Source organism: Myotis myotis, unplaced genomic scaffold (genome assembly GCF_014108235.1).
Source record: "Myotis myotis isolate mMyoMyo1 unplaced genomic scaffold, mMyoMyo1.p scaffold_m19_p_1, whole genome shotgun sequence".
Lineage (NCBI taxonomy): Eukaryota > Metazoa > Chordata > Mammalia > Chiroptera > Vespertilionidae > Myotis > Myotis myotis.
This window is the reverse complement of record NW_023416313.1, coordinates 86640496-86784674: the sequence shown is the minus strand read 5'-3', so window position 1 is coordinate 86784674 and position 144179 is coordinate 86640496. Positions and strand designations below refer to the sequence as shown.

Here is a 144179-nt window from a genome sequence, read left to right as displayed (position 1 = left end):
ACTTTTTTTCACACTTCAGCTTCTAATTTTAATTTGTTACTGGAAATTTTATTCATTATCTTTTACAAGCTTGAGATGTCTCTGTAACAACTCAGGGCAGTCCCTACTGTTTTTTTTTTCCCCTTTTAACACCTTCCAATATCCTATCTTCTATGACAGCTTCCTCTACACAGGTTACCAACCTTTGTAATGACCTCCCCAACCTAGACCTAACCAAATGTTTACATAGCTCACCCTTCCCTTGCTAACCTTCCTTTGCTAACCTACCATGCATACCTCTTTTGAGGCTACTGTGTTCTCTTGAATCTTACCAGGATTTAGTGATCACCTAATGTAAATCCCTATCTTATTAATCAATAAAATGAAAAGGAACAAGTTAATAGCAAAGTGAAGATAAAACTCTAGGCCTCCTGACTCCTAGTTGACCATAATTTTTAGGATACAACACTGCCTCAGACCTGACAAAATACCCATATGCATTTACAACTGTTTGTATTAATGCTCTTGTATTAATGCTCGTAATATAGCTAGAACTAACAGTCAAGTCAGAGAAACCTACTAATTTGTAAATAAATTTTTTGGTGTAATTTGCTTTGTATATTTATATGCTAGCTCTGGCACTAAATACACATAAAGATATTGCTTACAGAAACAAAAACTGATTTTTTTTACATGTCAGATTGCCTCTTCATGGGCTTTACTGTCAACAATATGAATCTGACCTCTATAAATGATAAAAATAATGTTTTATTTTAAAGATAATAGTAATGAGTAAGCTTGATAATCAGAGAACATGAAGAAACTCTGGCATCCAGAGGGAAGAACAGTGGGAATTCTTACATCTACTCTAACCTGCTAACCAGTATTTATTTGAGTTTAAATCGATGCTAGGAGGGGAATTACAGAATGAAGGCAAGTGATGAGTACTGATGATGATAGAAGGAAAAAACATTGCAGATGGAAAGATCCTCTCTGAGGGAAACCAGGCTAAGAAAATGGCCCCAAAATGTGAGCTTACCACCACCAAACCTAAGGTGTCCTGGTGTTTTCCTTTGTCTTCCTACAGAGACAAGATTGTCAGGATGTCAAGCACCTGATTGAACTCTGCCGCACTGCACTGCGAATTCCAAGGCTATGTGTGTCATTCTGTCCATGTGTTTCCAATTTAACATGCTCTTTCTCTCCAGATAGCTTTACAAATAGCTAAGCACACTTAATGTGGTGACCCAACCAGGAAGTATGTGTCAGACTGCTAACTCAGATGCCTTTCAAATGATTGTCTGGACAGGCAAAACATAACCAGCAGCTATCCCTTGCCAGGGATTTCTATGGCAGTCAGCCGTCTAATCTGGACATAAACTTTCTTATGACCTTGGCTGCTGTTTCACTGTAATTATCTTGGACCTGCAGGTAAAATCTAGGCATTTTCATGACTGTGGAATTTTTATGGAAATGAACATCAAATATATGGAATGTAAGCTTGTGTAGAACAATGAAGAAGCAACAGATGTGAAGGAGCGAGAAGGGAAAAACAAGAGGAGCCAGATGGTTGACACCCTTCTGAAAAATGAATATGGGATGCACAGTTACCCTCTTGGTAGAAATAGAAATACTGTAGCCTTAGAGTACTCAGTGCCCAGCTCAATCTTTTCGAATTTTGCATTGTTCCAGCTCCTTGCCACTCTCCTACAATGCTGACTCCGGGCCTTTACAATGCTGCAGTATCATATTTGTCACGGAACACTGAAACACACAATTAGATAATAAAATTAACCATGAGGTCATATTAATCCGAATGGTTGTTCGGGTCTGTTAATACTAAAGACAAAGAAAAGAAACAAAAAACTCTTAATATGTTCCTAATAAAAAGAGTGGCAAATTTAAGAAAGATAAGTGCATAACATGGTAATTAGATATAAACGCATCCCATACAGATGCAAACATTTCAAATTTATGTATCAATTAGCATCAAAAAGCCCACCTTTATTTAAATCCACATTTTCTTCCCCCAAATTTTGTAAGATATACCTCCACTAATATGTTCAAACACACATGCATGCATTACAGATATAAAATCATGACACAAAAATTCCATATGTACAGTCAATAATTTAAGATATGGTTTTTTGTACTGCAAAACCGTTCAGTGCATTTTATCATAACCCAGGCTAAAAGACATTCTATCTTGTGTCTACAGTGAGAGTTCTCAGAAACATCCCACATACCTGGTATGCAAAAGCCCCTTAGAGACCCAGATAAAAAGTAACAGAAAGGAGGACTAAGACATAGTAAGAAACATTGGGAAACATTGGCAAATTTGCTTTAAGACTTACTTGTGGTATTTTTCCCAAGCTAGTTTCTTTAAGTGAACAGAGAACTGTATAATGCTTTTTTAAAGGGAGACAAATAGAGAGGAAAGAAGTACATTTTGCTCCAACTCTAATTGGTCCTAGACTAAAGGACATGATGAGGTATTCATTTGCATAACAGTTCTAGTGAAGAGACTATTTGACTAATTGGTATTTTCAGGTTATCAAGTAATATCTAACTGTAATTAGTTTATTGGTTATGAAATGAATGTAAATAAGCTTCACCACCTGTTTGAGTGAATGTTACATTAAGGTTATTAAAACTCTTTGAAGATAAATACAAAAAATGATATGGGCTTTATGATGCTACTATACCTGTCTAAAACTTGTCCGTTCTTTTGAATATGTAAAAGTCAATGGAAGGCCCAACCGGGTGACTCAGTTGGTTGAGCATAGTCCATATCCCATACACCAAGAAGGTTGTGGGTTTGATTCCAACTTGGATGTGTACAGAAGGCAGCCCATCATTGTTTCCCTTGCACATCAATGTTTCTCTCTCTCTCTCTCTAAAATAAAATTAAAAATCCTCAGGTGAGGATTAGAAAAACTAAATAAACTCAGTGGAAGATTTCCTGACTTGCATCTTTAAACAGAGATTCCAGTAAAGCACCTCAACTTTGACAATGGGTTGAATTTGCATATGCAAGTAATTAGAGTATATTTTAAGGCAGTATACTCTTGTGCAAATCTTTGTTCCCTATTACATTGAGGTGTACTTAAGGAAATGATCTTGTTTTATTTTGTCCAAACTTTAGCACAATAACTGAGACAGCATTCATATCTATTGTATGTAGAAGTGATGGATGAATAAGGGGGGAGGGGGGACGGGAGAGACAGCAAAAAGAATGAGTTAATAAGCTGTCACCAAACAAATTATCTTAACAATAAAATGACTGACTTTGGAAAGTAGCATTTTAAAGACCAACTCTTCCACCAAGAACAATTATAAAATCTCAAGATAATCCAGCTCTTTGAGGGCTTTAGAAAACAGCATGGGTAGCCAGGATTTAAAATGACAAGATATATATTATATATATATATTGAAGTGAACCCACAGTACTCTGTTTCTGGTCTTGCAAAGAAGATAATAGAAGTCAGAATGAAGCAGCTAAAATGTATTAAAGCTGAGCAGAGTTTTTGATAGTGTCAAGATGCCAGGGGGGCAAAAATTCCTACCAAAGGGGAAGGACCTGATTTAAAACAAAAAGAAAAGAAGAGAAGAGAAGAGAAGAGAAGAGAAGAGAAGAGAAGAGAAGAGAAGAGAAGAGAAGAGAAAAGAAAAAGAAAAGAAAAGAAGAGAAGAGAAGAGAAGAGAAGAGAAGAGAAGAGAAGAGAAGAGAAGAGAAGAGAAAAGAAGAGAAAAAAGAAAGAAAAGAAAAAGAAAAGAAAAGAAAAGAAAAGTAGACTTTCCATTAATACTCCCCAAGGGCTGCAATCTAGGAATAAAAGCAAACTAGAAATTCAAGCCCCTGGAAATACTGAAAGTCAGACACAAATTTCTCATTCCCTAATTGGTTCAAAGAAATGTGTTCAAATTCTATGTCTGATAGAAAAACTAAACACTAGAAAAATAAAGCATTATCCTGAGGCTGCATACACTGAGTGGCCAGATTATTATGACCACCTGACATTTGTAGGCAAATTAGCTATAATTTCGCGCTGAAGTTGCCAGAGGGCCAGGCCATTATAAATAGGGAAGCAGGTTGTTTACCACAACAGTAGAAACCACCTGCTTCCATATATATATCCCATGTTCAAAGGCTGTTAAATCCCATTATTTACCCATAGCTTCAGAAAAAAATCACTTCTACTGTACTGTTATGGTAAACAACCTGCTTCCCTATTTATAATGGTCTGGCCCTCTAGCAACTGCAGGGTGAAATTATAGCTAATTTGCCTACAAACATCAGGTGGTCATAAAAATCTGGCCACTCAGAGTAAATTTTGTACTGAATATGCAAAGTATTCAATAAAAAATTGACAGGTATACCAGGAGATAAGACTAAGTGACTAAAACCCAAAAAATACAATAAAAAAATAGAAATAGACTTACAAATGACTCAAACAATAGTGTTATCAGATATAAACTTTTGAAATACTATATTTAATAATCTCATGATATTAAATGGAAACATGGAGAATTTAACCTAAGAACTACAGACTGCAAACAAATTATCAAATTAAAAATTTGTAATTGCTGTATATAATAACTAAGGTTAAGAACACAACATAGCATATTAAACATTATAGAAAGAAGTATTAGTGAAATGGAATCAAATTAGTAAAAATCCCCATGAAAGCAAAGAAATAATTTTTTAAAGAAGACAGAATGTAAGGAACATGTTGGACATGGTGGAAGGTCTATCATATATATATTTGAAATCCTAAAAGAAAACTAGAAACAAAAAACAAAGAAGAACCCATATTTAAATGGTACTAGCCAAGATTTTCCAAAACTGATCAAAGACTTCAAGCAACAGAATTTAAAATTTCTATAAACCTAAAACAAAATAAATACAAATAAAGCATCTAGGTGCACTTCTGATTCTGAAAACCAAAGGTAAAAGAAAAAAAAAAAATCTTAAAAGCAGCAAGAGACAAAATAAAAAAATACTCTCAAATAAGCAACCATAAGATTGCTGATTTACTAACAGGATTAAGTGCTAAGACAATAAAAAGTTATTTTCAAACTTCTAAATCAAGATAAGTTATGGTTCAGTCGGATCCCCGCAGCAGCTGCAGCGGCGCTCGTCTTTCCAGGCTCTTCTTGCTATCTCCTTTAGCTTCCGGAAACATGGCCTCCGGTGTGGCTGTCTCTGATGGAGTCATCAAAGTGTTCAATGACATGAAGGTACATAAGTCCTCAACACCAGAGGAGGTGAAGAAGCGAAAGATGATGGTGCTCTTCTGCCTGAGTGAAGACAAGAAGAACATCATTCTGGAAGAGGGCAAGGAGATCCTGGTAGGTGATGTGGGCCAGACAGTAGACGACCCCTACGCCACATTCGTCAAGATGCTGCCGGACAAAGACTGCCTTTATGCCCTGTATGACGCAACCTATGAGACCAAGGAGAGCAAGAAGGAGGACCTGGTGTTTATCTTCTGAGCTCCTGAGTCTGCGTCTCTTAAGAGCAAAATGATCTATGCCAGCTCCAAGGATGCCATCAAGAAGAAGCTTACGGGGATCAAGCATGAATTACAAGCAAACTGCTACGAGGAGGTCAAAGACCGCTGCACTCTGACAGAGAAGCTGGGGGGGGGGGGGCAGTGCTGTCATCTCCCTGGAGGGCAAGCCTTTGTGAACCCCCTCCAGCCCCCTGCCTGGACCATCTGGCAGCCCCAGACCTGACTGTGGGGGGTTGCAGGCTGCCCCCCTTCTGCCAGACCTGAGGGGCTGGAGGGATCCCAGCAGGGGGAGGGCAATCCCTTCACCCAGTTGCCAAACAGCCCCCCACCCCCTGGACCTTCCTTCTCCCTCTACCCCTGACGGTTCTGGCCTTCCCAAACAGCTTTTGATCTTCTGATTCCTCTTAGGTTGAAGCAGACCAAGTCCTCCCTACCCCAAGCACCCCAGTTTTGGAGAGGGCCTGTAGTTTTTTTAACGACACCCCTACTTGCAACCTGTTCCTCCCCTTTCCCATGCTGCCAACTTCTAACCGCAATAGTGACTCTGTGCTTGTCTGTTTAGTTCTGTGTATAAATGGAATGTTGTGATGATAACCCCTCCCAGTGCTGCCTGGTTCCCCTCCCCTTTTCCACCTGGTCTCGGCCACTCATGGAAGCAGGACCAGTAAGGGACCCTTAATTAAAAAAAAAAAAAAAAAAAGGAAGAAAAACAACAATAAAAAGCCTCACTTAATTAAAAAAAAAAAAAAAGATAAGTTATAACCATAATTCCTTACCTAGAAAGATACTTCTCAAAAATAAAGGGCAATTAAATATTATATCAAACAAACAAAAATAGAGAAAATTTATTGGCAATAGATCCATGCCAAATATGTACATACAGTACATACATACTAAAAGTTCTTCAGGCAAGAAAGAGTGATCCTAAATATGCAGAAAGGAATGAAGTATAATAGAATGAGTAAATATGTAGAAAATATAAATGAATTTTACTCTGTAAAACAAAACATATTGTATGAAATTTAAAATCTATATATATAAAACCCTAATATGCAAATAGACCGAATGGCAGAACAATTGAACAACCCATCTCTATGAAGTGCTCTGATCAGGGGGCATGCACGGAACATGGTGGGTGTCAGCCATGGTGGGATGGCAGAGCAGGTGAGCAGGGGCGCCAGACCAAGGTGGGGTACTGATTGCTGTCATCGGGGCAAGCCTCTGGTGGTTACTGAAAATTCTTTGCTCTCACATACCATGGTCCTGCCCGGTGCTTGCACCTGCTGCCAGCGCTGGCCCCACTTGCACCCACTGCTGGCGCCAGAGCTGCTGCTCACACCTGCTGCTGGCACCCGGCACCAGTCCCAATTGCTCGGAGCCGTCAGCGGGTGCAAGTGGTGGCTGCCAGCCCCAATCACCTCTGAGGGCTTCTCCACCTCACTCTGATCCTGAGGGGCAATCGGAGCAGCAGCCACTGTTCACACCCACCGCTGGCACCAGTCCCAATCACTCCATGCCATCAGCAGATGGGAGCAGGACCTGCGCTGTCAGTGCATAGGAGTGGTGGCAGCGGGAGTGGGGCTGCCAGCATACAGGGGACACAGAGAATGAGCTGAGACCCACCCTTGTGCCCACTGCAGCCTCACAGCGCACAGTTCCTTTCAAGGTGCACGAATTCGTGCACTGAGCCCTTAGTATATATATATAAAACCTAATATGCAAATCGACTGAACGGTGGAATGACCAGCAGAATGACCGGTTGCCATGATGTGCACTGACCACCAGGGGACAGATGCTCAATGCAGGAGCTGCCTCCAGCCCACAGGCCCTGACCTGCGGCAGCAGGGTGTGGGGCCTGTGAGCAGGCAGTGCCAGGCCAGCCAAGGTGGATGGGAGTGGGGGCCCTGATCGCCCTGCCAGTCGCCCCACAGATTGGCCCTGATTATGGCCAGGCCTAGGGACCCTACCTGTGCACAAATTTTTAGTAATTTAAATATGTGACTAGAATAGCAAAAAAGGTTGAACGGATAATATATATTTAACATTGCTTCATTGTCTAGAAGGTGAAAATACTACAAAAGGGCTAATTTCTAGCAGAATTTACTGAGTAAAAGATTCATGTGTGGTACCTAAATACATTGACAAACTATGGCTAAGAGCCAAATCCAACTAACCACCTATTTTTGTATATGCTGAAACTTAGAATGGTTTTACATTTTTAAATGGTAGGAAAAAAATCAAAAGAAAAATAGAATGTTGATAGTGTGTTTTGCAATATGTTGTACATTACTCTAGGTCTTTGCATTTATTAGTTCAATTTAATTGTTATATCAACCCCCATGACATACGTACTGTGACTCATGGTGTAGATGAGGAAATTGAAGCTACTGAATAGGTCAAGGGGCACACAGTTAAGGATGACATATTCATATACTCAGGGAGTCCTATTCCAGAGGCTGTGTTCACAGCACCAAAAGTTATCCAAAACTAGGCAAGTGATATATAGGTATCTAAGAGAAATGCAGATGGCACATTCTTTGACTTGTATCTTTGACTTTTTTAAAATCAAAAACCTTTATAAAGACTTAGAAATTGTTGCAAACTGTGACTATCGTAAAGGCCACTGAACAGTACATTTTGAGTGAATTTTACGATACATAAATCATCTCAATAAAGCTGTTACAAAAAAAACAAAAATATAATAATAGTAAATAAATAAAGACTTAGAACTTCTGTGAAAGCTGCTTAGATAATTCCAATCAACAACTGTTTTCCTTGCTCTGTTTCCAACATCATTACATTCTTTCCTATGTATTACCTTAGAAATACTCTCCAATTAATTACTTGCATGTTCTATTTTCCCCAGCAAGAGTGTAAGTTCATTTGGTTCCGAGAAGTTTCATACAATGCCTGCACTCATCAGTGTCACAATAATTAGGTAGATAAAATAAGGAATTATTGATAGCCATTGGTACAGATGAAAGAAAAAAATGCTTGAAGGGCACCATCTTTCCATTAATTATAGAAACTTATTTTGCCTATCTGGAAAACGGGGAGGATTTGAATTGATTGGCATCTTGACCCATCTGATGGTTGCTTCTTAAACACATAATGTAGCATCTCTCTCTCCCTCAAGGCAGTTTAAAAAGGATGATCAGATAGATGATGATTGATAGATAGATAGATGATAGATGATGATAGATAGATAGATAGATAGATAGATAGATGATAGATAGATAGATAGATAGATAGATAGATAGATATAGAATAACACTGGAAAGCTCTAAAATCTTTTTAGGCTATTACAATAAAATTAATTATAGTGTTTATCTATTTTTAAAATTATAATATTAGTTAAATGACCAAAGAACAACATAAATTTGGAAAAATCAAATACAATTTCTCAGTAAATTTCTAATATCTTCTGATATATTAAGCATGTGATTTAGCCATTCATTCATTTATTCATTGTACCAAAATCATTTTATTAAATACACAATATCTTACATTCATATATTAACTTAAATTTTAAAGTGTTTCATATTCGTAAGCTCATTTTGTGCACTCATTTATTTGTCATAGCTCTCAACTGCAAGCATTTAAAAAGTAGAACCAGCTAAACATTTTTGTTATAATAAAAATCATAACCAAAATTTCTTGAGTGTTTATTATTTTAAATGTCCCTTATGTGTTATCTCTTTAAGCTCTCACACACACACAATTTGATATGAGAAGTATTATTATCTTTAGTGTACAGACTGGGGAGATCACACACATCAAAATTAGTGGGAACAGAATTTAAAACCTGGAATTTTGGGTCCTGAGCCAGACTGCACTGCCTAAGAAAAAATAATGTAAAGCCTCATCATTAGGTGAAAAATACAGATAAAGGTCAGGAAATATTTTTTTAAATAATTGAATGTGAGTTAAGAACATCAAACTTGAACACAGATTTTTCTGACTTCTGACCTCGAGTCAAGACTCTTTTACCTTGGAATTATAAACTACAATATCATTTGCAAACTGTACACACTCTGGATAGCAATTTGGAAACAGCTGTTAAAATTTTTAAAGCACGTAACTTAATCTAACAGGTTTGAGTTTTTTTGTGTTTTTGGTTTTTGGGTTTTTTTTTGGGGGGGGGTGGTGTTTAATCTTTATTGTTGAAAGTATTATATAAGTCCTCCTTTTTCCCCCTTTACTTCTAGAAACTTATCCTAAAGCTAAATTTGCACAGATATGAAATAACACACATACAAGAATATTCATTATTGCACTGTTGTAACTTATTTGCTCACTATCAATTGCTCACTCTTTAAATAAATCAATCACTGTCACAAAATGAAATGAAAAATAATGTAACAGTTCTATAGGTATTGATAAGAAATTATCCCAAAATGTAGTAAAGAGAGAGACATGAAGAGAGCAAACAAAATGGGTTCTCATTTGTTTGTTTTTTTTAACAAAAGGAATATGTGTATGTATGTAGAGAAGATTTCAGCTAGATATTAAAAGAACTGGTTGCAGTGTGCCTCTGGAGAAAAGAAAAAGTGGCTTCAGCATCGGAATAGGAGGAAAAGCATTTTTCACTAGATTACCTTCTATAGATTTAAATTTTGGTTTCAATGCATGCATTACCATAGAAGTATAAATTAATAAAATATTTAAAATTTAAAAAATTAATAATAATTCCTATGCCTACTTTTGCTAATTGTGCAATGAGCGGAGCTTCTACATGAGGATAACAACCACTAATTCTAACCAGAAATTCTCAAACTTGAGGAATGAGAAAAATCAAACAGTAGCAAATTAAAGAAAACAAAATGTTTACTTGTACTAAATAGAACTGCCTTTAACTAAACAACATAAGTAAACGGTGTCTGGTACAAAATTTGGCCTGCTATATTTCTTTCTAAATTGAATACAATGGATTATTTTCAATAGTTTCTCAGTCTCCTCTCTCTCTCTCTCTCTCTCTCTCTCTCTCTCTCTCTCTCTCTCTCTCTCTCTTTTCCTTCAGTTACTATCTAACCTTCTTTGGTGAGTGTTGTAAACACTCAATTGATTTTTTTTTAAAATGGCAATAAGGTAGCAAAATAAAATAAAAACACCTTTCTTTTCTATATTCCTTACTGCAGGTACAAAAACATGTCAATTTCTTCAAAACTATTTTTTTTTCTAAGAAACAATCCGCAAAGGACAAATGTTGGCTGATGGCAGTCAAGGACTGTAGTAAGAAAAGTTTGCCACCGTTGCTTAGCGTTTGTAACTAGGAAACCTATTTTGACTGTATGTCTTGAAACAGGCTTAATTACTTAGCTACGGGAAGGGGGAAATGAATACTTCTGTTTCCAATATTCATGAAAAAAAAAATCCTCAATGTTGGAGAAAAGATACATTTGGACATGCTGAAGTCGCATTCTCTCCCGGCTGAAATGTTCTGGAGACACTGCGCAGACCAGGGCTGCTGCGCTTCTGCTTCCCCTGCCAGCTCTCCCCTTGACACAAGGCATTGATTATTTAGAAGATAAATCTAAGCTGCATAATTTGGAAGAAAACACACACAGAAATACACCCCACCCATGGGCTTACAAAAGGAGGAGCCTCTCTCCACTGGAGATCTGCTTATTTTTGTAATTAATACCTTGTAGGAAAGCCTTCTTATATGTTTTTGCTTAAGGGCTAGAATCTAATCGGGTGCCTCTAAGAAAGATGTCAGTTTATCTCCCTAAGCAAAGGAAGCTAGACATTTCTTAGCAATAGGCTACTTTCACAAGTTTCATAGGATTTTTTACAAGGTTTGTTTGGCAGTGATTGCACCATTAACAGACCCAAAGACAGAAGGGATCCCAATTTTCAGAACAGAACTCCTTCAAGTCTGTTATGTTTAATTCTGATCAGCCACCTTAATGGGTCAAACTGATGGTAGCAAAACCTTGTTCAATTTAACCAGGAGCAAGAGCTTGGACGCATTTCCCAAAGATTAGTTCCCCTCACTCCTAATATCCTTCCGTTCATATGCAAATGTGCATGCACCTCAGGGCCCCTTTCTTCCTGTAACCCAGCCAGGGACTTCCCCTCTAGTTGTAACCCCCATTTCCAATTTGTCCTGGTTCACTTTTCTTAAGTCTGCAACTTTGCCTTCTTCTTAAAGATCTGGATCCTCTCCAACCCCCTTACTCATCTTATGTCCATGGTTGAGATTTCCCGCTACTCATCCCAGATTGTAACCTCTTGTCTAATTTCCTGTTCATGAAAGTTATTCATTTGGTCATTTATTCAATACTGGCGGCTTAAGAAACATCCAAATCTATAGGGAATTTTTATGAATTTATTTGAGCCAAACTGAGGACATATGATGGGGAACAAGATCTCCAATGCTCCAGAGAATAACGGCTTTGCAGTGTCTTATATGCATTTGAACTTCAGGAGGGGACAGAAGGAAGACTACTTGGAAGCGGGGAAAACAAAGCGGAGATTGAATTACCGGATAGTTAACAAGTTTATGTGCTCTCTTGAGGGTGGTTATGGCTTATTTCAAAGGTGTGTTCATCTAGATTTACAGAAACAATGAACAGGATTGCTGAAGGCAAAGATAAACCTCTTACTAAAGAAGTTATATGCCTGGGGTGTGACTATCCACCATGATCTGCCCGTTAGAAATTTATGATCAGATAACCCTGTGAGGTTACTTGCCATAGAACCCCCTTTTTTCCCTACACAATAGCAAGAATACAACAGTAAACAAAGCAGATAAAATATGAGAAATGGAAGTATAGATAGCAATAGCAACCTTAATAATAATTGTCCTCCACATGGGCCCAGTGCTAGGGGTGGAAAAGTTGTTTCTCAAAGACATCCTAATAAATAAACTAACTCTAGAGACACTTCAAAATAAGTGAATTAAGTTATCTTATATATATATGCATATATCCTTGGGGCTAAATAGTCTAAGTAAACAAAAAAGTATATTTTTTTATTAGTGCAAAAGTGCTAAAATAAAATAACGGAGATCATTATCAGATTTCAGATGAGCAAAGACTATCATATAACTAAAATGTGAAAGCAAAAGAAAGAGAAAAAAATTGTCCCCTGTAAAACTCTAACTCTATAACTAGGAGAAGACCACCAGGAAAATACTTCTGAACCAACTGGCTTCATGGTTTTTGGAAAGGAGTATTTCATGCAGCTCCCTCATTTTACTGACAGGAGCCCATGGACCAGAGAGGTTACAGAACAAAATAGAGTAAATGTTAACATAACAATGCTTCTTCTCTGTGACCTGGCGCCCCTGAGGCTGACTATATCCCTCTCTGAGAGGAACTAGATCTTCTTCTGAAACATAAGGGAAACCCAGAAACAAACTTTCATCCTAGATAAAATTGATCGATTTCTTATCAATTTATTCTTAGCCTACCTCACTGAGCTGGAACAAACAAGGTAAGAATACTTATGACATTACAAGGATCTTTGTTAAAAATAAGAACCAAAGGAAGGAAAAACAGGAGGGAGACAGGGGCGAACTTTGCATTCACCTGGACTAATTGCAGACCCTCTGACTTCTTGCAATGCCCACCACACACTTCCATGCCCAGCCCAAAGAGCAGTTTATTAAATGTCATGTGGAGATGCAGAGAAAGGAAGAACTGAACCCAAGAAATGTGTGTGTGTGTGTGTGTGTGTGTGTGTGTGTGTGTGTGTGTGTGTGTGAGTATTAGCGTATGTGTCTCTATAGGTTCCTTTTTTATCTCCTGTTAGTCTCACAGTCCAATAAAATGAGAATTCATATTGTGAAACCTAAAGGCCAGCCCAAACTCGATTTTTTTGTACCCCGAGATGGTCTTATCCTCTACCACAATGCAAGGAATAACAAAGGTCAGTTTCCTTTTTTTTTCATTACGGAGATATACTTGACATACAATAAAGTAAGCATAAAGTGTACAGTTGATAAGTTATGACATATGCATTCTCCTGGGCAGCCATTACCACAGTCAATATAGTGAATATATCCAAAATCCCCCAAAGTTTATTTTTGGCTCTTTGAAATCCCTCCTTCTCCTTTTCCACTCTCTGCCTTCCTCCCAAATCTGATCTGTTTTCTGTCATTGTAGACTAGTGATTAGTTTGCATTTTCTAAAGTTTTCCTGTAGATAGGATCACACAGCATGTACTCTTTTTGTCTGGCTTATGTCACTCAGCATAATTATTTAAAGATTCACCCATGTTCTGTGTGTACCAATAGTTGCAGGGCATTATTTCACTGTATGGACATAACATCATATGTTTATTCAATCCTTTGTCATGGGACATTTGTTTTTTTTCCAAATGTTGTTGATGGCTATTACACATAAAGTTGCTATGAGCATTCATGTTTAGTTTTGTATTAACTTATGCTTTCTGTTCTCTTAGATAAATACCCAGGGATATAATGAATAGATCACATGGTGACTGTACGTTTAACTTTTTAGGACACTGCCAAATCACTTTGCAAAGAGGTTTTACCATTTAAATTCTTACCAACAGTGTATGAGAATTCCAGTTCCTTCACATCCTTGCCAACACTTGTATGATCAGCAATCTAATTTGAGCCATTCTAATAGGTGGGTAGTAATACCACACTGTGTTTTAATTAAAATTTTCTAATGAACATCATTTCATGTGCTTACTTATCATCAATCTATTTTCTTTGGTGACATGTCTGTTCAAAGATATTTACACAGATTTTATTGAGCTGAGTATTCTTTATATATTCTGGGTACAAGGCCTTCATTAGGTATAAAATTTGTAAACAGTTTCTAACAGGATGTGAATTTTCCTTTTTTTTCCCTCTTAACAAATTCTTTGAAAGGTAAATTTTACAAGAAAAATGAACAAAAACTCATAGACACAGATAACAGTATGGTGCTTATCAGAAAGAAGCGAAATGGGGGGGGATAGTAAAGAGTAAAAAGGGCCAAATATATGGTGACAGAAGATTTGACTTTGGGTGGTGGGCACACAATGCAAGGGATTATGTATCATAGAACTACACATTTGAAACCTACAGAGTTTCATTAATTGATATCACCTCGATAAATTTAATTTAAAAAATAGTTTTAAATTTTGATGAAGTCTAATTTTTTTATAAATTATGTTTTTATGTTGTATCTAACAAATCTTTGCCTAACTCAAAGTCATAAACATTTTCTCCTATGTGTTCTCCTGGAAGATTTATACTTAGAGGTTGTGCATTTCAATTTATGATTCATTTTAAGTTAATTAAGAATCTAAATTTTGTATATGAGTATCTAATTTTTTCAGCACCATTCATTGAAAAGGTCTAAGTGGACTACAATTAAGGTATCAGCAGGGCTGTGTTTCTTTATGAGGCTCTAGGGGAGAATCTATTTCTTTGGCCCATCTAGTTTATCTAGTTAAGATTGAGCCCACCTGGATAATCGAGAATAATCTCTTCAGTTCAAAGTCAATTGATTATCAAAATTAATGTCATCAGCATCCTTAATTTCCATTGCCAAGTAACCTAGTATACTCACAGGTTCTGGAGATCAGGATGTGTACATCTTTGGGAAGCTGAGCATTATTTTGCTTCCCCACATTTACTGAAATTCACATTTTCCTACTCTAAAATCCTTCCTCCATCCTTTATGATAAATCTGCTGCCATGGCCAATTATTCCACCACTCTGCAAAGACTAATTCCCATTCTCTACCAGTTAGCTTTGTCCTACAGCAATTATATGAACAACTAGAGGCCTAGTGCACAACATTCATACACTGTAGGGAGGGGTCTCTCAGCCTGGCCTGTGCCTTCTCTCAGTCTGGGGCTGGGCCTAAGCCAGCAGGTGGACATCCCCCAAGGGGTACTTAGTGCTGCTGAGGAGATAGGAGAGGCTTCCGCCACCATCTCTGCGTTCACCAGTCATGAGCCCAGCTTCTGGCTGAGTGGCCCTACCCATGTGGGAGCGCACTGACCACCAGGGGGCAGCACCTGTGTTGAAACTCTTCCTCCTGGTGGTCAGTGCATGTCATAGCGACCAGTTCTGCCTTTTGGTTGATTTGCATATTAGGGTTTGATTATATAAGATGTCCTTCTTTAATATATGAAAGTCTATTCAGTGTCATAACATGCAATAAACCATGCATTCAATCAAGAAATCTGTGTGTCTCTTTCTATGTTTGAGAAGCATCATTGAAATATCCATGAAACTACCATCCTTGAGAAAGAATCTGTTATAATAGGTTCATAAAATATATTTCTTCATTGAATGGGCTGTCATATGCAATCTTTTATGTAATTTTCAATTCTAAGTATATTTTATTGTGTAAAACCAAAATAATAATATAGTTATTATTTACTCAGTTCTTATGTACCAGAAATCTGTGAAACACTCATTCCCTTGCTTAATCCTCACAACAAACTCTATGAGGCAGGTTTTGTTTTCTCCATTACAGAGGAATCTGAGCTACAGACATTAAATAGTCTGCCAAAGACCACATCTTTGGTGTGTAGGGGAAGCACTGTTTGATGCCTCGTCCATATTTTTATAACTGTGATACCACACGGCTATAATCTTATATTGTAGGGATCTACACAGAGACAGGCAGGGAAGCATTAGGAGAAACCCAGAGACCAGAACTCTTGTTCTTGAGCTTGATCTCAAACCAATCCTTGACCTTCCCATAATGTCATTGTTTTTCCTTGTATACTTTGTATTAATCAGCTTAGCTAGGTTATGCTGCAGTAACAAATGAACCCAAAAATCTTTGTGGCTTTCAACAACAAAGATTAACTTCTCAATTCACATTGCATGTACATCACAGAAAGCTCCTCTCTGGAATAGGTTAAAGTCCTGTCAGAAGGACAACAGAGATGGAAACTCTGCAATGGTTGTTAAAACTCCACTGGAAAGAAACATACATCAGCTCTGCTCACTTTTCTTTGGTCAAACTAAGTCATAAGGCCAAGCTTAATGTCCACTAAGCAGAGAAGTATAATCTTCACACAGAAGGAGGCAATAAATCTGGGAGCAATAACAAAATCTATCATAAACCTCTTGCTTCATCCTTTCATTCAATGGCTTACTCCAGCATCTCCCATTCAACGTTTTTATCCATTGGTTTCTCTAGCTCTCAAACTCACCCTACATCTGTCCTTTGTCACAATGTACTACTTTCTCTTCTTCCCTGTCTTAGTGCTTGCCAGGTGCACATCTGCTAAATGAACCCCTTTCAGTTAAGTCTGGGGATTTCCCCATATAAATGGCTCTAACAGAGCCCCAGTGTCCAGGGATCCACTTCTCTGGCATTAGTTTACATAGATATTTCCTGAATTTACTGAATGACTTGAGTCTGAATCTAAAAAAATGCGCATTCCATACTTAACAATGAATAGCCTGAAGGAGAGATGAGGGATCTCTACTACATGATTAAAATGTATTCTAGCTATAAAAATATTAACCAAGAAGTGTATAATTCTTGGTCATAACTTCCACTTCTAATTTCTTGCACCTGCACATGCTACTATTATTATTACATGTATGAGAAGTTACTAGATTATCACCTATACTCTTTATTCTCATGTAAAAATAGAATACATTTATTTTGCATTACTGAAATTTGTGTTCTTTTAAAAATTAAATTTAAGATTAGTGTGGCTTTGTGTGGGTCAGTATAATTTTTTTAAATCATTCATAACAATTTGATTTGGTTATGGTAAACATAAAACTATTTTAAATCATATATAAATTTTTCACATCTAAGGGCAAGAAAGGGCTTAACTAATCATTCTGAGAGGGTATCTATTATTTCCTCAAAATTTACAACATTATCAATACCAACTACACCCTTAAACATTTCCTTGGTAAATAAAAAGTCAGAGCCTAAATAAATATTTACCCTGAGCATTAGCACTATATACCACTCTCCCACTTAACATTCACTCTACAATATCCCTTAATCACCTCAAATACAATATATCTGATTATATCAATCAATTTCAGTTCATTTTCTCCTATCCAACCTTCATCCCTCATCCTCACTCTCATGCCCACCACTCTGGCCCACTCTTTCTATGTTCCCTATGTTGTATAATGTGTCATCACGCCCTAACCAGTTTGGCTCAGTGGATAGAGTGTCAGCCTGCAGACTGAAGGGTCCCAGATTCAATTCCGGTCAAGGGCATGGACCTTGGTTGTGGGCACATCCCCAGTGGGGGATGTGCAGGAGGCAGCTGATTATTTCTCTCTCATCAATGTTTCTAACTCTCTATCCCTCTCCCTTTCTCTCTGTAAAAAATCATTAAAATATGTATTTTAAAAAATTTTAAATGTGTCATCACTCACCCAGGCACCCAAGACAGAACTTTGGAGTCATAATATATTCTTTTGTATCACCTGTCTCATCAGCTCAATTGTAGAGCCCTCTCACCTCCTATACATGCTTCAAATCTGTCAGTGTTCAAATTTCCACTGTCTGGACCCTGGTATGGACCTTCATTATATCATACTAAAATATTTTAGTAATCTCTTTATTAGATTCACCCTCAGTTGACATTGTGACATTTATGAAATGCAAATCTCATTGTATTATTTGACTACTTAAATTGCTTTTATTGTAATCTACCACTTATCAAGCCTACTGGGGAAATCTTTGTAAGAATTTTTCATGTAACAGCTCATGACATTCTCACAACAACCCTGTAATGAAAATACTAATATTACTTACAATTTGATGAGAAAAAAATTATGTACAGAGAGGGAAGTAATTTACCCAAGGTCACAGAACTAGTGTAAAGCCTTAGATTCAAACTCAGGCAGTATGACTCCAGAGTTCATCTTCTTAACTACCATGCTGTATCCTATTATCCTACTTATATGTATTTACTATGCAGAGACCATGCCTCCTCTTCAGCTTCTGAATAAATTGCCAAGGCATCATGCCCTGCCAAGGTCACTCATATCCTTGTGCCTTTGTTGACACAGTTCCCTCACCTTAAAACACTTTTCTTTTGCTTTACTCCTTGCTAACTTCTTCAGATCAAGTTTAAATATCAACTCCTCCAGCAACTATTCCTGTCATAAGTGCTTCTTGTCTGTGTGCCCCTTGTACTTTGTGCTTATTCTATCATTGTCATCATGTCACATTTCTGAAATAGCTGAAGTGCTGTCCAGTGTATTCATGTGCAATGAACCTATTTGATAAGAATAACTATGTAGTTCATTTGAATAATATAAGATTTTATATTGTAAGCACACTTACAAGAATGCTGGACACAAATGTGTTCAAGAAATGTTTTGCTAAATGGTGGAGAGAGGGTAGATTGATGGATAGATATCCCTTAGAGCCACTAACCACATAAGACTATTAAGCACTTAAAATGTGACTAGTCCAGAGAAATCCAGGATGGTATCAGAGTAGATGGAAGATACATTCACCTTTTCTCAGGACCAAACTGGAATTACAACTAAATTATAAAACAATGATCCTGAAGAATAGCTGAAAAGCAGTCTTATAACCAAGGATTTACAGAAGCCACATAACACTGGAAGGAAGGACAGAGACAAGTAAAGGACTGTCTGCTCCCCTGGGGAGCAACTGAGGTTCTGGAGGGATATCTCATTGTGGGGAATTCCCCTTGAGAAGCATGGGGTCTCAGCCATACGCTGGGCTCCCTAGCCCAGAGCACCAGAGTTGGGAAAAAGAACCTACATAACACCCAGTTGTGAAAATCAGTGGGGATTCTGTCTGTCAGGGAGAGTCAGGAGTCTGCTAAAGACACAGGGAGCCTCTTAAAGGGCCAATGTACAAAATTTCTTATGCAGCGACTAGAGGCCTGTGAGGAAAAGCTTGGTTTTGTGGCTCTGGGGAGAGAACTGAGGAGACAGCCTTCCTTGGGTGGAGCACTCCCCTCCACACAGCATCATTCTAGGGGGAAGCACTAGCCACAACCTCTGGACCCCCTCTCACCCTACCTTGGGGAGCTTATGCACTGCTGAGGAGTCAGCTGCCTTAGCGGGGGTATAGAAATCTGGGCAGATACAGGGGGTGCCAGTTACAGAGTTTTGTGTCTTTGGGGTGGAGGCCATCCCCCCTACTTTCCCATAACCCTAATTGGCACTTCCCCTTACAGGATATTCTCTAGTACCACTCTCAGGGGTCCTGGCCACCCTACCCACCCAACTACTGGTGGCTCAACCCTATGGAGGACTGGGCAAAATTTGGGACCAATGAAGTTGTGTGTTTCTGGTGCAGGGGCCACATTAACCTGACCATTATCTCCCCATTATGGGAGAACTAGCCCCATCCTCTCAACTTCTGGAGGCCCCACCCTGCTGAACTCAGGCTCCTCCTGGCAGAATCCGGGACCAACTGAGTTCTGAAGCTCTACGACAAGGGTCATTTTTCCCTCGCATGCCTGAGCAGTTTAGAGCCCTCCTTTCACACAGCCAAATCTTGGTCTGTTTGGGCCTGATAAACTCTGCTGGCCTCACCCCCCATGACTTCTTAAGACCCAGTGCCAACACAAAGACATGCAAGCACCCAGCATGTGGCAGCTAGATTTGGTACACCCAGGGACTTTTGCTGGGTGACCTCAGACCCAACACTGACACCTAGTTCAAACCTGTATCAACCTGATGAACACCACTTACCCCTACCTGGCAACTCACTGAGAACCTAGCTCATGCAACTCGAGTGCTGCCAGAGGCTTTTTCAGTGACTGAGCCCTGTAGGCAGCTTGCAGGCAGAGATGGGTAGAGGCCAATCTTACGATCCCTTAAGACTTTTGCTGACCTGTCCCTGGGCCTGATGCTGGTAATAGCCAGCCTTGGTACACAGTGTGGACTCTCCTGCAAACACCATAGCCCAGCAGAGGCAGCCATAAACTGTGAATCACTTCATAGCTCCAAACAGGTTGACTAAAGCCAGCCATAGGAAATAAATGACATTGGCCTGCACCAGAGTTCCTCCCAGAGGCTCAGAACCAACACACCAAGAGGCTATCTTCAGACAACATCAGAGAAGGATCTAATAAGCTTCCTAAGTGACTATCCAAAGGCAGATCTCGGCCAGCTCCAGACCCTGCTGAGGTGAATTCTGCATTGTACAGTCAACACCCGCACAGCAGCTTGCATGCCATGGTCAGGGTTGAGGCTCACAGTCAGTCAATCTGAGGGTCAATCACACGCACTAAGTGGCCAATAGCAATCAAGACTCATTACAACAGGAGAGCCCACATAACCCACACAAGAGATTTTTTTGGAGCACCCACCTCAAGTGATCAAGAAAACTATGCCACTCAACCCCACAGGACACCTAATACATAAGGCCTCTTACTGAGACTGGGAGGCATAACAGATCTATCAAATACATAAAAACAAACACAAGAGGCAGGCAAAATAGGGAAACATAGAAACAGGCCCCAAATAAAACAACAGAAGTAATCTCCATAAAAAGTTAAATTAAATGGAAGCAAGCAACTTACCAGATATAGAGTACAGAAAATGGTTATAAGGATGCTCAAGAAACTCAGTGAGAACCGTAACATCATGGAAAAGAACATAGAAACCATAACATAGAACCAGTCAGAAATGAAGAATACAATATCTGAAATGAAGAATGCACTGGAAGGAATAAACAGTAGGTTGGATGAAGCAGAGGATTGGATGAGTGATTTGGAAGACAAAGCAGAAAAAACACACGCAATCAGAGAAGCAAAAAGTAAAAAAGAGTGAGGATAGTTTCAGGGATCTTTGGGACAACATGAAGCATAACAACATCCACATCAGAGGGGTATCAGAATGAGAAGAGAGAGAGCAACATATTTGAAGAAATAATGACTAAAGACTTCCCTAACCTGGTGAAGGAAAAAGACACACAAGTTCAGAAAGTTAACAATGAGATCAAGAAATAAATCAAAAGATACCTTAAAACAAATTAAAATGAGAACACAATAACACAAAATTTATGGAATGTAGCAAAAAGCAGTTCTAACAGGGAAATTCAAAGTATCACATGCCTACCACAAGAAACAAGAAAAATCTTAAATAAACAACCTAACTTTACTCTTAAAGAAACTGGAAAAACCAAACAAGAAATAAAGCCCAAAGTGAGTAGAAGGAAGGAAATAATAAAGATCGAGCAGAAATAAATGAAAGAGTCTAAAAAAAAAACCAAATGAAAGATCAATGAAACTAAGAGCTGGTTTGTTGAATAGATAAACAGAATTGACAAACCTTTAACCAGCTCATCGAGAGAGAGAGAGAGAGAGAGAGAGAGAGAAGCAAATAAATAAAAGCAGAAATGAAAAAGGAGAAATAACAACTGACACCAATGAAATGCAAAGGATTGTAAGATAATATTATGAAAAACTACATGGCAACAAATTTAACAATATGGACAAAATTGATAAATTTCTAGAAAAATACAAGCTTCCAAAACTAAATCAGGAGGAATCATAGAATCTGAATAGTCAGATTACAACAAAATTGAAGTAGCACTCAAAAATCTCCCAAGAAATAAAAGTCCTGAACCAGATGGCTTCATAGATGAATTTTATTAAACATTCAAAGAAGAACTAACACCTGTCCTTCTCACACTATTACAAAAACTTAAGAGGAAGGAGAACTTTCACGTGCATCTTACAAGGCCAGCATTATCCTAATTCCAAAACCAGATAAAGACACTACAAAAAAAAAAAAATTAGAAGCCAATATCCCTGATGAACATACATGCTAAAATCATCAACAAAATAATAGCAAACTGAATCAAGCAATACATTAAAATGGTCATGTACCCTGACCAAGTGGGTTTATTCTAGGATGCAAGATTGGTATACTATCCACAAATCAATAAACTTGATACAGCACATAAACACAATGAAGGATAAAAACCACATGATTATGTCAAATGATGCATAAAAAGCATTTGATAAAATCCAGCATCCATTTATGATAAAAAAAAAAAACAACTCTCAGCAAAGCTGGAATAGAGGGAACATACCTCAACATAATGAAGGTTACATATGACGAATCTAAAGCCAACACTACACACAATGGGCAAAAACTGAAAGCGTTGCCCTTAAGATCAGAAACAAGACAGGAATGTCCACACCACTCTTATTCAACATAATACTGGAAGTCCTAACCATAGCAATTAGACAAGAAGAAGAAATAAAATACATCCAAATTAGAAAAGAAGAAATAAAACTGTCATTATTTGCAGTTGACTTAATACTGTATACAGAGAACCCTAAAGGTTTCACCAGAAAACTACTAGGACTGATAAATGAATTCAGGAAAGTAGCAGGATACAAAATAAATATCCAGAAATCAGTTGCATTTTTACATACCAATAATGACCGATCAGAAAAGGAAACTAAGAAAACAAACCCATTCACAATTGCTTACAAAAAAATTCATAGGAATAAATTTAGCCAAGGATGTAAAAGACCTGTTTTTGGAAAATTATAAAAGATACTGAAGAAAAAAATTGAAGACAATACAAGTAAGTGGATGCATATATTGTGTTCATGAATAGGAAGGATTAACATCATTAAAATGCCCAACAACCCAAACAATCTACAGATTCAACACAATTCCTATCAATATACCAATGGCATAGTCACAGAAATATTCCAAAAATTGATATAGAACCACAAAAGACCCCTCGTAGCCACAGAAATCTTAAAAAAGAATAAAGTTGGAGGAATCATGCTACCTGATCTCAAACTATATTACAAGGCCATAGTAATCAAAACAATGTGCTACTGGCATAAAAACAGGCATATGTATCAATGAAAAAGAATAGAGTGCCCAGAAATAAACCCATGCATTTATGGTCAATTAATATTTGACAAAGAAGGCAAAAACACACAATGGAGTAAATATAGTCTATTCAATAAATAGTACTTGGAAAATTGAACAGATATGTGAAAAAACTGAAACTAGACCACCTTGTTATACCACACACAAAAAAATAAACTCCAAATGGATTGAAGACTTAAATGTAATACTTGAAACCATAAAAGTGCTAGTAAAAATCATAAGCAATAAGATCTCAGACATTTCTCCTAGCAATAATTTTTCAGATATATCGCCCAAGGCAAGGGAAACAAAATAAAAAATTGGGACTACAGCAAACTAAAAAGTTTTTGAACAGCAAAGGATGCCATCAACAAAATGAAAAAAGACAACCCACTGAATGAAAGTTAGCATTGGACAGGAAGACTACTCATTTAGGACACAGGGGAAGATAAAACTAAGTATTGTAGGTTGAGAGTCTGTAAGATAATTCATGAACAAAAGCAAAACAGGCACCCAGGGCCACAGAATAGGAAACTGTCTAGGTCAGTGATGGCGAACCTTTTGAGCTTGGCGAGTCAGCATTTTGAAAAACCCTAACTTAACTCTGGTGCCGTGTCACATATAGAAATTTTTTGATATTTGCAACCATAGTAAAACAAAGACTTATATTTTTGATATTTATTTTCTATATTTAAATGCCACTTAACAAAGAAAAATCAACCCAAAAAAATGAGTTCATGTGTCACCTCTGACACGCTTGTCATAGGTTCGCCATCACTGGTCTAGGTGTACCTTATTCCATGAATCATACCAGTGGGAAGTTAAACTCTAGGGCAGCGGTTCTCAATCTGTGGGTCACGACCCCTTTGGGGGTCAAACGACACTTTCACAGGGGTCGCCTAAGAACATCAGAAAACACATATATAATTACATATTGTTTTTGTGATTAATCACTATGCTTTAATTATGTTCAATTTGTAACAATGAAATTGGGGGTCACCACAACATGAGGAACTGTATTAAAGGGTCACAGCATTAGGAAGGTTGAGAACCACTGCTCTAGGGGAAGCATGGGAGCAATGGGGGCCTAGTCACTGTGAAGTGTGAGTCAGAATACAACCCACACACTCACACGGTCATGAGCCTGTGCCTACCACAGAGCCTGGAACATAGTAGGTGCTCAATTAATGATTGTGGGATGAACAAATGAATGAATCAGCACCAAATCAGTTCAACAGGGAGCCATGAGTTTCTAGCAAGGGTTAAATATGAAATAAGTTTAACCTCCTGAATCCTTTATTTCGGCTTCTTAGAAGGGCTGCTGTGTTGTAAGCCCCAGTTAAAGAGCATATCCGGACTGTAGGTATGTTTTGGCAAAGGTGATTTAAGTTTTTAGATTTCTAATTTACTCTCTAAACTCCTTTGTTGTTTTAAATTAAGTTTTGGGGGACGGGGGTTGTTGTTTGGGTTTCTTGTTTTCATTTGTTTGTTTTGCTTAGTGTTGCTTTGTTTTGTTTTTAGATCCAAAACCTGAAATAAGGTGTTTAATGGTCATGAATCTGAACAGGAATTCTTTAATCTAATAAAACTTAACTTATCCACAGTACAATTTATCTGGCTATTTTGAAATATGCAGGAATTGGGAAGTAACCAATTAGTATGTTGAAGCAGCAATAGGAATGTCTCAAAATCCATGTCTTAGAGACCATGCACTGAGCTCATAGAAGTAAGTTTCATATTCAGGTTTATCTGCTAATAAAAATTTAAATGGGAAATAATAGCTTTAAGCACTTACAAACTTAGAAGTTTATGTGAGAGATGCATTATTTTCATTCCTGTCCTACAGATGGAGGTAACAGAAGATAGAAGATATTACACTCAAATTCATATGTGCCTGATTCCCAATCCAACAATAACTGTGCCACAGTGTAGCAGATTAGCAGAACTATTGGACACACCAGCAGGGGACAGGAAATGATAGCTAATGACCTGATAAATAAGGCATGGTCTCTGCCTTCAAGTCTGGTCAAGTAAACTAATAATTGCTATACAATGAGATTTATTTCAGTGATAGAGACATGAAGTGCAAAGTGAACTCATAAACCAGCCAATCCAAACTGAATTTGGGGCGGGACAATGTCAGAATGTCTTAGAGAAGGTGGCACTTTAATCTGAAATTTGAGAGACAAATTATTCGGGTAAGGAAGGTAGGAGATGGTTATTCCAAACAAACAAAAACACTGGCAAAAAGGTTTGAGGCATGTTTGAGAACTATAAGGCAGTAGAAAACATCGTGCGAGGAGAGAGGAAGTGAGAGAAAAGGCTAGAGAGATGGGCCAACGTCAAGTTGTGATGGCCTCGCATATTAAACTATATGTGAGAGAATGCAGGAGGCGCAGGGCATTTAAAGAAAGTTACCTGATTAGATTGCATTTTTGAAAGATTATTGGTTTCACTCTGAGAGATAAGAGGAGGAAGAGAAGGCAGAGGCAAGGAGATGACAAAAGGCGCCGTGGTCATAATCTCGGTGAGAGACTGAAGGGATTAATCAGGATGATGGCAGTGGAGACACGAATGGATCTGTTGTTCCCAAGCAGGTAAAATTCAAAGCTGAGTGCTTATTTGGATACAGGTGCTGAGAAAACAAAGGTGTCATGGATGATGCTAAGGTTGCACTTCTGGAAGCTGGATATATGGTGATGTCCATAACCAATATACAGATCACAGGAGGAACTGCCCCACAGAGAGAGAGGGTGATGGGCTCCATTTCTCACTTTCCCAGTTTGAGGTACCTCAGCGATATCCAAGAATCAGTTAGGTCAATAGTTCTACAATACAGAAAATAGGTCTTGGCTAGAAATGGATGAGGAGCCATCACACAAAAAATAATGCCTAAGGATTATCCAAAGAAGAAAATTAATAAGGAGGTTTGTCTTATCAACCAAAGGATTGTTTTTCCAGAGTTTCTGGATGCACAATAACAGCTTCATTATAAACTGCATTCTCATTTGCAAAGTACTTACATAAATAGTGATTCATTTGACTCACAGTTCCCTGAGAGAGAAAGAGTGTGCTGTCATTCTCATATTACAGATTAGAAAATTTAGGTTCAATTTAGTTAAGAGACTTGCAAAGGTCACCCAACTAATGGGTTGTGGATCCAAGTCCAAAATGTAATATTCAGACTCCAAGTTGGGGTCTCTTTTTACTAAACCAAATTGCTATCGTTAACATTTGGTGTAAATCCCAAGTCAGAGAGAGTATAAATTTTGACTGAGTTGGTGAAACTGAAACATGGAAATGAGCCTGTAATTTATCCACATCTAGCAAAATTTCAGAGTTCGGAGACATCTAGATCAATGTTGGAGACACTTGCCTACATTTTTAACTTCTTCTGAGAGCCAGGACAATTAAAAGTGTATCTGCAGCCAGTCTGTCTGTCAAATGAATAGGTCAGACTGGAAAAAAGCCAAAATTATTAACCTTCCAGGCTCTGTGGCATGAAAGCCTTCAGATCTTTTCCAACAAAGCCCGTTTAAAGGATCTTGAGCCCTTGAGGCTGCAAACAAACGTGACATCCTGTTGCATTCAACAATTATTTGCTTCTCAGCATTTGTTTGCCATTATTTTCTGTGGCCCCTTTGTAGGATTTGTGCTGAGATTTTCCATATTGACAGACCAAAATGAATTCATTGCAAATTCCTTTGGTGGATGATTAATACCTTTTTGAATAAAATTTAAAATAGGGAAGGATACAGATAGGCATAGAAAAAATTGAGAAGTTGCATTCAATTAAAGACATTTTTTTGTCCGAATGAAATTGGAAGCGCAGGTTACTAAAGCAGAGCTGTCTCAAAAAAAAAAAAAAAAAAAAAAAAAAAAAAAAGAAAAAAGAAAAGAAAGAAAGAAAGAAAGAAAGAAGTTGAGTTTATGTTGTAATTAATACTCAGGAGTGTCCTAATAACAATGTTAAACAACTAAGTGCTGCAACTTGGTTGAACAATTTCTGCATTTTAGAATTTTTCTCTTCCTATCCCTAACAACAACCATAACAATAGCAAAAGATGCTGGATCTATAGCTATTTTAAAAAGCACCCTCCAACACAAAACTGTCTTAAAACAACATCAGGATTCTGTGGGTCATCTGTGTTCTGATCTGGGATAGTTTGGCCTATCTCTCTTGGGTTTTTCCAAGAGTTTATGTTTAGATGGTTGGTCTACTGATGGTTGTGGGATTGAGGCTCTTCCACTCTGACAAGTGGCAGGTTACCACCAGAATATCAGGTTAGCTGAGCCACATGTTCTTTATTCTCTGGCAGGCTAGCCTCAGCGTCTACATATAGTGGCCATCGAGTTCCAAGAACAGCAAGAGAGATCAGGCCTCACAGCTCAAGTGCTTTATACCCCTCTGCTTGCACCGTACTTGGTAATATCCCATTGGCCAAAACAAGCACAAAGCTAAGCCCAGATTCAAGGGGTGGAAAATAAAGGCCACTTCTTGACAGGAGAAGCTGCAAAGCCATAATGGAAAGAGGTGCTCCTATAAAAATGAAAGAATTTGGGGCTGTTTTTCCAATCTGCCACAAAGGCAAAGCCTGACACAATATCTTCAAAGCCCCACTCTCAGGAAAAGAAACAGCCCTGCCAGAGTGGTTCAGTTGATTGAGTATTGTGCAAGCGAAAGGTTGCTGGTTCGATTCAGGGTCAGGGCACATACCTGGGTTGTGGGTTGGGGAATGCACAGAAAGCAATGGACATTTCTCTCTCATATCAACATTTCTCTATCTATCTACCTATCTATCTATCATCTATCTATCTCTTTATATCTCTATCTTCCTTCTTCTCTCTAAACGTGTCCTCAGGTGAGGATTAAAAAAACAAACAAACAAACAAAAAAACAGAAAATGCTGCAGCAGCACTCACAACTGACTCCAACCACACCTACCATAAAGCCCATTGTTGAAAGATAAAGTCAGGAGAATTTTTATTAATGTCCCAAATCTAGATAGCAGCACATTAAATGTATAACTTTTTTTGTTCCTCTTCCTGAAATGTAATAGAAAGTGCAAAAGGTAAAAAGTGATTTTGACTTTCTCTTACAGAAATAAGAGCTCTATCGCTCCTTCAAGATGAGGAATAAACTGAAAGTTCTGTGTAGTTCAGCAGAGAAAGCAGAGTCAAGAATTCTTAAAATCCTAGTGCTCTCTCTCCAATTCTGTTTTCCCTCACTCTCCCCAATAGCGTGTAGTTTGGAGAACACAAATAATAGTGGAAGTGAATCAAAAAGTCACCCACTCTATATAAAAGCATATTGAATACCTAGACAAAGCCATTGAAGCATGAACAAAATCCTAAGAAACAACAGAAAGAAATCACAAGAAAGGAAATGAGGGAGAGTGGAAGGGATGGAACAAAGACCATATAAAAAGGCAGGGTGTAGATTAAAAGAAAATGATTCAAGGACAAAAGGAAATTTCTTATAATTTAACTAGAGGCCCAGTGCACAAATTCATGCATGGGTGCGGTCCAGCCAGCCCAGCCCCAATTGGGGCAGATGAGGGCTGGGCTTGTCTGGAGGAGGAGATGGCAGGAGGTTGGCCAGCGGGCCTGCCCTGATCAGGGCCCGATCAGGGCCAGGCCAGCTGGGGGAAGGGGCTGTGGGCAGTGGGCCAGCTGGCCCTGCCCCAGAATGGGGTGTGAGTAGGGGGCCAATTGGGGGTCAGTGGCCAAAGGAAGGGCTGTGGGAGGTGTGGAGGTGCCATTTGGGGGCAAAGCTGGCTGGGGGAGGGGCGGTGGGCTGATCCAGGTGGTGGGGATGATCGTGAGTGGGGCAAGCTGTGGGTAGGTGCTGAGGGCAGTGGACCAGCCAGCCCTGCCCCCAAATGGGGTGGGAGGGCTGATTGGGGACCAGGGCCTCAGGGAGGGGCCATGGGTGGAAGGCCAGCTGGCATTGCCCCTGATTGGAGTGCAGGGCCGATCAGGGGCGGAGCTGACTGGGGGGAGGGGCCTAGGGCTGATTGGGGTGGTGGGGGCCCATTGGGTGTGGGGCTACTGGGGGAGGGGCCACAGGTAGTTGGCTGTTGGCCCTGCCCCTGATCGAGGTGTGGGAGCCAATCTGGGGTGGGGCCCGGTAGGGGCAGGGGCTGTGGGCTGATTGGGGTGGTGGGGGACCTTTGGGAGTGGGGCTGGCTGGGGGGAAGGTCTGCAGGAGCTTGGCCAGCCAGCCCCACCTCCTATTGGGATGGGGGGGGGGGATCAGGGATGAGCTGGGCGGGGAGAGGGGCTGAGGGCTGATTGGGGTGGGGCAGGCTGATCGGGGGTGGGGCAGGCCAGGGGGAAGGGCTGTGGGGGGGTTGGCTGGCCAACCCCACCCTAAGATCGGCTCATTTGCTGGCCACAGTGAGCGTCACAGCCACCGGTCATTTCGTTCATTACATTGTTACAGTTGCTGGCTTTTTACATATACAAATAAGAGTATAAATTCAATAAAATAAAATATTAAAGCCAAATGATAAAACATTAGAATGAGATAGAAGGAAATTTGATCATAAAATATGAAGAGTAAACACAAAAAATAATTTTAAAATTAATAAATAGATTTCAAAAAGCAATCAATTCAATTGGCAACACAGGAAAGCTAGTTATTGTCATAGAGGAAAAGATTGAAAGAATCACAGAGGATGGACATGAAAAAAGAGATAACAGTCCAGCTGGTGTCACTCAGTGGTTGAGCGTGGACCTATGAACCTGGAGATCAAAGTTGGATTCCTGGTCAGGGCATTGCCTGGGCTGCAGGCTGGATCCCCAGTAGGCATCATACAGGAGGAAGCTGATCAATTGTTCGCTCTCATCATTGATGTGTCTCTCTCTCTCTCTCTCTCTCTCTCTCTCTCTCCCCTTTCCTCTCTGCAATCAATAAAAATATATATTTAAAAAAGAGTGATAACAGCATTTTTTAAAAAACTCTTTATTGTTGAAAGTATTACATATGTATCCTTTTTCCCCCATTGACCTCTCCCAGCCTGCTCCCCCCTCCCAGCACAAGGCCCTCACCCCACTATTGTCTGTGTCCATTTGTTGAGCTTATATGCATGCATACAAGTATTTTTGTTGATCTCTTACCGTCCCCCTTCCCCCTCCCTTTCCTTCCCTCTGAGGTTTGAGGGTCTGTTCGATGCTTCTATGTCTCTGGATCTATTTTTGTTCATCAGTTTATGTTGTTCATTATATTCCACAAATGAGTGAGATTATGTGATACTTATCTTTCTACAGTTGGCTTATTTCACTTAGCATAATACTCTCCAGGTCCACCCATGCTGTTGCAAATGGTAGATAACAGCACTTTAAGAGAAATTAATGAATGAAGAAAACAAAAATGATTTAATTAAGGATAATGGTTATCCACATAGTACAATAAATTTATATTAAAATATAAAGTATTATATTTTAATAAGAAATAAGGAAATAATTCTGTAAGCATCCAGGCTTTAAAGCAAATCATTTATAAGGGAAATAACTTAGGTTGATCTCAAGCATTTCTACAGCAGTATTCTATGACAGGAGACAACTGAGCAATATTTACAAAATTCTGAAGGGAATAAAAAGTATGACCCAAGAATACTGTGCTTTAAAAAAATAAAAAAATAAAAAGAATATTGTACTTTGTTTTAATGGCATTCAAGTATAAAGGCAATAAATCAACAATCATTCTCAAATATGAAATAGTTTGAGGAATATACAACCCACTAGCTTTACTTGATAAGTGTAGATACTCAAAAGAAAACCCAAAATAAAAAAAAATATTTAAACTCAGGAATAAGAAGGTCTTGGTAGTAATTTAAAATTTATAATTAATTTAAAAATATTATGATAAATATGGTTTCTGAAACAAATGAGTATTTAGTGCTGGGACAATGAGGAAAAAAATCAAGGAAGCTGTTTACGGGATTAGTTAACACCAAGCTCTTTTACTGCAGGGAGCCAATTGCCACTACCTAAAAATTGTTTTAAATGTAAAAACACAATGTCTTCAACTTCTTCATAAACTTCCATTATCTATTTTCTTTACCTAAGCGGAATATTTCAGAAAAATATGTTTTGTGATGAATTAATGATAGACATATTTAAACATACATATTGTACATATCTATCTATATATATGAAGTTTTATGATTCCTTTATATTTCAGTTCAGTTTGATTTTATGTTTAATTCAATTCAAAGTATATATAATTTTTATCAGAAACAGTATCAATAACTTGATCTCATTTTTATAAAAGTACTAGAGGCCTGCCCAGTACACAAATTCATGCACTGGTGGGGTCCGGCTGGCCTGCCCCCGTTAGAGCCAATCAGGCTGGGCGGCCTGGGGAGGGCCATGGGCATTTGGCTGGCCGGCCCAAGCCCTGGTCGAACTCCAGGTAGAGGGGACAATTGTACTTTAGCCTTTTATTATATAGGATATCTTCCCATCTTTCTTCTATATAATTATATAGAAGATTTGACTATGGTTGGTAGGCACACAATGCAATATATAAATGATATATCATAGAATTGTACACTTGATACCTACATAATTTTATTAACCAATGTCATATCAATAAATTTAATTTTTAAAAGATGTCTATAATACTGTTTAACAAATGTTGATGTTTGTTACTGGGTGTTGGGAATACATTTTTTTCAGTTATTTTAATCTTATTTTTACTGGATTATCTGGAGTCATAGTATGGGCACGTGTCCATTTTATAAAAATGGCAAAGTGATTTTTCCATTAAAAAAAAATGAAAATGGGAAGCAAACACAGTAAAATGTCAATGATGGTTCATTCTTGCTGGTGGCAAAATGATTATTACATTGCATTTTTTGGTTGTACTTTCCTGTAAACTTTTTAAACTTCTAAAACTTAATTTTGGTTTTAATTTAGAGAGAAAATTAATATGAATCACCAAAACTCATGCTTATTAATTTTTAAAAAATATTTTTGGTCCTCTGCTTATGTTGTAGCTCACACCTCCCGTAAGAACCAGAGCTCAATTTTTAGAAAGTTCCCTCTTCTTTGTACAGCAGATACAAGATGGCGTGAATGAATGCCTGCCGAAGCCTCACCAAGAATTAAACCACTGCCTGGAAATTACCTGCTAAACACTTGAAATATGCCCATGGTACAGTCTGGTTAATATGAAGAAGCAAGGTATTTAGTTCCAAGCCCTCTTAAAGAGATACCTGACTGAAGGCTGGGGACAGTAAGTGCAGTGTGGCATATTGTAGAGAGGGGAAGGTGATAGTAGAAATAAGAAGCATAACACCAAAGGACTGCATAAGACTTTTGTGAAGTAACTAAATGTCTGATATTGTAGCAAAATCATAAGAACCCTTGGCAAAATGCTGGGAGAGCAGATTTTATAAAATAACAACAATAACCATAAACACAACACTAATTGTTCTGCTATTGAACTGCAAGCCATGGGCAAACAGTGAGACTTGGAATGAAAAGTAATGTAGAGTCAGGATTCAAACCCAAGTAGCTCTGACTCCAAAGCTCATGTGCTCTCTACCACCTAACATTATAAATCAATGTTACTTCATTATAAGCACAAAAATTTAATTTATTTTAAAATGTGATAAAATTAGAAAATCTTAGGGTAGAAGCCTAAAGAAATGCCAAGGGTATTTTTTATTATAATTAATCTGAACTTAATTCCAATTTTTGAGGTAAGATTTTTTAATGGATTATTAAAAATAATTAAATTGTGGTTTTGAAAAAATATTTAATTTAACCATGTTAGGGACAGATCCTGATGATACAAGCATGATGTCAATGACATGAATTTCTGAACTTGAAAACAACCTTGGTGAGATCTAGGCCAATTTTGACAAAAGAATTTCAAGCACATCTAAAGTCTGTTATAATAGAGTTGAGTATCAACACATTCCCTTTAAACTTTTCCAGACAGTCTTTTTAAAAGGACTTATTTTAAAAAGAAAGAAGATCAATTGTACACCCAAGGTATGAATAACCACATATTGGTCAAATCTACCATCGAAATATTATAAATACTTCCAAAAATCACTCTTTCGTAGTTCTAAAAGCAATTCATCTACAAAAAGAATGTTTCCAAGACACTATCATATGCTAAAGCAATTTTTTTCACTTCTTAATATTTCATATTTAAAAACACTATTTTATAGGTATTTACAGTTTTCAGTGATTCCTTTTTGTTTTAGTATATCTCTCATACATTAATGTCATTTTTTCTGTGCTTTTTAAATTTGGAATGCTTTGTCCACTTCGTTCTAATCTTGTCTCGCATCTTACATACTTAGTTGTGTCCTCTAAGGCTCATTCACAAAAAGCTGTGAAAGGTAATAGAAAGGCTGTAGGGTATGGAGATAAAGTCGATAGTTTAGCTTCGGGCTCGCTCTTGGGTTGTACATTCTATGGGTTTTGATAAATGTAAATACTGATGTGTACACGCCATTATAGTATCTTACAGAATAGTTTCGCTGACATAAAAATTCTGTGCTCCACTTATTCATCTATTCCTACTCCCTAACGCTGGGAAACCACTAATCTTTTTATTTCCTCTTCAGTTTTATCTTTTCCAGAATGTCATACAGTGGAAATCACACAGTAGGTAGCCTTTTCAGATTGGTTTATTTCACCTACCAACTTGTTTTAATGTTTCTCCAGGTCTTTTCATAGTTTCATAGCTCATTTCATTTTAGCACTGAATGGTATTCCGTTGGCCCGATGTGTCACAGTTTATTTACAAGAAGTACTTTTAAACTATAAAACGTAAGAGTAGAAATCATTACCATCTTTGTGACTGTTGAAGTGACATTTCAACATTGCCAGCTTGACTATGCCTCAACTCTTGGTGTTTGGGTCACTGAGACCTCCTGATTTCTCATTTTTCAGTAACAACAACAACAATAAGAGGGTGTGAAAGTATGTTGGAGGCATTGGCTGAAGAGTGTCCAAATATCACACCCAAAAAAAGCAGTCGGCTTGCAACTGATGCTCCACAGAGTGCTAATGTGACTTGAACTTGATGTCAAAAAAGTCGCTCTTCTTTTCATAGAGACTATGACTAAGAAAATTTCCAGACAAATAAATTGTTTCTCTTTTCTCACCTCCAAAGACCAATTCCAACATCAAACCCAGCCCTGGTGCTGCAAATTTGAAAAGGGGAAAAAAGGAGGGTCAATTTAGGTATTCTCTGATATGGGCCCAAGCCTAAAACAGAATATATACAAAGTTAGTGCCAAACCCAGGTTTGGAGCTTAGAGGAACACCAGCTCCCCTATGTTTTGCCAAGCCGAGAATAACTGACCATGAAATAAGGGTTCCTCTTTCAGGATGGTAGAACAAAATCATAGTGTCTTGCCGGGGTCCAACCCCAGCAGGTCCAGGGGTCCCCAAAGGTGTGGATGGAGTCGGTGAAGAAGGAATGACATGGAGACAGCGTTCAGTTGATCAGCAGCCTAGCCAGGATCTCTAGCCAGGATCTCCAGCCAAGTTCTGGTCTGGATCTCCAGCGAAGTTCTGGCTAGGATCTCCAGCCAGGTTCTGTGTCCATGTTCTCTTGCTAGGTTCTCCAGCCAGGTTCTGTCCAGGTTCTCCAGCCAGGTTCTCTTACCAGGTTCTAGTCAGGTTCTCTTGCCAATTTCTGTAGTCAGGTTCAGTCCAGGATCTTTTGCCATGTTCTCTCGCTAGGTTCTGTCTCTAGGTTCTGAGGCCAGTTTCTGTCCAGGAACTTTTGCCATGTTCTCTCCAGTGAAGTTCTTCTGTCTCTAGAGAATGTTCTGTGTAGGTTCTGTGCCTAGGTTCCGTCTCTCCTGGTTCTGTCTTCTTACATCTGTATTTATACCAGTTGATTCCAATCCTATCAATCTCTATTTCAAAGGTTAGGGCGTTTCTTATCTCCATTCCAGGGAGTAAAGATTATGTAGCTTAAGCAAGATTGTTCGTAGTTAAAGTGATTAATTACCCACCTGGCACTTAGTTAAGAGGTTTTATTCCCTCCCTAACTTCAGGGGAAAATCCCTACCTGGGGAAACAACCTTTCTCAGAGACCTTGGTTAAAACACATAGTGCCAAGAAGGTGAGCAAACATATTAAGAACAGTATGCCATATATGCCAGGTCCCTTGAAACAGCAAGCATGGACCGGCTCCCGGCAGTGTCTTTAGACATTGGCATAAAATTTGCTTTGCTAACTGACGTTTTTCTCTGAAGAATTTCATTGGAGGCATTTTTATTAAGTTCTGGATTCTTATTTCATTTTATTTTTTGGCATGCTAAAGCCATTTGATAAGCCAAATTTAACTTGTAGCTGACAAGCAATTACGCATCCTTGTTGGAGTGCCTCTCCTGGGAGCATGATCTATACTTTTCAAAAATTTAATTATTAGTGAGTTCAACAAAAGATATTGACATTGAAGGGTTCAAGAAAGAAGAAGAGATCTCATAGAAAACAGAAACATGATATCTCTGTATTGTCTGCATCATTTTTAAATCCAGGCACTACACAACTCAATTACCCAATATTATTATAGCCAATCACTCTCTTGTTCAGTGTTGCAGATTCAAAGGGACATAACTTTATTAAATTTTGTGGGGGAAATATTTAAAAGAGTCATATCAAGTGTAACAATTTTAAATGTTTTAACTCAGTGTTAACAAGTATACAAACTGGAAATTAAAACTACAAATTATGTTTGTAGTGATAAATGTTCAAGAGAGAAGCAGCTCTAATAATTTTTTAAAATAGAGAGAAGGTTCATATGCTCTTTCAGACCCTTTGTTTTAGAACCACACTCTGCTCATTCACTTCTTCATCCAGTGTTCTAAATATCTGCCAGAACTTAGCAGGTGAAGCAGGAGAATGTTGCAATAGCTTTCAACTTTGGTTCAATAAAATTAAGCCATGCCTGGCCGGTGTTGCTCAGTGGTTGGGTGTCGACCTATGAACCAGGAGGTCATCATTTGATTCCCGATCAAGGCACATACTCAGGTTGGGGGCTCGATCCCCAGTAGGGGGTAGTGCTCTAGGCAGCCTATCAATGATTGTCTCTCATCATTGACGTTTCTGTCTCTCCCTCTCCCATACTCTCTGAAATCAGTAAAAAACATTTATTAAAAAAAATTAAACCAGGCTTTTAGGATAGAATGGCAGAGATGAACTGTGATTCCTTAATGTCCATTATTCTTTAATAAATGGTGATTAGATCAAAACATCTAAGACATAATCTTTATGTTTCTAACCTTACCACATCAACAAGCTTGCAGCTTTATATGAGGACTGCCTCAGCTGATTCCCAGTTAAGTCTGGCACAAAATTATTGTCTAAAAAGAATAAAATGCAATTACTTTATTGCAATAAAATTCATTACTTTGAATATCTACTATTAACTAATTTTGATTCTACTTGAGATCTAATGTTCTGGGAATTATGTGCCAAATATTTATTAACATATTCTACAGGTAAATGTAATTCCATAAACTTTTTATTTTTATGCATTCTTATACTGAAAAAGTCCAAACTAAAATTAAAATGGTCCCTAAATGAAGTTAAAGCAATTTCAATATTTAGTTCAGGAGTTAAACAGCAAAGTTGCAAACCAAGATAAAATAAATATAGGACAGACTAATCAAGGAACGTCTCATACTCCCTTTTGCCTTAGAAGAGATTTTCCATATACCAAACCTAATTTCCTTACTGGGTTGGAAGTCTAGATATTTTCCTTAAGAAAAAAAATCTAGAGTCTGAGAGCAGTAAAATTCCTTCAGTAGTTGATTATACCTAGTTTACCTTTTATTCTTGCTGTTTTCAGTTATGTTACAAAACCATAAACCATTTCTCCTCACATTGTTCTTGGGTATAGCAAACACATTTACATGGCTCCAATTCAGCTAGCTACTGAAGAGGAGTATTTGTGATGCATTCTATATTGGAAATGACTTATTGCAATTAACACTGTTAAGCCTTGAAAACTACCTATGAGATCTTATTATGTATAGGGGAGGAATTTCCCGTGATGAACTTTTTGTTGTTTAAGCATGTTTGCTTATTTAGGTTTATTGGAGAATTATTTCACACCACCACTTTCACTCTCATTAATAACTATATAGTAAATGAGTATTTTGTTTGCTCTAAAATGCACGTCAACAATTAGTGTCCACTACATGGTAAATACTGAAGGCTGTATCTAATAATTTAAAACAAACAGAGAGAGAGAGAAGGATTTGGAGAAAGATTGTAAACAAATAAAAAGAACAGTGCTAGGTCACTGGAGTTTCATGTGTGTATATAATAATGCTTTTTTCATTAGCATGTATTTATCTAATTCATGTCTCCATAATTATTTATTGCACATATATCTGAGAAGTAACAAAATCTTCAGAAATCAGAACCTCTTGCTAATAAATTACCTCCTCTAGGGAAGGAGGGTGTTAATAAGGAGCAGTCACTTCTATGACAGCTCTAAGCAAATGCTAAGGGAGATGATGGATACCATTTTCATGATTAATGTAGCTTGGTCATAGAATCTACCTCTCCTCCATAGTTTAGTTTCTCTTTTCTAATTTCCTGGTTAAAAGTAGTAAATCAAGTTAGTAAAGAGCTAGAGAAGCAATTCTCAGAACACAGGCAATAGGATGTAAAGGGCACTGGCACAAACAAAACATTCTTGAATCAAAGGGCTTGATTTTTGCCAAAATGAGCCAAGAGGCCAAGAATTGCCTCCTTCTGCTCGAAGGTGTGCAGTTTACTGGTGTTTGTTTTCATTTCTGAAGAAAAAATAAAAAATAAAAAAATGTCAGTTATTTCACACATTTAGAACCATCTAAACCTTTTCCTTCTCTCCCACATGCCTGCAGAACTTGGCTCAGAAACCACTCTATCACTGTAAAAATAAATGAGAAGATTGTGCATAATACCATAGAAATCCAAGTTAGTGGTGTATTGAGAGGGATCTGCTTTCCTATTCCCAGATGATTGAATTAAGGCATGAACTGCAGGGAATGCTTTCAAAATAACTCTGTTCATTATAGATGCTTTTGGAGGAGGAATCCAACATGTTCAAAATCCCAAAGGCTGCTCTGCTATACTGAGTGGTCTTTGGATTGACATCCATACTAGTCAGCTTGCAACAAGCTCAAATCCCACCACAGCTCTGCTGGCCAAAATATTTTTATTGTAGAAACCATCAGGAAAATGGCTTCATATAGGTTGATCTTGCATTAGAGCTACATTTAATATGGGTGTTTAAAATATGTGAGTTAAATTTGCCTTCTATAGGAATGCAATCATGTCTTTGTTTATTGTGGTGATGAGTGTGGACATCATGGTGATGGAATGGACATATACTCTAGTTCCAATCCTAGGAACCTCCAGTGCATAATAGATGCACAGGAAATATATAACTATTGAGCCAAAAAATTCAGCCAAAATATTGTCTCCATAGAAGAAATCAATTACAAGATACACAGTTGGTTTGCAAAGAAATTATATCTTTAATTTCTACATCAACATATAAGAAAAAATGTTTTACCATAAAGTTAATTTGGAGGTAATGTGATATTTACCTGATGGTCATAAGTATTTTTTTCCAAAAATCCGAAATTCCTACTTTGTGTTTTTAGCTGTAATCCTTATTCCTCTTGTATCTGCCAAAAAGCAAGTTTGTTCCCTTTGACCTCTAGTTCTTGTACCTCAATTTTATCTCCCTTCCTCCTCACTCAATATAATAAATATATACATATTCATCCTCACAGAATCAGAATAACATGTAGGTGCAATTAGTTCTCTTCTGTGAATCAGTGATACTTTCCCAAGAAATAATTCCTATCAAAAAATCAAACTCTTTTATTGAATTCACCAGTCACTTACCACAAACATGAAGGTATTACATTCTTAAGCTATCCTGCCCCAGGGGAATCTAACAATCTAAAGTTGTTTCAAATTTTTAAAGATGTGTTCACATTTTTGTCCTTATATAGACAACATCTGGGTCAGATGAGATAGGAAGAACTTGTGGAGAATTCCCTACATAGCTGTCTAAGAAAACAAAGAGACTTGTTAACAGCAGAGATAACCCAATTAGAATAACTGGCATTTTCTAGGCATGGTTAGATGATGAAGACTCAGTTTGGCTCTCACCCAATCTCACCTCCTGCTGCATACACAAGGAATCTGCACTAATATTGAAAAACCACAAATCTCTAAGGAAATAAAATGAATTTGGCCTCATTTATGAAGGTTATTCTCTCCTACACATAGTACAAGCTTTGAGAGTGAGAAGAGGAATTTAGATGACAAAAGCAAAAGAGATGGATTAATTTATTTTTCATTAGGAAACTACTTTTTATCTCTCCATTTTTTTAACTGCATAACTCTTTAATGCTATTAAATTATAATTTCCCCATTGCATCAGAAGAAATTATACCATAAAAATAAAGCAGCTCTTACCTGAGATATAGCCATCAGAGTATTTCAATCTACCCAATGTACTACCTGACTGACTCAGTCAGACATTGAATACAGAAAATTGAGTCTGTTTCTTCTCTCTCACTTAACAGCGAGGCAAACACACTGTCAGCACTCAATTAATGAACAATGATCCAAAGTCCTGGGAGGCAATTTGTGGTCCACTCCTGGACATCCTTCCCTCTGGCATGGCTCACTGTGCAGTGATGGATCTGGCTGCCGTTCCTACTGAAATGATGGAAAATATCTGACACTTGACTCAAGTGGGGGGTAATCTCTTCTTTGTGAGGCATCACCAACTTACCAAGGAGGTAAGCAGTGAGAAAAACAACTTCTTTTCACTGCTTGTCAGAGGCAGTAAAATTGTACATAGCTTTTGATAAAACCTTGAAAGAAACAAAGAGAAGGATTTACATCATCTGCATTCAAGTGGATTTCTATAAGAGATTAGCTGTTTCTTGAAAAAGTTAGACACCTATTGGAAAGAAATGTGGCATTGCGTAGTATCCAGTCACTTTTTAACAATGAGAGCACTATATTACTATTAAACTTTTTTTAAAAAAACCCTAGCCACCAAGTACAAAGTGTTTTCAAACATCTAGGCAACATGGAAAATATCTTATCTAAAAATGAAGACATTGTTTTTGCTGTTGTCTTGCTCAATGAAGTTTAAGGAACAGGGCTCTGGGACTGAAATGTTCAAACTTGTAGCCCTAGCTGATTTGGCTCAGTAGATAGAGTGTTGGCCTGCATACTGAAGGGTCCCAGGTTTGATTCCGGTCAAGGGCACATGCCCGGGCTGAAGGCTCCATCCCCAGTAAGGAGCATGTAGGAGGCAGCCAATCAATGATTCTCATCATTGATGTTTCTCTCTCCCTCTCCCTTCCTCTCTGAAAGCAATAAAAACATATTTTTTTTAAAAAAGAAAGCAACCAAACAAATTATTCTTACCAGAATAACATGACAAACACAGCAAATAAAACATTAATTTATCAAGATATGACTATTAATGTAAAGTAAGTAGTATTTTTAGAGGTGTCTGCTTCTTGCCGTAGGTCCTCCCTTCCCTGAGAACTGTCTACAACCATGAGGTCATTTTGGGAGCACCCCTTGTTGTCCTCTATGTGGGTGGGCCAGGGATGAGTACCTGCTCTATTCAGATTACCTTTTTCATGAATTGAAACTGGGAACATGAAATTTCAGTCAATTGTTGGCAGTACAATATAGAGAGAATTTCAGTACCTGAATGAAACAGCCATTTCCTGTCATAAAGTAAGAGAGAGAGGAAGAAGGAGAGAGGTTGTAAGGGCCATAATCAAAGTTTTGAGTAATAGATGAAAGAAGCATCCAGTCCTAACTGGTTTGGCTCAGTGTATAGAGCATCGGCCTTCGGAATGAAAGGTCCCAGGTTCAATTCTGGTCAAGGGCATGTACCTTGGTTGAGGGCACATCCCCAGTAGGAGGTGTGTAGGAGGCAGCTGATCGATGTTTCTCTCTCATCAATGTTTCTAATTCTCTATCTCTCTCACTTCCTCTCTGTAAAAAATCAATAAAATATATTTTTTTAAAAAAAGAAAGAAGCATCCATTGCAATTGCATCCTGCCATTTACCAACTGTGTGTCTGTTAACTAAAGAGTGGTGTAATAATAGTATCTCCCTCTTAGTAAGCATATCAGAAATGCTAACTCTTGTAACTCCAGAACACTCAAAAAAAGGTGGCAATTGTGACTTGGCAGAATTAAAATTCACAGAAGGTGAATTGGAGCTCAGTATTGAAAGATAGATATAATTTCAAAAGTAGAAAAGACATTCTAGGCAGGGGAAATAGAAGAAGCAAAGATACACAGATGTGAAAATGAATAGCCTAGTCACATTGCTGCAATAGAGAGTTGTAAGAGATGTAGAAAGTGAAAGGAAATAAGCAGTAAATGATTTTTAGTGCCAAGTGATGGAACTTGAGCATTAATCCGGAGGAAATAGAAGACTGTCAAAGACTAATCTTTTAAAGTTAGAGAGAAACAATCATATCTGTGTTTTAGGAAAATAGAAATACTAAAATATGATACTATGAGGACAGAATGAAGACAATGAAATCAGTTAGAAGGCTTTTGCTGTGGCGCTGGAATTTCTCCCTACCTATGTGATGTTCTTACATAAAGAGAAATAGAATGTTGATTTCTGCATTTGAGAACCAGATGTTTAAAATACCTAGGCTTACCCAAAGGCCATTTTATTCATGGATTTCTACATCTAAAACACATGTTTCACTCTTTAACACCCAGTTCAGGATACCCAGGGGGAAGAAACCATCCAAAAATGGGCTTCCTATATCCAGGCTCTAATAATAGATAACAGATCTGCTTTAATGCCCCATATCCACAATTTATCAGAAGTTCCTTATACCATACCTGGCATATCAAAGACTGGTAACTGAAAGGATATTTTAATTTTTTATTTATACCCTGATTTTCCCCAAGATGGTTTTCAAGGCAATGTACCCTAAAGTATGAATGAATACATTCCACACTTCTCTTGGGGATCCAAGAACTACAATAAAAAAAAATAAAAAAGCACCTCTAAGTCACAGGCCCATCCTAGATTCTTGTACTCCTTTGTCATCCTTTGGGAAATTCATACAGATTTACATTTTTGTTCTTTATAATGAGTAATAGCAAAAGGATAAAATAAAAATATGAGATTGAAGGAGATTGGAGCTCAGCTAAGCAAAAGATGAAAGAGACTACGATCAAGGCCAATACCCAAGGAAATGGGGAAAGGAGGGAAATAGGATTGAGTTCATGATTACAAAGGAAGAGCTTTGCCAAGGGAGCCTGTTAAAAGCCAGTCAGAATAGAGAATATAAAAGTATATATTTTTGAAGCCTATAGGCAGCATCATTAAATCAATACAATCAAAATCCCCACAGGTTTTTATTATAGGAACTGACAAATTGATTCCAAAATTGTTGTTGAAATGCATAGGACTTATATTTTATGATTCCATCTATATAAAATTCTAGTTCACAGTAATAAAAAGCAGATCAGTGGTTTCCTGAGAATGAAGGAGAGGGAGAAGGCCAGGAGAGAGAAATTACAAAGTACATCTGAATAATGGATACATTTATTATTTGGGTTGTGGTAATGATTTCATAAGTATAGTTCTATGTCTAAAATTAACAATTGTGCACTTTAAATATGTTTAATTTCCTATATATGAATTATATCTCAAAAAGATGATTTAAAAGTAAAAAACACATGGAATGACTGACAACAATATCACAAGAAAATAAAATTACAGGAGAATAGTTCATAAAAGTAGATGCAAAAATATATTAGCATATGATCATTTCAATAGATGAAGAAAAGGCATTTGATAAATGTTTTCATGTTAAAAAACCACTCTACAAACTAGAAATAAAGGGAATTTCTTTAGACTGATGAGATATCTATGAAAAACCCAGAGCTAACATCGTAGTTAATGATGAAAACTGAATTCTTTCCTTCTAAGTTCAAGAAGAGATCAAAGATACCCACTCCTACCACTCTGTTCAACATTGGAATGGACGTTCTGGCCATCTCAGCTGAGCAAGGGATACAAACAAAAAGGCATTCAGATTGAAAAAAAAGGAATAAAACTATTTTGATTTTCAGATAACATGATCTTATATATTTAAAAAATCCTATGACACCCACAGGAAAAGTATTTCAACTAATAAGCAAGCTTAGCAAAGTTGCAGAACATAAGATCAATATACAAATGTCAATTTTATTTATGTATACTAGCAATGAACAATCCCAAAATAAAATTAAGAAAACAATTCAATTTACCATGGCCTCAAAAATATAAAACACTTAGAAATGCTTTATTAGAAATAAATGTACCATTTGGCTCAGTGGATAGAGCATCAGCCTGTGGACTCAAGGGTCCCAGGTTTGATTCCAGTCAAGGGCATGTACCTTGGTTGTGGGCACATCCCCAATAGGGAGTGTGCAGGAGGCAGCTGATCGATGTTTCTCTCTCACTGATATTTCTAACTCTCTATCCCTCTCTCTTCCTCTCTGTAAAAAAATCAATAAAATATATATATTTTTAAAAAGAAATAAATGTACCAAAAACGTACAAGTCTAGTCCACTGAAAAGTATACACACTGCTGAAAATGTAAAGAAAATCTAAGTAAATGAAGAGCTCTCCTATGTTTATCCACCAGAAGACTTAATCTTGTTAAGATATATAAATTTAACCCAATGAATATCAAAATACCATCTAGCTTTTTTGCAGAAATTAGCAAGGTGATCCTAAAATCCACATAGAAATGCAAGGGATTCCAAATAACCAAACAATCCTCAGAAAAGACTAGTTGAAGGACTTACACTTCCTGTTTTAAAACTTACTACAAAGCTAATGAAGAAAGTGAGGTGCTGGCATAAGAATATGTGGTACACAGAATAGCAGCCTCCCCAGAGATGCCCATGTGCGAATCCCCACAGCCTGGGAATACAATACCTTACCTTACACAGCAAAAGAGAACTTGCAGGTGTGATTAAGTATCTTGTGCAGGGGAGATTATCCTGGGTTATTTGGGTGGGCACCGTATAATCACAAGGATTCTTATGATGTGAAAGAAGAGATCAGCAGAGTGAGAGAGGGGAAGATGTGATGACAGAAGCGAGGTCAGAGTAGTGCAAGAACTGACTTTGAAGTTGGAAGAGAGATGCAGTCAAGGAATACATGCAGTCCCTAGATGCTAGGAAAGGCAAGGCATCCTATAGCCTCCAGAGGCAAACAGCCCTGCCAACAAGTTGGTTTTGGCCTAGTAAGACCATTTCAAATTCTTTTTACCTCCAGAACTGTAATCTAAATTTGTGTTATTTTAAGTCACTAAGTTTACTTAGTGTGGTAACTTTTATAGCAGCAGTAGGAAACTAATATAAAATATTGTCTGACCACTGCGCTATACACCTGAAACTAATACTAAATAATATTGAATGTAAACTGTAATTAAAATAAATAAAATAAAAGTTATCTCAAAAAACAAACATATAGATAAGTGGAATAGAATTAAGAGTCCAGAAATAAACCTTATATCATCAATTGATTTTCAACAAGTTGCCAAGATGATTCAATAGGAAGAGAATAATATTTTCAACAAATGGTGCTGGACAACTGGATGTTCACATGTAAAAGAATGAACTTAGACCCCTACGTCACACCAATAACGCAGATTAACTCATAATATATCATAGACCTAAATGTAAGAGTTAAAACTATAAAACTCTTAGGAAAAAGTAGAGTAAATTTTTGTTTTCTGAGTTAATCAATAGTTTCTTAGATACAATATCAAAAGCACAAACAACAAAAAAAGTAAATAAATTGGATTTTGTTAAATTAAAAACTTGGTATTTCAAAGAACACCATCAAGAAAGTGAAAAGAGCACCCATAGTTAATCTATAATAATAAAAGCATAATATGCTAATTAGACCAGACCTTCTGGACAAAGCTGGGGCTGCAAGGGAAGCCCAGGTCCTGGGTGCCAGAGGGAATCTGATGCCGGCAGCCAGGGGAAGGGAGGCCTACTCTTGCACAAATGTTGTGCATCAGGCCTCTAGTAAAAAATATTTGTAAATCATATATCTGACAATGAATTTGTACTCAGAATATGTAGAGAATTTCTAAAATTTAATTTAAAAAGATAAACAATCCAGTTTAAAAATTCCAAAGGACCTGAATAGACAAAATAAACAAGCGGGGGGGGGGGGGGGGGAGGAATAATGCTCAACATTATTAATCATTCAGGAAATGCAAATAAAAATCACCCAATAGGATGACTATAATAAAAAAGACAGATATAATGTGTTGATGTCAATATGAAGAAATTGGGACACATACATTGCTGGACAGATTGTAAAATGGTTCAGTCATTTCAGAAAACAGTTTGGCTATTCTTCAAAATGTTGAGCAAAGAGTTACCATATAGCCCAGAAATCCCACCATTTTCTTATCTGGCAATCTACTTCCTTAGTCTGCAATACAAAGCAGTGAAGTGGTGGGAAAAGATTAACAAAAACATTTATATGCATATATATATAACCTATGGACACAGACAATAGTGTGGTAGGCCTGGGGGTGGGGCAGAGGTAAGGAGGAGAGGGTTAATGGGCTGGAAGGCGGGGAATAGGACATCTGTAATACTTTCAACAATAAAGATAACCTTTAAAAATAACAATGAAGTACTGATGCATTCTATAATATAGGTGAATCTTGAAAACATTATGTTAAGTGGAAGAAAGCACTTTCAAAAGATTACTTATTATATTATTTCATTTGACAAATCTAAAAAGGCCTGAGAAACAAAGCTAGCCAGTTGCATAGGAAAAAAATTATGCACAGTGCTAAGCTCATAAAATTGAGCAGGACCAACTGCTCAGTGTATGACTTGAACTACTGACCTTCAACCACCCAGGTAGAGTCTCAAGAAAAGGGAATGTGGCTCTGATTTCTTATTGAGTTATTACTAAATGCTACTGGTACAGTGGAAGGATAAGGGTACACAGAATCAGACACTTAGTGGGAAAATAGGTCATACACTATTCTCTCCATAGAGCGAGGCTGAGTAAGAAAGGTTAAGTGCCCTGGAGGAGGTTAAATGGCGGGAGAGAATGAGAGAAAGCCAGAGACTAGAATGTTCTGAGAGAAGCTACAGTGGTAGCAAGGGTGAAACAAAGCTTAGCAGACAAGAGATTTTGGTCAGAGTGAGATAAATGAAATTTTGATACTCAAATATATATTTATTAAAAACATTCATGGTGTAGCTATGGGGATGGGTGGCTCCAACAGAGTGGAAGTAAAATTAACCAGAGAAAATCCTTTCTATTTTTATGACAATCTTAGAAAAAAAAACTAAAGAGTAATAAGGAGCAACTGTTGAATGGGGCATCAATTGCCTTTATTCACAGAGAAAAAAATGGGAAGATGACAGCAGCATCTCATTGTAGCATCTTCAGTGCATCTGTTTTCCTCATTCAACTTGTGTCTCTTGATCAACTGCAGAATTTACTCCAACAAATGATCTCCAAAACAAATTCAAAAACTAGTAGATTTGTTTTGCCCAATAATTTTGCCTCTAGGGGAAAAGTCACCATTGCTGTGTTCTTTTTTATTAAATTATTCTTCAATAAATAAAGTAAAATCAAGTTGTTTTTATAACCACACAAGCAAAATAGCATTAATAGAATGAAGACGTTATCTTTTCGAATAGAAACTAATGAATGATTTAGAAGAATTCTTAGGTATTCCAGTAATCAAATACAAAAGACTAATAAGTTTATAGAGTCAAATGGATTCAGTTAGAAATCAAAAATCTGGCCTCCAGCCCGACGATTTAAACATTAAAAAGAATTCTGATAACTCCATAAGTTGTAATTATATCTGCCTTCCATAATTCTCATATTCCATTCTCATAAAACTTGAAATAAATGTTTTAGTGTAGCAAAACCACAATAGTAAGCTAAGATTCAATTAGTAAGATAAATTTTTACTTCAAAGTACATTTCCATCCCAAAACAGAGACTTTTTCCTTTCAGGGTTCTCTCCCACCTAAATGAGAGTTGGTATTCTAGTGTAAATCTTTGCTACAAAAACAGTAAGTTCTATTTCATTCTCCTTTACCTTATCCTCAAGCAGGACAACCTACCTACTCAGAATTCAAAGGGCTAAGAAATAGGAAGCACTACATTGATCTTGGTCAACTTCAACTTTATGATTACAAACGCTGTTTTAATAGGCAATGCTGACTTCATCATCATCCTCTATAATTCCTGACTCAAAATTGCTCTCTGGATACTCAGAATTTTGTTTCTAAGTATACATGCTTAGGATACAAATGGAAATGACAATGATTCTCTATTAATATGATTTGGCAAAGAAATGGTCTATTTCATTTAATTAAATGATTTAGCTAATATAGTATTGCAATATGTACCAAGAAATGCATTGACATAAAATCTATGCTTAAAAGGTAATATTTTTGTAGATATTTAAAGGGCATTTTAAAATCATGAGTCATGTGGTGCACCCAAGCAATGGAGGTTGATACCCAATGTTGTGACTTCTTTTCCCTTCCTTCAGACCTAAGGATTTTTCCTTTCAACATTTTCCAAGGTGAAGGTGAAGCATAGAGTAATAACTGTCCAATTCCTTCCCTAGTTTTCTCTAAGTCTCTTAGAAGCTTCCTCGTTTTATGAAATAGAATGTTTGCAAATGATCTCCAAACATGCACCATAGCTGAATAGTTATTGGGTGGGTCCCCTTCAACATTGTTGAGATGGACCCAAGTCTTATTTATTGCTTCTCTAAAGACCTGTGCAGTGAGGTACACTGACCTGTCAGGTTTCTCATTACCATAAGAGAGCAAATACCTTATGCACTTAGAAACCCCAGTAATCAAGTTCTGGAGTAGAGTCTCATTCAAGAAAACTTAGTCCTGACTCAGAATTTTGAACAACTCAAAAATCTTAAAATTAGACTGTATCTAAACATACAGTATTGTTACTATAATTATTTTCACTTTCCTCTTTAATTCTCTGCCCTAAAATTTTCCAGGGGCCATAATTCCCCAAACATGAAAAATTTACCTAACTCATTGTTTTCACTATCTTGGACCTCTTCCTTCATGCCCATATAAAGCCTTTATGTACAGTTACCTACTAAAGGTGGCGCTCCCTCCCATGCAGTTTACAAAAGGTATATTTGGGCCTCTGTTTACAGTTATCTTGAGAACCAGTCACAATTTAAACCCCAGTCAACCCTCTCTTCCCTCCATTCTAGAGTTTAAAAAATCAAAGACTAATAATATTTTTCAATAACCAGATATATTAATAATGCACTCAATACTGGCAGATCTTGGCCATATTGACAAATATAACCTTTGATACCCATTTATGAGACTTCAAGTTTTCCCCAAATGATTGAATCAATATAGTCCCATATGCAGGGACACCAACATTATGTGTCTATATCCACTTTACTGCACTGCTCTTTATAATGATAACTCAGTGGGCACAGGAAAAGGAATTTATTTGAAATCTGCTTCATTCAAAACATCTTTTCACAATCCGCAAAACGTGCCTTTTCAAGATGTATGGGGAAGGGGGATCATTAAATCTGTGGCATGAGGAATCTGTCTTGCTGAGAAGATGAAAACAGCCTCTGCTTTTCTCAGTATCATCCATACATGCTGCTCACTGGCCATTTCTCTGAATAGTTGATTTGCATGATGAAGCACTTACACGGCTTTGGTGGGTTTTTTTGAAACTCAAAGGACTTCTTATGTTGAAAAGCTATTTTGTTTGCTTTTGAGTGGAATGCATTTATTTGAGGGTTGTAAACTTCTGGAATTTGTGGTAAATTTGAAATCTTAGTTCTCTTACAATTTCTTCAACTAGATTTAGTTTGAGATTTAATCACCTGGATTGTCTAAAGTCTAAACTGTGGATGCATGGTTCAAATATTTGGACACCTCAGGGATGCACGTAGGAGAATTGATACAGATGGGTAAGTTTCTTTCACTTTCTGCTTGAAATGAGTCATTGGCAGTCATTAGACCCATGATAGTGATGTCTATGTGCAGTTTAATTTGTGTCAAATGCTTTTACATCCCTTTGTTTTTGTTAGCTAAGTCATGCACATTCCCAAAAAATGCAATAGTTCAATGTGATTGTACATCCTTTCATGATACTCAAGTAGATAGCAGATTCTTTACCACCTTATTCTGCAAGAGCAATTTTATTAATGACCTCATTTAAGATTTCAGACATAATTTTGATGAGCCTAACTTTATCCTTTTATATTTATTTCAAGAGACTAAATAATAACAAAATAGCTTATTTGCCTTTGGAAATTATTAGCATAGTATTTGTTGCACCAGGTTCACTTTGCATAGAACATCTTATTCTTACTAATACAAGCAAACCTACTTTCAGTCATGTGCCAAAGAGGTGGGAAGGAGTAACTGGCATGTGATGGGCACAGAATAGTCTGATCTGAATCCTGAATTAAGTTTGTTTAACCAGAGGCTATTGACTCTTTGAAAGTCTATTCAAACCTTTCACGTGTTTTGCCACCTGGATGTGTCCCTACCTTCCAACTGTATCCAGGGCCTGCAGCACACAAATAAGAGGTCTAAGAAAGAGGGCTCAGAAAAAAAGAAAAATTTTTACCTGGACCAAACATGGACACTTAAGAACAGCTTCTGCACTATGGATAGGCAAATATTACACACTGAAATTCACCTCCCACTTTTGCATCAATGGCTGTGATAGATCTTCCTATAATTTCCTTAGATCAGCATTTGTTCTTGCTCTAGAAGAGCTTTGTATTGTCTGCAGATTTCAGCTCTCACTGTTAGCACAGGTTTTTATTGGCCCAGTATCATTAATTGAACAGTCTACCACTGCTCAAGGATAGGTGCTGAAACCTGTTCCAAATAGGCATATAGGCCTGGAATACTTTGGGAGCACGCTATTCGGTTACATGGTTTAGTTGTCTCTTCCTGGGCTAGTGCAAAGCTGTCTTGATTATTAATACTGGATAATATATTATGACTAGGGGCCCGGTGCATGAAATTTGTGCACTGGGTGGGGGGAGGGGTGTCCCTCAGCCCAGCCTGCCCCCTCTTACATACTGGGAGCCCTCAGGCGTTGACCCCCATCACCCTCCAATCGCAGGATCAGCCCCTTGCAGGGGACCCTCATTTCCCCCCATCACTGGTTCTGCCCCCAGCCCAGGCCTGATGCCTCTGGCCCAGGCGTCAGGCCTGGGAAGGGGACCCCCAGGCCCCTCCGATTGCTGGCTCTGCCCCTTGCCCAGGCCTGATGCCTCGGCCAGAGGCGTAGACCCCCATCACCCTCCGATCAGCCCCTTGCCCAGGCCTGACGCCTCCGCCAGAGGTGTCAGGCTTGGACAGGGGACCCCCATCTCCCCCCGATCACTGGCTCTGACCCCCGCCCAGGCCTGAGGCCTCTGGCCCAGGAATCATGCCTGGGCAGGGGATCCCCATCTCCCTCTGATCGCTTGCTCCACCCCCCGCCCAAGCCTGACGCCTCTGACCCAGGCTTCAGGCCTGGGCAAGGGGACCATCATATCCCCCCAATCCCCAGCTCCGCCCCTGCCCAGGCCTAACGCCTCTGGCCTGGGCGTCCGGCCCGGGCAGCGGGACCCACAGCTGCAGCAGCCCCGGGATCGCGGGCTCCGCTTTAGGCCCAGGCAAGGGACCCCTAGCTCCCGGGACTGCCAGCTTCAACCGTGCCCAGCTCCCATCGCTGGCTCCACCCCTACTTCCTGCTATCACTGGCCAGGGCAGCAAAGGCGCCTGATTCTCCGATCATGGCTGGGGGGCAGGGCAAAGGCGGCCCTGGGGCCGCCTTTGCCCTGCCCCCCAGCTCTTAGCTCTCCCCTGGGTTTCCGATCACTGTCAGTGGCAGGGGGCTTCTTCCTGCTTTCTCTTTTGCCTCCCTGCATTGTGCCTACATATGCAAATTAACCGCCATCTTGTTGGCAGTTAACTGCCAATCGTAGTTGGCAGTTAACTGCCAATCGTAGTTGGCAGTTAACTGCCAATCTTAGTTGGAAGTTAATTAGCATATAGCCCTGATTAGCCAATGAAAACGGTAGCGCCGTACACCAATTACCATTTTTCTCTTTTATTAGTGTAGATGCCTGATAGAACAAGTCTTCTTGCTCTTTTATACTTCAGCATTGTCCTGTATATTCTTTGGCCTTTGCTCTTTCATATAAATTATAGAATCAACTTGTCAAGTTCCTATACAAATCCTATTTTTTTTAAATTATAACTGTACTTATATATTAGTTCAAGCCTTTGGCATTGACATTTAAACTGTTTTTGACCTACAGAGATGACAATTTCATGTGGTTCTACCTAATAGACTGAAGAGGAAAGAAGCAACATCCTGTTAATATTGAGTCTCTACTCATGAACATGATGTATACTGAGATGTGAAAGTTTGTGCCACCCCTAAATTCATATGTTGAAATCCTGACCCCCAAAGGTGATGATAGTAGAAGGTGAGATGCCATTGGTTGGTGCTTAAATCATTAGATGGAACCCTCATAAATGGCATTAGTGTCTTACATAAGACTCCACAGAGCTCCTTAACCCCTTCCACCATGTGAGGTTACAGTAAGAAAGTGAATCAGTTCAATTTTAAAATCTCCCACTAGTTAGCCATTATCTTATTATATTTTCATCCATTCATTCAGATTATAAATTTCTTATGAGACTACAACCATGGTGGCAACTTGATCTTGAACTCCTAACTTCCAGAACTGTAAGAAATAAATTTCTGTTGTTTATAAGCTATTTACTCTCTGGGTAAGCTACCCAGTCTATTCTATTATAGCAACCCAAACAGACTCAGACAATGTATCTCTTCATATATGTTTAAATATTTTCCAATATCTTTTAAAGAAAAACATAATTTTTCCATACAGGTCTTAGACCTATTCCTAAGTATCTACTTTTCTTCTTTTTTTCCTTTTTTATTCTCTTTGCTGTTGTAAATGGTATCTTTTCTTCTTATTACTCGTTCAGTTTATGTGTATGTATGGAAATGCAAATTGATATTTGAACAGTGACCTTCTAATCACTTCCTAAATATTTAATATTTATAAGAAATAATGAATTTGCAATTTATTTGTGGCTTTCTCTATACATAGTCATATACTCTGTGGGAAAAAAAGTATAATTTACTTGAAAAATGATACATGATTTGGGGGAGAATAGGAAGAGAGGAGATGTCTATTCCTGGTAAAATGCAACATTTTATCTCAAAATAGAAGCCCTGAGATTTGAGGGTTTAATTTGTTATTTAATACAATTACGCAGTTTTTATAAATTAAAAAAAAATTATGATTCATGTTTAACCCAGTTTGATCATCTCTTCTTATCATCAAGCAGATGGAATTGTTCCCACTTATACCTCTTTGGACTTATTTTGATCATTTATTTTGCTTTTGGCTATTTAACTTTTGTCTTTCTCCATTTGTTACTTCTATTGGTTTCATCCTATTTTCTTCATTCCATTTTTTCCACCTTATGTTTTGAAGTTATATATTTTATTTCTACTAACTCAGCATTTTTTGGATTAGTCCAATTTTATTTAATCTACCTTTACTCCTATTGGTTTCGAGTTACATCATATATTTCTTCTATTTAACATGACTTCTTCCATATAATTCAAGGCCCTTATTTAATTTCAATCTCTGTCTCCCAAATTTCACAATATTGTAATTTAGTATTTTGGTTCTATTTTTAAGTCTCCCACTAGACAGACATTATTTTATTATATTTTCATCAGTTCATTTAGATTATAAATTTCTTTACATGACATGGTTATTTGCACTTCACTTCTTTTATGTTGTTGTTAATCCTCACCTGAGAATATTTTTTCATTGATTTTTTTGTTTTTGTAAATAAAGTTTTATTGAAACACTGAAACAGGAGGGGAAGACAGAGAGAGAGAAACATTGATGTGAGAGAGACACATGGATTGGTTGTCTCCTGCATATGCCCCAAGCCTGCAACTGAGGTATGTGCCCTTGACTGAAATCAAACCCAGAACCCTTCAGTCCATGAGCCAATGCTCTATCCGCTACACCAAACCAGATAGGGCTGCATTCCACTTCTTAATTGATTTGATTCTGAATGAAGAATAAAAAACTTCACTTGTTTTCCAGAAGGTCTCTAACAAACCTTCTCATAAACAAAATTAAATGTCTTAATTTGTTCTGTCTTGAATGATCGTTTAGGTGGTTTAGCATTCTAGATTGATGGTTGTTTTTATCAGCACTTTAACTATATTATTGTATTCTCATCTAATGTCCATTGTTGTTAATGAGAAATCTGTTATAAGCCTAATTATATTCTTCTCTAGAAGAAATCTTTTTCTTCCTGGGTTTTACTTTTGGGTATATGTAGTTGTTTGTTTGACCATACTGCATTCTAGTGTGGGTTTGCAATTTTGTTTGTTTATATTTTCAGTTTTGTTTTTACGGCTGAAAAAAAACAATTATGATTTTTTAATTTATGGGTTCATGCCTTTCATCAATTTTGAAAACTCCCAGCCATTATCTCTTAGAATACTTTTTCTCCCCTATGTCCTTTATTTACTCTTTCTGGAATACCTTCATTCTGTCTCTTCATTCTAGATTTTTTTATAGCTTAACTAGAGGCCTGGTGCATGAAATTCATGCATGGGTGGGTCTCTAGGCCTGGCTGGCGATCAGGGCTGATTGGGGCCTTCCAACTGCCAGCTGGGGCCTTTTCTCTCCTGGCTCCTCCTTCTGGCCAGCCCCTCCTTTCTGTCAGGCTGCCAGCTACCAGTCAGGGCCTGCCAGACAGTGGGGAAGGACCATGGGAGGTTGGCCGGCCACAGGAGGTTGACTGTGGGAGTGCACTGACCACCAGAGGGCAGCTCCTATGTTGAACATCTGACCCCTGATGGTCAGTGCACATCATAGCTACCAGTCATTCTGGTCGTTCTGGTCATTCCAGTCATTCAGGCGTTCCGGTCACTTAGGCTTTTATATATATAGATACCTTTCTTAAAAATCATTATATTATATTATACTGTTATGCATTTTGGGAAGTTTACTGCACTATACCTTTCAGTTCTCTGATTCTCATTTTAATTTTTTATTAACCAGCTATTGACCCAATCCACTGAGCTTATTTTTTTTTATTGATTTTTTACAGAGAGGAAGGGAGAGGGATAGAGAGTTAGAAACATCAATCAGAGAGAAACATTGATCAGCTGCCTCCTGCACACCTCCCACCGAGGATGTGCCCACAACCAAGGTACATGCCCTTGACTGGAATCGAACCTGGGACCTTTCAGTCTGCAGGCCGATGCTCTATCCACTGAGCCAAACCGGTTACGGCAGAGCTTATTTTTTATGATTCTATTTTTTATATATAGAAGTTCAATTTGATTCTTCTTCAAAACTGCTTGAACTTTTCAAGCAACCCTAATCTATGTTTTTTATTCTTTTTTATCTCTTTAATCTTTTTAAATATATTTTGTCATCTTTTTCAGATTGATTTTGGTCTTCAATTTTTGGATGGCTAATTCTTTTGGGTATAATGTCTGCTAACTCTCCCCTTCATAATAGATTTTTTTTCTCAAGTTCTTAAAAAAAACAAACACTCTTATGTGCTTATCTAAGTGGAGTCTGTTCTTCCTGTGGTAGCTGCATTTTTTGTATTTTTTCACAACCATATTGTAAGTACGTTAAATACAAGCATTTTATCTCATTTCTATGCATCTAACAGGTAATCAATAAATGTTTAAATTGCTTATGCTCTGCATTTTACCTCTGAAACCAGATTGCAAGTTTATTGAGTAAAGATATTTTTTGCCTTTGATTCTTTCTTACACTTTTCCCACTTCTCAACTTCTTCCCTGAAGTTATCAGCAAGTTATGAAACATAATTATGAAATGTATAGATGAATAAATCAATGAGTTTGTTAAATTATCAAATACAGAAAAATAAGAATAATTCTTGGGAACACAAATTCTTTCTCAGAAGCCAATTAAAAGTGCTAAAGGGGACTTGATAAAATTTACTGCAACACAATGTGGCTGCCACCTGTTTTCAATCACAGATTGTCTTACACTCTGTCCCAACTGGATATTTTACAGTTTCAACCTCACTATAATAGCACTGTATCCAAACATAACTTTAGTTTGATTTTTTTTTTTGCATATTAGTGCACAGTTGCCATGTCAACAGTCAAAAATACCATTAAAAAATAAGTATACTAGTGCTGGTGGAAACCCCTTCTCCCAAGAAGAAGAATAAAGTATGAGAAAAACATATGTTATTTTCCATAATTTAAAACCATCATGTGATTTGGTCTCAATAGTTGTGAATATAAAGGAGTCATAAGATCTTAAGAAGAATCAAAGTCGTATCCCCTCAATAAACATTTATAAGGTACCTTGTGTTATGCCTTGGAGTCACAAAGATGAATAATCATGATCCATCTTTAAGATTCTCTGTCTCTTGGGAAAGGAAGACACATCAGAAAATAGCTTGTGGTGAATACTTAACTCAGAGAGGTATGGACAAGGTGCTAGGAGACCACAGAAGAGTGAGGAAAAAGAAAAGGTTCAATGAGGGAGAATAAGCCTCAGACGGGGAAGGTCTGAAAGATGAACAACATCTGACCGCTAGTTCAGTTATGATAGGTAGTTTCAGATTTATGTATAAGTTGCTTTTTTATTGAATTTATTAGGGTGACATTGGTTAGTAAAATTATATAGGTTTCAGATGTACAATCCTGTAATACATCATCTGTATATTGCATTGTGTGTTCACCACCCCAAATCAAATCTCCTTCTGAGGCAGGATAGTAAGAAGAAAGTGGAATGGGAAACTGGGACAAGGTAATTAAACAAGGCCAAAAAATATGAACAGCTTACAGCCAGGTAGTGAATCGCAAGACCTTATCTTCCCTAACCAAGGACACTTGAGAGCAAAGGGTTTATACCTGTCCTCCCTAACCAGAGAATACATAGCTTAAATCACTGGGCTGTGAGATAGAGAACAGAGACCCAATTAAAACCATTTGTGCCAGCCAAACCCAAGGACAGATGAAGTCAGAAAAACAAATAACAAAAACCCAGTTAGAGCCAGACAGACCCAAGATAAAAGTAAAACAGTAAAACAGATCAAAGCATAATCCCAAACTCCCCTATACACTCATTTAATGCATCAGCATATTGAAAACTCACCTGGAAAGCTGATGAATCTTGTGCTGAAACCCTCCCCTGAGATTCTCACCCCCAGAAAGGAGATAAAACCCTCAAAACAAGGGATACCAGCACGGGCTCTCTCTAGATCATGTCCATGCCCATTCTTGGGCCCAAACCTTTTACTTCCTTCTAATTTATGCGTCCCCACAAGCTTGGCAACCAGGGGAGCAGTGGGCAGCTGCAGCTTGCTCCAGGCTTACCCTCTGATCCTGTCTCTAACATTCTCTTTTTCTCTGACTTTCTAGTGAACTAAAAGCAGCCGCACCTTAGGTCACTTGTGTCACTGTGACTGTTACTTCCAGTAAGCTAACAGCAGCCCTGCTTTAGCTCAATTCTTTACTGTAATGTTTCTAGGGAGGCTAGGGTCTCTCCAGCTGCTTCTGCCACCCTAAGTCCTTCCTTTGTTTCACTGTCCCCCACTTTAATAAACATGCTCTCAAAATCACCTGTGATCATTTTGTGAAATCTTTTCTGCACAAAGTCAAGAACCCACACACTACAAGCAGCCTCAGGCAGACCCACTCAGGCCTGTCACTTCCATCACTGACTCTTCCATCACCATTTATCCCCCTTTTATCTTCTTCTACCTCCCTCTAATCCTTCCCCTCCCCACTAGTAATCATCATATATCTGTATACGGTGTTTTTAGATGTGATAAAGGGAAATGTCTACATCACGTATTCTACATATTGCATGGCCTTCCTAGGACTTCTGAAAGCTGTAGAAAGTGTTTACAACCATTGCTAAAGCTGAATTATGTGTGTTGGAACAGGGATTCACTGAGGTGCAACCAAACTCACCCAGCTGAAGTGGAAAGAAATGAAAGTCCTCCAGAGGAGCCAAAGAACCCTGAGGTTGAGCCCTTCTTCCCAGCTGAGTTGCTCTAAGCTTTTCTTCTGCCAAGACCACGTAAACAGTGTTTGATGGTTGAGTGAGGGAACCTTCTGCTTAAACTAAGACAAACAGCTAAAGATGGTACCATAACCCTGATAATAGCTTTGAAAGAAGTTTCTCTCCAATCCTCTAGCCATAGGATCCTGTTTCTTTGTTTTGTTTTACTGCTTTGTTTGTTAATTACAAGAACTACTTCAGGGGGAGATGTGAGATGGGGAAAAAGAAGAAGATAGAAAGTCACTCCACTCAGAAAAGGCATAAATGCTAAAAGGTCTGATATATAAGGAAGTGAGACCAGAGTTTAAAGTAGTAAGAGTGCTCTAAGAAACCAGTGAGGTGGGGCCAATAAATCAGGAATGGTCCTGACAGCCTTGTCAGCCACAAAAGGAGATTTGACTTTATCCAGCAGAAAGTGTAGAGCCACTGAAAGGTTTTAAGCCAATGGATAATATACAGTGCAGATATTAGATTGGGGTAGGAGAGAGGCCAAACATGAGTAAGTTCAATTAGAAATTGTCAAAATAATTTAGAGAGAAATTACTGGCCTGGACTACAATAGTGGCACAAGGCATGGAGAGAAGTAGATTGCTTCAGAAGAAGTTGAGAAAATATACTCAATGGGACATGGAATTTCAAAAATATTTATTTTTAGTCTGACATCTCCATTCTTCTTCACCAATTAATGTTGTTCAATGTACATTCACTTCTTCTTTTGGTTCCTTAGGAATCTATCTATGAGAAGTACTAACTACATTTGCTGTGAGCAGAGATTTCTGGGTTTTTATCCATGTGACAGGCAGAGAAGTAGGTAGACATGTACATGAGGAGGTAAATGTGTTGAAATCAGTGCACATTTATTTAAATACATTGAATTATCTGTAGGCATCTGATCTCTGGAAACTATATCAGACCCTTTTATCTGTTCTATCTCTAGAAACCATTGCACACAGAGGATTCCTCTAGAGTTTCAGCAAGAAAGGCCTCACTCGGGCAAGAATACACAGTGTGATAAAGAGAGTCTCCTCAATAACAGGTGTTGGGGAAAGAGGACAAATACATGAAAAAAATTATATTAGACCACTTTCTTATACCACATACAAGAATACACTCAAAATGGATTAGAGACTTAAATATAAGAATCGAAACAATAATGTAGGCAGTCAACTATTTGACATTGGTTTTAGCAATATTTTTTTAATATGTCTCCTAGAGCAAAGACAACAAAAGCAAAAATAAACAAGTGGGGTTACATTAAGCAAAAAATCTTCTGCACTACAAAGAAAATCATAATAAAACAGAAAGGCAACCTACTAAATGGGAGGAGATATTTACAAAAGATATAGCCAATAAGGAATTAATATTCAAAATTTACAAGGAACTAGCAAAGCTCAGCATAAAAAACAAACAACCTGACTAAGAAATGAAGAGAGTGCATGAACAGATACTTCTCCAAATAGAACATAAATGGCCAGTAGACACATGAAAAGATGCTCAATGTCCCTAATAATCAGGGAAATTAAAATCAAAACCACAATGAAATGTTACCTCACACCTGTCAGGATGGCTTTCATCAATGAATCACAAACAAGCTTTCCAAGGATGTGGAAAACAGGAATTCCTCATGCACTGTTGGTGGAATTGTAAATTGGTGCAGCCACTATGGAAAACAGTGTGTCGGTTCTTCAAAAAATTAAAAATAGAAGCCTACCCAGTGTGGCTCAGTTGGTTAGAGCATCATCCCATACACCAAAAGGTGGCGGGTTCGATTCCCAGCCAGGACACATACCCAGGTTGTGGGTTCATATCCTGGTTGAGGTATGTGCAGGAGGCAACCGATCTATTTTCTCTTTCTTTTCCTCTCTCTGGAATCAATTTTTAAAAATTTAAAAATAGCTCTGGCTGGTTTGCTTCAGAGGTTAGAGTGTTGGCCTGTGAACCAAAGGGCCTTAAGTTCAATTCCAGGTCAAGGGCATGGACCTATGTTACAGGTTCCTCAGCCCTTGTAGGGGCATATGCGGAAAACAATTAATCAATGTGTCTCTCTTATGTCAATGTTTCTCTCTCTCTTCTTCTCCCTCCCTCCCTTCCACTCTTTTTTAGAAATCAATGGAAAAAAATATCCTCAGATTATGATTAAAAATAAATTTAAAAAATGAGTGACCATTTTGACCCAGTAATTCCACTTCTGTGTACTTTTCTGAAGAAATCAAAATACTAATTCAAAAAGAGATATTCACCCCTATGTTCATTGCAGCAGTACTTACTATAGTCGAAATATGGAAGCAATCTAAGTGCCCATCAATACACAAATGAGTAAAGAAGAGGTAGTACATATATACAATGAAATATTAGTTATAAAAAAAGAATGAAATCTTGCCTTTTGTTTTTTACAACATTGATAAGCCTAGAGGATATTTTCCTAAGGGAAATAAGTCAGACAGAGGAAGACACATACCATATGATTCCACTTACATGTGGAATCTGAAAAATAAAATAAACAAACAAACAAAACCAAAGCAAATTCATAGATACAGAAAACAAACTGATGGTTGCCAGATGGGAGGAGGATTAGGGGATGGGTGAAAAAGATGAAAGAGATTAAGAAGTACAAATTGCCAGTTATAAAAATAAGCACAGAAATGTAAAGTGCAGCCCTAGCCTGTTTGGCTCAGTGAATAGAGCGTCAGCCCAAGGACTGAAGGGTCCTGGGTTTGATTCTGGTCAAGGGTATGTACTTCATACCTCAGTTGCAGGCTTGATCCAGGCTCAGTACAGGAGGCAACCAATCAATGTGTCTCTCTCACATCGATGTTTCTTTCCCTCTGTCTCTCCCCCACCCTTCCACTCTCTAAAAATTAATGGAAATATCATCAGGTCAGGATTAACCAAAAAAATATATATATATAAAATGTAAAGTACAGCGTAGAAAATATAATCAATAATATTGTAACTGTAGCCCTGGCCCATTTGTCTCAGTGGATAGAGCATCAGCCCAAGGACTGAGGGGTCCCAGGTTCAGTTCCAGTCAAGGGCACATTCCTTGGTTGCAGGCTCAATCCCCAGCCCTGAGGGCCTGTGCAGGAGGCAACCAATTGATGTGTCTCTCTCATATCGATGTTTCTCCCTCTCTGACTCTCCTCCTCACTTCCACTCTCTCTAAAAGTCAATGGAAAAATATCCTCAGGCAAGGGTTGACAGGAATAATAGTAATATTGTATGGTGTCATGGGTACTAGAATTATGGGGGTGATCACTTTGTAAGTTATATAAATAATCATTATGTTGTACACCTATGACTAATATATATTCAATGTCAAATGTAACTGAAAAATAAATATTTAAATACATAAATAAAAGAAAGACCTCCACTCTCATAATTTACCCTCCCCCAGAAAATAATATGATAAGTACCAAAAAGCTTTGCCTTATTAGTAGTGTCTTCCAGAATAATTCAGAGTGGTTTGGATCCTGTGTCCACTTAGGAATGAAAGATCCAATACAATTTTATTCCTAAAATTCAGTATTATGAATTATGCCATTTCACCGCTCAGACTCACACCTTGCCATTGAAATGTTTTCACACTACTTTAAACCTTTCTTTTTTATTACTCTGATTTAAAAATAAATAAAACTTTTAGCAAACCTTATTCACAGGTTATTTTTCTCCTTTTCTCTCCTGTTAACTTATGATAAGTCAGCTGAGCACTCTGATTCCTTTCAACTCCCACTACCAATGGTTCCTCCTTTCTCTGGGGTCTATTAGGGTCTCGGGAAAGTGGGAATATCTGCCTGGCTGATACTAATATATCTTCCACATAAAACAAGTGGCCAGAAGTTTTGACCTGATAAAAACACTGACATAATGGCATTAACATGGTAAACTAAAATAATTTGTTGACTCTTGTAAAAAATGTTTCTTCTCCAAAGATGATGATCCACACTTTCCTAAGAAAACCTTTGAGACAGTTAACACATTACCAATCCCCACTTTGATCCCACAGAAAACCTCACAAAAGCTCTGCTTGTGTGGTTTTGTAGCTAAGTTATTGGAAACAAAAGTTCTAAATCCAACTGGCCACAAAGAGAAGAAAATAAAACTAGCCACTTATTCCTGAAGTGCCAACTTCCACCATATGTAGTCCCAAAAAACCAAAAGGGAAAAATAATCAAAGTAAAGCATAGCAGAACTAGAATCACAGAATCATGGAAACAGGATTTGCTAAAGAAGTTCACCCAAACCTATGAAAATGAAAATCATCACTCTTTTAACAACTGCCCCCCACACCCTATAAAGGAATGTGTTATTATGATTTGCATTGATCTGACTAGTGTATTTACATATTGCATCCTCCCTTCTGCACCACTCCCAGGCAGCAAGGCATCCAGTACATTAGCAGGAATACAGTGCTGCAGTTAAAGTCAAGTAAACTCTCCCAAAAGTCTTTTGTATTGCCCTACACAATTAAAACAACATTCAAAATATAGCACACCATCAAAATGGGTTGGCTCTGTTTACAAAATTATAGATTTTATTTGCTTTTTGTCCCCCCATTTTGACAGTTGGTATCATTGCTCAGTCCTTAAGTACGTACACATACACACACACACACACACACACACACACACACACACACACACACACATCGATAACACTATGGAGGGGAAATCGTAAAGCAATTAACACACTGTTTAAAAAAGGGTGTAAATTACAGATCATTATTGCCTCACAACCATCAGTTAAAGCTGTTAACTGGGCTTCCAAAGGATGTATATCAGAAAGAATGAGAAATAGTAGGGCAGACACATAAATTAGAATATGCTGGTGTGCACAAGATCTAATGAAAATCAGCCCAAGTCTAAAGGAAAGCCAGCAGAGAACCTACAAGGAATCAATTAAGCATGGCCTTTCAACTATCTCTTTGGTAAACTACCATGTAGCTTGTTTTTCTTAGGAAACCCTAAGTGTCTAGACATGGCTGGCTTGAGTGTGAGGCGAGCTGGCACCTGCGTTGTGGGCTGGCAGGGAGAAGGAAGAAGTCCTCCACCACGGGGAAGAACGGGGAACGAGCAGCCGCAGAAGCAGCGTTATGTGGTAGAAATTAACAACAGCTACAATGTCTTTACTCAGTACCCATTTAACAAATTAGAGAACTAAATCTTGAAGAGATCAAGAAATTTGGCAAAAGATCACAAGGTAGTAAATGGAGTTCTGAAACATAAACCAGGTCTGTATGGCTTCAAAGTCCATGTTCTTTCTACTCTACAACAATTTTACTCATCCCAAAGAGCTTGTCCATGTATTGTACCAACTCCTCTCTTCTGTTCCCCTGATAACTGTTGGGGGCTAGCAATAGAATCCACCCTTAAGAACAAAGACCCATCAGGAGCTGAGCAGGGAGCTGGTACTCCAACCATCAGCTGGGGTTTTGTGGGAAGATTGTCCAGCCCAAGAAAGTGAAAGGGGGCAGACCAGAGGGATAAGGTCAAGGCTGAGCTTGGTTCTATGGGACAACTGCACCTCAGGAATGACACAGGCGCCTGGGACCCAACGGTGGTGCCTAGGTTCAACTTTAAACAATAATACTGCCATAAGAACACATTAAAAATCAAAATGCATGTTGAAGTCCAAGTCAGTAAATTAAGAGTTAATTGAAAAGAAGTTACTTTTGACTCTGAAGCCCTTTGTGACTCCCAATTTGTAGTCTAGAATCTGAAAGGAGTTGGTGATGGATTGAACTTTTTCTCTTTTTGCCATTTCAATGTAGAGACAGTGTTTCTGGTGGGGAAAAAAAAAAGAAAAGAAAAAGTTTTTCAAGTTACCACATCAGCAGCAAATCCCATGGAGATTATGAAAAAACAGACTCTTTTCTATGTCTGTCCAAATTTGTCCCATAGTGTGAATATAATACGGTGTCCTAAGGGGATATTACACTATAAGACACGCAAATAAAATTAACTTGATTTATCAACATGGAAGGGCCATGTGTTTACATATTGAGGGAGACTGGCAGTTAAGAACTCATAAATCATAAGACAAAGAGGAACCCTGAAAGTCAGCTTTCAACCCCCCTACCCCCTCTTTTGCAGAAGCATGTCCTTTAATGATTTTCCACTTGGGTATAAAGTAACTAACAGGCCTAGCCTGCCCCAAATAGAATGATTGTAGAAACATACGTAGCATTGGAATAATTGGAACAATTATCAGTGACATTGTTTTTGATTGAGCATAACACAGTGGTTTACCCAAACAACCCCAATCTGATTTTTTAGAGGATTTTTCATATAGATAGTGAACAAAGAAAACAATTCAGATATGAGTCCACTAGCCAGTCACTAAATATTTGTGCCAGATATTTAGCAAGAACTGGAAGCACAATAATGAATGAATGAATAAAACACTCATTCTCTGCCCTTTGTGGAGCTTCGAAAGGGAGAGAAAATTAAATGTAATTGTAACATTAAAGAGAATATCTGAAATTTTATAACAATTATTTACTGATCTGCCCTATATTGTGAGCTCCTCAAAGGAATGAATAAAAGTATTTTCATCTTTTTCCCAAGCTATGAGAAAATAAAATAAGTGCTCAATATATTTCTATGTATTTTGCAATATCTCTGGTAATATCTATGTATATGAAATAAACAGGTCAAAGTTTGCAAAGACATTCTTCTCTGCATTTTTATCTATATCATGATATGCAATCTTCTTAGGTAAAGGGGGAAAAAGTCTTAAATTTGTTTGCATTTTGCTATAAAATATATCCAAATATAGCCAGCCTATTTGTTTGCCATGGAAAGTGCACATAGGAACAGCCAGTGCAGTGTTATGAACTCACCAATATTCACAAGTTTTAATTGAATAAACTAAACTATTAGTCAATAAAGCAATAAGGAAACACAGGTATGGAATTCCAAAGCACCCATTTCACAATTTTGGTAGCATTAAGGTGAACTTCAGGAAACATGGACCATCAGACTTCCAGCCTCAGTGTATTACATGTTCTTCTCTATAGTGTGTCCATGTAGGATATTAGTATACTAGAGGACCATTGCAGGAAGATTCCTGCAAGAATAGGGCTTCCTGCGGCTGGAGCAAAGCAGAGAAGGGAGCGAAACCCGCTGAGGCGGGCTTTTCTCCGCTCCCAGCTGCTGCGGCTGGGTTTGCCCTCCCGCTCCCAGCCTCCTGCCTCTGCAGCCTTGGCTCCGCTCCTGTCTCCGCCGCCTCTACTTAGCTCCTTTCTGTAGCGCTTTGCTTCCATGTTGTCTTCAGTCTTCGCTCCCAGCCAGTATATGCAAATTAACTGCCATCTTTGTTGGCAGTTAATTTGCATATCATGCTGACTAGCCAATGGGAGGTGTAGCAAAGGTACAGTCAATTACCATGTTTGTCTATTATTAGATGCATAAAAGATATATGTATTCTCTTATGAAATTTCTGATTTTTAGACCTTCTTTCCACTTGTGATAATTATTTCATCACCTTATAGTTCAAAAGACTTCTATGACATTCTCAATCCGTCTATTAAACCACAACTCACCTTTGAGGTCTTTGCTTCTGAATAAGGCTTATCCTAATGACTTCATTTAAAATTATATGTCCCCCACTATGGCACACTCATTCTCCCTTACCTTGCTTTATTTTTCTTCAACGTACTTATTTTCTCTTGCTCTATAATTTCTCATTTATTACTTAAGTTCCATGTAAAACAGGGATTTTATCTATGTTATTCATTGCTGTTTCCCAGAACAGTGCTTGGCACGTAGTATGTCTTCAAAAACTATTTACTGACTGAATGACTGCCTAACAAAGGAAAGTTTCCAAGACACTACAAAGTTATTACAGGGCTGGCTGTCCTTCTAATTGCGATAGTACAATTAGTACTCGGTGAAGTTGAGTGACCTGAATCTTAATTTTTCTTTTGAGGATCAGAAATATGGAACTACTTGATTTTTCATAGATACTAGCCTATTTCTCTCCATTCTATCTTTCCTCATGCTTGCCCTCTTCTAGGAATGCCCTTCTATCACCCAAACTCTACCCAGATAATTTCTCCTAATTCTTTAAGGTAATTATCAGTCTTCTTATCTGAACATCATGATATGTTTCTTACATATCACAGCCCTAAATCCTAAAGTACTATAGTTCTTAGTACACTACATTTATTTTATTAATTATTTCTCTATCCCTTCAATCAAACTGTAATTTTTAAAGGGCAGAAAGTATTTTATTCATCTTAGCATGAATTCAACACAATGAGAACTGAATGAATAATGAAAAGAAACTGAGTTCAAGGCTCTTAGGAAGCAATATCAAGTGAGTCTAGCCGAGGCAGGTAGTATAGGGGGAAATGCAGAAAGTCCAAAGACCTGGATTTAGTACTGACTCTGACCACTGTTTTTAAATCTCTAGGATAAAAAGATTAAACCAATGCTGAGGCCTTTTCCAAAGCTATAGGATGGTGTTACGTGTAACTTAATGAGAGAAGTTATTAAAATGTCAGGTTTTCATGCTCCATCTACTGGTTAAATTGTAGAAAAATATCATGTGGTCTTTTCTAAATGGAAGAGTGAAGAAATTAGAAAGTGTTGTTTGTGATCAGTGAAGAAAAGAATTAAAACATTGTACTGTTTGTAAAATATTAATGACGTAGAAAATAAACAGTTGAGAAAGAAAAATAAACAGATAATTGCATGGCTGTAGTGAAAAAGCCAAAGAATACCTTGTTACTTTTGGCTCATATACATGCTGTGGAACCCAGCCCCCAATGAGCCCCACCTGCTGATGGTCACACCCTTGCACAATGTCTTTCACATTGTACCAGGATTGGTCTGTATGAGCAGTAGTATCTAGCAAGAGTGATGGCAAATCATTCCCTAGATTAGGGTATCAAAAACTTAAACTTTCATTTTAAGCCCCCCCCCCACCCCGCTTTCACCATTTCTCTTTCTTTTTCTCTTCCAGATCACTTCCTCAGCGGTCGGCAAACTGCGGCTCGGCAAACTGCGGCTCGCGAGCCACGTGCGGCTCTTTGGCCCCTTGAGTGCGGCTCTTCCACAAAATACCGACTTCTGTGCATGGGCTACAAAGTTTCAGTCACACTGTACGTGCGCGCCTGCACGTGGGAGTTTGTGGAAGAACCACACTCAAGGGGCCAAAGAGCCACATGCGGCTCGCGAGCCGCGGTTTACCGGCCACAGCTTTAAGGGAACCAGCTGCCATGCCATGAGGACACTCAGGCAGCCCATGAAGAGGCCAACATCCATATCAGAAAGGAAGAAGAAAAGTTATCTTCATTAGCAGATGTTGTGACTTTATATATAGAAAATCCTAAAGACTTCAACAAAAACTGTTATAACTAATTGATGAATTTGGTAAAAAAAAAAAAAAAAACATTTTTAAATATATTTTATTGATTTTTTACAGAGAAGAAGGGAGAAGGAATAGAGTTAGAAACATCGATGAGAAAGAAACATCGATCAGCTGCCTCCTGCACTCCCCCTACTGGGGATGTGCTCGCAACCAAGGTACATGCCCTTGACTGGAATCGAACCTGGGACCCATCAGTCCGCAGGCCGACGCTCTATCCACAGAGCCAAACCTGTTAGGACAAATTTTAAGATACAAAATTACAATACAGAAATAAGTTGCATTTCTATATACTAACAATGAAATATCTGGATAAAAATGAAAATAACCCCATTCACAACAGCATCAAAAAGAATTACATACTTAAGAATAAATTTAACCAAGGAGGTGAAAAATTTACATGGAAAACTACAATACATCAATGAAAGATACTAAAAAACACACAGATAAGTGGAGAAACACCTATGTTTATGGAACAGTGTTATAATAATGTTATGGTAATAAGAAAACTCCTCTAATGTATGGAAATAATTATTGTGTGAAATGTTTGCTGTGTGGAGACCCCAAAACTCTGTAACTTCCAAAATGTGGTGAACGCCCCACTATCTTGATGTGAATGCCCTAAGCTCTTAAATTGTAAACACCCTGCTCCTAGCATAAGGCAAACCATCTGGCTTACACTGATAAGACACAAGTTTTTTACTACTGGCTGTATAAGCACCAGATTTTCTTCAGTGGACGTCTCCTGCCTGATGAGAGGAGGACTCCACGTCACTCCGTGAGACAAGCCCCTGATTGACTGCTCGGCTGTGTGAGCCTGAACCAACTGTGGCTGCCTGTCTGTCTCCGTCTTCGTCGTCCATCTTTTGGTTTGCATCACCGGGTGGCCTTTGCTGGAGCCTAAGACCCACTAGGAATAGGTAAATAAACCTTGTGTGATTGCATATTAATTCTGTCTTGTGTATTTATGTGTTCCGGTTCGGCTCAGCTGTCTAGACATTGAAGTACCAGGGGATAGGCCATTATTGCTGACTCCTGGTCACCTGCATTTGTCCCACTAAGTCTAGACAGATAATTAATTAATTGGGGCATAATTGGGACAACAGAATAAATAATATTGCTTAAATGTTCATACTATCCAAAGTCATCTATAGAGTTAATGTAATTAATCCCTATCAAAGTTCCAATGGTATTTTTCACAGAAATAGGGAAAAAATGCTATAATTTCTGTGGACCCACAAAAGACCCTGAATAGACAAAGCAAGAACAAAGCTGGAGAAATCACACTTCCTGATTTCAAACTATTCTACAAACTACAGGAATCAAAATAGTATATTACTGGCATAAAAATAGACAGATAGGCTGATAGAACAGAATTTACAACCTCAAAATAAACTAATGCATATATGGTCAATTTATGACAGAAAGTACATTGACTATACAATGAGGAAAGAATAGTCTCTTCAAAAACGGGTACTGGGAAAACTGGATAATCACATGCAGAAGAATGAAATTGGCCTGCTATCTCACACCACTCACAAAAATTAACTCACGTGAATTAAAGGCTTAAACATAAGGCCTGAAACCACAAATATCTCAGATAAAAACATAAGAAAGTAGCTCCTTAACATTCGACACCAAAAGCACAGGCAACAAAAGCAAAAATAGACAAATAATATTATAGCCAATGAAAAAGCTTCTGCACATCAAAGAAACAATCAACAAAGTGAAAAGACAGTCTATGGAATGGAAGAAAATATTTGAAAATCATATCTGGTAAGGGGTTAATAACTAAAAAATAAGGAACTCAAATAACTCCATAGCAAAAGAAAAAGAGAGAGAGAGAGAGAGAGAGAGAGAGAGAGAGAGAGAGAGAGAAACCGACAAAACTTTCTGGGCCTAATTCACATCTTTCTGGTTTTCCTCATTTCTGAAATTGGCATAATAAAAACGATCGTGGGGAAAAATAGTAAATTTTGCAGTTGCTCTGAGGATTGAATATTATATGTACTTGAAAATTTGTTAGAAACAAATTTTTTATTTCTATTTTTTTTTTTATTTCTAAAGTGGTTTCCATAGTTAGAATTAGGGTGCTAGGGCGTTTGCCTTCTTGTGTCTCAGTGAGGGGATTATTTTAAGATGTTACCAAGAAAAATCCACTCTACTTCAAGTGGAAGTTAGCTCACTTTGCACAAAGTACTTTGAAGAGAAGTCTTTCTGTTTAAAAGTTGGAGACATGGGGGGGGGGGGGCAGGGAAACAAAACAAACAAAAAATCTGATTAAAAATTGGGCACAGGATCTAAATAGCCATTTATCCAAAGAAGGTATCCATATGGTATCTACAATACATGAAAAGAGGCTCAATATCCATAATCACCAGGGACATGCAAATCAAAACCATAATGAACAATCACCTCACACCTGTTAGAAAGGCTAATATCAAAAAGACCAGAGATAACAAGTGGTAATCATTTTGCAATATATAAGTGCATCATATCAGCACATGGTATGCCCTTTAAACTTATACAGTGTTGTTGTATGCCAATTACATCTCAATAAAGATGGAAAAAAGAATTGTTTTTAGAGAATTGTTGTTTTTAATTGTTTTTAAAGAATTACAGTTTCTGGCCACCAAAAGCCAGGGCTTCGAAGCAGATCCTCCCCTTATTGACTCCTCGGAGTGGACTAACAGCAGCTCAGGCTAACAGCTTGACCTTATGATCGAGCCAGAGCCCCCCAGCTCAGCTTTGCTCAATTCCTGCTCCATAGACTCTATGAGATAATCGATGATTTTGTTTTAAGCTGTTAGGTTTTGAAGTTATTTGCTATACTTACGTGTTCAATGAATCTGGCTTAACTTTTTTTCTTTTTTAAAAAAATTATTGAATTCATTGGGGTGACATTAGTTATTAAAATTATATAGGTTTCAGGTGTACAATTCTATACTGGCTTGACTTTTTAACATGGAAGTGCACACATTCATCTTCCTCAGGATGTTAATCATTCTGCAAACATATTTGGTGTTTGCATGCATTGCTTCTCAGATACACATATTTCAATATAATAAGAGCCCAGAGAGATATAAAGACTATGGAGACTTTTTACTTAAAATATATTGATATTTTACTAATATTAATGTATGAGAGATGACTATATGCCTTTAAAAAAACATAGTTTGTCACCATTTTATGGTATGTAAGTGATGGGTGTAAACCTCAATAGAGATCAGTTGACTTATGTGGGTGTTTTTTTTTTTACTTTAATTCTATAGTCATTTTTCAAGTCTACCATTTTCCAAAGAATAGATAAATATTCATAGACTATTATTTTTTCTTTCATTTTCTTTTTTTTTTTTTGCCATAAAGGGACTTGTCTACTAATGCTATGTAGATTAATGAGGTATAAAGTGAAAAGAGATGCATGTAGATAATTAGTTGAGATGTTGTCAAGGAAATGGTTTCTGTGTTATCTATAATCTTTTGATTAAATTTTCTAATGAAATTTGGATTTAATGTTTAAAACCTTAAAAGAGATAAAAATCAACTCATCTTGGCTTAACTGAAAGTTTGAAGCATATAGTAGATACAGATTCCAAGTCTAGCTAGTGACCTTTTATTAATTAAAATAGAAATCATAAAAGCAAACAAAATTTCTTAGTTATACTCAAAAATCTTAGAGTTATGGAAACAAAGTTCAGGGAAGATGAAGCAAATAATTTTTCAAGTGTCTAACTCTCCATTAAAATGTTTGGCAGCACCTTTCACATATTGCAAAATTTGACTAGGTATTAAGAGATATTTGTTCAATGGTGACCATCTGTTGGAAAAAGAAAAATAGGAAGAAAGGAAATACATATATATGTGACACATAGGCACAGATAGCAGTGTGGTGATGGCCAGAGGGTAAGGAGGTAGAGGGAGAGGTAGAAGTGAGCAAAGGGGGGATATATGGGGATAGTAAGAAATTTAACTTTGGGCATTGAGCGCACAATACAGTGTGCAGATAACATTTTGTTGAGTTGTACACTTGAAACCTGTGTGGTTTCATTAACCAATGTCACCCCAATAAATTCAATTTTAAAAAAAGAACTAAAAAAAGGGTACATTGCTATAGATGGTAGGACAGCTGGGTCCTTTGAGAAGTTCTCTTTGGCGTTCTCACAGGACCTTGATCTTCTTCTGTTCTTGAAGTCTGGACTACATGCCTGCTCGCCCACCAGCTGCAAGTAGCCCACCCTAGTGTGCTTATCATACGACTAAGTAAATCGAGGTCAGTTTTCAGGCTTCCATACTCCAGTGAGCTCAGGCTTTAAACCTGACTGAATTTTATTTCTACAGGCTTAATAAACTCGGAGAGTTAAAAAAAAAAAAAAAAAACTCAACAAATACATCTTTGCATTTCTAGTTTTGGACTTTGTTTCTAGGCTCTCTGTATGCAGAAGTGGAGGGCAAAAGAAAAGTAACCTCAAGTGTTTATGTGATCATATGTCTCTTTTATCTTAATTTTGGAGAATAAGCTGCCTATAATTGTCTTCTTATTATAAGCTATTTATAGTCTCTTGTTTTGTTAACTTGCTATTGTTCATTACTTTTTAAAGATTTAATTTCAGTGAACCTTAGAATGGTGAATGGGGGGTTACTATACATAGAGAGTTTAACAAGCTAAGGTCCAACATGTTCGTGTAACGCCTTATCTTATTTATCGTGACATAACCCTGGGATGGTTTCCTGTCTGCAGATCCACTGTTAGAACACCATTAAAATATTGTATATGGAATCATACCACCCGTTTATGAATTAGCTATATTTTAGTTTCTTCTACTTTAGAATCACTATAAAAGAGGCATTTCTTCCAGATAAATGAAGATTTGATGCATATCAAGGGAGCAAATAATAGGTTATTCATGATCATCTGCAAATACCTAAAAGAGAAATGAAACCTCAAAATATTCAATCTAGTACTTACCTACTATAAGTTTATACTAAGGTTAGTTATCGCCATCCAAAAATACCTAAAGATCAAGTCTTCTGCTCCTGGAAGTATTTAGCATGTTACCTTGTACATAATAGGCACTCTCTTATGGAAGAGAGAAGGAGGAAAGAAAGAGTGAGTTTGCAGCAAGGACAATGCAGCTAACAATTGCACAATACAGCTACAAAGCAGAGGATTCCTTAAGATATTCAGTCAAATGCCTCAATAAGGATTTTCTAAACTCTCTGGGCTCCACAGAGTTAAATATTATGTACATTCACTCAATTCTTAAACACACAGTCCCAAATCTGTATCACTCTTTGAGGTGAGGAATTATTCATTACTTTATGTGGTGGGAGATAAGGTTAAAAAAAAGATAGAGAAATAACAAAGTAAGGCAAAGTTAATTTCCTGACGAAGTAATACAAAATCCCCTGTATCCTCTCACTTCAAAAACTCTCCAACTCTAGGCAAATACTAGAGGCAAAGGACAGGGAAAGCAGATGAGGGAGTTTGGTCATTTGGGGCGCTTGTCAGAAAAACTAAATATTTTCCCCAAATGTTTTACGTTCAATAATACCCAACCACAATGTGCCAAGCCTGTTTTCTCTTAATTTTTCAAACCCCTGTGTATTCCATGCTGAAATGTAATCCATGTGTCTCTGATTTGCTTACACTTAAATCATTATAAAATGTTCAACTTTAAAAAAGGATGTCCCAGACATCTTTTGTGTCATCCTCCTGATCCTCGTTCAGAATATGGCATTTTGAAGAGTCAATGGAGACAAAGCCCTGTATAATTAATTAGAACTCAGAACTTACAAACTCTGCATAGATTTTTGTCTGCATGCATAAAAGCATGAATTTGTTCAATTAAGAAGAAAGAATTAGAAAATTTACTAAATTGATCTATTTCCTTATAAAACTCCTTTAGATATTTATGATAAGGCCTGGCTAGCTTGGACTCTTCTTCAAATACCTTCTTCAGACTACTCAAATGAGATGCCTACACAGCGAATCTGAAATTTCTTGAGGATATATCGGGGAATGTAAAAGATGGGTGAGCAACTCAGGCACCAGAAGAATTAAGTTCAGTATGTTCTCAGATAATGTCTTCTACTATGGTTAAAGATTAGCACTTTTCTCATGTTATAGTTTAACCATTATAATGATACTAGAGGCCCGATGCATGAAATTCAAGCAAGAGTAGGCCTTCCTTCCCCCTGGCTGCTGGCACCAGCTTCCCTCTGGCACCTGGGACCCGGGCTTCCCTCACAGCCCCGGCTTTGTCTGGAAGGTTGTCCAGAAGGATGCCTGGAAGAACAGGACATCCGGTCTAATTAGCATATTATGCCTTTATTATTGTAGATGAACTAAGGGTTCTAGGGCATAGAGACTTAGAGAAGAAGACTAGACACTAAATCAACTAGGCTTCAGGGTGTGGACTTGGTGCCTCTAAACCAGGACTGTAGTAAGTTCATGAGAAATGGACAGAGCTGACCGTCTGCCATCCCCCCTCTTTCACCACAGGCTCTTTCTCAGGGGTGGGGTTGGACTACAAAAAGGGGGAAGAAAACAGGTTCACAGCGAGTCTGCATCTTTACAATAAATACTTATAAGGACTTGAAGAAAATGTTTGTGTTCCTTGCTCCAAATAGAGAATAACAAAGCAATAAAGCAAAACCCTGCTGACTATATCTGTAATTTAGGGAGAGAGAGGCAGACAAAGAAATAAAAATAAAGAGCTTAAACTCTATCACCTTAAAGCCACCCAGGAAGGAGGCGGTCTTCCTCAGAGTGAGGGTAGACAAGGTCAGCCTGATATTTGAAAACATAGAAAGGGAAAAGGTAGGGGAGGCACAATGTGTTCGATCAGTGCTCGTTTGCTCTAGTTTGTCATTTCACACTCCCAACAGAACAAACATGTATTTCACCAGTGTAATCTTAGTTTGTGGCAGTTTCACCTTCATAGGATAGCGCCTCCATCTTTCTATCCTCTCCCTGGTCTAATAGGATGCAGTGAATGGTTTGCAAACATTTTCGGAGACTTTCTAACACCTCAGTAGAATTCAACCAATGGCTGGCATGGGGAGAAGGAGTGGGAAGAACAGTTGAACAGACTGGAGAGCATCTAGGCCAAGCCAAGTGGATTCTGCCATCTGATGCAAAGAGGAAGCTGCAGAGACATCCAGGACCGGCTGTCAGAAACCTGGTTTCTGACCCAAACTTGTGACATTGAATTTATTTCACTTGGAAAAAGTCTGGATTTGTTCTCAGTTACACTTATCCCTATCAGGAAAAACCTCCGATACCCTATTGTTTCTTCGGAAGAGCCCACAATTACGGATTATGAGAGTTAGGAAAATTGTTTGTAATAAAACAAGAGAGCACTGCATTTATTAGAATTATTCAACATTGCAAGATGTAGCCCAGCTAAGGTCCAGCCAAATGTTCAGTCTAGTTGAGGTAGGCACTGCAAGAAAAGGATATTTCATTTTGAACTTGACTGTCAGTTTTGCACTTGAGGCTAAGGAAACTAAAATTCTATGGGCAGGAAATTGATTTTAACAAGGCAAAATTTGTTTCCTTTAAAAAATAAAAGAGAGAACCAACAAAAGCTCTATTTAGGATTATTTGTACTAGCATTCTTTTTATTTTCTTATTACATGGATGACTCTTCCCCTTGTAAGTCTTGGCTCCAGGGACACAATGTTCTTCAACTTCCCTGTTTCTCTTCTCGAGCTCTTCAGTCTCACAACATCCCATTGTCATCCCCTCTCCCCTCTCCCCATTCTATAGAGATGCATGCTAATGAGCAGAAAACATCTCAACAGGCTCAGACTTGGACGCTCGTTTGTTCTCTTCATTTTTATAGTTTTCTCTTCAGTTTTATTGTTTTTCTCTTCAGTTTTATGGTTATCACTGACCCTTGACTGACACTGCATTCTTAAGTATGTCTAGCAGTTTAATGGGACTCATTGGAGTGCAGTCAGAAAGCAGTTATCTTTTCTCCCCTACTATCTTTGCCCTCTACATAGGCAGTTCAGCTAAAGGAGAAAATTCAGAGGAATACTAGAAAGCTCAGACCCCGGAGAGCCAGACCACCAGAGGATCAATCCCAGCTCCAGCTCCCACAGTTAATTCTAGTTAATATGATATATTAAACTAATATGTATATTTGAACTAACATAAATATTAGAACAGTATTCAGATAGCATAAAGGTTATTATATAACGCTAGCTTTTATTACTGTTCTATTTCAAACAGATCCTATAATTTTTTCAGCTACTTTAAAATGGAAAAGACCCTCATTCTCTGATTTTCTTTAATCCTCACCCAAGGATATGTTTTTATTGATTTTAAAGAGAGAGAGGAAGGGAGAGGGAGAGAGAAAAGCATTGATGTGAGAGAGAAACATTGATCAGCTGCTTCACCTACTTGCCCAGACTGGGGGTCACACCTGCAACCTGGGTATGTGCCCTAACTGGGAATCAAACCCATGACTTTTTGGTCTATGGGATGATGCTCCAACCAACTGAGCCACACCATCCAGGGCTCATTTTCTGATTTTTAAAAATCTTATAAAAACTCCAGTCTCTCATCTGATTCAGAGTTGTTTTTTTCCATTATATAGGCCTGATCTGGACTTTGCAAAACAGCAACGGGGAAATGGTCTATGTCTTTTAATGTTTTTCTAACTTTCTCTTCAGCATTCTTTTCCTACTCAATATTTTCCTTCTAAATTCTCCAGGGTCAGGGTGGGGATGAGGAATTACAGATAAAGGGTCAAAGGCTACTTTCCTTATTTGGTCTTATCTGAAGTTTTCTCTTGGCAGTGAAATGTCCTCTGTCAGACATTCAACTTCTGCCTCTTCAGTTTGTCAGGTTCTTTCCCAGAAACTCTTTAAACTGGCCTGCTCCATACCAGAGACTCCTACAATAAATAAGACCATCATACATCAAAATATCCCTGGACAGTCATGGTCTATGCCTATTGTCTTGGCACAATTACTAATAACACCCCCTTGGACTCTTTAAACTGCCGTGATTTGGGAAATAAATTATGCAATCACCCTAACACTGTACAACTGTTCAGCTTGAGCAGCATGCTCTCCAGCTGACCTCTTCTACTGTGTGGCTCCACTATCTGCCAGTCTCCTTGGAATCTACCACTTCATCCATCCAATCAGCAAGTTTATGAGACAAGATGGTGTGGCAGATTATACAAGAGAGTTTTAGAAGCCAAGCATAGAACTGGCATAAATCACTTCTACCCACATACCACTGCCAGGGCCATGTCTAGTCACATAACTTATGACTCCAACTTTTCTTTTTTGCATTACACAACCCCCCTTTCAAGTTCCTCTTGCTGGATCTCTCCAACTTCTAAATTCAAGGCTAACTGAAAAATCGAATTTTCTTGTGCACCCGAGAGGATGAAAGAAAATTGGTATCTTTCCAGACTTTGCCAGTTCCACACTCTAGTCAGCAAATATTAATTTGATCTTCTTCCCACACATAGATCACATTACCTCCTCCCAGAAGAACAACCCAAAGTCCTCTCCAGTCATAGAGCCTAAGATTGCAGGTGATGCTCAATCCCTTCCATCAGGTCTATAAATGATTCCTTTTTGTTTGATGACCAGTTGGCTAAAATGATGTGTTTTCTGCTTCTCCCTTCCTTGCATATACCCAATATTCAGTGGTGGAACCAAGGACAGGCAAACTTCAATAAACATCCCATTCAGAAAGAGGAAGAATGGGAGACATACGGTTGTCACTGGGAAGACATTGTGCTAGCTCCCTGTTCTGGTATGGGGACAGTACTTGATTTAATCTTTATTCTGTTCTCTGTGAGGAACTCCCTCGCCCATATTCTTTGGGCCATTTGTTCTGCCCTCTGGGAGAATACCAATCTAAAATGGGTACTGAGGAGCCTCCCCCCTGTGAAGGGTCTTAAATCTTTGAAGCTACCTTCTACTCATGAATAATTTGGTTCCAGTATCTGTATTGTCATAATCAGTCAAAGGCTTTCTAAACTAGGGCTGTGTTTCTTGAGGAAGTCAATTGCCTCAAATACTCAGTAAATGTCTAATCATTTTGCTTTCAGTCAGTTCCATGGTCTGTATACCAATAACCACACCCAAAATTATTTCTTAGACACAGTAAGATGTGGCATTTAAAAGGACTTTGAAGAAAAAAAACCCAGTAAAATTTATTTGTTAAATGAAGTGACTCTGGGGAAAGAGCCAATTAAGGGTGTGGTCCTCCCACTCAAGCCAGTTAATTTCAAGGTAGCCAACATTAAGTTGAGAGAAGGAAAGAGGCATGAAAACAAGAAAGCAAATAAATAAAGCCAACATGAGATTCAATTAAATCAAGCTGCTTTAAAAAAATTTTTTTTTACCTAAAATAGCCTTCTTTCCTTTCTCCAGGCTTGTTTTGTGGGAACACCCCATCTCTTCCACACCCTTACGAAACATACAAGTTAGGGATTTTTTTCTCACATGGCAAACGCTATTATGTACACAGCTGCTATTTTGGTTTGAGCTCTTCAAGTATGTCAAGGGTAGCACTTCTGTGCATCTTTTGTTTTGTTCTGTCATGGTTGAAAGTTGGCTGCCACAGATCTTACAAGAACATCTGCATGATGGAAGGAATGGGGAAAATGTGTGGCATCAGCAATATGTCCCTTTTATCAGGAAATCAACATTGCCATCCAGTATTTACCATTCTGCTTATGTTCTACAGTTTGTTGGGCAATACTATCAAATTTCTAAGTTTAGTTAAAGTAAAATAAAATTATTAATTAAAATATCAGAATTAGAGCCAAAAATGCATATTTAATATTTAATCAAATTTCATATCCTTGGAAAATTAGGTATATTAAACAAATTGCCTTATACTGCAATACAGAAAGGAAATAAATTTGTAATTTAGAAAAATAACTTGAACCAACTGATTTTCTTTTTTAACCTCTATGAGTTCTTGAAAGGGACTGAAAATTTTGTAAATGCTAAAAATAAAGTCACTTATAATGACTTTGATAAACAATACTGATTGGTTCAATCAGCCATGGGAAAGACAAATGTGGGTGATTGAATTATTGGCATAGAAGAAAAGGAAGGAGAGGAAAGGGAAAACTGAAGATAGTTTTATCAACAACTCTATATGTTAACCAGATTCAAACCAAATTAAAGCAAGATTCATGAAATTAGCATTAATGGAGGGAAATTATGTGGGACTATATTAATTGTTCAGGAGCAGTTTGATTGTAATTCTTGTGGATTTGAATTTACAGTTGCTTGGTGGAGGAGAAAATACTAATCACAGTGAAGGGAAGGCATAAGGAGTGCCAGACACTATTCTGGCTACTGTAATTAATACTTTCATTATGCTTCATTTAAACTTAGACATTTAATGACACTGCCCAACTCAAATTTTGCCCAACACTAGCAAAAGAGGAATTACAGGGAATTCAAAAAGTAAGCCAATAAATTATAATAAAAATACTATTGTAACATGAATGAGGAAATATCTTTTTATTTGGGAGATAATGGTGAAAGCTCCCAAATGGTTTCAAAAGGCATTTAAAAGCTACTGAGATAAGTTTTACAGGATGAATTGGATCCAACATACAGATATGGTAGAGAAGGGACTCCCGTGCAGTTGGAAGAACAGCATATATTGAGGCACGGACCCATGAAAGAGCCTGAAGTTTCTGGAACCATAAGCAAAAAGATTTGTGAGATGGTGGATAGCATGGCCCGAGCTGGAGCCTGGAAAGTAAGACATTGGTAAGGTTACAAATTACCTTGGGTGGTTTGAAGTGTTTATTCTCTATCCAGGGGCAACAGAGATTGATGAGAAATCAGAAGAAGTAGATGACTAGCTTTTCTAAAGAAATTCTGACAAAGCTATAGAAGATATCTAAGCGAAAGTAAGACTAGAGGCCAGGGGACCATTTTATTGCCATTTTGTGAGCAAGAGTAGATGAATTCCCGAACTAAATAAGTTCAGGTGGGAATAGAGAAGAGGAAAAAGACCCAAGATATATTCAGCAGGGTTGGAAAAGTCCACCTTAAATATAAACTAAAAATAAATAGGAGAGTCAAGGAAGACTAAGTGCTTCTGACTTTGATGACTAGTGGATGATGATGACATTAATTGAGATGTGGAATATTGAAAGAAAACAGGCTTGAAGGGGGCATGTTAAGGTGACTATATGGCATGCTGGTGTCTCTTAGATATTTGGAAATGAACCCCCAGAGCTTAAGAAATAGAAGTGGTGAGAGAAAAATAAATTGGGATCTACCAGTGTGGTGAAATCCAAGGAAGAAGATGAGACCCTTTTGGGAGGCTAGATAAAAGCAGGTATCAAAGAAGTAGATGAAACTTTTCGAGGACATTAGATAAGAGCTAGTAATTTGATGCTTTTGTTGCAAATACAGTAGGTGCTTGGGTTACATCGGAGATCCATTCCTACAGCACAATGTAACATGATTTTCACGTTAAGTCGGAACCCACCTACGTCACTCACATGGAGCACATACACAGCAGTAATGAAGTGAAACAGTAAAAAAAAATTTAAAAGAAAGATAACAATTCCTGACCTTTACTTGTGGTAAATAAATAATAATGAAAACATAAAGCACATATGTACATACGTTGAAATGATGGAACTTTTTTTTAATATAAATAAATGGGAGATGGCAACGTAACCACAAAACGATGTACGTCGAGTCCGATGCAACCTGAGGACTGTCTGTAATTGCTTACTTGGGTCCCTTGCCCCTCTCCATTCTCCTCCTCACACTGTGCCTTTGCACATAAAACACATAATAGGCAGGAAAGGGAGAAAAACTGAATAATTCTCCTTGAGAGCAGTTAGCAACTCTGATAAAAGACGTAATGAGAGATAAAACGGAAGCTATTGATTAAAATCATGCATAACAGTTAACTGTAGGATTCAGTTATACTAAATGGAGAATTGAGTCTTGCTTATATGAAAGGCATTTCAAAGAGTCACTAAAATCTTATAAGAATATTTAGATTCTTAATTTCCCAGAATGGAAGAATGAAATATTTTCCATTTTCATAACATACTACATGATCATTGCAGGTTGGGGCAACCCAAACACCAACTCCTTTTAGCCAAGACGTTCAAAGCAGGATATAAACTTCTCAGTATCTGTCAAGTCTCAAAAAAACACACTGATCATGGATAAAAGACCAAACCTTTTTACTCCAAGCCCTGAGTTACACACCACATCTCCCACATACAGTGAATCTCTTCTATTCCCAGTGTCTAGCGTACTGCAGTGAAAATACTATTTTAAAAAAATAGCTTTTTCTTCTCTCTCAGGAAAAGACCACTCTTGTGGTGAAGTAGAAATGTCCCTACCTTACCTGGCACTCCTGTTATCTATCTATCTCCCCTCCTATTGATCCGAGGTTGGCTCTATAACTGCTCTGACCACTGGAATGTAGCAGAAGTGACGCTGTGCTTTAAGAGATCACAGCTTGTGATTTTGTCTGCTTGAATTACTCTCTCTTGGAAGCTGGCCATTATTAAACAAGTCCAACTTCTCAGACAGAGGGAGGAGGCCACATGAGAAGATGCATGAAGCTAGCTTGGCTCCAGCCCCATTCTTTCCGAGGTTCTAGCAGAAGAACCATCCAACTGAGCTTCAGCCATCCCACAGAATGGTAAGGAATAATGAATTGTTGTTTTATGCCACTAAGTTTGGGTGTGGTCTATAACAAAATAATAGATAGCTAAATGCTGGGTTAAAAATAAAATGCTTTCACAAAAGAGGAATAAACATAATTGCATTGTAAGTCATTTACATGCATGCTGGTTTAAACTTTAAAATTTTCTTTTTTAATGCAAGTATTGGTATTTAAGCCACCCATGCTATGAGAAATTATAAAGTGCTACAACATATTAGATACTCTTCTAGATTCCCAGGGACTCAGCTTTGAGTACGACAAGAAAGGTCCCTGCCCTTATGATGCAGCTTACATTCTAGTGACGGGCAGAAAGGGCAGGTATCAAAGAAGTATCAAAGAAGTGAACAGGTAAGTAAACAAAAGAATTTTAGGTGGTGAAAACATAAAGCCGAATCATGTGAAAGAGAAAGAGCAGGGTGAAGGACCTTCTTGAAATTAAACGGTTGGAAATGGGTTATTTGATAATAGGTTATTTGAACTGAGACCAGAATAGCAAGAAGTAGCCAGCTTTGAGAAGACCTGAAGGGGAGGAGGAAAATTGAAAAGCTGTCCAAACAGAGAAAATTTACTGGACAGTAATGCATTAGGATTATTGGAGGAATAGAAAAGCCAGTGTGGCCAGAGAAGAATGAGCAAGAGGGAGAGTATAAGAGGACCAGGACAGCAGGCAGAGGCCAGAGAAGTCACACAGGGGCTCTGTGAGCCACAGAAAGTAGTTTGGACTTCATTCTATATGAAATGGAAGACAGTGGAGAACATAACTATAGCTGTCCTTAAGTGGCTTAACGAGTGGATTCTTGGACAAACTTTTCAACTCAGAGGCTAAAGACCTGTGTAAATGATTACCTCAATTCATAACAGGGAAAGATTACACTGATACCAACTAAGAGAAGGAAACCTTATGAGGAGACCTGGAAGCCATGCAGAACTCAGCTCCTCCAACCACTGCCACACCCTCTGACACTGTAGCAACAGCAGATAGACAGAATGCTAAGATAAGTAAAAACCCCAAGAGACCAAAGGAGGAAGCCAAGTCTGCAAACTTTTTATTATCAATAATAACAGCAACTTATATTTTAGTATGTCAGAGCCTGTAAAGAATCCACATTATACCAGGCTGGCCTGGCTCAGGGGTTGAGCATCAACCTATAAAACAGGAGGTCATGGTTTGATTCCTGGTCAGGGCATATGCCTGGATTGTGGGCCTGATTCCCAGAGTGCGGCCTGCAGGAGGCAGCCGATCAATGATTCTCTCTCATCATTGATTTTCTATCTCTCTTTCCCTCTCCCTTCTTCTTTTTTATTATATATATATATTCTTTTAATATATATAATAAAAATATATTTTTATTAAAGAATCCACATTATCTCATTTTATCCATAGAACTACCTTATGAGGAAGGCTAAGAAAGCTTTGCCCCCACCTTAAAAATAGGAATCAAGATTCAAGGTTAGTCTACTCTGCCGAAGCCACAGAGCCCAGGATAAAATGCAGCTCCTCTTCCTAAACCCTTGTTCCTCTCATTAAATCACACTACCTAACTAGAGCCTAAGTATTTCTAAAATATGTGGAAAAATACAGAACATGTGGGAAATGGTTTAGGAAGTCCTCAGAGACAGCACACTGAAAGCAGCCTTTCGTTCATCCGCATAGGGCACCAGGTAGGGTGGGGGTGATACACGAATGGATCTGCCCTTCAAAATAGGATGTAATAAAATAAACGTTGTCCACCTGACTTGATGAGGTCCCTGACTTCAACAAACATGAAAAAGGGAATTCACACTTCACTTTAGTAGCAATAATTTGAAAGTTAGAACTTCAAGTTAAATTTCTAAAACAGTCTCTTATCTCACCCAGCTAAGTCTTTTATGGATTGTCTGACAATTCTTACAAAACTTGGGAAATAACTGTTGAGAAAGGCTGCTGACAATAAGGACCTCTCTTGTCCTTGTGTGTTCTTCATTTTCTTTTATATTTTCCTCAAACAGAATAGAACTATATGCATAATAAGCCTCAAATAATAAGAATAATGGATCTCTAGCAAATAAGTTCACCAACGTTATTATTACATAAAACACACAGTAAATAACTTCAAATGAGTCAGAAGAGCTTTTAATATGGATTATAGTGACTTCTTTCCTAGAGTGCTCTTGGATGATTTCTGGAGCAATTCCTAGACCAGTGTTTGTCCCTCAAGGAATGCTGAATTGGTAGCTTCATCTTGGCAATGAAGTACTTTGAAATGCTGGCAATAGAAATATCCTATGCACCAAAACATGTTTAAGTAAGCATTTAGCAATAATATATGCTATGAGGGCTTTCATATTACATATTGCTGTAAGTTTATTATGCATTTTAAAACCAATAAATTATAAAATATTTTTGTATTATACAACAGATAATTTGATTCATTACCTGACAACCTAGTGTAAAAATTGCAGTCTATGGATCATTGGGTCACTTTTATAACATATTCTTCAAAGCTGAGGTACTCAATGCTACAAACATGTATTTGAGTTTCTATAGAACAAATTTTGTTTTCCTAGTAGTTTTAACCAGTCCTTATAGAATTCACAAAATTATATAGCCTTTAAATTTTTTAAATGATATCCAGAAAGAGCATTTTGCTTGTATTATCCCTGTGGACTATTTGCTTTTGACATGACTAAACTTGTTTTGTTTTCTAGTGTTGAAAGAAGTGGAAAAATTGATCCACTTAATGAACATTTCTGAGAAATATTAACACACAACAGTAAAAAGGGACATGATTTTAAAGGTTTAAATTTAAAAGAAACAAAGACAGCTGTTGGGGGAAAAGAATTAGTCTACTGAAAAAATGAACACAGTTCAAGCACAGCTCCAAAGACCATTAATGTTTTCAATATAAGTGAGCAATAAAGGCCACTTTGGAAAATATCTGTTCAGTAACAGCACTGATTTGAAAAATTAAGAAAGTAAGTTCCTGCAAAAGAGAATATAAAGAGAGTAACCAACCACAGTCATAATAATTATCAGCACCACCCAGAAGCCTATTGTGTAAACCATGTGCACACTGCACACAATCAATCAGCAGGTCACAGCTAAGAGACCTGGTGGGATAGAGAAAATATCTCTGAGCTCAACACATCTGTGTTCCTACAGGTCTGTCTGCTAATTAACAGAAAGATTGGGGCCTCTATTTCTCAACTTCAAAATAGAGGAGGCAGCAAAGGTACTTTCTAACTCATTCTATAATATCAGGAGAAAATCACACAGATGTAGTTTCAAGGACAAAACAATGATACACCAATTACCACAGATAATAACTTGGAGAACTTTGTAGTTGAAAGTTGGCAAATTCCCCAGCAATATCACAGCTTCAAATTATCCCTCAACCCATAATAATTCTTGGGGAGTTATTAGCCTTTGAGTCCCTATTTCTTCTTAGCCATTACTATTTTGTCACCAAAAAACGTGTTCCACATCACCAGAGTATCAAAAAATATGCTGTCCCACCACCTCGCTGAGATGTAGCAAAGAAGAATCAGCAGGTAGGTGCTGGCACCTTCCACACATACTCTCTCTTGCTCAAGAATCCGGCACAGAAAGTGTTATCACCCTTCAATGCAGATTAAGCTAAAGTTCAGAAATTCAATCTGCTTGTGAGCTGAGATATAAGCCCAGCTCAAAAGATGGTATAGTTTTCCCATACATCATTTACTGCTATCACAAAAACTAAAAAAATAATGATAAATGGAAAATACAATTTATGCTCCACATAGGTAAAACACCGCATCTTCAAAAACATTTAAGAAAATCTAATTTTAATTTTTTTCAATTCATAGTAATTTTCTTATGGCTCATCTGTTATTGCTCCCCAGCAAATGAAATTATTTGTGTGCTCCATTGGACTGAAAGATCACCAAGGACAGGAGCTGTGAATGATTTGTTTACAAATTTCCAACCTAGAGCTCTGTTGGACAAATAATATTATTTAATAAATGTAGACCTAATTTGAAATATTTAAGAAAATTTGTGAGATAAAACAGTAATATTGAGAGTATTTTGTCCATGGTATCAGCTGTTTCATCTTTTTAAATTACTTTTTAAATTAATTTGTGAATTAGAGAAAGCACCTTTGTTACCTTTTAGTGATAAACCACTTTACGTGGGCCATCAGCATTATCTGTGAGCATAGCTTGAGAAAGACTGGTCGAAGATAGAAATAGGATCTGGGTTGATGTTCTCCTTCAAGATCTAGTTAATCTTGCCTCTGGGGAAATCAGAGTTAAGGCATGTCAATCTCTATTTTTTGTTGTTGTCATTGTTTGTTTGTTTTGTTTTGTTTTATATATCATGGTGTAAGCAACTCAAACAGATATCCAGAAATGGTTTTTCACATGTCCCCTTCTTTTCCATTCTCTTCTTCACCTCCACTCCAAGACAGGAGGAAATTAGCTTTCTGGCTGACTATCCAATCTCATGTCCACCAGGACACATTAGTAATTCTCAATGGGGCAACGGTAGTGAATCTGGCTGATGATAGCTTGGCTGAGGAGTTAGTTGACCTACCTGCTGATGAGCTCATCCCCAAAGTCATTCATGACTCTAGCAGATGTTTAGACTTCACAGAATGGTAACCTTCTTCAGACTCCAAAGCCAACCAGGATCCAATGGAAATCTTCTAAGCAATGTACCGCACACAACTAGAACACAAAGAACATGAGAAAGACATCCAGAGGACCTGCTACTGTACTGCTTCCTCACACCCCTGACCAAACTACTGAAGCTACAAATGACTTTGCTATAGAGATATAGTGCACAGCTGTGGAAGCTGCCGGCTAGAGGAGAATGAAGAGAGGAAGATTTGTACTGAAATAAATTTGCTGCTTACATGAAGGGAAAATTTCATTATAGCAAATGAATCAATCGTAGTGATTCTGAAAGAGCTATTTTGATAGTTTCAAAAACCAGCGATCCTTTTTTTATCCACAGGAAAAGCATTAACTAAGAAGCAAAGCAATGTTCTCTGAAACAATTCTTTCTCTAGAAATAAGTAGATAGCTCACTGGTGCATAGACCCTGAATGTTTCATAGGAATTAAAGTACAATATCAGGTTTTGGTGGCATTGGATTGGAGCCTGTAAACACCTTGCCAAGATGGGCTGAATTATTAATCACCTAGCGATAATTAAACATTACTGCTTAATTTGAATGTGTGTTCATATGCAATTATAAATGCATATATATTCCTTTTAAATTGAATCTGGAGATCAAAAACTAAAAGTGCTGGTGTTGTCTACAGCCATACCACCCTGAACATGCCCAAACTCACCTAAAAACATTGGCGTTCAAATAACAATTTCCTTCTCACTCTAGTTAATTATCTTCTACATATTTGCTCTCACCCAACTAAAAAGAAAGTCATATACTACCTAGATGTTACTTTTACCTACTAAGGATATTTTTCAAATGCATATTGTCAGGGTTTTCAAACTAAAGAACAATTTTTACACTATTATAATCTATGACTTGGAGATTATACAACTGTGAAAATTCTATGATTCTGGTTGAATATTTTAGTTTTGATAGCCACTATAAATGAGATAAGATTAACCACAACATCTAGCCAGATGTGGTTAATAATGCAAGAAACTCTTCTCCAACACAAATGTTTAGGTAGTCTTTCACTTTGGGGTTAAAGCTTCAATGACTTCCAGTCTCAGTTTTGTCACATCCTGATGAGTTTCTAAAATTTTAAAGTGTGTTACAAACTTCTCAAATAAACAATGACATTAAATTTGGGAAAGCACCCATGCTTTGTAGTGTTAAAATGGACTGTGTACCCTATAGATTCTAGAGAGGAAAGCTGTGTAAGGTCAGGGAATTCTTAAAGGCTTTGAAATACTAGAGTAGAGTCTGAGGGCATGTACACTTTAAGTCTTCACAACTCTAACAATGAAGGAAAAATCCATCAATGGGATTGCTGCCCAGGCCAAACAAAAGCTTATTATTTTAGGGATAAAACACTTTCAATTTTCAATATTACTTCTAATCCATTATCCATATTTCTTTAAGTAGAGCAATTTCCTTTTAAGTGGAAGTAGTTGCATCTTCACATCTATTTGAAAATGCAATTAGATGGAAATATAATACGCTACAGCTGGAAAATGAACAATCCATTTTCCTCTTCCTAGACAAGGTCACACTGCTGAGCACACTCAAGTTAAGCGTGATACAGAAGTTAAGCCATAAATCCAATGAGACGGAAGACTCTGGCATCCAAGCCACAGCAAAACCCAGTGTCAAAGGGGCTCATATTTGATTCTGTCTGCCTCATTTAAAAACTCTCAGTTATTATTAACAAACAACCTCTCTCTTAGAAAACAAAAAGTGTAGTATTTTACAGGCCAGATAAACAAAAGACATTGTCATTTTTAAACCAAAACATATTTAAGGGGAAAAAAATGTAAGTGAAACTAATTTGCTACATATGTTTTATACATACAGTACATAAGGGGGTTTCTCTGACACCATATGGAAAACATCTGAACTTGTAAGACAATGACCTTCATAAATCACTCTAGGCTCCAACTCCAAATTATGTCTTGTTCCCCCACTCATGGGATAGTCACTATATCTCATATAAATTCATTATGTTATATGTGCACAATAATCTATCTCTACCTTTATAAGGAATGATGTCATAATGTACAGGCAAGGATTTTTGAAAAAGGGAACAAGTTCTTCCACCAGATGGGCCAACCTATGGTACCGCTTCTCCAAATACAATGTGTTACAAGGCAGCATATCCATGCTCCTCAAAAGAAGAGGAAATTAATGGAGAAAGAAATGAGCAATCTGAGAACTCAGTGTTTTCTGAGGCTTCCTGATTTCTTCTTCTTCCAAAGTAAATGTAAAATAAAAACGCCTATATGTTTTCACATACTTTCCATTTATATATTTCTCATGGATGGATGTCTATCAAAATGAAATCTATGCTCTGCTAGTAATTTTTATCTGTAATGAATCAGCAACAATGGTACTAGCAGGTTTTTCTCTAAACTAATGTCTTGCCATGACAAAAGTTTAAGGGAGCAATAAGCTTTTGTCTCTGGTTGGTGAGGACGGAAAAGAAAATAGATATTTTCTACCCTCCAGCTTCTTTTTCCATAGAATGTTTTCTTTTAATAACTTCCTTATTGATCCCATCTTTCTTCCATTTTCTGTACTTAAGGAATATAGGTTTATTTGTGCTATTTATTCACTTTCAATCACTTGGGAAAATGACCATTGAGTTAAGATGAATACCAGTGGGTAGTCCTGAAAAGAAAATCTTGTATAAACATATCTAAGGACTACTTTTCAGTCCCTTGAAATTGTCTGCCTTTTCCCACTCTAGCTCTCTCCTTCACTCCAGACTAGTCAACAAACATGTAACATAAGGAATGGAGAGGCCAGGTCTCAGGCCACAATAAATACATGTTGAATGAATTAAGTGAACATTAATGGCTATAGAATGAAGACTTATTATGAGAATGACAACCTGGAGAAATTATGCCCCATCTGAAGTGAGCAGCTCTGAAAAATCGTTGCAAGTCAGGATTGCTCTGGGGGTGGAAAAACACTATAAATGGGCCATCCATGTAGTAGTTGAAAAATTATGTCTATAGCCTGGATCAGGCCTGCAAAACAAAAGTATGCAACCTCTGACCTAGAAGCTACATTTGCTGAAGGAAGGAAGTATAGTTGAAAATATAGGATCCCAATGAACTCTAACTGCTCTCTAATGCTAGATGTTATTATAAATATTTGATGAGATCAGTAAAACATGGCAAAGCAGTGAACTACAATAACATAAAAAACATGAGCAATCTCTACCTTTAATAGTAAAATTTTGCATGAGACTATCAGGAATAAGATATTTTATAATGCATTTATAGTTGATTATCTTCCATTATCTATATCCTATCTAATAAAAGAGAAACATGGTAATTAGCATATGACCGCTACCCTTCCCATTGGCTAATCAGGGCAATATGAAAATTAACTGCCAGCCAAGATGGCGGACGGCAGCCAGGCAGGTTGAAACTAACACGAGGCTTGCTTGCTTCAGTGACGGAGGACTCCAATGTTCCCCGCCTGCTGCTGCAGGCCTCTGAGCTGCAACTCTAAGCAACTATGTAACAAATATAGAAGCTAAACAAAACCCCAGAAACCTGCTTTAGTCCGCCAGGCTTCAGCCAGCAGGATTGCAACATTGTAAGCAAAGGTCAGAAACCTACTTTCAGCAGCGGAGGCCTAAGAGCTAGAGCCAAGCCTCAAAGCTAAAGCTGGCCCAGAATAAAAATAAAATAAAAAATAAAAAAAGGAGCGGTTGGGAGCTTCAGTCACCCCCAGCCTGAAAACAGCCCTCAGCCCCTCACCCAGGCTGGCCAGGCACCCCAGTGGGGACCCCCACCCTGCTCCAGGACACCCTTCAAGGCAAACCAGCCGGCACCCACCCGTGCACCAGGCCTCTACCCTATATAGTAAAAGGGTAATATGCCTCCCAGCACTAGGATCAGCGGAGCTGCGAGGCCTCCTGGCACCGGGATCAGCGTGACAGGGGGCAGTGCCCAAACCCCCTGATCCCCTGCAGCTCTGTGTGTGACAGGGGGCGGGGGCCACAACCTCCCTATCTGCCCTGCTCTGTTCGTGACGGGGAAGGCGCCCCAATCTACTGATCAGCCCTGCTCTGTGCCTGATAGGGGGGAGCTCCCCAACCTCTTGATTGCCCTGTGGCTCTGTGTGTGACAGGGTGTGGCGCCCCAACCCCCCCAACCCCCACGGGCCCTGCTCTGTGTGTGATGGGGTAGAGCCATAACCTCTCCATCGGCCCTGCCCTGAGTGTGAGAGTGGCGGCGCCCCAACACCCTGATCGGCCCTGCTCTGTGGGTGATAGAGGGCGGCGCTCCAACCCCCTGATGGGCCCAGCTCTGTGCGTGACAGGGGGCAGCGCCCCAACCCCCCTGACTGGCCCTGCTCTGTGAGTGACAGGGGGTGGTGCCGCAACCTCCCCATCGACCCTGCCTTGAGTGTGACAGGGGACGGGGCCCCAACCCCCCAATTGGCCCTACCCTGAGCGTGACTGAGGGTGGCATCACAACCTCCCGATTGCCCTGCTCTGTGCATGACAGGGGGCGGCGCCCCAACTCCCCAACCGGCCCTGCTCTGAGCCCCACCAGGGGCTGCACCTAGGGATTGGGCCTACCCTCTGCCACCCGGGAGCAGGCCTAAGCCAGCAGGTCGTTATCTCCCGAGGGGTCCCAGACTGCAAGAGGGCATAGGCCAGGCTGAGGGACCCCTCTCCCCCCCGAGTGCACAAATTTTTGTGCACCGGGCCTCTAGTATATAATATAAAAGGCTAATATGCAAAGTGTCCCCTTGAGAGTTCAAGCAGGAGAATGGGAATTCAATCACTCGCTATGACATGCACTGACCACCAGGGGGCAGTGTATAACATGGCAGGCGACCAGTGGCAGTGGCAGGGCACTGAGGGAGTGAGGGAAGGAGGAGGCGGGGAAACAGGGAAGTGGGGAACCTGATCAGCCCTGATTGGCAGCCAGGTCTAGGGACCCTACCCATGCATGAATTTCGTGCATCAGGCCTCTAGTTTTTAAATATTGGGGTAAAGATATTAAGACACTAAGAACCCCTAACTACAGAAAGTATCCGTAAAAGCCTGCAAATGCATATACTTAAGCATACATACACACACAGTACTAAGTGTAAAAAAATACCACAAAATCAGATTTTTTTATTATAATATTGATATTTTCCATGAAAAATTAAATTTCTCCCCAAAAATAAATGTCTTTAATGACCCTGTTTTATTCAATTACTTACTGGAAATTTAGCATTATTAAGAAGTAACACGTTTGTACACAAATGCTATACTAAATATTATCTTGTAAAGATTTTGATCCTAATATGAGAAATTAAAAATAGTACCATCTTATAAAATATCACTAGTGTTTTGTGAAAAAATTTCTTTTAATTACTGAGTATACATTTATAAGATCAGGCCATTCAATGCATATAACTATACATATATTTTCATAACTAATCTCATATTTAACTTTACTTTCACAAATTACCACCACTTTTAATAATTTTATAAAATCACTTTATGTTTCTCCACTTTTAGCCATTAGGCAGTGTGAAGGTTCAGAATCACATCCTCATTATAAATAACTAGAAAGCTAGACAAAATAGTGAAACAACAGTTTTCAAACATAAACAATGCAGGACTGTAATCCCTCAGAAAAGGAAAAACAAATAAGGCAGAATACAAATAAAGCCTGAAAGTCTTGCTGAATTAAGGAGATAGAAATCAGAGTTTAGATAAAACAAAAGGCCTTCAATTTGTGGAGCAGAAGAGTGATAACAAATATTCTAGTTATCTGCATAAGGGTTTCCTGCGACTTTGGCTAAATTTCCATTCCTAGAAGAAAATATCATGAGTCTGAGAAAAGAATAATTACCAGGGAACTGGAAGCTAAACAATTCTCAGAGCACACAGGACTGATAACCATCATGAAGAGTTTCACAATTCAAAGTGAAGAGACCTCATTACATACACAGGAAATTGATAGAGAGCCTCAGAAGGTTTTGCCTCAGTAGAGGGACTTAACTAACCATAAAATAAAGTTACTCTATACGTTACCGAAAGAGTTTAAAAACTATCCTTGAAAGGACTAACCTAATCCAAAAGAACCCTCACTACTAGTATATGCCAGAACATAGTCCAACAATCTTTAAAGACCACACCAAAATCAAGCAGTGAACAATGAGAGCTTTTTGATATCTGGCATCCAAAAAAAAGAAGAAAATTTCTAGAAAAGTGAAAAAATATTTAGACATATGACCCATAAAAAAATTATCAGAAGCAGACTTCACAGAGATAACAATTAGCAAACAACACAGTTAAAATAGCTATTTTCAATATGCTTAAATATTTTTAAAAAATTATCAACACAATAAGCAGACAAATGCAACATATAAAATATCTTAATTGAACTTTTAGATATAAAAAATCATGATCTAGAAACAAAAATTACATAGGATGGGATTAAAAACAAATTATACACAGCTAAACAAAAGATGACTAACGTTGAAGAAACAATAGAAAGTATTGTTAATTCAGTCAATTTAAGACTAGTGTTTATTCATGTCATTGATTGCCATATAGCAAGCCATTTTAAAGCTCACTAATGTAAAACACAGGAATTTGGACTCACACTGCAAGGATGGCTTATCTCTGCAACACTACACCTGGGGTCTCAATTGGAAAGATTCAAATGACTGGGGGCTAGAATTATCTGGAGGTTTCTTTACTTATGTCTAGCACCTGGGGTGGCATGATTTGAAGACTGGGCTCATCTGGGATTGTCAGTCAGAGCTTACACCTCGGTTTCTCAGGTGCGTTGAGCTTCTTCAGAGTGTGGCAACCTCTGTGTAGTCAGACTCCTAACACTGAGGCACAGAATTCTAGATGCAAGTAATTCAGTAACCAAGGCCTTTCTGACCAAGCCTCAGAAGTGACATAGCTTCATTTACATTGTACTCTCTTGGCTAAAACAGACATAAGCCCATCCTGATTCAAGAGGGAGGGACATAATATACTAATAACTATACTGCTCAATGGGAGATGAGTCAAAGAACTTGTGACCATGTTTTAAAATTGCCTAAGTAACCATATGGGCATACTTTAAATGCCAGGAAATCTTTGTGTGCACACTGAAAGGCATTTTGTAGAAGTTTTCCCAAATTTGGTAATAATCCTTAAAAAATTAATTTGCCATCTATATATATAAAAGCCTAAGGGACCGAATGACCAGTCAACTGGTCACTATGACGCACACTGACCACAAGGGGGCAGATGCTCAATGCAGAACTAGCCCCTGGTGGTCAGTGTGCTCCCACAGCCAATCTCCTGTGGCCAGCCAACCTCCACAGCCCCTCCTTTACCTCCTTCCCCACTGGCCAGCCCCAATAGGCCCTGATCGCCAGCCAGGGAGAGGGACCCCACCCATGCACGAATTGGTGCACCAAGCCTCTTGTTACTAATAATGAGTGATAAAGTTGAATATCTTCATAATAAAAATTTCTAAGAATAAAATTCTTAATAATCAAAATCTAACTTTTACCAACTATCATAAAGGAAAAACTGAATTATTTTCCTGTCTTACTAGAAAAAAGAGTCAATCAAATAAAAATATAGTCAAAAAGCATAAGAAAAATACTACACAGAAAAGTTAAGCAGTAACATGAAAATATATTCTTTTTTTGAGATTTTTTTGGTATTTATTTTCTCTTTATAAATCACTATCTACTTTGTACCTACTGTTTACCAATAAGTGAATAAGCTTCAGGCCTCCCAGTCCCTGGATCTTCCAGATTCCCTATTTCCACGATGTCACTCTTTGCCTTCCCACGCCTCTTTGGCAGTTCCTTCTTACCCTTTACATTTTTCTCTCTCTGCCCACCCTATTAATATCAGTGACTCAAGGTTCTGAACAAAAGCCTTTTGTCACCTTATTCGACAATCCATTGTTGGCCATCTCACACTATTATTTCAGTCACCACCTGTAACCTAACAATTCCTAAATGTGTATGTAGTTGGGACATTTAACAAGCAGCATGCCTAGAGTGTAATCATATGACAGCTTTATGTTACTAGCCCCTGTCCCTTTAAACCTTTTCAATGTGTGGTGAAAGTCCTCACCTTGTCTCTGATGGAAACTTCAAGTCCTTGTGACTTTTCAGATCACATGAGGGAGATTCAGAAATTAGGATTCTCAGACCAATATCAAATTTACACTCCCACCTTTAGAGCTCTTCCTTTTTCCCTGCCTGGGGCCTGCTGTGGATTTGTCATTGGCCCTGGAGAACGAAGCCTGGCTCTCTTGTCTTTCCCTGCTGAGTAGGTCCAGGCAGGAACAGAGGAGAGGTAAGAGGGACTGGAAACCTGATGGTACCTGCCACTGTAGAAGGTATCTTTTCGTCTCCTGGCCGGTGTTTACAGCTGGCTTTTTCTCTCACATGCACTTCTGTGTTTTTCTCAAAGATCCCCCTGTTGCATCTTGCAAATTACAACTCCCATAATAAGCATGATGCCTGTCCTCCTCATAGCATTCTCTTCTCTCCCCTCAGCTTCAGTCCCTGTAGTCTCTTACTGCTGGCACACATTGGCCAAAGGGGCTACTCACTTGGTCAGGATTTTTTTTCTAAAACACCCAAGGCTGCCATTTGTACCAGAGGTTCCACATGTCATAGTCCCTGGAACACCTTTGGTTTTCTATCAGAGGGAACCGCAGCTTCGCAGATGCAGCTGTGAGCTGCTCCAGCTACCACAGGTTTATGCCAGTCACAAAGTCCCAATGTCCCCCAGTTTCAGAACACACATAGAAAGCTCCCCATGTGGCCCCAATGAAGCCCCTCCCACTGCACATTGAGTTTACCTCCCATCCACCACCACCACTTTGGGTAGAGATAAGAGAGGAGACTCACAACTCAGCTTTTCCCTAAAACTTTCTCATCAAAGGCCTCTCTGTTTTCATCTCTGGGCGTTTTCAGATGCTTGGAGTTTCAGCATAGGGTCTAGCACCCCTTTGGGAATGCAGCATGAGCACCGCCATTATGCTTCAGCTGAAATGTCAGAATGTGCTGCAGAGTCCAAAACTGAACTCCAATTCTCAACCTTCTGACCCCTCCGTGTTTTTCACTTGGTAGGCCAATCTAGAAACCTGAATTATGCTAAAGCCATTCATCACCCAAACTGAACACTTACACCTCAAAAGTGTCAAAATGTGCCCACTTTTCCTTACTTTGGATCAGGAACCAATATCTTCTCACCTGAACTGTTACAAATTCCTAATTATTTGCTCATTCAATAAACATTTATTGAGGATCTGTATCCACTTTGAATAAAGATTAAAAATCCAATCCCTTCAGAACTTCATAAGCTAAATGGAGAAAATAATAAGCCAACACTTACAATTTTATAAGTCCTGAATGGCAAGACCTTTGCCGATTTTGTTCTCTATTATGCACCCAAGACTGTAGCAGGATCTGGTACATAATAAAAATTTAAATGAATTAAGGAATAATGTAGCATTTGGACATAGATGCTGTCAGAGCACAGAGTCAAGTCCTATGAATGAGACCCCAGAATGAGAAAGAGACCACAATACTTCAGCTAGATTTAAATACCGGCATCTATTCCTAGCCAAGCAAATAGAATACACAAAGGCACAGAAGCAAAAAAAAAAGCATGGGACAAGTTGGAAGCTGCAAACAGTTCATTGTGGTGTGTGTGTTGTGAAGGAGAGGGAGGAAATTAAGATAAAGATTTTGATAAGAATCAGATCATAAAAAACTCCTGTGTCATGCTAAGGAGTTTGACCTATAACTTGCAGGTGGTAGGGAGTCTTTGAATGGCAAGCATGTGCCTTAATCAGCTCTTTCACTGAGAAAGCTTCCTCTGAAAGCAATGGTGAGGTTGAATTGGAGAAAAACCAGTGTGTAGATAGAGAAGCCCAATCAATAACAATAATATTTGGGGGTTTTAAATATTGACAGAGAAGAAATGCTACTCCTTTCTTTCAAAAATTACTTCTTAACCACAAATAGAATGAGCAGCAGAAACACCATTTTATCAAACTGTATCTAAGGTTGAACCACAGTATGTGACAAAGGTTCCCAGATGCACTGAATGCCACGGTGAGGGGCACTGCAAGGGAGATAGATGTCTGCAGCTGCACCTCAAACAACGTCACAGCGTGATATTATCCAGCACAGGGGGTGCTCCCGAGGGGGACACTAGCAAGGCCTTATTTGCAATAATGGCAAGTGTGTGCATAGACTGTCAGAAAGGCTTTCCCTCGACCCAGAAGGTAAAACACACAAACACTCTACTCACCCAGAACGATCTGTTGGTGAAACAGAGTCCATTAGATGGGTTTGTATGGTAAGCAGTCTTGCAGAGGCTGACCTTTGTTGACTGGAGAAAAGAAAAAGACAAAGAAATCACAGAAACAACTTGAATCACAAGGAACTTTAAATAAGCGTTGGCATCTATGAGCAAAATACAATCAATACAAGGAGAGTCGGCTAATTATTAGTAGCCAACATTTTGTTTTACTTCTCTCTGTCCATGGAAGATCTAGTGGACAAAAAAATAAGTATAGATAAGAATGACACAAATAACAAAATTATTAAGGTAACATAATTGTTATTTAGTTGATAGGTATCCAACTTTATATCCTAAGACCAAAGAATGCACTTTTTATAGGCCTAGTAGCGCATTGTTAAAAATTACCTATATATTATGCCAGAAAGAAAACTTTAATAAATTTCCAAAGGCGGGAGTAGTAAAATTGATCATCTCTGATCAAAAGCAATAAAATGTTTAATATAAGTAAGTCAGAAACCCTACCATATGATTGTGTAATTTAGCTCAAAAAGTAATGCAAACATAAAAGTTATGAGGGCCTAAAATAAGACAATGAGGAACAGTAAAAAAAATCAATTGATAAAACTATGTGGTGATCAGAAATGGGAGCTGAAGAAGGTGGTGTTGTCTTTAGAAATTTCTAGGCCTTTCAATTTGGAAATGGGTGGATCATTTTGCCATTCATTGGCATTAGAGGTACATTAGGTAAAATTGCTTTTGAGGAAAAAATAATGAGTTCACTTTCAGTCAGATTGCGTTTGAAATGCCAACTAGAGCTCAGTGGATAAGTTGGTACAGGCAGTTGAATATATCAGTCTAAATCTCAAAGAGAGATAGAGCAAGAGATGATTATTTGGAAAACAATCTTTTGCACTGGCTAAGTGACATGGGATTTATATAAGATCCCTCAGAGAGGCTTCGAATAAAAAGATAAGAAGACACAAGAGAAAGCTCTGAGGATCACAGATGTATAAAGAAAAGTAGAGAGCAAGGATTTAGGGAAGGTGACCCAGAATCATGTTTCTCCTTTCATAGCATTTCTCACATATGTATGGTTTTATGTCCATATTTCCTGTTATATTCTAAGCTTCATGAAGATTGGGACCCAGGGCTATAATACTCACTGCTTTATTCTGAGCCTGGATGAGGGCCCAGTAAATAGTAGTTGATCAATAAATATTTATTGAATACAGAATTTAAATAATGCATTAATCCAAGATATTGCCTCCATGTGAACCCCTTCATCTCTTTCTTCCTGCTCAATGAGTGAATCTGATCTTTTGCCCCTCTCTCTGTCTCACACATCCAGCCTTCTTCTTCTCTTTAGCTCTTCTCTTTGTTCTGTGGAAAATCTCTCAGAAGGGGCAAAATGCACAAAATATCAATCTTTGAAAATACAGTGACCAAAAGGAAACTCAAAAACTAGTATTGGGTCCAGTGGACCCTGATGGCATACTAGCAGTTGAGATCAGTAGAGCAAAGCAGTACAGTAAACCCTCACTTTATGTGATCACTAGCTCCTTGGAAACCGCCGCTTTGAGCGAAATAATGTATAACAAAACCACTGTACCATATGCCAGATTGATCTAAACAACAGTTAAGTTCTTGCAGCATATTTCTGGTCACAGAAACATCACCAAACAATGAAATAAATGTGATCTGTACATACATTTAAGAAAAATAAGTAAGATAATGATTTTCCAACCTACTTGTCCCAGTTCAAAATGGCAAATGGCCAGAGCCATATCCAGCCAGTTCAGGGCGCAGGGCAGAACCCCTCCCTGGATAAGATACTGTTACATCGCAGGGCACACTTGCACTCACACCCACACTCAGATTAGGGCAATTTAGACACACCAATTCACCTCACACCTTTGGGATGAGACAGAAAACCAGAGTCCCTGAAGAAAACCATGCAGACAGAGGAAGAACATGTAAACTCCACACAGACAATGGCCCCGGCTGGGTGCCAATTTTATATTTTCCTCATCAACCTTATAGGGAAACAACATTGAATGAAAGGATGTTATGCAAGAATCTGCTGTGCTTCTCAATCGTTTTCAGGTCATATTACACACAGAACATAACACAGCACACTGGGGTAAAGAAAGGAGCCTGCCCATGACTGCTGGAATGCGTGCGCAGTCAGCCTATTAGCTATCTGTAAGGCACAGGTTGGGAAGTTCTCTACAGCCCTCCTTTAAGGCTTGCTCTCCATTTTGAATACTATTGCTTCCACAGTATTACAAGATTTGTGAGCATAGGTTCAGATCATTTATTTCTCTTCTTTTCTTTATTGATTAAGGTATTACATATGTGCCCTTATCCCCCCATTTCCTCCCCAACCCCACCCCACTCATGCCGTTGCCCCCCCTGGTGACTGTGCCCATTGGTTAGGCTTATATGCATGCATACAAGTCCTTTGGTTGATCTCTCCCCCTTACCATTCTTACAGACAGTGTAGGGATAGTGGTTAAGAAAAGATGGCCTGTGTTTTAATCTAGCTCTGCTACTCCCTATGTGTGTGATCTTGAACAAGTTACTGAGCCTTTAGGTACCTCAGTTTCCTCTTTTATAAAATGGGCTAGTGCTCTGTATGGTTGCTGTAAAGATTAAATGATTAAATGAGCTAATATATCTAAATGAGCTAATATATCTTAGAACAGAGCTTGACAATAAGAAAATATGGTATCATTACCCAGTTAATCACTTAATAGGAAAGACTTGCCTTAGCTGGTTTGGCTCAGTGGATAGAGCGTCGGCCTGCGGACTGAAGGGTCCCGGGTTCAATCCTCAGTGTGGGGTGTGCAGGAGGCAACAATCAATGATTCTCTCTCATCGTTGATGTTTCTATCTCTCTCTCCCTCTCCCTTCCTCTCTGAAATCAATAAAAATATATATTTTTTTAAAAAGGAAAGACTTCATCTTGCAATAATTCATAAGAGCCTAGATCATACTGTTTTGTTAAAAGGATGAATATTCTCTCGTCATTTATTGTGTTCAGGCACCAAAATTTACTTGATATGATTCACAAATGAAAAAATGCTAGTGCAGCTGTGTATACAAAGATAATTGCAAGAAAACATATAATAGGTAAATAAAAAACTCATTAAAATAACCATCCAAACTGATGTTTATAAATATAAAAAAGGAATGTTTTACAATTACGGAAGAAAGTAGATAGAAATCTTCTCTTCAACAAAATTAAGTCAGTAAAATTTTCAAAAGAATTGCATTTGGACCATGAAAATGCTATTTAAATTCTTATTAAAATTATTAATATATCTGTTTTTCACTATCCCCTTATTCATATTTCTATAATTTTCTTGTTAAAGGGCCTAAATATTTTTTAATATTCTTAACATAAATATTAATGACTTAGGATTAAATTCAGGATCTAAAATTTAATAGACTCAGGCTATAAAAGAAAATAAGAAAATGGAAATATTTTCTCCTTAGGCTTGATTATATTGCTGTATTTAGTGTATTGAACAATTTAATACAGTACTGAAGAAAGCACTAAAAAGAAACCTAAATTTAGACAACAAAAAGAGAATAAATCATGAGTTCAGAGACTAACCTGAGGATATGAAATGACTGAGTAAATGCCAACAGTGATTGAATTATGATTCCATGCAAAGTCCCCTTCTAACCTGTAATTGTAGAGACAACTAAGCTCATGAACCCAATTGAGTTTGAATAGTTTAAGCAAAGAAAACTCAGCTTGGGAGCTCACTAGGGGCCATCCCATTGAACTTTTTCATAATATTTGTAGACAATGTCATTGAATTAAAGCTCATAAAGTTTGTTGCACATAAAATATATATATATATATATATATATATATATATATATAAATTACCTTCCTGAGGTAAGGGTACAAAAACCTTTATAATGTAGAATTCTAATGTTAAAAAGTAAATTTTATCCTTTCTCTCATTTAGATTATATATGTGTATATATATATATATATATATATATATATATATTCTGCCAGGATTCTTCATTGTACTGATGAAAGCAACTTTGAATGTCTTAAGGAAAGGGAATTTATTGAGAGGATATTGTAGGCTCAGAGAACAAATGGAAGACTGAAGAGGCAATTTCTAACTTTCACTAAGATGATAACCAATAATGTGGAAATAATAGGGGAGAGGATTTCTTGAAAGAAATTTGGAATACTATTCAGAAAAATGTCAAGGCAACTATTATTAATTAAAAAGAGAATCTATCATGTTGGAAGAGGAAAGGAGTGAAGGCTAGTTTAGAAGAAAATCTAAGTATGAAATCAGTAATTTCAGGAGACCGTATGCAGGTTCTCAGGATCTCATAGAGAGTCAGACTAATGAGAAGTAAACTGCAGAAAGCTTGGACCTTTGCCATTACCCTAATGGAGTGAGCCAAGAATACCCCAGAGTCCAATGGAGGCTGAACTATGCATGCATCATTCCTAATTTTCTTGCGATGAAGCCACTAGCTCAGGCTAATTATATTATAATAAGAAAATCTACTTGGAAAGGGATAATACACACCACAAAAAAATCTTGCTCTCCCTACAGCCTTTCCTATTTCATTGAAAGTATTCTTATCCTTCTAGATGTTTAGGTCAAACTTTGGAATCAACCTTGATTCCTCTCACTCTTTCTCACCCTGCTGACTATAACTTCAAAATCCATAACCTCACCTCTGCTCACCATCTCCACTGGCTATGTAGGTCTGAGCCAACATTATTTCTCAATTGCAACATTCTCTTAACAGGTCTCTCTGCTTTTATCCTTACTCTCGTATCTGTTCCCTCCATGGCCTATTCTTAGCACCATTACCAAAATAACATTTTTTAAAAACATTTAAGTCAGACTATGTCTTTCCTCTGTTCAAAACCTTCTAAGCACTCCAAAAATGTGGTATCCTTACAGTGGCCTAATGAGTCCCACATGCTGCCCATGATTACTGCTTCTCCTATCACTTGGTCCCATGCTCACCCTACTTCCCAGCACACTGGCCTCTGGCTCACACACACAAGGGATGCTCCAACCTTGAAGTCTTTGCTCTAATAGTTCCTCTGCCTGGAATGCTCTTCTCACAGATATCTGCCGGCTAATTCCTCACTTCCTTCAGTCCTTGCTCAGATGTCATTTTCTTAATAAGGCCCACCCTGACCACCTTATTTAATACTGAAACCACCTTGCACTTACTCAGTTCTACTTTGCCTGTGCTCCACACTACTTATTAACCTATAAAATGCTATATTGCTTATTGTTATTATTTATTATCTCTCTGACCTTATTCGAAATTAAGATCTAGGAGGGTAGAAGTCTTTGTCTTCTTTGTTCACACTGTAGCCCCCAAAAATGTTGCAAATATTTATAGATATATGATTCTCAAAATATTTGTCAAGTGAATGAAATAATAATAGTAGTTAGCTATATGTGAAGGAGTTATTTTGATCTTGGAGCAAGATTTATGAAAAGGTTGAATGGGGTTTGTCACAGACTAACCATGAGAACATAGGTAAAATAATGTGAGTAAACGGGTTAAACTGAACCTATGTATTCAGTAATACAGGGTAAAGTTCAAAGGGACCATCCTTTTATAGAAAGAGATCATCTTTATTTCTATATGAAGGACCTTCAATTAGAGTAATTATTTTGGTCTTTCTCAGGGTAAATAGGAGGGATTTATTCAATCCCTAAATTTTAGTAGGGAAAAAGAGTACATGCATTAGTTTCCTAGAACTACAATAACAAAATACTATAAACATGGTGGCTTTAAAAAAACAGAAATGTATTCCCGCATAGTTCTATAGATCAGATTCAAAATCAAGGCGTCAGCAGACCCGCGATCTCTCTGAAGGCTCTAGAAAAATCCTTCCTTGTCTTCTCTAACTTCTGGTGGCTCCATGAGGTCCTTGACTTGTAGCTGCATAACTTCAGTCTCTGCCTCGTTCTTCTCATGACCTTATTCTCTGTGTTTCTAGTTTCTCCTCTTCTGTCCCTTTTAATGATACTTGTCATTGGATTCAGAGCCCATTCAGATAATGCAAGACAGTCTCATGTTGAGATCTTTAACTTGATCATGTACACAGACCCTTATTTAAAATGAGATCATATCCACAAATTCCAGTGATTTAGATATGGACACATCTTTCAGGGGCCAGCATTCAAGCCACTATACTAGGTATACCCAGGTTAGCATGTCTTCTCCTAGGAACCCTGCATTTAGAGAAAGTGGTTTCTGCCGTGAGGAAGCCCTGTGGTTGTCACCTTGTGCCAATGATAGATTAGCTCCAATAGACACTCCGAGCCTCAATATCTGTGCTTTGTGGGTGTCTCCAGATGTAAGGATACTTTGATTTTATTATTTTTCAGCAAGGTTTATATGGATTACATGTTAAATAATAAGCAATATAAAAATAGTAATAGACTATTTTACCTTTTCGTGTTCTATGTCTGCAAAATGCAGCGTGTGTTTTGTACTTGGAGCACATCTCCATTCCAATTAGCCATATTACAGGGCTCAGTTAGGCACACATGGTGAGTGGTTTCCATACTGGAAAGCACAGGCCTAGAGAAATGTGTAGAGCATAGTCAATACTGAACAAGATTATTAAATAAATAAATGATTGAATGAAGTATCCTAGTGGTGCAATTGCTACACAGAATGAAACCCTCAAGAGAGAAAAAAATAAGTGACTCAATAAGGGGAGTTGTGCTGACTTGCAAAGAACAATGATGAAAGACCCCTTCAAAATCTATCTCAGAAGACAGAAAGAGCTTATTCTTGCAGAATTAGGGGCAGGGCAAATTTCTTAAATACCATTTTCTTGGAAGGAAAATCCAAATGTAGGGTGATATTGACTTGGAGTTAAATAGTGACCTCAGTAGAGTTTATTTTTAAAGAATGACCCTTTTTTATCCTATAACTCCTTCTACATTTGAAGTCACAAAACCAGAGAGCTTGACTCCCGTAAATGTATACTCACAAATATGGACTTAGGAAGAGGCTTCACCCAGCAAAGACTGTAGTCCAGCTGTTGGGAAAGTCCTCATGCAACTTTTTTATGTTCTAAAAAAAAAAAACCAACAACACACACAAAACAAAACAAACAGAATTCATGGGTTTGTCTTGCAGATGCTGGAGAACATCTTCTGCTCTTAGGCCTCAAAGGCACTGGTGTAAATTAAAACATGAAAGGTAGTCCGTGTCTTTATGGCCTCCATTACCACCATGCTCACCCCCTGGGTTCTTGCATGGCCAATTCATAGTTTCCCAAGCCTGGCATGTTTACTTAGTGCTGGGAACATGATTGCGTAAATTAAGTTCTCCGACACAAACACACCATTAGCTCTCTCTAAATTGGATGATCACTAATCTCTCATAATTTACTGTGCATGAATACTATAGCACTTCCTGAAGTGCCAAAACAAACTGTCAACAGTTTTAAGATATAGCAGCCCATTAATCTATTTAAACCACGTCCTCGGATTTCCCTTTCATTAGCATTATGAACGAGGAAACAGCTTCACTTTCTAAATTCTCCTACCGAATGGGGCCTCGACCTGAGCCACTTGCCCAACCTGCTCTCCTTTCAAAATGGCATTTAAAACACGATTCGTTACTGAGCTTAGGCCTGCCAGCCAGAAGCCTCCCCACTTAGTAAAATAAAGTTATACTGAGCCATGCCAAACAATTTCTGCTTTGGTATAACCCTCAGAGGAAGCATTTTGAAAAAACATCTGAAGTCTGAAAGAGAAAACATTCCTTGCAGATAATTTCCTTTATGAAGTCAGTACGTTAAGAACCCAGTATAGACTATAAACTGTTCAAAAGATTAACTACCAATCTTTGTCTTCACATTTGACTTGGGGGGCGGGGGCGGAAATCTTGTTTTTGCACCTCTTAATTTCCCCTCTAAGATCAATGAACGCTTTTACCTCTCATAGCGATTGTAATAAAACATCTCTTTGAACTCTTGTAAGTCTCTCCTTTGATGCGAGATTTGAGAATATAAAGTATTAACCGAACTATCACCAGGAAGCCTACATCTTGTTATAAAACTTGTTGTGTCCTTCTCCATGCTTTCAGGGTCGCTAACTAGCCAGCTGCAGGACAGATTTTTCCAAATGGAGCAGATGATGAGCTGACAAATACTCCAGTGGTCGCATTGTGCTTAATGGGATCTTCTTTTTCTTCTCTTTGTTTCTGCATAGAGGCCAAGTCAGTGTTCATACATTAAATGTTAATGCTTTTCATTATTTTGAAGGCAGAGTCAGGAAGGCAGCCTGACTTGAGGAAACCTTCCTTTAAAATGAAGATAATGTCTCAAACAGTTCCAACTTCTATATACGTGAAAAGTATTTACATATTATATGAGGGAGCCTAAAAAACTCAAATGTTACACCTTTCAAATACAACCATTTTGTGGTTACATTTATATTTTATCTCTATATGTTTAAATGCCTATCTCTTCAAAATGCATTTCTCATGCTCATTAACTCTGCTTCCCTTATGGAAAATTTAGGATATGTAACTAATTTTCTGCACATATTTTTTATTTTTATACTATTTGTAGCTAGAATGGTTGCATTTTGCAGCAAATTATCTAAAAAAGAATAGGAGTGTCTTGTCAAAGATTTACCAATAATGCAAAGTTATTTTATGGGCTTTTACTCATAGCCAGATATACTATAGAAGCAAAACAATCTGTAATGAAGAGTAAAATTTGCATATTTTAAAAATACATTTCAACCTAATTAGTATGTAGTTTTAAATGATTTTTATGGTATAAAATTTGAACTATAATATAAATTTAACTTTTTTGAAGTTTGAGATTTTACTGATCTTTTTTTCTCTAGAAATAAAACATTTTTAAACTTTGGCTATTTCTTTAATAAATAACAGTAACATATAAATTATTCATATGCATGTATATGTTCAGTGGCAAATACCAATAGACTCACTATAGCAAATGCTATGTACTCTCCTTCCTTTTGTCTTTTATGCCCTATCCTCATGCCCTTCCCTCTTTCTCACCTCCTTACTGTGTAGATTGTTTTAACCTCCAGCAAGTTTCCCCACTCCTTGTCAAATTTTTCAGCACAAACATCTAAGAGCCAATCCTGGATTGAGGAGTCTACAAAATTATGGATTCTTTTTGGTAGCTTAGGGGAAAAGTTTGTAAACATTAATGCAACCACAGTAATAAATTGCATTCCACATGGTTAACAAATTGTGATTAGCATTATTTTGAGAGAAAATGTAGACAGAGGTGGAGAGTCTGAGAATCCTCCTCCGTAGAAGTAAAATGTAACTAAGCTGAGACCTGAAAGATAAACCAATTTCTGCAGTCATGATCCTCATAGTTGGAAAACCAGACCAGTAACGCAGTGATTAAATGTTCTGTCAACTAAGAAAATGACTTTCATAACTTTACTTTCAGCAGGTCGCATTTTCATTCAGAGTGCCTCACGGGAGTAACACAAAATGTAGCACACTGTTGGTTCACAAACTATTTGGCAGACCATATGACACTGCTGATAGCTGAACATTTTTTACCTATAACAACCCAAAATAGGGAAATGAAACCCCTCCTACAGTCCATTTACATGCCTTTCATCCCCACGTGACAGTGATTATAACACCAGAAGAGCCTGTGAAAATTCTCTGCCTTGTACAATCTCGATTTAAAAACACCAACTTGGCCCTGGCCAGGAGGCTCGATTGGCTGGAGCATCGTCCCATACACCAAAAGGTTGCGGTCTGAGTCCCTGTCAGGGCAGATACCCAGATTGTGGGGTTCAATCCCCAGTCAGGGTGTGTACAGGAGGCAATCAATCAATATTTCTCTCGGGCATCAATGTTTCTCTCTCTCTCTCTCTTTCTCTCTCTCCCTTCCTCTCTCTCTCAAATCAATAAACATATCCTCAGGTGCAGATTTTTAAAAACAACTGTTTAAAAACACCAACTTGTCCCATTGCCAAAGGTATAAGCATTGCACAGTGACCTGAATTCCAGAAAGAGTGCAGTTTCCAAAGGAACTTAATTCTTACATCTGGAAGAGAAATTACATTTTGTTGCCCACTTAAAGTTCAGGATAATAATTGACACTCAGTAAGTCTGAAGACATAAAAATGTTCCTTCCAGTCATTTTTGCTACTTGTCCCACTCCACTCCCAACAATTTTTCTCTCCTTTGGTATTCAATAAATGTATAGAGGACACCAGCAATTTTCAACGTTTTCATCTCATGGCACATTTAACTAATTACTAAAGTTCTGCAGCACACCAAAGATACATTTTTTGCCAATCTGACAAAAAAATACGTATGATTTTTATTCATTCACAACAGTCAGCTATTGTGTTGGCTGCAATCATGTTTTTCTTTTACAGACTAAGGGAAAAGAGGTCAGTGCCCCTGATGAAGTAGTCAAGTATTGCATGTTTTAAAATTCTTGCAGCACACCTGTTGAAAATTGCTGCAATAAACCATATAGAGAAAAATTAATAGTATTACTTATTGATAGGTTATCTTACTTTTCTGTTTGGTTATATTTGGAGTGCTTGAGCAATGAAAATAGAAGTATGCACAGATAAGAATTATCCTTATAGGCATGAATTAGCTTACTAACTAGATACAAAAGAGTATAAAAATGTGAAGACATTAATAGAGTGCAATGTTTAGCTTGAGGACTCAGGTAACCTTTGTGGGTAATTTTGAAAATACTTGTGTGGATTCATGGAAGGGTTTGGAACCAGTTAGCTAACTTGTTAATGCTTCTTACATTCTCTACTAGGTCTTGTTTTATATGTTTGAAGACTAGCCACTAAAAATTAGGATGTTAATTAGCTAACACTGATACTTCTGGGCCCATGATAGGCATAAGATGCACCTAATTCAGTGTATATATCAATTAAATGAAGACTAAAGCTTCTGCCCTAGCTGGTTTGGCTCAGCAGATAGAGTGTCGGCCTGCAGACTCAAAAGAGTCCCAGGTTCGATTCCGATCAACCCTGTACCAGGGTTGCGGGCACATCCCCAGTAAGGGGAGTGCAAGAGGCAGCTGAATTGATGTTTCTCTCTCATCAATGTTTCTAACTCGCTCTCCCTCTCCCTTCCTCTCTGTAAAAAAATCAATAAAATACTTTTTTTAAAAAAAGACTAAAGCTTCTTCTTGAAAATAATGAATATGTAATAAAAAAAAAACAACACAGAAATGACTGAAACAGTGAGATCTTTAAAAAAATATACTGTGAGGCCTTCAGCACTTACAGTCAGTTGTCTCTGTACTTCAAAGAACTTTAAAAACAAGAAATAATATAATATTTCTTTGAAGAGAATGATGCTTATTATTCTCATTTATTATCCTCTCTACTAAACACATGGGTCAGATTCCCTTTGGGCAGTGTTTCCAGTTTCCAAAGTCTTTCCTCCACTTTTACTACTAAGTGCTAATAGCTAGAGTTTTTGTTTTGTTTTGTTTTGTTTGTTATGTGGTTTGTTTGTTTGTTTTTAGTATTGCCGCCAGACACAAAGAGCACTTTTGCTCTAGAGAAATGTAATTCTAAAGGTAAAGAAACAACTCTGAGGCATATCAAGACTGACTGATATTACTATTTCACTCATGTAATATGCTAGAATGTTAGAAACATTCATTCATTTTATTCCTAAAACAGGTCTGCAATTTTGGTGTTATTTTTCTTATTTTAAAGATGACAGAAAAGCCTTAAGAAACTAATGATCTTATTACAAAGCTAATAAGCAATAAAGCTGGGACATTGATCTGCTCCATCATACTGATCATTTATTGATTACCTACTATGTGTCAGTCACTCACCACACTGCATTTTTTAATACTCACCCCACAGAATAGTCTTCAATAATCCCATTTTATAGCTGTGGAAACTGAAATTAAGGAAGGTCAGTTATGCAATTTCTTCTGTGCCACCATGTCTCTGAAAGGTGCACAGGAACAAAGATTTTCAATTCAGAGTTTGGTTTCTACTCCAAGCATTATTCATCCACCAGTCATTAGCATACTTAGTTACTCTCACACTTCATCTTATTCCCAATCCTTGGAGGTAATTATTTGTCCCCTGTGATCATTACAAATAGCCTGATACACAATTACCTATGCTTTGGACTGTTTGATTTCAGTGAAATATCTCCAAATGCCCTGGGATATAAGCTCCCACTTTTAACTATCACATCATTAGAGATTATTAATGTGAGAGCAGAAATGGCCATTTCAATACAAACAGCTTCAGTGACCATGAAATTACCAAAGCAAAAGCTCATAGATCCCAACTACCAAAGCAGCCATGGATCTGCTAAGAACAGCCCTGATCACAGCCAGAGTCCCTGCAGAGTTTTTGATTTGATATACGATATGGCAGTTCAAGACACTACATTTTTGAGAGTTAACTTATTTAGCTCCTCCGTGTTCCAAATTTAACTTCTGGTTTTAATTTAAAATCATCATAAACTATTTATAACTTATCAGTAAAGTGTACATTTACAGAAAGTCAATTCTAGGTCATAGAAGAAATCCTTGGTTTTGTTTTAGGGGGAAAAACGAGTCCAGAGCATCAATATAAAACACCATTAAACATGTGCACACATCCTCCTCCTCATTCCCTGCATCCCAAAATGGAGAATTTTCCTTCTCCCCTCAGCTTATATATTTTATAGTAGGTCCAACTTTAGGTTAACTTTGGATTCAACACAGCCTCTCTGTAAGTTACATTCTTACTGGAACTTGATGTGAGTCACTTCCCAATGACCGGCAATTACAAGAAATAGTGAAATTTTAAAACTGAACTAAGTATGTGACTAGTTGGGAAATAAAGTTTTGTATTATTTTTTAACTGACAGGTGTGCATTATTCTTCCAGAGTTTCACAATGAGGTCAGAAGAAAAACACTATAGTGTATATATTTCACCAAGACTGTAAACTGAATTTTGTAACATAAAGCTGTTCTCGATTTCTAACAACCAATTCCACACTCTGGATCACAGAACTTTGGTTTTTAAATTCAAAAATTAATGAGGATGGAAAGCAGAATCACAAGTAGCAGATTATAACATAGCTCAGGATTTTTATTTAAAAAAAAAATAGCCAGGGATAAAGGATACACAAATTTTGGTAAAATACCTGCTTGGGTGGTTTCAAAGGTGATGGAGTAAGGATCATGTTATCTGTTTATACAGAGAAAACTTCTAGGGCCATATGTGTTAAGAACTAGGCAAAGAAATGGGGACATTTGTGGTGAAAATTGTTTCTAGTTCTTATAGATCATATAGTCTATTGCAGTGGTTCTCAACTTTCCTAATGCCGTGACCCTTTAATACAGTTCCTCATGTTGTGGTGACCCCCTAATTTCATTGTTACAAATTGAACATAATTAAAGCATAGTGATTAATCACAAAAACAATATGTAATCATATATGTGTTTTCCGATGGTCTTAGGCGACCCCTGTGAAAGGGTCATTCGACCTCCAAAGGGGTCGCAACCCACAGGTTGAGAACCGCTGTTCTATTGGGAAGACGACTGAATAAATGATCGCAAAATAAATAATGGACTATAACTCAGACAGTGTAGAGAAAAGTTCAGGAACCTGTGAGGACATAGAAAGAGAGAACCTGACCTGGTTGGTTTGGGGAGCAGGCAGTGGAGACATAGGGTGGTCTTCTCTGAGGAAGTTTTGTGGGAATGGAGTAGCCACCCAGATAACAGGGAGTGGGCAGTGAGGGCACACATTCTCCAGTGCCTTCGTGACATACTGACAAAGGAACAGTTTCTTCAAGTGGCATCCCCAGATCCACTGGGACCTATTTTGGATTCTTCCAAAATTATGTAGTCATGCATCGCATAACATCTCAGTCAATGACCATCCACATATGTGATGGTGGTCCCATGAGACTATAACGGACCTGAATTTCCTATAAGAAATGGAAGGCTATATGGTTCAGGAGGAATTTTTTTCTCTCTGATGTGAGCAATATTCTTGGGGCTTGGCAATAGATTCCCTCTCACTCACAGCACCTCAATTTTGAGTGCGCAGATTACATCCCAGTCAGTCAGTTACTGACATGTCAGCACAGAGGAGCCCGTCCCCCCCAGCACTATGTATTCAGAGGGCACTAAAGCCTTCCCAGACTTAGCTTGCTGGTGTTCAGGACACACTGCTAGAAATTCTGTGTTGAGGATCTAAGATCCTAAACAGGAGCACGGGTCCATGGAGACACCTTACCAAGTATCAAGTGCCATTGTCACTGAGGGAGAGCACTCTGGTAGCATGAAGCCAGCCTGTCCCTGCACTTTGGAAGTATTTTCAGACTGTAATAATGTAAAACATAAGTAAGTTTTATTTCTTCCAACAACTCAAGGCCAGAAAGAGCTCTTTGTGCCAGATAGGTGCAATGTAACCAAAACAAATTTCTAGAGTCAAAATAGTAAGTCCTCAATTCTATACCCTTTTTGTGTTAAACACCCCCTTTTTGTTGTGTTTTTAAAAAAAACAACAAACACCTAAGTAGTGCTCCAACATGCAATAGCTAAAAACCACATTGGATGACACTCCCCTATGTTCCTTTAGCTCTCCATCTTGATATCTTATTCCTACGGACCCTCAGGCCACCTTTCGCTCCCTCCTGACAGTCAGTATTACAGGGATCTATGCCTGGCCCAGCCAGTTTCTCCTAAATATTCTCAAACGGTCCAGCCCACTCCCTGCTCATGAAGCAGCATGGACAGCTTTGGTGTTCTACTTCTGACCTCGTCTGCAGGACGCAGGGGGAAAGGCTTGTGGGATGGTGATTATAAAGCCCACAGCAGTGGACAGTGATGGGCTAGGCTAGGCCTTCACAGTCACTCACCATCACCCACTGACTCACCCAGAGCGACCTCCAGTCCTGCAAGCCCCATTCATGGTAACTGCCCTATGTAAGTGAATCACATTTTGAATCTTTTATACTGTATTTTGTAATTTACCGTTTCTGTGGTTAGATATGTTTAGGTACACAGATCCTTATCACATGTTACAGTTGTGTACAGTAACATGCTGCACAGACTAGTAGCCGAGGAGCCATGGGCAATGCTATATATCCTAGGTGTGTGGTGGGCTTTATCATCTAAGTTTGGGTAAGTGCACTCTGTGATGTTCTTACAGCAACAGCATTGCCTAATGACACAGTTCTCACAATTCATCCTTGTCGTTGAGCGACTCAGGATTGCATTTTTTTAAAAATCATGACCACAGAAAAGAAACAACTGGCCTAAATTTCCTCAGCACACTTTTACCATTGGTCGTATATTTTAACTAAATATATAATGTGTTCAATCTTTATCATTCATGCCATAAGGATTGATTTATCTTGAAAGACTTTCATTAAATTGTTTGACTTGCTTATTCTCCTAGTGGAGGGCACGCCTCACGTCCCTCTTTGCATTGTTCCTGCCACCCCTTCCTCACAGGTTATCTCCAGCCTCTGCGAGAATTTAGCCCCAGTTTCCTGAGGAGACCAGAGTCCCCCTCCCCTTGCCAAGGCTCTTCTTTTCCTTAGTGGTGAACACTCACATGGGAGCTTTTCCTTGACAACCCCCAATAAAAAGCAAAACCCCCAAGAAAGAAAAAAATGGCCTTTTGTGCAAATAGGCCACACCTATCACATTTTATGTTCCAAGGCTATTAATATGACTAGAATTTGCCAGTGTAAATATAGATTTTATTAAACTGGAAATAGGAACCTTGATAATGATACTTGGTCCCCAGCATGAACAAGGGATTATATGTTCCTGTCAATGAAAGACGTTAAAATGATTACCCCAAAAAAATCTATAAACATTGTAAAATACTCATTTGGCTTGGAATAAGAATACAAATGTCTTATTTTGGGTTGCTTCAATCTGACACGTTTTACATTTATTTGTATACTCATCTTAATAGCATGTCAGGGGTAGAAAATGTACGTGACTTATTGCAAAATGCCTCTAATTACTTCCCGAACTAAGTATAATAACAAAATTTATTTTCTTTCTAGTCCTATGGGGATTTATAGTCCTTGATTCAATGATATTATATTGGCTTATTTAAAACTGGGATAAAGTAGAGATGTAGGAAATCATCTCCATAATTTTTAAATGATAACAAAGATGGAGAAATGTTCTTTTAATAGATGTCTAGTCCATTAAGCATTACCAAATAATTTTAAAAGATGTTTGTCATTTTCTTCCAGACTGTCCTCCAATCAATGTTTCCTGGAAATCCAGTTCAAGTTTACAAACTTCAGTTAAAGGCGTTTAATCATATTTAATGTTTTTACTTCTTTTCCCACAGCTTCTTGCCCTTCAAATCCCTAACAAGAATCAACTTCTCTTTAAAAAAATTTCAAAAAAGGACTTTATGCAAGGTTTGTTAGATTTCACCAAAGTGCCCAGACCTCATAAACTTAAAAAACCCTTTGTATGGTAATCTTTTGGCAAACCAGTGGCAACCACGTGAAGCCAGTTGTAATTTAAATTTAACAGAATTGGAAGACCTTGGCTTTTACCTAACTCTTGAAACAAATCAAACATCCCCGAAGGTTGATCATTTTTCAGATGGAGTCTTTTATAGTTACATGGTTCACATATATTGTTTTTCCTGGAACTAGACTAAGATATATGAAAATATCACAAGAAACACTTTTATTTGTGATACTTTCAATCCAATTGGCAGCAGAACGTAAAGATACATCATAGGAAAATCTATTGTTATGAGATTTCCAGCAGAGCTTTGCATCCTCCAGAAAAACCTAGAGAAACATTCAAACTGGACCCTCTCAACCTTTTGGCATTCATCTCTCACTGTGATGCTGTGTTCTCTGCCACTTTTGTCTACTCTTTATTCTGTAATAGGTAGGTGGGTTATTACACAATAGGTAGCCTCAAAAATCTATGCAACCAAAAAAATACATTTTAAAAGTTCAATGCAGATCCAAGCCAATTTTATCAACTCAGGTTAAAAGGTTTCATTACTCAGAAAGCATGCTTTATAATGCAAAATGAAGGAAAAAAATGAAGCTGGCTTTCACCCTTTACTGGAAATAATCGCTGCTTCCCTGACAATAGTTCAATTGCCTTAAATTAATGTTTTTCTGTAATTAAGTTTAGGATGAGACCTGGTGACCCAAAGTTGAAGAAACACAAAATTGAGCCTTTTCTAGTTTTAGGATTTCCATGTAATGATAGAGTCTCTACTTAAAGGTCATGCTCTATTAACAGAATCCACCAAAAGATCTTACGTACAAGCTCATTATTGAAAATGAATACAAAGCCAACATTATATTGCCCAAGGGCTTTACATCCTATATTGATCAAGGAATCAATGATTACACTGAGAAAGCCATAATGCATTTGTTCATTTATTCATTCAACATACCTTTACTGAGTACCTACTCTATGTCTGGTTTTGTGCTATTGCTTTATAATTTGCAAATTTTTACAGAAGTTTTACTCATATTATCTTATTAAGAAGAAATACTAGCTGCCTGGCCTGCATGGTTCAGTGGTTGAGTGTCAACCTATGAAACAAGAGGTAACAGTTTGATTCCCAGTCAGGGCCCATGCCTGGGTTGCGGGCTCGATCCCCAGTGTTGGGCGTGCAGGAAGCAACTGATCAATGATTCTCTCTCATCATTGATGTTTCTATCTCTCCCTTCCTTTCCCTCTCTAAAATCAATAAAAATTTATTTTTTTAAAAAAGAAGAAATACTAGCTATTAATATAAATTAAACACCTTCCCCAATACCATGCAACTCCAAATACTATCACTTTCATCCTGGAACTAGTCTCCCTATTCCCATTGATTATTCTCAACACTCCATTCTCTACAAATTGACCAAAATTATATTTTTAAAATGTAAATAATATATTATTTTTCCATGTTGAAAATACTCTAAATCAGTGGTTCTCAACCATGAATAATTTTGTCCTTACGGGAACATTTGACAATGTCTGGAGACATTTTTAATTGGCACAACTGGGGGGGTGGGGATGCTACTGGCATCTCCTGGGTGGAGGCCAGAATTCTGCTAAACATCCTAAAATTCACAGGACAGTACCCATCAACAGAGTTGTCTACTCCAAATGTTAATAATGGCATGTTAGAGAGACCCTGTTCTAAATCTAAGTCTTTACCTTGGATTGCAAACCCGCATGGTCATCCTCCAGTCTACTTCTCTTTCCCGTTGTCCCTGGTCACTCTCCATCGCTCACTAAGCTCCAGCCATGCTGGCTATATTTTGTGTCCCTTGAACAGACCAAGCCAGTCTGTGCTAATCCCTGGTCCCTCTCCCTAAAATGTTCTTCTACCAAAGCTTTGAATAGCTGCTTCCTTCTCAACACTTAGATCTCTACTCCAACGTTATCTCCTCAGAGAGAGCTCTGTCATCATTTCTTCTAAAGTAACTGCATCGATATCAATTCCACCTTCGTGCATCCCTATCTCATACTGTTTATTTCTATCTACGTCCCTTGTTCATTTAGTTCGTGTGCTCCATTCAGAATGGAGAATGTAGGCTCCAAGAGGACAAGAGACTAGCTAATCCTATTCACTCTACTACTCCCTGGACCTGGAGCTCTGTCAGTCTTGCTCTTCATCACCTGCTGTGCCCAGTTACAAAGTCAAAACACAGAAAAGGAGACGGGGCAAAAAGTGAAATTGCAAAATTGTCAAAAGATGAAAAGAACATGGGTGCAAATAAACAATTCAAAACGTAGAGGGAGTAGTAGCAGGTAATTTTAGTGCTTGCTTTGTGTAGGGTGATATAGCCAGTGTTTAAAACCTTAACTCATTCAATCATCACACCATCACCACCCCCTTAAAACGACTAGGTTAGCACTGTTATCCTGACTTTACACCTGGGAAAGGCGGCACAGAGAAGTCAAGTAACATGCTCAGCTCACAGAGCTGCTGAGTGGTGGTGCTGGAATTTGGACACGGCTCCTCTGCCTCCACAGCACCGCTTTCTTAACCATCAAGCCATGTGCCAGGCCAAAACAAGTGCCTGCTCAGGTACACGGAATGCAGTGAGCTGTCTTTTCCTTTTCCTCTTTTATTCTCTCATATTCTTTTGTGTTCTCTTTGAAGGCAATGAAGCTATGGGAATAAAGAAAGTGAAAGAAGAAAAAGAAACTGTTAAAAAATGAATATAAAGGAAAGAGTGGATTCAAAGACTTAGTATAGGGGAGTTGTACTAATTTATCTGTAAACTAGTACCAATGTATGCTTGAAATGTATGTGAAAGGAACAACTTTGAAAAAGTATGAGAAATACTACAGAATGCCCATGCTTGTGATGATATTTTAATGGGGCTTCACTGAATAGTGTTTTTTTTTATTGTGAAAATGGACTTTATCCTGGTTTGTTTTGAAGAGTCTAATAAAGACTCTCTACCCTGTGTTGAAATGAGGATGTAAATCCCCACCAGCACAGTGGCAAATGAATAACTTTAAGTATCCTCCTCTTTCAAGTTCTTGCTTTTCATTCTTACAACAATGAATAGTATTAGGATGTCCCCATTCCAAGTTTCCGACATACTATATATAAAACACGTGGGTTTATTTGTCAGGATTCATCATATCCTCCCTTCATATTAACAGGAAGCAGGGCTCAAAATCTCTGATCCCTGTAATATTATTATGGCTAGAGGAGAAAACCTGGGGAAATAGTTCTCCCAGTGGTTGTCAAGCCACATATTTTATCTTGCAAATGTTGGCAGTGAGCTCAGATCACCATTCACAGATAATGTGCATTGAAGCCATCATATTAATGATAAGTAGACACTGGATTTTCCTTACTCTAATAGTCCCACAGTTACCGAAGGGATTTGTTCCTGAAGGTCTATGTGACTTGAACTTTACTATTTCAACAAAGCAGCTCCATCAGCACCTTCTGAGCCCCATCTCCAAAGCTTAGGTCAATGTGTCAACTACCAATCCTACCAAAAAGTGGTATATTATTAGTTTGCCAATGTGTGTGTGTGTGTGTGTGTGTGTGTGTGTGTGTGTGTGTGAGAGAGAGAGAGAGAGAGAGAGAGAGAGAGAGAGAGAGAGAGAGAGAACTGGCACTGATTTGTAAAGTTTTGAGTAAGCACGAGATACTTCAGTTAATCCCTCCAGTTCAAAAATAAATCATCTCTAGAATTCATTAAATAATAGATTAAAGGATAAACCAGGCCAAGGAGATAGATGTAGAACACTATCTCACTGCTAAATAAAATATCTGAAATTTGCTACTCTTGCAACTAGAGTACTCCTAAAACTGGGATACCCTTAAAGGTTTTTAATGGTCAACAGATAAAATGGCTCTTATGCTACAAGGCTCCACTTTGTCATCAAGTTTGATATAATCTGGAAACATTCTATGCTGAGATATAACTATATGTTTGTATATGTACTATATGTGCATACACAAAATCACACAGATATATGTCTATATAAATATAGACATATAGTCATGTAAATCCATTTCATCAGCATGATTTTAAACATTATCATGCTGATGAAATGGACTTAATATTTTTGAATATTTAACTAAAATCTTTTCATTTTGGATAATCTGTTGTCCTTGGGGAAAACGGAACTCAGCTTCAAAGAAAGAAGTTGCTACAGGTTGAATGTTTGTGTCCACCACCAACATCATATGTTGAAACCCCATCCTTCAAGGTGATGGTGTTTGGGGGAGAGGGGCTTAGGAAGGTGATTAGTGCTTTTACAAAAGGGAGCCTACAGAGCTCCTTAGGCCTTCCACCAGGTGAGGTTCTAGAGAAAAGATGGCCTCTCTAAGGAAGTGAAACCACATAAGATACCAAACCGACCAACACCTTACCTTGGCTATCCAGCCTCCAGAACTATGAGAAATAAATACTTTTTGCTTATAAGCTACCCAGCCTGTGGTATTTTGTTAGCAGCCAAACAAACTAAGACAGAAGTCAATTTTAAGTTTTAAATTCGTTTGTTTTGTTTGAAACAGCTTGTCTCATATAGAGCATGGCTTCTAACAAGTATGAGAAAGACGATAGAATGTTAACTCTGATGCCCATGCTTTAGTCCTTGTTTCTCTTGAATGAGCTCTGATGAGATTCTAACAGAGCTTCAGTAACCAACCCTCTGATTAAATGTTGGACTGGGATCAGAGATGTTCTGTATGCCACGGGAAAGCATGGGAAGGCAATATGACATGAGGAGGAGAGCCCTCCTAGGGTGGGGAAAAGGAGCCAAGAGGAAGAGACAGAAAGGGGGAATAAGTCAAACACAGTGTCCTTATTTTCCCTTTCCCAACTGGGAATGACCCTCCAATGTCGAACTACCCAGACACACTTCCTGGAAATCCCAAGGTTGACAGCTCATTCTCTGCTTCCCCAGAGGTGGCCTAGGGGGCCAGCCACCTCTCTGAGGGCCAGCCTTCACAGGGCACCAGGTGGCACTGGCGTCAGAGCAGCAGAAGGAAGTGGCCCTGAGAGATGCCTAGGCAGTCAATGCCAAAGTCCGCAAAGCTCTGGAAACCAAAAGTGCTTTTCATAACTCAATTGATAGCAAAATGTGATTATACTGATGTGAAGCTACTTACAATTTTCATCTATCCTTCTTACCATAATGTATTCGATTACACTGTGCTGGCTACAGATATATTATGTAGGCACCTATTATGTTCTAAAGTCTAAATATATATACATAAATCTCAAAATATTCCTGGCCCCATTGGTTTCAGATAAGGGAGGTAAGGCTGTAGTGAACACTGAGAGTGATTTTACAGGCTTTTCTTCTGTAGCACCTGTATGTGTTCCTGACAAACCTTGCAGCCTGCCAAATTGCTCACTAAAATTAATGGGCTCGTGGGGAAAAAGAGTTGCAACCCATCATTCACATTCTATGCAAGTTTGTGAATGGAGAGTAATAAAAATAATCATTGTCACCTTGTGAGGTAATTGACAAAAATAACAGCAAATAAGCATGAATACATTTTGTTCTGAGCAGGGCTGCAGGCTGCCTGGGGGAGTGCTAAAAGGGCCCCAGAACATGGAATGGGGTGCAGATGCGGGGTGCCTCTGACAACAAGAGCTCAGCTTCCAGCAGCACTAGGGGGGCTCCTCCTCTCTGAGGAGGGAGCCACAGTACAAGGGCACACTTCTTCAAAAATAGAGCTGAAAGACCTCTTGTCTGTGCAGAAACTGAGTTGAGACACTTCCTTTCTCGCTGAAAGTTATAATCCTGCCTGGCTCTTCTGACTTAGGCAAATAGCAACACAACTCTTCCTTTAGCTGACATTATTCAATTATTTGCCAATTGCAGATTTAAGACTGTGCTTAAGATCACAGGCATGGGAGTCAGATTCACTGGGACTAAACACCAGCTGAGCACTTACTTTAAAAGACAAAAAAATTAGATGGGTTGAGAGGGGCAAAGGGGGGGAAATGGGGGACATCTGCAATACTCTCAACAATAAAATAAATTTTAAAAGGAAAATAAAAACCACAAAATAATTGCCCTAGCTGGGTGGCTCAGTTGGTTGGAGTATCCTCCCATATACCAAAGTGGTTGAGGAGGTTGAGGGTTCTATTCCAGGTTGGGATAAGTAAGGGAGGCAACCAACCAATTTCTTTCTTTCTCTCTCTCTCTCTCTCTCTCTCTCTCTCTCTCTCTCTCTCTCTCTCCCTCCCTCTCTCCCTCTCTTCCTCTCTCCTTCTCCCCCTCTCCCCCTCTCTCCCTCTCTTTCTCTCTCCCTCTCCCCCCTTTCTCCCTCTCCCTCTGTCCCTCTGTCCCTCTGTCCATCTCTTCTCCTTTATCTCTCTCTAAAAATCAATAAAAACATATCCTCAGGTGAGAACTTAAAAAGGAATAAAGAAAGAAAAAAGGACAAAAGATTTATGGATAGCCCTAGCCTGTTTTTTCAGTGGTTAGAGCATTGGCCTACAGACTAAAGGATTGCAGATTTGATTCTGATCAAGGGCATGTACCTGGATTGCAAGCTCGATTCCAGAGCCAGAGCAGAAGGCAACCAATCAATGTGCCTCTTATACATCGACATTTCTCCCCCCCTCCTTTCCACTCTCTCTAAAAATCAATGGGAAAAAATCCTTGGGTGAGGATTAACAACAACAAAAAAGAGTTATGTATTAAACCTGCCACAATCCTGACCTCAAGGAACTCAACACAGCCAGGAAAGTCCCATAAGATGCTACACTAGAGTTGATGGTAAGTGCCACTTACGAAAAAAATGAGTGAAAACATCTCTCTTGCCTCCCTTACTTATCCCAACCTGACTTGACAGGAAGTGTGGAGCCTTGACCAGACCTACAAGAATCAGCAAACCATAAATTTTAATCTCTATTATTGTGTGATTTCTGAGGCATAAAAGGAAAAACACTGAATTTTCACACAAACAGCTGCTTCTCCTTGAACTAAGCACTTACCTTTTCTGAGTCTTTATTAGTAAAATCTACCTAACAACATTTTGTGGTGAAATTAGAGCAACTGAGATGCCAGGTGTGAAGTGCATTGGGGAAATATCAAGGCTCACATTTATTGAGTGCTCGCTGAAGCTAAGCATTTGTCAAAGGACTTCACATCTATGTTTCATTTAGTCCTCTTTTAGTAAGCATGTTCTATTTCAAACTTGCGTTTCCACAGATTATAAAATGGAGGAAGAGAGAAGTTAAAAGGTCAAAAAAATATAACTGTATAAAGGGCAAAAGACTTAAATGTAAGTAGTGAAACCATAAAAATCCTAGAAGAAGCCAACTGGCATGGCTCAGTGGTTGAGTGTTGACCTATGAAACAGGAGGTCACAGTTCAGGGCATATGCCTGGATTGTGGGCTCGATCGCCAGTGTGGGGGGTGCAGGAGGCAGCCAATCAATTATTCTCTCTCATCATTGATGTTTCTATCTCTCTCTCTCCCTCTCCCTTCTTCTCTGAAATCAACAAAAATATTTTTTAAATCCTAGAAAAAAATGTAGGCAGCAAAATATCAGACATCTCATGTAGCAGAATTTTCACAGATGCATTGCCTAAGGCAAGAGAAACAAAGGAAATAATAAATAAAGAGTACCACATCAAACTAAAAAGCTTCTGCACAGCAAAAGAAATCAGTTTCAAAATGAAAAGGGAAGCCACAGTCTGGGAGAACATATTTGCCAATGATAAATCAGATAAGGAAGGGGTTATTTCCCAAATTATGTAAAGTACCCACACAATTCAACAAAAGGAAGACAAACAACCCAATTAAAAAATGGGCAGAGGACCTAAATAGACACCTCTCCAAAGAGGACATACAAATGGCCAACAGACATATAAAAAAATACTCAATTATCAGGGAGATGCAAATTAAAATGATAATGAGGTACCACCTCACACCTGCCAGAATGGCTACCATCAAGAAATCAACAAACAGCAAGCACTGGTGAGGATGGAGAAAAAGGCACCCTCGTGCACTGCTGGTAGGAATGGATACAGGTACAGCCACTATGGAAAACAATATAGAGTTTCCTCAACAAATTAAAAATGGAGCTACCTTCTGATCCAGTGATCCCACTTCTATTTTTTTCCCCACTTCTAGAAATATATCCTAAGAAGCTTAAACACCAATCAGAAAGAATATATGTACCCTACTGTTCTTAGCAGCATTATTTACAAAAGCTTAAGATCTGGAAACAGCCCAAGTGCCCATCAGAAGATTAATGAATTAAAAAAAAAACAACAACGGTGGTACATTTATATAATAGAATACTATGCAGCTATAAAAAAGAAGGATCTCCTACTCTTTGAGACAGCATGGAGGGACCTACAGAGTATTATGCCAAGTGAAATAAGCCAGTCAGAGAAAGACAAGTATCACATGATCTCATTTATATGTGTAATCTAATAAACAAAATAAACTGACTAACAAAATAGATCCAGAGACATGGAAGCATTCAACAGACTAATATATTTCAGAGTGTGTGTGTGGGGGGGGGGTGGCGGGGGGGGGGCGGATTAACCAAAGAATTTTTATGCATATATGCATAACCCATGGACACAGATAATAGTGTGGTAAAGGCCTTTGGAGGGGATGAGAGTGGAGTGGAGGGGGTGAATGGGGGGGGGGGAAGGGAGTATCTATAATAATTTCAACAATAATGATAAATTATATATAAACTAGAGGTCCAATGCATATTACACTTTTATTATTATAGATTATATATGCCAAATGACAGATGGCAAGTACAGGCCATCTATGATCTGTGACTTTCGTACACCAATGTTTGGTACAAGGTGAACTTTCATACATAAAAATTAAAATGTTAACTCACCTTTCGCACCCAGAGGGGGTCTTTCCTAACTACAGGGCAAAGGCTGGCACCAAGGTGCTGTGTGATCAGGTGCATCCTAATCCCTGGGTAAAGGGAGGGCTTGAACTGTGGCAGCAGAAGGGTGTGCATGTGGAACCAACTGAGTCAAGAAGCAGCCCCAGACCTTTGTTTTCCTCATGACCCTTTGTTAGACCAAAAGCATCTCTGGAAGGTTGTTTCCATCCCTGCCTTGGCGAGCAGCTTGAATGTAGACATCATTTCCATCATCAGTCTCACCTGCAGAACAAAACTGTCTGCTTATTATATGTCACCACTAGAACATAAACTGCTTAGGGTCTTGGGCTATGAGTTAGTCACCTTTGCATTCTCAGCACAAGCACAGTGCCTAAGATGAAATATCTAATCAAGTGTTAAATACATGAATCCTTACATTGTCTTCAATGGAAATATTTATTTTAATATTTACATGTTTTCATATGTTATATGATCATGAATCATTTAGAAGAATAGTAATAACCAGTAGCATGACTAAATTGAGAGTTTCCATAGATTCATAACACTTGAAAAGACATTGGAGATCATCAACTTTTTGGTTTTTCACAGATGAGGCCCAGAGAGGTTAGGTTATTTACCCAATAGCAAGAAGTCTAGCTAAAGCTCAGTATTTCCCATCCAGCATTTTATTTTCCTAATATCTCCTAAACAGAGATGTAAGTCATTTTGGCTAAAGAAGAGCTTTTGAAATAAAGTCAAACTGGAGACATTATCATTAGAAATGTTCAGAATTGAGAAGTGGACATATATATTTTTTATGAACAGGAAGATGCAAGGGGAATTCTAGTTGGAAGGAAGCAGATAGTGGGAAGTAGTCAATAAAGGGAAGCATAACATATATGATCCTTGACCTCTCTTTGCATGATTCAAGGCATCAAAGTGATCTAGAAGGGTTACACAAAGAAAACAGCAGGACTTCCCAGGTTCTCTGTGGCATGGTAGGCTTATGTGATAATGGTTATATGGCAGGCACTGAGATAAATAGACAAGTCATCTTCAGCCCAAGGTGAGAGTCCCAGGGGCTTCAGCTGCCTTGAGCCACAAGACCAACAGCAGTTCACACACCTGGAACCCAGGCTGGGCCACTATGAAGTAGAGCAAAATAGATCTCTAGGGAACTGAGGCTTGAGTTCAAACTCCAAGAAAATAGAGGAAAATTCTTGCACAATAATAATAAATGGGCTACATAAACCCTCGTGAAAGGAAAGTAATCCCAACTCTCATCTATCACTTATATACACTGCTGACCAAAACTTCCATTCAAACTCAGAAGCTGGTTCCCTATCACTGTAGCACTAAATCTTTCACTTCATAAAAAAGACTATAGCCTCTATGAAGTTTTTGGGGGGTTTTGGTCACTTGGAAGAGTTTCTAAACAAGGACATTCCTGCATCAGCCTGAACCCACAGGTAACGAGGAGTGATGAATATTCTTGGCATGAACGCCATATATCCCATTGCAAACTTTTTATTTTGTAAGCTGTCCATACTGCAGTGTGAAAATGTCTATTCAATTCCCCAGAGCCATGAATCAGGTAAAGGATTTTAGCAGCCCTGGACACAAGGCAGCCCCTAGAAATATGGCTTCAACTACAGGAAATAACAGACAGTCACCATTGTAAACTATTTTGTGCCTGGAGCCAACCCACAAAAACTAATGCAATAATAGAGATTCTAAGTTAAAGCTGGAAATTGCTACCCAGGTCAGGCTACTCCCTGGAGCCCAGATAGGATTACTCTGGGTGCATTCTGGAACACCACAGCTGGTCTAGGTTTTCATTGTCTCATATAATGAACTTTCACTATTTCCTTTAATAATCCTCAACTCCCTGACTTGGATTGGAGAGTCAGTCTGAATTTATCTTTTCCCAATTTCAAGTTTTTCATTCCTTTCCTATTTCAGACAAAGCTTAAAAAATCTCTGTGAATTATAATCTAGATGTTCTTATTTAGCTCTTACTTTCCCATGGAGCTTTTGCTCCTTTGATACATCGGTCACTTCTCTCTGAAACCTGGCCAATTTAAAATTCCCTCGGGTAATTCTGAGACCTAAAATAGATGCATTGTAGTAGAAAGAACAGTTGATTGGTCAAGGGGCTAGAGCATAAACCTGGTCTCTAGTCTACTATTCACATGTTTATTAGAAGAGAAGAAATGACTTTGGTGCTATACATCTTGGTGTTCCTCCTTGTAAAATCTACAATAATATTTTTGTACTTTCTATCTGCCTCCTATAATATTGGATTTTCTCCCAAATAAAAACAATTCCCTATTAATTTGGTAGTGGGAGATTCAAACTAAGTCTTGCTAGTTTAATAACATTGCACTCTGTCATGACAAATGAAGTACCTGGTATATTTTTGTTCATTTTACAGTCTTTTAACCCCACCAACCCACATTCCCACGCACTGATCTTGAAGAATTTGCTGCCAATGGTAGGGATCATTCTGATACATTTGTTTGAGTAACTGATGTGAAACAAATCATCTTATTTGCAGAAAGAAAAAGTATATGCCTATAAACCTACCCTAACCAAAGAAATAGTATCCTTCCTGCCTACAGTGGTTTCAGTTTGAGTTCCACTCCATTTGTAGTCACTTATGAAACAAAATATATTAATTTATAATGCATAAATCCCCTTTATTCAGACATATTAAAATAGCAATAACAACAAAACAATTTCATTTTTTATGAGAGATTATCCCCTGTTAGAATCAAATATTCTAATAAGGAAAGCTGTTCTTTAGAATTTTTTAGAGATGTCTGAGTTTTGGTCCTCTGAGACGCATGCATCAAGGTGATATTAGAGTCCCTGGCCATGTAGCTCAGTTGGTTGGAGTGTGATCTGGATATGCCAGGGTTGTAGGTTTGAACCCTGGTCAGGACACAAGTGAAAATCAACCAGTGGTAGATGCATGGATGAGTGGAACAACAAATCTCTCCTCCTCCTTTTTCCTCCCTCCCTCCCTCTCTCTAAAATAATCAATAAATTTAAAAAAAAATGTTTTAAGATAGCATTAGATGTATATGGTAGGCAGCTGCCTAAGTGACTTGCTTTTAAATAAATAAATAATAAAGCAGTAAAATATGACTTCCATCTCCCTATGAGAGTCTCTCTCTCTCTCTCTCTCTCTCTCTCTCTCTCTCTCTCTCTCGCTCTCACTCAGTGAGCCATCATGGTGGGAATACCCTTGTGGCAAAGGACTAAGGGAGGCCTCCAGCCAACAGTCAGCAAAGAACTGAGGTCCTCAGTAGAACGGTTCACAGAAACCAAATCAGGCAGATCCTTCTGCAGTTGAGCTTCAGATGAGACCCTGAAGCTGGCATTTGATTGCAACCAGGTGGGAGACCCTGAAGCGAAAGATCTGGCTAAGTCATGCCCATATTTCTGACCTACAATAGCTGTGAGTTATTAAATGTATGTTGTTGCTGTTGTTAAACATTAATTTGGGGGATATGTTATACACTAATAGATAACTAATACAATGTACAGAAAATGTATTAGAGAAAGAAGCAGAAAACGAAGTGAGCCTTCTAACTATGATGTGAGTCTGATATCTAATAAAGGATAAAGAGAAAAAGAATTGGGCTGGAAGAGTCTTGGACTGTGGCTTAGTCCTAGGCAAAGTTGCCCATTGGAAGAGTCCCACACCTTGCCAGAATTATCCTCAATTTGTACTCTTGCCATGTTCAGTCATTGGCTGGGAACACTCTTCAAGAATCATAGCCCTGACACAAATACGATGGTGAAACCAAAAGAGCAGCAACTGCAGTCCCACAGCGGATTATTTCAGTGGTGCATTTCCATGCTACGGAAAAGAAGCAGGCAAATATCACAATATTGGAAAGAAAAGAGAAAGTATAGTTGCTTTTTAAAATCATTATCACTAAAGATGTTCTTGTAGCCTGTTCCACCTTCTCAGTCATGTTGCCCTAAATAGGTAATCAAGAAGGTGGACTTGAGCAGTAGGAGCACCAATGCTATCACCACTTCTTTGGATCATCCTCACTGCCATCTCATATGTTGGGTCAACAGCCTCTATTGTTTTTGTTAATAACTCTCCTGCTTTAATGTAGGCTGATTGCATTCTCATTCAAAGGATTATTTTTTTAAGAAAATCTGTATTTAAGGACAAGAAAGAGAGGGAATGAATGGATTAAAAAAAAAAACAACAACCTTGATTGAGGAATGATGATATAAAATAGAGACAAGGGAAATACCAACATGTTTTTTAGGTCTTTGAGTAATTATTGGAGCATATTTCAGTGAGCATGCAAGTGTCTTTTATTTTAAAAGGCAGAAATATATATATAAGGAAGGTGAACATTACTATCAACAATTTTTTAATTAATTTGGAAGTGTTTACATGTGTTAACCAGAGTTTTTTTAAAAAACTAATCCAGTTCATAATAAAGTTTAGATCCACTGTGCCAGACTTTCTTAGGAGAATACTGAGGAAAGAGCAGGATTTTCAAAGAAGTAGAAAGATTACAGTAGATGAATTATGTGATAGCAGAGAATGTAGCAGTTGACTTATGTCCACAGAAAGGACTGAAGGACCCTCCCTCTTCATTGAGGCATCGTACTGAGAGGGGTTGTTTTCTGTGAGCCAGAAGTCATAGATGCTTCATGGGAATCTCCATTGTCAATACGGATGATATGATTTCAGAATAGCAAAGACCATGTTTCAGCACTCAATAATTAGAGGCAACCGAGATATAATCACTGTAATAGGCAGCAAGGCCAGGCTGACAATCAGAGGCCCTGTACCATTAGAATCTGTGGCATCCTATTTCTAGAGGCAAGATAGATGAACAATCAATGAGAGTGTTGCTCCATCTATATAAACATAAGAGATCAATAGATGATGAGAAAATCCCAGTGTCAACCATCTTATTGGAGAATAACGATTCCTTTCCTGGCTCTGGTTCTGAATCAATTCTCAGCCAATTGAAATAAGGTCAGGTTCCTTTGAGAAAGATCCCCACAGTGCCAAAACAAGATTACATAATGTGAGTTACATTATGCCCCAAAGGGACTTAGTGCCATTTTCCAGGATAAAAGGAATACCCATATCTTTTGAAAATTACTGGATATAGAATCAGAGCTGACACTGGTGCCAGGGAATATAAAATGCTATAATTACCCTTCTATCAGATGGAATATAATTGATTCAAAGAGTCTATGGATACACTCCTGGTGATTCCCCCATGTTCTGAGTGCATAATCAGAATGGATATATTTAGCGACTGCCAGGACCCTCCCAATATCTCTCTTACCTGTGGAGTAACAGCCATCAGAGTGGAAAGGGCCAAGCGAAGCCCATGACACTTTACCCAATAGCCAATATAGTAAATCAAAAGCCATACCACATTCTATTTGGAATTTTAGATATTGCTGTTAGCCTCAGACTCAAATGATGTAGAAATATTGCTCCCTGTCATGTCTCCATTCAAAGAACCAGTATGGTCATTACAAAAGAGAAAGAAAAATAGAAGATAGATCATTGTAGACCTTTAGAGGATGAAAGACTAGGATGTCTCTGGAAGAAGCAAGTGGAAAGACCTATGAAAGTAGGGACAAATTGTGCAGATTTTGCCTCACATTCTTGCTCACCAGAGAGCATCTATAGTAGAGGAGTCATTGAATATCCTGAAGAACAAGCTAACTCATCCAGTAGAGCTAAACCAGCCTTTGTCCTTAGCCACCCAAGTTCTAGCACAATTGGCTTACAAATAGAGTGACCATGGTATCAGGGATGGAGACAACACATGGGCCCATCTCCTTGGATCTAGATCAGCAGCAGTGGGAACTGTGACTTATTCCACTAACACTCTCTTGAAAGACTTTTGATAGCAAATTTTGTTTGTTTTGTCTTTTTAATTGTGACCAGCCACCACCCTGAAGCATTAAAAACACAGTGGAAAATAACACATGGAGAGTGAATGTATCTGGTAACATAATGGATGCTTTGTAGGAGACACTGTTGATTCTCCAGTCCATTTCCCCTTAGCAACAGCAATAAAAGACAGTTTCCGGCATGCTGAAAAATTCCCTTTGCAAGTCCCTTGTTCTCTTTTTTTCTCTACCTAAAGGTTTTCTCTAGCACCTTGAAAGCTCACTCATCTACAAGCAGATAACAACCTGGAAGTATGGGAGAATCAACACTCCAGGGACAACTCTCAAACAATAAAGGATGGTTGCTAGTCACTAAGTAGCCCAGAATCATGGGATGATTCTGAGATATGTTTCACATGGTTTCTTTGTAGAACAATATTGATCTATAGTTGCCCAGTATAGTAACATACTCATTAATGCATATTTATTAATTTTATGAACGTCTCTCCCTTCCTTTTCTTATTTCCTACTAGAGGCCCAGTGCACAAAAATTTGTGCACTCAGGGGGGTCCCTCAGCCCGGCCTGTGCCCTCTTACAGTCTGGGACCCCTCAGGGGATGACCACCTGCTGGCTTAGGCCTGCTCCCCGGGGGATTGGACCTAAGCTGGCAGTCAGACATCCCTCTGGCAGTCCGGCAGCCCTCGGGGGATGTCCACTTGCCAGTGGGGAGCAGGCCTAAGCTGCAGTCGGACATCCTTAGTGCTGCTGAGGAGGCAGGAGAGGCTCCCACCACCACCACTGTACTGGCAGCCTCCAGCCTGGCTTGTGGCTGAGCAGAGCTCCCCCTGTGGGAGTGCACTGACCACCAGGGGCAGCTCCTGTATTGAGCATCTGCCCCCTGGTGGTCAGTGTGTGTCATAGTGACCAGTCATTCCCAGTTGTTCTGCTGTTAGGGTCAATTTGCATATTACCCTTTTATTATATAGGATCATTCTTCCAGAGACCACCTCCCCTACACAGTCTATTCCCAATTTCTTGTCTAAAGCCTACTTTTAAAAATATATATTTTTTATTGATTTTTTACAGAGAGGAAGGGAGAAGCATAGTTAGAAACATCAATGAGAGAGAAAAACATCGATCAACTGCTCCTGCACACCCTCTACTGGGGATGTGCCCACAACCAAGGTACGTGCCCTTGATCAGAATCAAACCTGGGACCCTTCAGTCCACAGGCTGACACTTTATCCACTGAGTCAAATGGGTTAGGGCTAAAGTCTACTTTTGAAAGAATACAAGCTAAGATAATTTGATTGTTAAAACAATAATAATCATGTCTTGTATAAGTTAAAATAAAATACATAGCAATAATAGCATGTATTATTCATGTGGATTGACAAATGAAATGTTATATGATTTTAACTTTGTTTAAGAAAACGGTTGGTAAATTACCAATCAACATTAGACTTTAGTAAGTCAAGGGTTCATGTTATAATTTCTAAAAGGATCACTAAAAATTTAACAAAAGGATGTTTATCTTTCAAATTAAATTGTTATACAATATAACCCAACAAAGACAATAAGAAAATTAAAAAAAGATATAGAACAGGAAAAAAAAAACACCTAAATATATTAGTACTTACATTAAGTATAGAAGGCCTAAAGCACCAATTAAAAACATAAACAATCAGACTAGAATAAAAAATATATCTGTATGCTCAGGACAAAATACATTGTCTTTGCCTGATTTCCCCAGAAAACAGAGTTGAGGCAAAAAAAATGTATGTGTGGCTTCAGTGCACAGAAGTGAAAGACGGGAGGCAAAATTCAGAAAAGGAGGGAAAATTATGAAACACTTAAACTTTGTGACCTGAAGTAAAGGAAAGATTAAAAACAGAAAAAGCACTAATTTAACAAGTTCTGGGGGTTGGATGTATAGTGTAGTAATTATAAGCTAGTGACACTGTATCATATAGTTGAATGTTGTTAAGAGAGTAGATCTTAAATGTTCTCACTACAAAAAAGAAAGGGTTTCCATGTGATGGGACAGATGTGCTAACAAATGCTCTGGTCACAATTATTTTATAATATATAAAGGTATCAGGTCACTACATTGCACACCTTACCTTACACAATGCTATATGCCAACTACATCTCCATGAAACTGGAAAAATAAAAATGATAAATAAATAAGTAAATAAAATAAAAACAACAAAAAAGGAAACAGCACTAATCATAAAGGTAAAGCGGTATGATAAATGGACCCATATTAACATTAAAATTAAGAATATCTGTTTATTAAATACAACTCCAAGGAGTTAAAAGGAAAATGACAGGATAAGAAAAAATAGTTGTAACATATATAATAGCCAAAGGGCTCATAGGATAATATATAAGAAACTCATTGAAATCAATGAGAAAAAGATAAAAACAGACACCCTAATAGAAAAATAGGCAGGAGAAAATATTTTTGGAAAGAGGATATCCAAATGGTCAATAAACATGTAAACAGGTGCACAACGACATTATAATCAGGAGTATGGAAACTAAAGTGACATGAACAGTCATAGAATAGCCTCCACATGTCTAAAATTCAGATGTTTGACAATTCCAAGTTTTAGCAAGTCTACAGATCAACAGGAACTCTTTAATGGTGCTCTTGGGAGTATGGTCCAGCCTCTTTGGAAAATCATTATTATCTACTACAATTGAAAATATGCATTTTCCATGACCCAAATCCACTCCTACCTAACAGAAATGCATTACATATATAATCCAAAAGATATGTATAAGAACTAGAACTGTAGTGCACAAATTCATGCACAGGTGGGGTCTGTCCAGCCCTCCCCAGTGAGGGCCAATTGGGGGCGGGGCTGGCCAGGGGGTCTAATGTTGGAAGCTATAGTTTCCTCCAGCTGGATCTAATTATACTTTAAGGATGGCCAAAAGAAAACCCACAACAGAACTGTTTTGCATTTCAGGAGATGAATTTGTTTATGTGTTGTTTACAAACGTATATCAAGATGGATGATGGCCCTTTAATGATTTTTGCATTCATCCCGGGTCTCTACTCTCAATTTCCCAATATGATCTTCATGTCTGTTTATTTAAAGTTTTTCTGCTTTTGAATGTGCCTACCCTTCGCTGTTGCTCCTGGCAGCCTGCAGGTCCTCTTTGCCGCCTCATTTAAAGAGAGATTGAAAGCTCGCCTAATCTGCAAGGCACTGCAATTTCACAAAATCCCCACACAGCCTCTCTACATTCCTCAGCAAAGAGCCTCCATCCTGTTAATGCTTAGGTCGCCTTTTTGGCTAACTTGAAGGACTGCTGGGGCTGCCTTCCCTGGAGGGAGAATTATATACCTTGGCTGCAATATTAGCAGAGCCCTCTGGAGACTCTGGTCGGGGTCAGAAGGGACTGATAATTATTTTCTTGTGCTTGCACTAAATGTACATGCACCAAGGAGCCAGGCAGTGATTTAGGGGTGTTGGGGGCTGATTGGGGTGGGGGCTGGCCATGGGGAGGGGCTGGTCCAGCTGGGGGGAGAGGGGGTGATCGTGGCCCAGATCAGGCTGGTTGGCTGCCTCAGTGTGTGTCATAGCCACCGGTTGTTCTGGTTGTTCTGGTTGTTCTGGTTGTTCTGCCCTAACGGTCGCTGGGCTTTAATAGATGATAGCAGCACTATGTCCATCAGATATAGAATGAACAAATATCCTATATAATAAAAGCCTAATATGTTAAGTATCCGATTGTCCAGTCGGCTGGTCAACCAATCAAAGCATAGTATGCTAATGATAGGCTAAGGCTGCTCAACAGCTCTCTATGACATACACTGACCACCAGGGGACAGACAGTTGACCAGTTGACCAGTCGCGATGACATGCATTGGCCACCAGGGGACAGATACTCTGACTGGTAGATTAGCTTGCTGCTGGGGTCCAGCCAATCGGGGTTGAGTGAGATGGGCCGGAAATGCCCTGGAGCCCTCCCATGGTCCCTCCCCGGCTGGCCAACCTTCTGCATCCCTCCCAGGCACTGATCATGCACTGGTGGGGTCCCTCGGCCTGGCCTGTGCCCTCTCACAATCCAGGCTGAGAGACCCCCCCCCCGAGTGCATGAATTCCATGCACCAGGCCTCTAGTTATATTATATTTATAAAATGAACTATACTCAACAATGTGGAACAATCATAAAAATATTATGTTTAGTTAAAGAAACCAGATATCAAATAATATCTAATCTAATAAAAGAGAAACATGCAAATTGATTACACCTCCACTATGCCCCAAGCCACACCCACCAGCCAATCAGAGCGACTATATGCAAATATGCAACTTAACCCAATCAAGATGGCAGCTGGCAGCCACAGAGCTGGAGCAAGCAGAGGTTTGGTTGCCCCTGTGATGGAGGAAGCCAAGCTTCCTGCCTGCCCTGGCTGGCTGTGGCTTCTGCTCAAGGCAACAAAGTTTCAATTATAGAAGTTAAATAAATCCCAGATACCTGCTTCCAGCCAGCCTCCACTGGGAGCTTGGGTGGCTGGGGGCCATGGCCAGCCTGCAAACAGCCATCAGCCCCTCACCCAGGATGGCCACACCCTCATGGCGTGAGGGTCCCCGCTGGGGGGGCACAGCCAGCCTGCAAACAACTCTCTGCCCACTACCCAGGCTGGCCAGGCACCCCAGCAGGGACACCCACCCAGAAGGGGCTACGGCCAGCCTGCAAATGGCCATCAGCTCCTCATCCAGGCTGGCCAGGCACCTCAGAGGGACCCCCACCCTGATCCGGGACACCCTTCAGGGCAAACCAGCCAGCCCCCACCCATACATCAGGCCTCTATCCTATATAATAAAAGGGTAATATGCAAATTGACTCTAACAGCAGAATGACTGGGAATGACTGGTCACTATGACACACAATGACCACCAGGGGGCAGATGCTCAATGCAGGAGCTGCCCCCTGGTGGTCAGTGCGCTCCCACATGGGGGAGCTCTGCTCAGCCACAAGCCAGGCTGATGGCTTCCAGTACAGCGGTGGTGGTAGGATCCTCTCCACCTCCTCAGCAGCACTAAAGATGTCCGACTGCAGCTTAGGCCTGCTCCCCGCTGGCAAGTGGACATCCCCCGAGGGCTCCTGGGCTGCCAGAGGGATGTCTTACTGCCAGCCTGGGCCCAATCCCCCATGGAGTGGGCGTAAGCCAGCAGGTGGTCATCGCCTGAGGGGTCCCAGACTGTGAGAGGGTACAGGCCGGGCTAAGGGACCTCCTGAGTGCACTAATTTTTGTGCATCGGGCCTCTAGTCTATATAATAAAAGCCCAGTGACGATTATGGCAGAATGGCCAGAACGACCTGTCACTCTGATGCGCCAGCCACAGGGGCCGCCCCAGTGTGGCTGCAGAGCCTGAGGGCCCTGGGGCCAGTTGCACACTGCCACCAAGGTGCCGGTAAAGAAGAACGCAAAGGTGGCCAGTGTGAGCGTGCAGCTTGAGATGAAGGCTCTGTGGGACAAATTCAATCAGCTGGGCACCAAGATGATGATCGTCACCAAGGCTGGCAGGTCAGGGGGCCCCTCTCTGCTGTGACCCTCCCCATATGGCACCAGTCTCAGGCAGCAGGCTTTGGCTACATCCACGTGAGCGAGACTGAGAAGCAGCATGGGGAGTGCAGCCTGGTCACCTGCAAGCCAGTTCCTTCGCTTTCCAAGTTCCGGCTCTAGCGACAGCCGCCTGGCATGCCAGGCTGGAGGGTACTGCTCAGGGGTCCAGGAAAGCGAGAAGAAACTCTGAGGACCTGCCACCCAACCAGCAGCCCAAGACCCAGCACCTCCAGAAATGGACCAGCTCACAGCACACTAAGCTTGGGGGGAAGGCAGCCGCCTATGAGGGGCCTTGCTGCCAGTCAGCTCCCTGCGGATCCCACCTCAAAGGAAACTCCATCTTTGACTCCTTAGTTCAGTCTATCCTGGCTAAAGAGGAGCAACTGGGCACATTTTAGGGGAGAATTAAGACTCTAAAACAGTGTGTTCTGTTCTGTGGAAATTTCTACCCAGTTGTCTTAGGCCTAAATTCCAGGTGATTGTGAGGGCTGGCTCTGCCACTGGGGCCCGCGTCTTCCAATTGGTCTGTATTTGTTTTAAGGGCCCAAAGAGAAAAGGGGAACAAGTTTTTCAATGCAATGGATTTGACCAACAGACAAAGGCAAGTGCCGGGCTATGTCTAATGTACACACAGAGACACCAGCTCTGAGTCCGCCTGGCCAAAGGGAGCTCAGTGCCGGTTTGCAGAGCCTTCTGGTGGTTTCTGTTTCCTTCCTGGGGCCCATGCTCAGCTCCAGCTCAGTGGGCCTTCTCCAGTCCCTTCCCCCTGGCCAGCCCCGCCCCCGATCACCCTCCCCACCCCAGCCTCCCACGGCCCCTCCCCCCAGCCAGCCTGGCCCCATTGGCCCAGAGAGGGGCAGACTGGTCAGACCCAACCCATGCATGAATTCATGCACCGGGCCTCAATGTAATATATAATTCTATTTATATAAAGGTCAAAGAAGAGAAAATTAACTATATCATTTAGGGATGCATTATTACATGACACTCTAAAAGAAACTCAAAGAGACAATTACTATCAAAGTAAGGATAGTGAGTGGTTCCCTTTGTGGCAGAAACATGGTAGTAATTGCACTGACAATGTTCTATTTCTTGTCCAAAATTATGGTTACACAGTTTACATTTTGTGATACTTAATTGAGCTATGCATTTGTTTCATACACTTGTCTATATATGTGTCATATTTAATAGGGGGAAAGGGCATTTAAGGAATGCAGTTATACAGAACAATCCAAAAAACCACCCTGGAGAGAACTTCTCTTTAGTCCATGACTGTGGGGTTATATTCTTAGGCTCATACTCTAGTGATAAGTCACAAGTGCATAAAATATATTTGTAGAATAAGTAATCTACTTTCTTTCTATGTGATAAAATTTGACAAATTATATTTAAGTTACCTTTTACTGCACAGCCTCTTACTGCATGGCATCACTTTGTCATTACATACAGCTCTGCCTAACACTCCTCAATTCTATTCATCACTAAATTTGCATCAGTATCTGAAGTGGCTATTGTTTTTGCAATGTTATAAGACATGTTTCATGAAGCTTATTTTCAAAACTCCCTAATGACCTAATAGCTGTTTTATTCATTCTCATGCCCATGAAACTCTCCTATAATGCTTTCTTAAAGGTCATTATAGCCATTGCCTCTAAATACAATTGCTCTCTTTTTGTATTTCTCATATTCAATCTCTCTGCTTGAGGCAATATTTTTTTCATCTCTAGTTTTCAAAGCATAAAACAAATTATGCCTCTATTATACTTAAACTCTAACAGCTTCCCTACAGAACAAAGAACAAATTTTAAATGTTCAAGCCCCTCCAGAATACAAGTTCCAAACTTTCTCCCAGCCTCATTTTCAAGAAAACGATACTGTCTCTCACAAATCCATTCCCCCAGGAAGAGAGAGAAAGATGCACACACACACACACACACACACACACACACACATTATTCTCTAATGCACACTTCACTTACCTTACATAGACATGTGCTCAAACTTATTGTGTCTGTAATATGTAAAACAAAACCAGCACCAAAAAAGTGAAAATGAAATCAAATCTCATTTATAAGCCTAGATACAAAATGAAAAATATATTAGCCAATTTAAAGAAGTTAGTTTTAATCAAAGAAAATGAGGAACATTCATGGGAAAGTGTGGAGAGCGGCTACAGTGTTTGGACAGGCTCAAGCCTTGGACTAATGAGAGGGCATGGCCCTCTTGTGGCAAAGCCATGTGCAAGTCCCAGCTTGGAGGGCAAAGCCCTCCCAACACAATTATAGCCAAAGGCTATAGTTGTAAGCTTGACCTTATGGTCTGAAACTGTAGTCCCACGTGGCTAAGTGCAGCAAATAAACAAAGCTTGATCAGGTGCATGTAACTGAGTAGATTTGAAACCAGTGAGAATTAAACATCTTGACCACGCCCTTATTTTATCTCATGGAATCTGGCTATAAAATAGACTCGGCTTGCAGGCTGTGGCACTGTCTCTCCATCAGAGAGGGCAGCGTCCCACCTAGCCTCAGCTTTATTCTCTTGTCTGTCTTCTCCATCCTTCACTGCCCCCTCTCAGGTTCACCTATGGCTGTGCCAGAGCAGCACAAGAAAGTATATTCATAATAGAGGTCCAGTGCATGAAATTTGTTCCCCCCGGGGGGGGGGGAGCGGGTGCGGGTTTCCTTCACCCCAGCCAGTGCCCTCTCACAGTCCGGGAGCCTTCGGAGGATGTCCAACTGACGGGACATTAGTACTGCCGAGGAGGCAGGAGAGGCTCCCACCACTGCTGTACTCACCAACCATAAGCCCAGCTTCTGGATGAGTGGCACTCCCCCTGTGGAAGTGCACTGACCACCAGGGGGCAGCTCCTGCATTTAGTTGTCCCCGGTGGTCAGTGTGTGTCATAGCAACCAGTCGTTCTGCCATTTGGTCAATTTGCATATTAGCCTTTTATTATATAGGATAATTCACAACTACAGCAAAAGAGAACAGTAACATTTAAGTCCATGACAACTATATTACCAATGGAATAAAAATACACAAAAATAATGTTATAAATATTTGAAATGAAAACACAAACTATTATTATAGATAATATAAGATGGCTAGATATAAGACCAAAATACAAATGTCAATACCTTTCTTTTATTCTTTTTTCCATTTAAATGTCTTCTTTTCTTACTTTATTTTCTAAAGTTTTACATATGTCTCCTTTTTCCCCAATTAACCCCCCATTTCCTCCCACCACCAATCAATCACTTTCTTATAAGACAGCAATAAACACTCTTAAAATTTAATGAAGAAAAGTTTGTTCACAACAGCAACCAAAAACTCCAAAATATACAAGGAAAACTTTTTTAAAAAAGTTTTCAATATGTAAAAAAAAAAAAAAAGTAACAGTTTACAGAAGTCTGTAAAATCTTTTAGAGAAGAGTTCAATATCTGCTATATCATGCTCATAGAGAAACTCAATAATTTTTAAAATGACAATTCTTTCTAACATAATAATATTAAAGGTCTCAATCAAAATAGTAATGTGATATTTTATGAGACTTAAAAACTGGTTCTTAAATTATGTAAAAAGGGAATTAAGTAATAATAACTAAGAAAAAATAATTACAAAGTAGATGAGAGGTTTCTTTGGATTACATACTCCAAAGACAGTGCATTAAATTCAGTGTAACAGAATATAAATCATAAAAATAATCCATGTCTATACAGGAATTATGTATATAAACAAAACAAAACATAAAAACATAAGTCATAAGGGAAAGATAAAGTTGACTGTCTTAAGTTCTCCAGGGAAAGAGAAAGCATAAGCAAAACTGAATGGCAAGAAACTTAATGAGAAAAAATAATTGCAACACAAATACAGACTTAACTGTCCATAATTTTTAAAAGCTTCCCCAAATCAATAAAAAATATGAGCCAATTTTAAAATGAACAAACTACATGCAGAGGCAATTACAATTTCTAAAATGAAAGATGTGTCATTAAAGCAATTAAAATTTCTACCAGTGTATCTTTCAACAGCTGTTATTTAATGGGACATGAATGCACTATACTTATATAAAGCTATCCATATTAATCTTAGTAAATGTTAAACCCAGCTTGTTACTTTAACCTGATTTTTCTTTCAAAACTAGAGCTTGCATATTAAAATATACTTTACAATTCAGGAGTTTGAACCTAAGGAGCAGCCTGATCTTCTAGGCCCTGGCTAACACCAACCGCCAGACACAGGAATTCAACCGAATGGCCAACTCAAGGACACTGACCATGGGAACCCATGTGGGGACTGGGAAGGACACTGGCTGCACATCCACAGCCCCGCCCCCTGGTCTCTTTGTTCTGCTTTCCTTCTCTATCCTTATAAATACCTCCACTTGCCCTGAAACTTTAAGAGGGATTTTTGAGGACTTCTTCTCAAGATGCCAGCACTGAAATAAACCTCTTTCCTTTTTCACTAGCACCTGTCTCACAAGTTTGGCTTTCATTGCACAGGCAGCTGAACATGGGTTTGTTTGGTTACAGTTATATTATAACCCAGATTATTATTTCAGATTGTTCAAAATATTATCAATAAGACCAAAAATGTGAGAGATCTGTTTTTTGGAAAAATTAAAAGCAGTAAGTTTGGATATACTTACATTTTAGGTGTGCATTAAAATTTTAAACTTAAAAAACATGTGTATGAAAATGAGAAATGGACAATTAATATCAATAGTCAATTCTGCAGGTATAGTGGTTTACCTATTGAAAGCCAGAAGAATTAATATTTGTCAAGGTCTATAATCCCTTAAATAAACAAAAAAAAACAAAAAATGCCTGATTTAGTTTTAAATTAAAAGTGTTTTGTGATTAATACACTAATAATTTAATAATCAAAGTTTAAGGAAAGATACTCAAAGATGAGAGAAGATTCTTTGCACATCAATGGGTTAAACATTTTTAGCAAAATGGCAGGCACAATTAGCAGGCAAATTCTCACTAAAACCATCCTTCAGAACTTAAGATCTTTCATGGTGCCACTATGATGATTTAAAATGACACAGACTATACCAGTGATGGCGAACCTTTTGAGCTCGGCGTGTCAGCATTTTGAAAAACCCTAACTTAACTCTGGTGCCGTGTCACATATAGAAATTTTTTGATATTTGCAACCATAGTAAAACAAAGATTTATATCTTTGATATTTATTTTATATATTTAAATGCCATTTAACAAAGAAAAATCAACCAAAAAAATGAGTTCGCGTGTCACCTCTGACACGTGTGTCATAGGTTCGTCATCACTGGACTATACCAATTCTCATATAAGATGTTTCTGGAAAATAACGTATTTTTACATTGTTCCTTATCTGATTTCCATATAAAATCAGTTTTCCTAGTATACAAATATTAGGAGAGCCTGGCCAGTGTGGCTCCGTCGTTGAGCATTGACCCACAGTTTAATTCCCAGTTAGGGCACATGCCCGGCTTTGGGGCTCAATCCCCAGTAAGGGGCATGCAGGAAGCCGCTATTAGATGATCCTTTCTCATCCTTGATGTTTCTCTCTCCTCTCCCTTCTTCTGTCTGATATCAATTAAAAACCATATTTGAAAAATATATATATTAGGAGAGTTTCAGGAAAATTCTGATCAAAAGACTTAAAGGCTTCAGAGTATAAGCAAAAATCATGTCAAACCCAAATGAAATAATTTAAATTATGAGAGGAGGGGTGGGGGAGAATTCAACCATTTTAACGTTTTGAGTTTCTTAGGGATTGTCATTATAGTCACTAACATACTATGAATTTTTTAAAGGATATTTATTGAAAAGACCAAGCATGAAATGTCTATGTGCTTTGAGCCACTGTACCCAGCTTTGTCTTGCCTGTTACCCTATAAAAATGTAAACACAACTATACTCTTTCCCAATGGCAAATGTTTTTAGGCAACTTGTAAATAATCATACTAAGTTTGTGGATTCTGTATCTAAGAATTAAGTTGAACAAAGGAAGTATATAAAGGGAGGTCTAGAAAAGAAGTAATTGACAAAGTGGAACAGAAAATAAATCATTAGTTACTCTTCCTTCAACCAATATTTATTGAGTGTGGGTCCTATGCCCAGAACTGTTTGAGAGATAAACTATGTGAATGAGGCTCAGCCTTTTTCTTCTACTTTTTTCACAGTAATGAATAAATCACACTCCTTTTATTAAATTATTTAATAAATAATTACTGAATACTTACTAGGCTTCTGGCATTACTGCTTAGTTGCAGGAGATACAATGGCAATAAAATTACAAAGTCCCCATTAATATGAAACTTGAGTTTCATAAGGGAGCCAGAGTGTATACAGATCCTAGAAGATGATAAACACTAGAAAAACATTAGCTTCTTTTTTTCCTTTTTAAATTTTTTTTTCTTAAAAGTATGCCATGTGCAAAACCCTTCAAAACTATTAAAATGAAATGGGCTTGTCCTAGCCGGTTTGGCTCAGTGGATAGAGTGTCGGCCTGCAAACTGATAGGTCCCAGGTTCGATTCCAGTCAAGGGCATGTACCTTGGTTGCGGGCACATCCCCAGTGGGAGGTGTGCAGGAGGCAGCTGATTGATGTTTCTAACTCTCTATCCCTCTCCCTTCCTCTCTGTAAAAAATCAATAAAAACATATTTTTTAAAAAATGAAATGGGCTTATTGGAAAGTCTCCAGAACTTCCTGCAGCAAGTGAGGAAGGCAATGTGCATTTGCACTTACAGTCAGAGCTCCCCTGAATGGCTCCCTTCTGCTTGGTTCTAATACAGGGGTGGGCAAACTTTTTGACTCGAGGGCCACAATGGGTTCTTAAACTGGACGGGAGGGCCGGAACAAAAGCATGGATGGAGTGTTTGTGTGAACTAATATAAATTCAAAGTAAACATCATTACATAAAAGGGTATGGTCTTTTTTTTCAATAGTTTTATTCATTTCAAATGGGCCGGATCCGGCCCGCAGGCCATAGTTTGCCCACAGCTGTATCAAGCATCTTCTGATAGCCTCAGCACCCTCACACAATGCCATTCAACCAGTGCATGTGGAATAAATATTTCTTGAATTGAATCAAACAACAGTTATTTGAAGATAAGGTCCTCGTCTGTATTAGTTACAGTGGCATGACAAGGACGATGACAAGACTAGTTGGTTAAAGAGAATAGAAGGGATTAGAACAGGCTGCTTTGCTGATGATAGAGAACAATGGATGATATGGGCGAAATGGAAGATAACCAAGGAATAAACAAACAATGCCAGGAAATAGATAATTGCCCAATATTTCAACTTACTAACTTCACCCAATTACTTCTAGTTTAACGTTACTCATGGTCCCAGAATGCAATATCCTTTTCCAAGTGACCATGTCTCCCAAGAGTCACAGAGGAATCTGAACAAAATTGGGTCGATCCAATTCCCCTGCAACTTTTGAACTGTGGAAAGCTGAGCTAAAGGATCACAGAGAATCAGAGCCAAAGGTTGCACCAACACTGGCAAAAGACCCATGCAAACTGGAATAATGAAGAAAGACAATCAATGAACAAGTTTGTGCATACAGCAGAGGACAGAGCAGACATGCAGAGAGAAGCAGAGATGAAAACCCAGAGAGAGAGGGAGGAGCAAAGAGAGGGGGAGAGAGAGAGAGAGAGAGAGAGAGAGAGAGAGAGAGAGAGAGAGAGAGAGAGAGAAAACACAGCCTGATGTTTTCCCGTTTTGCTTCTGTTCTCAGAGGCTGCCTGTGATTCATTCTTATATCTCCATGTTTCCACAACAATCCCTTATTTTGGCAAGATAAAATGTGAGTGCTTTCTATTCCTGACAACACAAGAATCCTGACTCCTGACCAAAAAATAACTTAATGGTAAATTATTTCAGACTCGGAGTACTTTAAGGACAGAGTAAGCCCCATATGTAATTTTAACTTTTCAGTAGCAACATTTTAAAAGGAAAGAAGAAACAGGTGAAATTAATTTAAGAATAAAATTTAGGCCAATAGATTCAAAATATCATTTCAACATGCAACCTTTTTTTTTAATTAGGCATTTTGCATTTTTTGTACTAATGCTCTGAATTCCAATGTGCATTTTACACTTAGAGCATATCTCAATGTGGCGGTCCATATTCTAATACTCAGTAACCACATGTGGCCAGTGGCCGCCACATTGGGCAGCACCGTTCCAGAAGCTCAGAGAGGAGAAAAGACCCATGTGCATCCGGTAGAGGGGCCTTGGAGAGCTGTCCTGTGGGAGCAGTGTGGGGAGATGCAGAAAGAGGACACGTGACTAGGGCTGGGAAAGTGAAGAGATGGACTAGACTTAGGATACACTAATGAGAATAGTGAGGCTTCGCACCAACATCGTGCAAATCTTTAGCCAGATCACCTAGTGTGTGGGTGCGCATGTTTTTCTGAAACCAATTTCATTTCTAAAGGTGGAATGAACACTCCATTTATCACCCTCAGTGAATTTGGAGCCCCTCGAAACCTGTCATTTTGCTATTTGGGGGAGGATTTTTGTGACCTTTCAAACTCAGGGGCCAGTGATCTCTCTTTTACGGACTTAAGAACTCCCAGAAAAAGGGAGTAGATTTGTTCCCAAAATCACCATCTTTTTGGAAAAAAAAAAGGAGCTGCATCTAGGCCTCAAATTCAGAGGTCTCTCTAATAAATGCCCTTCCCCTCATCTGATTGCTTCTCGTGAATCCTCAATGTTTCTTGGGATATGAATTTGTTCTTGGAACCTGGTGGTATGACTGAACTAGCACCTAGAAGGCCTTATTTTCTCATTTGTCAGGAAGTTAAGAAACCACACGATGGAGTGGAGGTGCGTAGAAAAACTCCAGCATCTGCCAGGAGCTAGTTAGAAAGAGCTGGGAGTGTGTCGCAACCTCCAGGTGATCAGGTGGCCTCAGGCGGACACTACCTAGGGAAGCAGGGACACTTGTCTAACAGGCAGGGTCAGGAATGTGTCTTAGCTGTCTTTTGTCCTCCCAACACCAGACTGGGTGTCTTCATGGTTAAATGATGACTAAAAGTAGAAGGAATTACCAAATGAATGACTGGGTGCAGTGGCACCTTGGTGTGAGTGTGTTATGGTCCTTTCTGCCGTGATGCTAAGTACTTATGGACATTTGTGGGATGGAAGCACACATCTGCAACAAGCCCCTACTCCTAAACCGTGCTCAGCAAACTGCGGCTCGTGAGCCACATGCGGCTCTTTGGCCCCTTGAGTGTGGCTCTTCCTAAGCCTTAGGAGTACCCTAATTAAGTTAATAACAGTGTACCTACCTATATAGTTTAAGTTTAAAAAATTTGGCTCTCAAAAGAAATTTCAATCATTGTACTGTTGATATTTGGCCCTGTTGACTAATGAGTTTGCCGACCACCGTCCTAACAGAACTATTCTCTCCCAGGGCACCTGAGAAACTTCACAAAGCCCTACAGGCTCCTGACTTCCCTCCCAGATCAAGATGGGTGGGCAGAGAACTGTGGCAGCCACCACCTCTTCTGCCTGCCAGATTGACTCCAGCATCCGCATAGGCATTCAAATCCGGGCATACCATGGCCCTCTCTCCTTTTCTCCAATAACTCCCAAATCACACTTTGGGCTGTTTGTTTTTCACATCGGTCCTCCAAGATCGGGCAACTGGGGATTCTGAATCAGAGTAATTTAATGCAGCTTTGCATTCTGCCCAAATCATGCTCTGTTCTATTTAACCTTTCCACTAATTTCCAGTTCTTTGCCACATCTGTTATTACGTCGTTGTGGGGCTCTTTTGCAATCATTCACTCCCAGCTGCACTCTGGAAAAATGCAACAAGAGAGACCAAGACAATCATGGGTTTGGAGAGTCTATTCTTTGGCATCAGTCATTGCCCCCTCCCCACCCCACCCCCTCCCCACCCCCGGCAGCCAGCTTATGAGGGAACAATAGAGCAGCACAGAGCAGCTGTTCACCTCTTTACAGGTGGCAGACCCAGGCAGATGTTAAGAGAGAGAGACCCAGGAAATAAAATAGCGCGTTTAATTGTCAACACTGTTTCTGTTCCTATGAAACAAGTTGGACCAAAGTCCTGGGACGCTCTATGTCTTAAAGCTTCAGTGATTTGCCTCATTTAAATGAGGTCAAAATAACCAAGCTGTGGACGCTCTTTGAGCGTAGTATAAAAGCTGCAGAATGAGGTGTCGCTCCCTGGTCTGCCTGAGAAGATGGATTTTATTTAGGGTGGGTTTTTTTGTTGGATTGGTGTTCGCTTTTGGTGCTTTGAAACAGACCTATGGCACGTTTTCTAGACTCAGTTCCCAGTTACTGGTGTGGGGGTGATTTGGGGCCGTTCTGGCACGGTGGCGGGAATGAACGCGGCTGCCCTGCTTTGTTGCTTCTTTTGTACTGACTACAGGCATGCTGACCACTGCTTATTAGCTCTTTGATCTTTTTTTTTTTTATTTTTGAACATATGGTCAGGATCTCGCCAGTGCCCAGCCCGGCAGGCTGAAATTCTGGTGGAGTCAGGCCCCTGTGATACACTGCTCGGCTCTGGGAAAAAGTGAGTGCTGTGCAGAGCAAAGACCGATGCATCTGAAACACGCCCACCGGCAGGAGAGAACGTGCTTTCCTGAGTGTCGGCTAACATAGGACGGCTGCCTCTCCGTAAATTTAAAGAGCCATCTACTTAGAGTCATTTTCTATAAAAGACTTGGGAGTTCCAAATGTTGCCAAATACAGTAGAATTTGAAAGCTGTGTTCATTTAAGGGAATCTATTTCACAAGTCAAAATGTGTTTAATTGAACCTGCTCTTGTTTCTTTTCTTTTCTTTTTGCTTACCTCTTGCTTTCTCTAAAACAATATCCATGTGGTACTTTATTCCACAAGAAATTAAGTCCCCTACACACACCCCTTACATTTCAGCAACCCAGCTTCTCTTAATTGCATTTAAAGGTGCAATATGTACTATTTAAAAAAATCATCGAGCAAGAATATTGTTTGTTGAGTTTTCAATATGGCTTTATTCAAAACTCTGCCATGTTAATTAAACAAATCTTAGTCATTTGTCATCTAAGCTTCTAATAATGCTCATAGTACCAATGTCCAAGGCAGCTATGAAAACGGTTCTAACCTTGGGACAGCAATAGAGGAAAATGCGGTAGTGGGTGAAAGGTAGTAGGATAGTCAACAGAACTCTGACATACAGCAGGTGCCAGAGGGACTGAATTTCAATCTGATTCTGGTATCTGCTGACCTTAAGTAGTTTACTTCCACTTTTCTGAACCTCATTTTCTTCATGTATAAAATAGAAATAATAAACATATGTCACAGGATTTTTAATGAGAATTCAATAAGAATATGTGAAAAGGTATAGTTAATTATTCAATGAAATTCAAATAACACATTGAATCTAATAGGGGAAAACAACAAGAGGGAGGGGATGGTTTTCAAATTCTTATTCCCTACTTGGTTCGGAGTACTCTTCATCAATTACCCCTCTTTGGCTCTACCAAGAGATTTTCCCAAAAGCTAGGAATATATCTTCTTCCACTTACAAACATGAAAGTAGAGAACTCTGACCCTGTAACTTGTTTATACAATAAGCCTCAGAGTTACTTTTGCTTGTCCTCATGCTACAAACAATCTGGCTATTGTGCCCAGCACTGTAAAAGTAGTTAACATACATTGCCTCATCATCATGGTCCTTCTCCTCCTTCATTGCAACCATCACTGCCACCACCAGCCAACACCATTGCTTCACCAACATTCTCCCTCATCCTAACATCTTCACCACTCCACCCTCCTGCAA

At 38.6% G+C, this 144179-nt stretch overlaps 1 long non-coding RNA gene and 1 pseudogene across 1 annotated transcript; both read left to right on the top strand.

The window, feature by feature from the left end:
• Positions 1-5088: 5088 nt before the first annotated feature.
• Positions 5089-6083, top strand: LOC118673311 (annotated as a pseudogene).
• A 61541-nt stretch (positions 6084-67624) lies between these two features.
• LOC118673320 lies at positions 67625-111858 on the top strand. The gene is made up of 3 exons (XR_004973349.1): positions 67625-67799; positions 80445-80560; positions 111797-111858. It is a non-coding gene; the product is annotated as an uncharacterized LOC118673320 (long non-coding RNA).
• The last annotated feature ends 32321 nt before the right edge of the window (positions 111859-144179 follow it).